The 121,896-nt window shown below is 36.2% G+C and overlaps 2 protein-coding genes across 7 annotated transcripts; one reads left to right on the top strand and one right to left on the bottom strand.

Annotated features, from left to right (window-relative positions):
- Nucleotides 1–1,046: 1,046 nt before the first annotated feature.
- OC90 (otoconin 90) lies at nt 1,047–24,175 on the top strand. Its single transcript, XM_062568567.1, has 14 exons — nt 1,047–1,092; nt 5,076–5,141; nt 5,657–5,716; nt 5,985–6,159; nt 10,240–10,352; nt 12,240–12,368; nt 14,026–14,067; nt 17,288–17,338; nt 18,223–18,267; nt 19,747–19,896; nt 20,269–20,367; nt 22,252–22,426; nt 23,279–23,385; nt 23,865–24,175. Exons 1-14 carry the CDS (start codon nt 1,047–1,049, stop codon nt 24,173–24,175), a joined length of 1,569 nt encoding a protein of 522 aa, XP_062424551.1.
- Nucleotides 24,176–28,847: 4,672 nt separating this feature from the next.
- Nucleotides 28,848–102,759, bottom strand: EFR3A (EFR3 homolog A). 6 transcript variants are annotated; one of them, XM_062570631.1, is made up of 25 exons: nt 102,510–102,759; nt 99,680–99,732; nt 94,857–94,947; nt 82,210–82,286; nt 81,500–81,627; nt 80,533–80,683; nt 73,259–73,380; nt 70,196–70,345; nt 64,539–64,676; nt 57,466–57,544; nt 55,837–55,972; nt 54,659–54,823; nt 53,255–53,369; nt 52,187–52,238; nt 49,096–49,268; nt 48,552–48,627; nt 45,446–45,607; nt 43,374–43,505; nt 42,548–42,615; nt 41,863–41,990; nt 35,116–35,204; nt 34,460–34,508; nt 33,035–33,138; nt 32,372–32,421; nt 28,848–31,875 (listed from the first exon to the last, which is right to left on the bottom strand). In XM_062570631.1, exons 3-25 carry the CDS (start codon nt 94,867–94,869, stop codon nt 31,770–31,772), a joined length of 2,463 nt encoding a protein of 820 aa, XP_062426615.1. In that variant the 5' UTR covers nt 94,870–94,947; nt 99,680–99,732; nt 102,510–102,759; the 3' UTR covers nt 28,848–31,769. The 6 variants fall into 6 exon arrangements, with proteins under 6 accessions (XP_062426615.1, XP_062426614.1, XP_062426616.1 ...); XM_062570630.1 differs by lacking the exon at nt 94,857–94,947 and having other exon boundaries at nt 82,210–82,310; XM_062570632.1 differs by lacking the exon at nt 94,857–94,947.
- Nucleotides 102,760–121,896: the final 19,137 nt, after the last annotated feature.

Raw genomic sequence — 121,896 nt, 5'->3', positions numbered from 1 at the left:
TTTAGGACTGTGAATCCATAGACAAACGTGGAGGTAAGAGGCTTGGGATAGCAGACTGAAGTAAAATAATTGAAGCTGTTAGATTTATAGCCTCACTTGATGAAATACTGCAAGATTTTCTTAATAAAAATGAATGCAGTATTTCACCTAATACTTGGGGGAGCAGATAATCAACTGTAGATACATATTTGAAAACTAAGTAAATGCTCATTTGTTTGGTTATAAAAGATTTAAAGTGTGATTTGGAAAATCATTTTAAATTTAGGGTAAACAGAGGCTGTAGTTTGAAACCAATCTATTATTTATCATTTGACGAATTATAGTGCAAAGCTTTTGGCTTCAGAAGAATACTTAATACACATTTCTGAAAGGACAATCACCCAGAACTCGAAGATCCCCAAACAATATAGTATGTATGATTAGGAAAATATATGATACATTTAGATAAATCTCTACATAAATTAGAGTGAATGTTTGACTACAAAGCCGGAGAGATTTTTAAATGATGTAAGGCAAACTAATATAATTGTTTGCAGATTAATTGGTTTTAATAGAAGTAATTGCAGAATGCTAACTCATTTATACAGTGTTTCACAATATCTGCATTTAAAAAGAGTGGAAAGAATTAACTGAATGTTCTGTTAGATCATATAAGCTATGAAAACTGCAGAACAAAAGCAACTCCAACTACTCTGAAAACAGTAGTTTAAATGGACTTTCCCTGTCTACAGCTCTTTGGAATAGCCTATTGATTTATCTAAAGCAATATCTAAATAAATATTATTAATCAGATTTATAGAGGGTTTTGAAAAAAATTGGAGTGTACATAAGGCTCATCTTTGGTGTAATATGTGCACTTACTACGATAAGGGTAAAATGGCATTGAATTAAGCAGAAATATGGCCAGGGTACAAAATAATGATTTTTAAGCTAATGTCTTCCAACTCTTAGATTCAAGATAAAACATTTTGTGTAATATTTTACTTAACTCATCAGGCACATCAGTTTGCTGTGTGACCTTCTCTAGTCTTTGGATTAAACCAAAAATGATTGTCGTTCTGCTTGTGTCCATGCCAATGGTGTTGTACAGTGGTAAGTGGCCATGTATTTTTATGACTATTTGGCATTCATGCCTAAATACTATTTTAAGTACTTGTATTTGGAAACAAACCTTTAGAAGCAAGCCTTCTACCCCTCTAAGCCTACTTGTTCAACACCCAGATGCATTTTAATAAATGTCACTGCAGGGTAGTTATAAAACATTTCTCTCAGGACTTGCAGTGAAGCAGGAAATATTAAGTACAATTAAAATATAAATGAAATTGGAGATTTCTGCTGACATTTGGTCATGATGCAAATCTTTTAAAGCAAAAAAAGAAAAAAATCCTCACAAATTATATATACAGAGATTCCACTGATTAAATAAACACATATTATCTAAATTCTCCAAAACATTCAGTATGTCCTGAAATACAAGCGATGTATAATATAAAGCTCCTCCTTGAAATTTTACTTTGAATAATGTATGCTTTTCTTCATATAAATCTAGCTTTTTTTGTCATTTAGAGAATAAGTTTCCAGCTGAGCCAGTAACAAGGTGATTTCTGCAATCGCTGCACCGTGACACAGGGATGTGATTATGAGAAACGGTGCGCAGCTGAAGAGAAGGCCTCTTAGAAGGTCTAGCACCATTTTTGGTTGTTCTGAGGGGGTTATTTCTGAGGCGAAAAGAAAGCTCAGCAACTCGGTATACACAAAATTCTGCTCTGACTTATTACAGCTTCAGCAGTTGCTTCTCTTCTAAGGGTTGGCGTGGATTAGAAGTCAGGAGAAAACTGGTCTAACAGAAAACACATGGGAAATATATTAATGAAGCTCAACATCAAGATCTATCTCTATGGAGACAGAGATCAGTAAGAATAACAGTATTTTCCAGTTGTAGTGATAGAAAATACTGGAAAACTTACATCATTTATTCAGGGGAAAAAATGGGATATTTAGTCCCCAAATGTACAGGGGACATTGGTAATGCTTATTACAGGGGCCCTCAAAAATTTTTATGACATAGCATTTGAAAGGGATTTTCTGCCAAAGCCTCAAAAGGCTGTGTCACCGTTTTTAGATTTTTCTCCTCTACCTTCTAAGAAACCCAGTCTAAATACGAAGATTTGAAATGTTGGCCTCGTGCTCTTCTGGGTTTGGAGAGGAGTCTTGATTTTTATTAATGAGGGATCCAGTCTGCCAATCTCTGCTTCGAGACTGAAGCAAATATCTGTGTATGAACTAGCACTTTGCCAAAAGCTAACCTAATTTAGCTTGGATAAATTAAGTAAGTCTGGTTTGCTCTGGTTTGCTGCACTCTGATTTTCCCCAGAACAATCAAGTTTTCTGCTCCCTAAAGTCTATAATGGCTAGGAAGAGCGCTGCATCCATGCCTTGTATTATGACGTTTTAATTAGCCATGATTATAAAAACAACTGAAAGTACACTGATTTTTTTGAAGGGATTTGTTCAGATAACATTTCTGAGAAGCACTGTCCAACAGGTTACGGAATGACGAAGGAAATTTTGTGGATAAGGCATATAACTGGGAAGCCTATGAGCTGGTGTATCATACAAGTCTCTGTAAGACATGAACCAAGCTGTTTAGCAAGTTTTAGGGAAAGTTGAGAGAGGCTGATCTCGCAGGGGTGTTCTGAGATTTGAAGGATTGATTTTTCACTGTGTAAACAGGGAATGAAATAGGAACATTATCCCCTTGAGACATGACAGCAGAAGGGAAGGAGAGAGGGAGAGAGAGAATGGTTCATTCAGAAAGTGGTTTTCTCACCATCCCTCCCCCTACAATTAAAACAAAATTGAGCAATCTTGTTAACAAACATAGGTTCATTGATCTTGGCTCACTGACAAATAGAAATATTGTTCTTAGTAATAAAATGATTAGAAGTCCCAAAGGCTTCCCATGCAGTTGAACCTGCAATATAGATTTTGCTCCAAGGGAGTTTCAGATATTTGTGTGTTAATTGGGTGCAAATTAAGTCTGCTGAGAAGAATTAAGTGCAAATGAAGGATACTAGAACAATGGCAGCTCTCCAGCAGCCTTATAATGTGGCTTTATCATTTGTATTCTCTTTCAGCTTTAGTCTCACGAATGCAGACCAGAGTTTTTGAAATGACTTGCATGCATATTCTCATTTCAAATCAATGGGATTTTCATTTTTTTTTTCTCTAAAATTCTGCTGAAAGTACTAAATGGTCAGTGGCTCAATAGATACAGAGTTTGAGCTATGCTGGTCTGTGATATTTCAAAACCTGGATCTACATACAATTGATAGACCATGGCTTGGAGAAAAGACGTTTGTCATCCCAGAGGGAATACAGATTTTAAGACAGAAAATAAGGGACAGCTTTTCTAAAGTATAGTCTAACGTGTGTGAATATCTAGCATTAATGCATATTTGTTTTGCTTGGTACATAATTGTTTTGCTTGAATCTGAATTCCTTGTGGCTGTCAAGCTTTCAACAGACTTGTTCTAATTTCGCAAAAAGATCAACCTTTATAGGGAGGCCTTTTCTATTTTGTGAAAAGCAGTCTGTTCCACACGGACCTGCTGCAAGGAAAGACATTTCTGATGGATTGTTGTTCATCCAGACGGTTTTCCTTGGGGCTAACACTTGCAGAGAACCAATAATGTAAGAGGAAATGCTTCTTCCTATCCTCCCCCATCCACCTCCACATCTTGCCACCACACTTGAGAAATTAATTGCTGGAGGTGTGTATTGACCTTTACCAACAACCTCTTGTTCACTCCACAGAAGTTATAATAAAGTCCTAGATCCCTAGAAGTTCCATATATACAATCTAAAAATGTCTTTTTTCCTGGTCCTTTGTTAATCATCCAATTAAACCTTATATTAAAAAGAAAGAAAGAAAGAAAAATCCACTACTTTGCTTCCTTGTATTGCATCTCTACTGATTGCAAGAATATACAAAAAAAAAAAAAAAAAAAAAAGAAAGAAAAGAAAAAGAAAGAAAGATAACTGACGATTCTTTCCCGGAATTTTAGTCATATATTTCCATGCCTCTCTCTCATAGGAAAAATGGACCACATTTCTAGTGCCAGATATTCTGAGAGATAAGCTACCTCATGAATTTAACATTACTTTGATCTTTAGATCCTCGATCCACTAAATATCGCTGACGTTTTTATTCTTTGTAATAACAAGTAAAGTGTAAATAAAGCCAAAGCAAAACATTTTCTCCTAAAATTGTACAGAAGGTAAGAACAAGGAAAAAATATTGGAAGTGAGAGATCAGCTACTAGATTTCATCTTACTTTAGGACATGGCAAATAGGAACAATAAAAGTATGGTAAATCTACTGCAGCAGTTTCAAAAGGAAAAAAAAATAACTTGAGAAAGAAATAACTGTAGGAAGAGAATATAGGCAATAAGGGCTCAGAGAAACCAGTCTGAGAGGCTTCAGCTCTTGATGGTAAAGACTGTCAATAGACAATAAATCCTTACACACCCTGGTAAAAGAGCAAAGCAAAATGCAAAGAAAGAAATATGATATATACCTAATACAAAAGATATCTCACTATCAAACAGAGGTTGGAGGTCACTGTGACAGCAAGCAGTTGCAGAGACTTTGTGCCAGCATTTTGACTTCAAATAAGTGAAAATCACTGAGATACAGAATAGAAGCATTTGTGACAACGCAAGAAGTTGGTCAAATAAAGCAATTTTATACAGTAATAAATAATCCCAGTAAGCACTAATGTTCAAAGGAGCACAGAAATATAAGCATTAGCACATCCTCCCTGGTAATACCACAGTTTAAGAGATGATTGATTTTCAAGTTGAAACCCATGTGATTTATTAGTATTTTTCTGGGCTTCCCTGGGTGTGCAGGAGGAGCTAAGTGACTTTTTTTTTTTCTTCCTTTGTCAGATCAGCTTGTTAGTGTAGGAAGGTATCTAAAATGCCTGCAGTTTATGTTCAATAATGAAGAATATGACCATTTTTTTCAAATTTAAAACCTTTTTTTTCCCCATATCTGTTTGCAGAGGTAGGTGGCCAAGAATTGGAGTCACCAGCTTTTCTACCAGAGCTTCTTAACACACCTGAAAGAATCTTAAGTAAGAATGATTTAAGCTTTACTTTCTACAATACTGCAGGCCATGAAAGGATGGCAGTGCACTATGAAGCAGGAGGACATGTTTCTTCCTAGCTTTGCTTAGTAACCTGGGTCCATTATGTTGGAAAAAATATTAAAGAAGCAACTTCTGTCCCTGATTTATTTCTTACCTGTACTTGACTTCAGGGGCCTCAGTCAGCCACAGTATGACTGATGGACATCAGCACAGGAGGACTGGGGCCTTTGAATCATGAGTGAAGGTCTACTAAGCCAAAGATATCCCTCATTTTACCAAGGATAGACTTCTTGTATTGTACAGGAGGAATAATTCATACTCCAGAAGCAGAGTGCCGCATTGCAGGGAAGTGTGTAGTTACTATATGCTAGCAAGTAACAGCTTCTCAACTTTTTATAACAACAGAAGCAAGATGGGGGCAGCTGGGGGGATATTTCTTGTCACCAACCTTTTCTGAGAGAAGCATTTTGTTCTTTTCTTTTTATTTTTTCTTCGTGTAGACAATGCCACATTCTTCAATGGAGTCTTTCAAAACGTGGGAAGTGTTGCATTATTTTTTGGTAAGTATGTGTTCCAGTTGTATTTGAGCACTGAATAGAAATGCTATAGAATTTACTTTTATATACACATTTTTGAGGCTGTAGATTTCCCCACAGACTATTATAATACTGAATATAATGCTGAATGTCCAGCCATTGCTCTGCGCTCCTTTGTGGTCTTGCTTAGACCCTGCTCTCATGTCAATTTGGAGGCATTCAAACTGCCTATACATCAGCCACATCTGTCTCACCTCTGTTCACCATGCCTTTATGACTGTTCTCCTTCCAGACTGCCTGGGTTCTCATTTCACTTGGTTACAGTCCATCTTCACTAACTTTCCTGCTCTGCTCAATTTTGTGAACAAAATGAAGTGCATTACTGGCTTTTGTCCCAGAGATTTTGAAGACTATGGTTGTTCATGCCGGTTTGAGATGGAAGGGCTTCCCGTGGATGAAGCAGATGGGTAAGTCTTTATTCCATGAGAACTCCTCTCTTGACCCAGCTGGCTGTCAGCACCCTCATACTCCGATGACTGGAAGCATAACATGCCCTAACAATTTAACAATTTGAGGACAGCTGTAAGAAAGTGGAAGATTTATTAAGAGGGTAATTCTCACATAACCCACCTCTGTTTAATCTAGTCATCACTCACTTGCAAGCTGAAGTGTCTGAGGTGACCTACAGAAGAACTCCAGCTCTGGTTAGTTAGCCTGTCCAACATTGTCCCTATCTGCTGTTGAGTGCCATCTTTTTCCTGGGCAGATATCCAGTAGCAGTGTGTCCAGGAACCAGATGAAGTCAAGGTTCCCATATAACAAGGTTCCCACGTCATTGCAGAGATGCTTACATTTCATGATATGCTAGATGTTTTTGAGGCTATGACTCAAGCATCAGTCATGATGTACAGCACACGACTGTTTCCTTCCTTTTCCCCATAGCTTAGAGTTTTTCTTTTATTTCCTCATAGTTACACATGGAGAGATACTCCCTTCCTAGAAATAAAACCAGTCTCACACAACTACATATAATTCCGCCAGTACAATCCTGGTGGCACAGCCAGTTTGAAATGGTTGAGTGACCACTAAGCAATAGAATAAATACACATCATATCCATCTCCTTGACATCTATTACCCAGAAGACTTAAAATTCTGAAGAGATCTTCATGAACAAAACCTCATCATTTGTTTGTGCTCTGTCTCCTATTTACACCACGCTCCAGTGGCACAACTTGGAGACCCTCTTTATAACAGAATTCGAAGAATATTAATCTCAATAGGCTTAGAGATTTATCAAACTGTTGGCATTAGGAGCTGTGTAATGTTGTGTCACCACCAGTAATGTAAACACATAGTGAATTCTATTGGAAATGCAAGCATCTAGAGAATTTAAGTGCCCAGAGAATCACATTACAGCTATGTACCCATTCAGGTATCAGCAAGGTCATAACACGCAGGAGCATTTAGGCACAGAGAGACAAAATAAGAACAACAAAGTTTAATGGCTCTTCCAACTACTTAGCACCGTGAACAATCCAAATTTTAATATTATCATTGTCTTCAGTGAATGGGAAAGAGCTGCTACTCTGAGTGGGCTAGCAAGAAAAAGATGTAGTATCAGATCAGGTATATCAAATGGCCATTCACTTATGCTATTTGGAGGTGGAAAAAGAAATTTCAAGAGGATTAAATCCATCCACGGCTAAGTTGAGATGTTTTTTCCAACAGTGCCCTGTAACGATTGCCTGAATGAAGGTAGCAATGGCTTTGAAAGGCCCAATGGCTACAGCTGGGTGAAAATGAACCCACTCAGTTTCCAGCATGGGATGGCTGGGAAAATGCAGATTTAACTCTACCACTGGAAGAAAGCCATGGGACTTCTTATAAAAAGTTCTCTGAATAAACATGATGACATTCTGAAATGAGAGCCTGAGTCAGTTCAATGAGCTGATACCCGAAGACCTGAGCACCTGGGCTCTGTCTTCGTTCAGCTTCATTTTAATGCACAGAGGCATAAATACAGCAACAGCAGAACAATCCATCAGCAGTTTTGTCCTGAGAAAAATCCACTTCATCTTTTCAGAGGTTGGCAGCCCCTCGGTCGGGTTTCCTTAGCAGCAAGGCAATCCCACTGCAGTTTGCAATGAGTGCAGACTGATTATTGTTTTGCCACTGACAGACATATGCCCTTGGTTAAACAGACTCTCCAAACAGGTGGCTAATATGTCTGTCTGAGAGACAGTTCACACAGTTGCAATTTTTTCAATAGTTTTTTTTCCCCTTAGAAACTGGTTTTATAAAGTTCAAATTTTGACACTGCCGTATCTGCAGAAGTTCCAAAACAAAGGGCTGAACATCTCATCGTAGGTATTTGAGGCATTAGGGAGTATTTGTACCCATAAAATCAACTTTATCTCATGTAACAGAGTAGCTACCTGATATATCTAAATTAGGAGCCTAGTCTACCTCCAAAGTCCATTGGGAAAGGAAAATATGTCCAGAGGACAACTCTCACATTATAATTCCCTGTTTGCAAAGGGCATGTAAGTAAATTGTCTGATTAAGTGTAGCCCTGTTGACATAATTGTAATTATCTGCAGATATATGGACTACAAGTAGTTTTAGAGTAATTATGCAGCTAGAGAAGCTTCCAGATGCTCAAGCCTCACTAAATACCAGGCACAGAGAGGAGTGACTGCTGTGACATTTCATCAGAGCTGTTTGGTTACAAGCCTGTTCCTGCTGGAGCTTGCAAGCTAATCTCCGAAGTTTGATCTCTGAAACAAGTCTCAGAAGGGTTTGGGGCACTGCACTGAAGAACCATCAGAGCCTGGATGATATCGTCATCAGGGCTGGATGTCTTTCACCAAGTCCAAAGTTTGATCGTACTTGACACGGCTGGCTTTGCTGATTGTGTAAAGAAGTTTAATATTTGCTGGCCTTGGAGGTGTAGCCTTCTAACGGGAACCTGGAACGGGGAGGTGTGCGTTCACCGCTCCGACCGGCGCACAAGTATTCTTGTACAGCAGCAGGTACAGTGCGTATGCAGGACCATGGGTAACAGAGAATAACATTCACTGAGTATTTAACAAAATCATCACCTGAGCTGAATTAAAGTCAACATCTTACACTGCGTATTACAAATTAACTCTTCTTGGCAGCAGGTGCTTTTTTGAGTGCTAACATTATTTTTGCATTTGACATGGACAAGGCCAATGACAATTTCAGAAGGGACCCAACTTCTGAGTCCATTTCACTGACATGAGGATATTTCAATCCAAATCTAACAGCAAGCTCCTGCTTAATTTATGCAAGAATTTTGTATTGGGTAAATGATGACTGTTCCACTAGCACTTCATTTACAGCTGATGTCAATGAACACAGATGTTGCTATAATATAGAAGTAGTTGGCTTGCCTGTGAAAAAACAGCTGAAGAGAGGAGAGGATTGATGAAGAGCTTGTTCTTTCATTTGAGTTTGCATTGCTATTCATAGCTAATATGGCCTTGCAGGCATTTAGGGTTTGCACGACAGCAGGAGTGTAAGGAAAACACATGGTTTCTAACTGCTTTTGCAGTTTGCTGGTAGGACAAAGCTGCTTCAGTCTGGTGTGAGAAATGGATTTCAGGACCTCTTCCCATGTTTAAATAGGGCGTTTTAATTGATTGTTGCATAGTAGAGAAAGCACAAGTAGCAGAGGATATCAATGCAGACATTTGTGCACGTCATATTGAGACATGGTGATTCACAAGCCATTGCAGAGATATTAACCCTTCCTGAGTGTCAAGTCCTGAGAAATTCTCCAAATCTTCAGTGAGAGAAACTGTGCCAGGACTGGAGCTTGGAGCTCTAGATCCAAGCAGGGACAGGGAGTTAACACTGTAGTGGGTAGATATTCAGGCACTCGTAGTAGATTTCTCATTTAAACTGTCTTCATAAAGAGTTTTTGTAAAAATTCAGGTCTCCACAGCAGGAGAAAAATGTAAGCATGGTCTCCCATAACCTGCAGGCTGCATCAACCACTGAACTGCTGGTTAAATGTAAGTACACCACTTCCTACCCCGCCTTATGCATTTAACTCCGGGAAAGGACATATAGCTATGATTCACCTGCTTTTCTGTAAGCTGAGAGGTTAAACCAGAGGCCTCCTTTTGGTACGTCCTTCTGGCTTTCCAGATCTCATTCTGCAGTGCTCGCTCTCCCTCAACATCACAGAGATGTGATGTGTCTCACTTAGGCATTAGGACCTGCTTTTGGGGCTCCTCTTTCATGCCTTGCATCCGTTGCCTCAGTGAGCAGCCAGTTGCAGCACAGAAACAAGGGAACAAGCTGAGTTTTTCATCCAGCTATATTTAGCCTGCTAGACCGAATCAGTATAAACCAGTACATGGTCCTTCTTTTGTCTAGGGACCACAGTGAGGACCCCTTCTTCTCCTTCGGCATCTTTTGCATTCTTGTATAGGAAAGACAGCCAGAACACAGCAGTACAACCTTCCACTGAAAGGAAACCAATGTGCCTGAACTTTGCATTGTTTTGTTCTTTAAGCTGCTGTTTCCAACACCGCAAATGCTACGAGGAAGCAATGGAAATGGAGTGTACATGGGACCCATCAAAGATCTCTACGGATGTCAGCTGCCCTACAGAAAAGCTGATCTGTGGTAAGGTTAATCTGTAGCAACAGCATAATACTAGAGCCTTGTGATGACTGAAAAATTCATTTTAATGTATCTACTAAAAGTCATATATATATATAAATTAAACAGAAACCACCTATATATCTGCCTTTTTGAGTAAGTAAGTGTTCTGCTGACATCTGAATGCACCTGAAACTGGAACGCATGGAGGCACTAAAGCCCAGTTGAACATGAAAATAGGAATCCAATAGCTAGAAATTTGCCAGCTTTCCTCTCTTTCAGGTAGCCTTTTACTGAGGTGCCCCTGATTTAGCAGTGTTCACTTTGCAGGATCATTCAGCTTTGCTTGGGACTTCTCCACAGATCTAGAATGCAGATAACGATAGCCAATTATCTGAAAAAGTTCCCCCTTTTGAAACTACAGAGACTGACTTTTATATACTTGGAGGTATCCAATTCTTTGTTCACAGGCTGAGATACATACCTGAGATACAAGAGTGCATTTTTAAAGGCCTAAAGAATCCTTATGATCACCCAGTTCAACCTGTGCAATAACACTGTGCAGCTCCCCCCTGCACTAACTTTGGCTGAGCTAGAACATCCTGTTGAGACAGACAACCTGATTCATTGTTTTTGAGTGTTTATTAAAGCTCTAAGTAAGGCACAGCAATGTGGCTTAACACTGCTAAAACACTCTTGGCACTCCTGCTCCAATTTGAGGATGAACATTTTTCCTCAGATAACTTTACCCTTAAATGTCTCTTATGTCATTAAAATTACAACGGATAATTTTCCATCCTCAGCCCCAAAAACAAGTTGGCAAATTTAATTCACTGGTTCACTGGCTGGTAAGATGCTGAAAGTACTGAATGGCTAAGATATGGCCTTGCAAGACCCTCCATGCCCAGTATCACTAGTGCTGGAGCTGCAGTCAGAAGACATTCATAAATGAAAGAACAAGCAAGCAGTCACCAGTGAGGGCAGAGAGACAGTGGTGTTACAACAGCAGGTACTCCATGCAGTACTGGTACAGGTCTTGGCACGTGTGGGCTGTGGTTCTTAAATGCTTTAGCTATTTTAATATCATTTTTCACTAAGTGCTATCTATCAGAAGAAAGTATATAGTAGAATGTGATTTAATGATACTAAGATAGAGGAGAAGTAAGTGACAGAATTCCATAAACAGTGGGTACACAACCTGCTTAAGTAATAATCATCTGGAAAATTTTGATTTCTTGTTTCAAATGAAAACTATTTTTCCTTTCTAGGCCAGTCTATAAAGATCCAAGTGCATTTAAACATGAGCAGTATTTTTCTAACTCTCTCCATACTTAATAATGGGAAAGCTTAATAATGCTAAAAATGTGAACATGGACATAAACTTAGCTCTGAAAAGAAAATGTGTTTTGAAGCTCTGAAAGGTAAAAGGTTTTGATAGGAGAAAACAGTATTTACTGGGAAACTGTTTCATAGACTTAACTAAGGAGCAAAACACCTTTTACACAAAAGTCCTGACTTGTGAACTGTAACTTCTTGAGAATAGGGCAAATATTTTTTTACAAAGTCTGCAAAATGTCAGACTCAGTATCAACACGTTAAGTTCTATTTAGAAAAATTATATGCAGGAAAGTACTGCTCTATAGTGTTCATTGCTCTGTAGAACGAAACAGGTACAGGCTACTGTTCCACCAGTCTACTGCTAGGCTGTGCCAGCTTACACTGAATGGTGTTTTAAAAATTAACTGGGTGGGATTATAAAACTTGAATATGTTTAACCTCCCTGCCTCTAGACACACAATATAAATAGGTACGCACTAATGAATATAGACACAAACCTTGCAGGGAGGAAAAGAACAGAGCGGAAGAAGATATTTCAATAGCACCTTGTTTGGATTTTTGTTTTATTTCCAGAGTCTGGAGATCCCTGTGAACAGCTCCTCTGCAACTGTGACAAAGATGCTATTGAATGTTTTCTGAACGCACATATTAACTCTTCCCTGAATGGCCTGGATGTCTCCTTTTGTCCATCTCTGGTTACAGGTAACAATAAGGATCTGACCTCTTTCTTTCTCCTGTGAGTTTTTCCTCTGGCATCAAACTGGATTCAAAGAGAACGAAGCACTAGCATGATGGTTTCCTGACCTAAATCTGGCAGTCTGTCCTAGTCTCCATTTCATGCATCTCTTCCATTTACTGGTACTCGAATACAGAAGAAGAATGTAGATTAATTGACATACTGGAGCAAGTCCAGGAGAGGTTACCAGAAAGGTTAGGGGGCTGGAGAACATGATGTAAGAGGAGAAGGTTTCAGGGAGATCTTATTGCTGTCTTCAACAATTTAGTGGGGGTATACAGAGAAGATAGAGCCAGGCTCTTCTTGGAAGCGCATACAGACAGGAAAAGAAGCAACAGACCCAAGTTGCAACAGAGAAATTTCAAATAGAGACTAAGTTTTTTTCTTTTCTTTTTTCCTTTTTTTTTTTCTCTCTCTCTCTCCCCCACCCCCCTCTCTTTTTTAAGAGTGGTCAAATCCTGGACAAAGCTCCAGAGACATGGTGAAATATTTATCTTAGGAGAGAGTCAAAATCTGACTGGAGAAGGTCCAGAGCAGCCTGCTCTAAGTTAGTCCTGTTCTGAGCAGTGAGTCGGAACAGATGATCTCAGATGTTCCTTCTGACTTGGGTGATTAGTTAGGAAGTTAGGATGATTAGTGACCTACTAAGGCAGCAGACATGCCAAACTGACAATAATGCAAGCTTAAATCTTCCCCTCAGTCATGCAAAATTAGCTAGAAGGGCAAAACCAGACCCAACTCTGCTCTTTTGCTTGGTTTCCACCTTGGAAATAGATTTCCTCATAAAGATGAAGGGGATGTTTATCCCCATTTTCATACACTGATCTACCCTCGATAGCTGAAATTACAGCCTTATGAGTATGAAGACATCCTGTGGGAAGAGGGCTGGATTAAAAACTTAATGCATGAGGAGTAATCAGAGCATGACAGAGGAAAGATTTTCAAACGTCAAGCTGATATAGACGTGAAAAAGCATTGCTAACTCTTCTGAGTCCCTCAGCTCACACTGAGGGGCCTCCATGTCAAGCCCAAGCTCCAGATGTGTGCATTCCCTCACAAACAAGTCAAGGGAAAAGCAAATGCCTCAGAAAATTTTGCATTAATTCCCTAAAAATTATTTCTTATAAGCCAGTATTTTTTCATGGGGATCAGATGTCTCTAACATAGTGTGGTAGTTGCAGCACAGTACAAAAAAAAAAAAAAAAATTGTTAGGTGTTAACAAGAAAATCATGCTGCTTTTACCTTTGCTGGTAAAGACAGGTTCAATTTTAGTTCATTGAATACCTCTACTAATTTTAGGCTCCTGATTATATTTCTTATTTGAATAATACCCTTTGAAGGACACATTTTTACTTAGTGCTATTAGCTTTCTGTGTAGCTGTTCTGTCCATTTCAGGCTTTGAAGAAAATACAATTCTATGACAATTTATAGGAAAATGATCTTGGCAGATTCTTTATTACAGAGAAAATGTGTATCAAATGCCAACATTTGCTTTAACATTTGATTTAATGGGAATAAATGAGAACAAATTCAGTAACTTCTTTGTTGTAATATTTGGATTAAATGTTTAGAGTCTCCCCTTCTCACACTTCTGTCTATGAGAGAGCTTTCTCCTTTTCAGAAACAACTAGCATGAAAGAGCTGACAACACTTCACATGGAAGGTATGTCCTTATCTGTGTAATTCTTTGACTGGAATGTATTAATCAAGTTCAATTTATACTCTGAAAAAGTATCATGATTATCTTGGAAGTGATGAATTCCTTACCAAGATATTTTACTAAGATATTAAAATATGCAAGGAAGAAAAAAAAAGTCTAATAAGCCAAAGCAACATTTTTGTGACTCAAGCTTTTACATGAGTGCTCCCCAAAATTTCAGACAATCCCTTCATTTTTCAGAGAAGGAATTCAGAAAATAACCCCAAATCTTGTTCAGAAATCATAGAAGAGGAAACAGGTTAAAAGCTTTTAAAAAGTGATTTTCAAATGGTCCTTTTCTATTTATATTCACATTTAAGGCCCTTCTTTAGCAATGTTCTTAGCCAAGTGCCTAGGTTTAAACATCTAAGTAGTATTACTCTTATCCTTGTATCTTTACAATAGGCCACACATTTAATTAACAACTGAAATGCAAATTTAAAGAATGATTATTGTTGATAAGCTTCTATTGTTCAGACAAAGCTCTTTGTGATAGAGACTAAAAGGTTTTTATTATTATTATTACGTTGTACATTACTGAGTAGATTTTACTATTGGCAAATTATAAATACTAGTGCAGTATTAAAATATTGTTAACCTAATTATTGGTAACTATAGCAATATTTACTATATTTCTATCATATAATTGTAACACTACAACAATTAAAATAGTAAAAATGTTAAGAAATAAGTGCACTGCTGATCATTCTAGTCATGTTACATCAACCTCCTATCTAAAGGATATTGTAAGTCATAACTCTTTGGAATAAGAATGCCTTTATTTTTTCAGAAATCCTTCACCATGGGACCCACAAAATACAGCCTGCAACCGCATCCATGGAAGGTTTGCAACTACACAGTGCAAGAAGCACCACTGCCAGCTCCCAGCAGCTGAAATAATAAAATAGAGGAAATACGCTGATTATTTTCTTTCAGCTCTTCTAAAAATATGGATAGAAAAGTAGATATTATATTTTGGTGATCCAATTCAAGCCTGAACCACAAGGTGCAATTTTTCTATGTGTGTGTGTGCGTGCGCATGTGTGTGACATGCTTAGCCAGTTTTTACAGTAATTTTCCCAAGGTTTGGATACTGGGAATTCCATGATAAAATCTGTTTTCATCAAAACAGACTTCTCCCACCAGGAAACACAGGTGTGCTCTTTGGCAGAGGAGTGCTGTGTGGGTGCCAATCACTGCACCCCACAGTCAATTAAAGACTTATTGTCTTTAAAGAGACATTTAATTATGCAGATCCTAGCAGCATCATGAGGAAAGACTGAGCATGATTTGTTGCATGCCAAGCAACAGTCTGGAGGTTTATTTACTTTCTGTGTAGCCATCCAGGTTTAAATCCCTTCCCTGCTCTGGATCTGTTGCATCTCAATTCCTGTCCTCGTCATTCTTGGACAGTGCACTCCTAGTAAGGGTGGGCTGAGTCAAAGCGCCCCTGCTTTGATCCTATGCCAGCAAAATAACACCAGAAATCTACAGCTAGTTTTAATCACTAATTCAGCAACGATTTGACTTATAGGTAATCATTTCATTGTGGGTTAGGGACAAAAGCATTCCGCTGCAGCAAGAGGCCAGACTGCCCAAGGCATGGCCTGAGTTAGCAGACGTACCCTGTAGCGTGGCCCCTACAGCGAGCAAAGCCACGCCGTGCCACGTGCAGAGACCCTGCATCTGCCAGCCACGCAAGCAACGCCTGCTGGACCGGCGTGACCAAAGGCGCTGCTTACCTCAGAGAAACTCAGAAGTAGTTTTACGGGAGAGGTAAGAGAGGGAGCGTTTTACCTCTGAAGAATTAAACAAGCACGTTTTGAGCCATACTGTGTTCCCCTGGTAAGCTTGTGGGACAAAAGGCAGAAGCGTTAGCTCCCTCTTCCCTCAAATCTGCACCGCGGTGGACTTGTGCTATTACTAGCTACCCCTGCTGCCTCTTTCCCTTGAAAAAGCTAATGGCAAAAGCCATGGTGCTTACCTTACTTTTTCAGCGCTGCAATTTGCTCTGCTGTGATACGGTAGCTCTGGCTGTGCTGCAACCCAGTCCAGCAGTGGAGCAAAGCAATCCTCCTCGTCTGCTGCTTCTCCCCAGCTTGGTAATGTCGGGCCTCCACTTGCCACTTCCTATCTTTGAACAGCAGCTTCAGTCTAGAAGGGACAGGGATGGAGGGTCAGTCTGAGTCATCGCCCTACGCGAGAATCTGTAATAATGAAAAATAATACTGTTTTTTTTTTTTAATTGAGGAATAATGGTTTAGACTTTAATAGGTCTTATCATTTTAAAGCTACTTTGGACATGCACAATGACACCTACCTGAAAAGCCTTTATGCTGAGTGTTGACCTGTTCCTTCACACCTGTCCTGTATTTTTCAGACAATAAGTTTTTTTAACCAGGTATGTGCTGCTGTTTGCTTTTTTCATCTGGCAGCAATTCCAGTCTGAGGTCATGTTTTTCTAGCTGCCACTAGGGACTTTGGTAATAGAAAACCGAGAACTCCTGAGGCAGTGAGTGAGTGCACCTGTATCTGCACATCTGTTGCAATCTTTTACTTTCTCCAAAGCAATTACTCATGCACTGTAATCAGGCATAATTCATCACAAGGCTCAAAATATTCAATAACCTATTCAAAGGCAAATGTCTTCTTTTCTCACATTAAGACATCCTAACAACACACAAAAAGATGAAGAGATACATTTTAGGATTATTTGATAGCTATGTTTATAATCAAAATGAAAACCAGTTTAGCAAATAAAGAAATAAAAGAGAGGTTAGGGAAGGATTGGGTTTGTAGCTGTCCATCTATACTTGACTTTTAATGCAGCCAAGGACAAGGTGTTCATGTGTAACGTGGAATTCATTCTGTGTGCAACAGTGAGATTTTAGACCTAATTCTCTTTAGTGTATTTGTCTGTCAAATGAATTTAGTACTGTACTCTGTCATATTCATGCTTCCTCTTTGTTAGGGTAGAATACATTATTGGAACATAGCAGTGAGATTAATTTATAAGTAACACTTTTCCTACAACAGTCAATACACTGCAGAGAAAAACAAGCCTGTGGCTGAAATGCTTGGGTCTTTCTCCTTTGCTGCAAAAGCTCTTCTCAGAAATTTGAGTTTTAGTAAGAGTCTGTGCAGGCAACTTGTTTTCTGAATTTATATTTTCTGTCTTCAACAGTGATTTCTTTAGAGCCCAGTGGGATGGTCCTGGGGACTTCCAAAGCAGAAGGTAAGAAATAGTCTGTGATTACACTCTTGTTGGGGGAAGGAGAAAAGAAAAAAAAAACAAAACAAAAAAAAAAAAACAAAAAAACAAAAAACAAAAAAAAAAAAAACATCCCCCACCCCAACCCCCAGCATTTCTGACTCCAAATGATGATGGATTTTGATTTATTAAGCTCTGTGGTGTCAGAGACAAATATCTCCTGATCAGGATTTCTAGATAATACCTCTAGTTCTTCTACTGACTTGCACATATACCCTTGAGCAAACCACTGTTTCTTCCTCCTAATTTATAAAATCTCCCTCCTATCTTTATAAAATAAAGCTAATAATGATGGTTGCTTAAGCTTTATAATAAAAATATCTCTAGAGATGCCTTACAGAAATATATAGCTCACTACCATGATGCTTCTGCTTTCTGTCCGGTTAGCACAAGAGACCACAGAGGTACAACTCTGGCTCACTCCATCCCCCTGTTAAAAGGCCAGTGACTCTTAGCTTTTCTTTTCCTTGGACTGACACAGCAATATATCACCTGAAAGCATCATAGTTAAAATCCAAGTATAGTGAAAACCAGGATAATTTGAATTAGAAGGGACTGCCGGAGGCCATCAGGTCTACCCGCTCTTCAGAGCAAGGCTAACCCAAAGTCAGCTCAGAATCAGACAGCAGTTACACAAACAACAAAACCAGACTAAGAAATACTTGTTGTTTTTTATCCCCAGCCACTCGTTTGTGCTCCTGATGCAAGTGTTTGTGAAAAATGGTCCATCCAATGGTACACGCATAGCATTTGCGGCCAGAAGAGCTCATCTTGATTTTTACCTCCTTTACAATATACAGTTTCCTGGAACTCTTTCCTACTCTCAAAATCTATTTTGTGTTTTGCAGTTATCACCACTACAAGCATGGTCACCCCAGCAGCCACAGCTAAAAGTAAGTGGATCACCCTGTCGTGCCGTTTCGGAATGTTTCAATGACCCCTTTTTCATTAAAGTCTCATTCAGGCAGATTGAAATGCATTAGAAAATGTCTAACACTGAACACGGAGAGGAGAAAGTAACCTTTTTTGACTCATATTATACTGTCTGGAGAGCAGCCAAGCCCACCCCTAACAGAGAATCGCAGCACCGATGTCCTGAGCGATGGTCTCTGCTAACTTGAGCGTATCAGATAATCTATGCACTGGAGGTCTGCATAACTCCTGGAAAATAATTTCTAATGTCTGTTTCTAGCTAAGTGTAGAGTATCCCAAACCCCAGTTATATTATCTACATCTAGCAGTAACTGCTTTCATTTTAGGGCATCACTATCAAAGTGGCCCATAAAACGTGTACCTCGCTGAGCTTTCAACAGCAGTATGTTGCTGTTGATCTCCTCCTATATTCTTTCATGGGCTTCTCTGTGTTCTTAGCTCTTTCATTCTTTTAATCTATGCTTTTATGCTAAAGCATGTTATTTTCAACAGAAATTAAAAGCAGAACTTCAGAAGGATAATTTTAAAGAATTTGAGTTGAATTCAATTAATAAGTTCAGCCAAGGAATTTAAAAGAAGGAATTAAAACATGTGGAAACTATACTCTTAGTCACTTCTATAATGAAGTATTTTGTTTCTGAAATGCTATATTCTTCATATGGACATTTATAAAAAAAACTAATTGACTTTCATTTGAAAACAGTATTTTCATTTAAAAGTTAACTTACATAAAAAGCTATAATAAAAAAAAAAGAAATAAAAGGTTAAATAATCCCCAAATTCAGCAAAAAAAATCCTGGTCAAATACAAAGTTTGGGATCATCTAAAAATAATATGCATTTCATTTTAGTTCAAAAGAACCTCCTTAAAAATATGTTTCCATTAACATCAACAAATTTTCCCTTGGTATGTCCTTGTTGTGACAACCCTCAAAAATCCTTTAGTTGCCCAGATCTGCATCAGTCAAATCATTTTCTACCTTCAATAATACTGCTATTAGATTTGGTACCCCCATCTGAATTGACAGATTTTTATTTTTATTTGTTTAACAATTTGCTCAGAAAATGACAGACCACTTGCACTTCTCTCAGGGAGGCTGACCAGTCAGCAATTCATCTAATTTTCAGTAGTTCACACAATTCTTTACCTTATTATGCAACACACACAGTTAAAAAATATAACTAACAGTTATATTTTTAAAAAATAACTAGCAGTTGTACTCTCTTATTTAATTACCATTTTTTTTTCTGCTAAGAAAGAGATGTAAAGAAATGATCAGTGTGGAAATTCCTTGCTTTTTCACTCTATCTTGAACATTTTTGTTTATGGACTTCAGTTCACACAAATTCACTACACTTTCACTTTGACCTGCTGTCTAAAATGAAAATCTTACTATTTGTTGCTTCTTGTCTTCTGCTTTTCATTTTCTGCTTATTTAGAAAAGGATGGATTTACAGAAGCTGCAGTCCCAGTGGAAAAGAGAACCACTTCTCTAACCTCATCCCCAGGAGATATTAACTCAACAAAAGTCAAAATTGTCCCCACTGAGACTATTCCTGCAGGAACACCTGTGAGGACAGAAGAAAAAGGCAAGTAAAAACTGAATCACATCTATTTTAATTGATTTTTACCGCACACCCCTATATCTGAATATTCTGGCTATCTGAATATTTTTCATAGACATGTGGAATAACGCTATGTTCTCCTTAAATCAAGGTAAGTGCAGCGACTACAGGATGTTTGACATTGAAAACAACAGATCACTATCAAATACTCACCACACTGTTAACGAACAGTGAACAATTAAATCTCTTTCAACCATAAATTAAACAAATATTAGAAGACTGTCACTCAATTTGGTTTGGAATGTACACTTTGGACATGCTACTGATGGAAGAGTTCTTTCTATCTTTTCAAGTCTAATCTTTACAAGTCTAACCTATGCATAATGTAATCCACAGAGACAAGACCCATCAGAGGTGGCCAGAGCACGGCTTATTCTGGGATAGCTCTGGAACCAACACTGTCTGACAGAGGATCCAAGGAACCTGCAGGAAAAGGTAAATGCAGAAATATTTTTCTGTTAAATCTAATTAAAAATTTAGCTACCTCTGCATTAAAAAGTACATGTATATTACAAGCAGAGATTATAGATACCTAAACCAGTTACAGACATGCACACGTATTGGTAGTTATATGAGCAATAGGAGACAGACATCTGCAAAGGCTTCTAACAGGTAACTCCTTCCGCTGATGTACTTGTAACTGGCTCATTTTGGACTCTAGTCATCTACCAAGAACCACATCTGCCATTAACGCTTATAAGAACTATTTATGAATAGGTTAAGATATGTCTTTCATGCAGTGCAAGATCAAAAACAGTTCAGTGAAAGTTTCCCCTTGCCCCCCCCCCTTTTTTTTAATATTTGAGTTACTTTATTGCTTCTGCTGTCTGTAAAATGAAAGGACCTTCTCTCATTGTCTCACTCTGATCGTCTGACTACAGCAGAAGGCTTGCCAACATCAGTCTCCTCCTCACTATTTTAGATGCTTTTTCAAACTCTTGCTGAGAGTTCAGAAATCCCCAAGAGCTTCAGACCTATCTCTGTTGTAAATCCCCACTCAGACTGTCTCACCCATCTTGTTAGGCTTCTCAATAGAGAGAAGCAGCCCCGGAGCTGGAAATAAGGACCGCAAAAGCGTAGCAAATGTGAAGAATTCAGCCTTCTGTGAAAGGTTAACCGAAAAATAGCAGCTTCTAGATAACATATAGCATTGCATGAACTTGGGGCTCTTTACTGGTGAATTAACATCAACAAAGACTCAGATACACAGAAAGAATTCTCTATCAGTAGAAGTAATGGAAGTAGAAATCCATGGAAGAGGGCAGAAAGAATCAGTCAAAGTTTGCAGAAGGGAGGACAAGATCACCCATGGGAGCAAGGAGGAACCATGGACGAAAGCAGTCCTCTCTTCCTCACAATCCAACCATTTAGTCCCATCCAAGTCCTTTCCCTTGCAAAAGTCTGAACAGATTCCCTCCTGTCATCTTCCCTCTTGACATAAAACACTCACCTCAATTCTTAGGGATAATTCCCATGTCAAGAGTCCTTCCAGTCTGGGTGAAGCCATAGAGGCACTAGCGTTCGTATGCAGAGATGCCAAGACCCTGGCAGCACAGTAACCATCACGACAGGACATGCTCCTGTCGTCTGAGATAAAGGCATTATAGCTCGAACAGACCTGCAATTAAGAAGTGTCAATATGATAATCCAAGACTGCCTTTTTAGGTTTGTCAGACCAGGACATAATTCTCTTTGAAGTATCGTTTCAGAATTCTGTTAATTTTCTTTTTACAAAGTAGTATTACTACTGATTTTTTTGTCACGGTATCTAAGCCTTATCAGGACAAATTTGTAAGCAGAACATGAATAAATCATGCATATCTTAGCCCAAGTACACCATTAACACTAAATATTCATATTTCAAATGAAAAAAATTTTTTTTTCTTTCAGCACAATGTAGTTATTACTCAGTTATCACTACACAAGAACAAGGGGTTAGGATATTTTCTCAATTAGTTAATCAGAATGCTCTGAATTCTCATTTCCATCTCAGCTAGATTTGAATGTTCTAGAAGAAATATCTTAACTAATTAGGAAGGGTTACACAAGTGCAAAGTACTTATTCTAATCCAATTTCACCTGTATTTTACAACTTCAGAAGAATGCCTCTCCTTATTAAATTATATTTTCTCCCACTTCTCCTACTGACCTGTTTAATAAACTGAGAGCTATAGGTTATGAACTTAAGAGAAATGATTTAGAAATATTAAAATGCCACCTTAAAAAAAAAAGTTTTTATGGCTCTGGAAATGCTTCTATCACAAGACAGCCCTTACTGTTGAAAACAGGATGTGTCAAATGATACTTTTCTCTTTATAGTATGCGAACGATTAACCTTTCTGCAAGACAGAGGAGACGGGAGAGCGACGAGGGAGCTGCCTCAGCTCGGAGAAATGTTGTTCTGTTTAACTGAGCGATGTCCACAGGAATTTGAATCTTACGGTTGCTACTGCGGCCAAGAAGGAAGAGGTTATCCTGTCGATGAGCTGGACAGGTACGGGCTCTTCTGCAATCTGCCGTTAGCTACGGGTATTACGGGAGCACCTAGGGACAAACCAAGGTCAGGAGGCCTTTTTGTTGGGCCTCGTACAGGTACAGATCAGTAGGCAGGCTGTATCCGAAGGGGGAAAAAAAAAATCAAATTAAATACGTAAGGTGAAAAGTATTGAAGTGTGGCTAAAACATAGTCTATTAACACATCATCTATTAACACAACATGACTTACTAACTAGATTAAAATAACGGATAATCACAGCAGGTACGTAGAGCACAGAAAGAGTGTATCAAATGCGATGGGGATGAGGGTTGTAGTGACACCTGGCAAAGGCACGGTTTGGAATACCGTTTATGAACTGAAGAGTTAACATAGGTCTGTGCTGCGCTGTCCTTCAGAAAGGAAAATACAGCCCGACCAAAATACTACCTGAACTGCAACCCAGCGATCTGCCGCCGCTGACAGTGCCCCTTTTGCTAGGGTATGCCGCCTCTGCACGACGAAGTAGGTTAGGTCAAGCCTAATCAAGGCTCTGGCTGTCACGATGAAATTTTCAGATTTTCAGGCAACAATATTTGAAAGTGTCTTCAAGTGTTTGCTAGTGGATTAGATAGAGCTACAGTTGTAATTACACATTCAAAAATTTAAGAAAAACAAAAACTACACTACCTTTAAGGATAGGATACCGAAGGGATTAGGAAGATGACTGTGATATTGAGAAAAGCACTACTGTTTCATAACATGAAAACCAAAGTATCTCAGTTTTAACATGCATTGAAATTAAAGTAATTATAAGTACTCTGTGATGCAGGAAACTTAGTATTCTCCAGTTACATCTGCTCTTTGTTTTAGGTGTTGTTTCTCTCATCACTGCTGTATGGAACAAATTAAGAAACTTGGATGCCAGGCAGAAAGAATTTCACGGTCTGAAGTCTTATGTTTGGATCACAAGCCAAAATGTAAGTTAGAAGAAATTTCTCATGCTCTAATGAGAAAATAATGAAGTATTACAGACTGAATACCATTGTGCCCATGAGCTGCTAGAGCTGAGGATGGAAACAAAGTTTGGGCTTACAAAACGTGTTAGTAATGCTCGCTCCAAATCTGAACGCTTTTTGCGGTTGACATAAAGGTTAATGCATCACCATGCTGTGAACAACCTGGTGAGGCGGAGAGGTACATTCAGGTATTTTATCGCTGCAGACACAAGTTAGCTCTGGGTGTCCCAATATTCCCAAATATAACTGAAGCCAGTCGGATCTTCAGCTGCCCAGCACCTCAGCAACAGGCTTCTATTTAGATGACAAAAATTGAATTTGGGGTCAAAAATTCAAGATACATTTGAAAATGGGAGTCAAAGGCTCATCTACTCATGAAAAATAACATACTGACTAATTATAACTGCTTTCAAATATTATTTTTAAAACTTCTTTTTAAGGTATTGGCTGGAGCTTGTGTGAGAAACTACTATGTGCTTGTGGTAAGACAGCAGCTGAATGCATGGCTTCTGCTTTCTTCAATGAAAGCCTTAAGTTTCCACATAGCCAAGTATGCCAAGAGGGAAAAGTCTCATGTCGAAGTGGAGCATATGAACGGCCTTTAGGTGGTACAGAATCAGGCACCGGGATTTCTAGCTCTGAGGAAAGCAGTGAAGAGGAAGGTCCGTTATGGAGCATATTGAGAAGAGCAAAGAGAGAGACACACCATCCATTTGGAAACGTAGGAATCCTACAACATGAAGGCAGATAACCGACCGCAACCGTTTGGTTGAGAAACGGCACGGAGAATTTTGCAATTGGCCACTGTGTACCTTACTCTGTCCTGTTACTCTACATTATCTTACATTTTGCAACAAAAAAGCAACATAATCATAGATTAGGTTGTGTACAACAAGGTTGTATAGCTGCTTACCATAGTTAAGCCTGCACTATGGACCATCTACTTAGATCAGATACTACTTTACATAATTATTTGAAAACATTAAATATAATTTTATTCAATTTCTAGGTAAAAATAATCAAAGACTGAATTTTGGTAACTACATAGTTGGTTAGGACTGGATCTTGCTGACGTGGCTAGGTACTTCGAGCTTTTAATTAAATCAGTGTGTAACTACTCAAGCTCCTTTTGCATGCATTGTTCCTTTACTGAGCAAAGCAGGACATAGCCAGGAGAAAAGCAGAGGAAATTACATGAAACTGTGTCCCTTCTTCCCTTCCTGTCTAATTGGAATTTTAAAATCTGTGGAATTTTTGTTGATCAGTTAAATCATGGCAGTAAAAGATGAACATTTGTTAAAAGGTATATTACTTGCCCCAGAGTTGTGTACTACGCAAAATTACATCCAGTTTTGAGAGATTTCAGACTGTTTGGGGGATAAATTAAAAGGCTCTTCTTCCTGGAATCATCTAAAAACTGACAAATTGAAGTACATACTGCAAAGCTAGAATACTGTTTTGTTTTCTGCTGAAGCTGAGACTTTACACTTTTTCCTCAGAGAACTTCGTCATATTCACCACTTATTAGATTCACCAATAATTATAGACAGCAGCAGTATAAAAGCTTTAAATATCTTTAAGCTTAATAAGGTGCTAATTTAGACACCTTTGATCAGAAATATAACCACAGGGAATGGAATTACCCAAACTTGATTATTAATAAAGCTAAACAAACAAGCCAAAAAAAAAAAAGATCACTAGGGTCAAAATCACTAGCAAGCTTGCTACTTGAGTATGAGGTATGCACGATAGTACAAATCTTGATATGCCTTTCTCATTAGATTGCAGCTGTATAGCACAAAACAGTGCAAATACATAGCTTAAACCCAGAAGTGACCTGCCCTAAGTAGCACATAACATGTTAATCAATGGGATTACCTATATTTCCATACTCTCTGAACATGTATTTGCAAAATCCAAACCATAGCAATGGGGTATGTTCTCGGAAAGCACAATTAGGTGCAACACTGAAGGCCTGAGTTCTTGATCAAAGGCAATCATATTATTTGAGCTTGATGACACATTCATCTATTGGCTTGCCATAACTGTGTGCTCCGTTTTTGTTACTCATGAGATCATGCAACCATTTTTCCTTCCCCAGGATGCAGTAACAGCATCTCACCCTCACCAGAGCTGCCCAGCACTGATCACTAGGCCCAGTGAAGCCCAACCTCCCACCACTCACCTGCGAGTTCAATAATTTGGGTTCTGGGCTGTTTTCCACATGACCTTTGAGGCACCTCAAACTAGAACCAGAAATTGAAACAGGGCAGTTTTATTTCCCAGTTGAGGTGTCTTCAGATATTAAACATGACAGAATGCAATAGTTCAGGTACCACATGACATGGTATACCCAAATCCTGAGTTGTACAACTACACCTAGGATTAAACTGAATAGGAAGTTAACACACTTGTTAGAGCTTACCTATTTTGCATATGGTTCTTAAGTTCAACATCAAGTGATATGTCAATAAATTATGTTTTTGTGATCCTGATCATCAAAAAAGAAAATTAATAATCCACTTGAAGATCAAGTTATATATTTCTCACTTTGTTTTTGGAGCCAGAAAGGTTTCTAATTCTCATACATAATGCTTCAGTCCTATTTGCTTAATAAAGGCAAGATTTTCTTTTTCTTTTTCTTTTTTTTCTTTTTTTTTTACTATTAACTGCAAAGATATGAAAGAGTAAAATAGAAAGTAACCAATGCATATAATATTTTTAATAAGCCAAAAAATTGCCATTATCTCCTTCATTTTGATATTCTCTTAGATCAAAACATTTCTGGTAACATTTCTTAAAACTAAAACTATTGCTACAAGCTTTCTAGAGATTTAGTTGTTCTGAAAGGTCTAGATTTCTTCTCTAAAAACCTGTTTTAAAGACTTGAACTTGGTCATACATTCTCAGTATTCATTACAGATCAATGACTACAATATAATCCTGAACACAGAAACGCTGTATATATTCTTCCTAATCATGTAATAGTTAACTTGGACTATATTATTTGATCTCTTTGTGCATGTTGACATCACAAGAATAGCAGATAAAAATGCAACTGAATGCTCTTGAATGAGCAGATTATACACTGTAAACCTCTGTTTAGTGGTATTTGGCATTTTTCTGCTTTAAAAATACAAAAATTAAGAGTAGTGCAGAAACCAAAAATACCAAAACCAACCAAACAAAAAAGTCTGAATGTGTTCAACAACATGAAAACTCTTGGTCTAGTGTCTACACCATTAGCACTAGTGAACACAAAACCAGAACTGATGATAGAAGAACATAAAAATTTTTCCTTTAATAAAAGGCAGAGAGGATGGCTAAGTGATATAAGGAATTCTACCTTCAGATAAGATTTTAGCTAACGCTGAATTTTCTTTCATGCTTTATGCTCTATAAAAAGTGGCCATTTCAGTACTTCAGAAAATTGCCTGCAAGTCTGCAAAATGCCTATTTTCGTCCAGTGCTGAAGATGTGTTTTGTATTATGCTGACATGTTTAGTCACTTCAGAATTGGACCTTTCAAAAATTATCAGCCTTTTATTATGGTGATGGAAAACTGGTTCATACTTCACAGTATTTATAAATAAAAATGATAATGAAAAGGTCAGATACCTAATTAGCTGAAGCAGAAAAACTTGGCCTTTAAACAAGTAAGTGCATCACTGCTGAATAATAGCACAAGCTCCTGTCTCCAATTGGTGATAGCAGTGCTGCTGCTCTGAATCCTGCACTTAAGCCACATGCTTAAGAGACCAAAGTCCATTTCTGCTATTTATTAAAAACTAGTATTACATTCAAGGTTACACAAATACAACAAACATTGACTGTACCCTGCTGTACAAGTTACACCATAGCTTATTCCTTTGGACATTTTTTTCTCATCCTATTTCAGGAAAAATTTAACAAGTTATTCTGAACAGAGTTAATTCCCACCATATAAATTGTTTTAATAAAGAGAAGTTTTAATCAGACGTAGTGGCTAGGTTATTTATCAGCTGTATTTTTTATCCTGAGATCAGCTCTAAAATAACAATAACAAATTACATAAGGAACACAGAATTAGATGAAGGAGAAATGTATAAAAGGTTTTTTCTTTCTTCTCTCACTTTTGCAGTAGCTTTATATGATTTTTAATTTGGGGGCATAGTTGGCCAAAACACATTTGTTTTGTGTTCCCAAAGCAAACAAATAATCTATTGATTATGGACTTAAGTAGTTAGAATAAGTAAAACAGCATCTACTTTAGTAGTAAATTGTTTTAAGTATTTATTCTTTGCCTGTAATCTGATAAAATATTAAAGAACTGGGAAAACAATTCTATCAACAGTGACACAGAATTAGAAAGTCATGAACTTTGAAAAACAGCCTTATTCAGGAATACTGGTCATCTTGATCACAGTATCATTAAAAGCAGAGGCAACCACAGCATTGAAGATTTCCAAACAGAAGTAACACTTGGAGGAGGAAAGACTCTAGTCCTGGTTACTTTCCAGCTAGGTGTCGACATCCCAGAAAACAGCTCTTAACAAGTCACCTTTTGTTTTGTCTTCCTACAGCAGAAAGTTTAGCCTTGCTTAGAGTTTTCTATCTTTTTATTTGGTCTGGTACTATAGGGTGACACAACCTCTTATTTACCTCTACCTTTTCTTGAGGGATGACCCGGGAGGGGGGCAAGGAGGGAGGAATGGGAAGTGGCAGAAATCTCAGATCAGTCTCAGATTACCCTGAATCTTGATAGCAGGTTCTGAGATTCATAAGAAGTCATAGAAAAAAGACAGCCCTACCGCCTTCACATTTCCTAAAAATAGACATTCTTAATGACTAGAAAAATCAGAAACAGAGGAACAAGGGGAAAAGATGACAACATAAACCTCCATGTAGCAGGCCACATTTTATTTCAGCTAGGGAAGGTCCCATCTTCCTCAAAATAGAATAAAAATATTCTTCTCTTTTGCATCAGGATGTACTTTACAAACATTTAAATAAATGAAGCATGTCAAAAAAGGGAGTAAGAAACAACAGTATAACACTTATCCCTATTAGATGACATCATGGCTTGAAAAACACACTAACTGTGAGTGAGCTGTATGCAGATCTGCGCATATATTAACAATACAATTCCTTGAAATGGATACAACAAAAATGATACGTGCTTTCTTAACAAGGGAGATAGACCTGAAAAGTACGGTTTACTTTCTCCTAGATAATTTGCCAGTAGGATATGATTTATGCATTTCTACTTTCTCAAATGTTCATGGTGTTTTTCAAGAACTAATAGAATAGGTTAATAGCGCTGCAATGCTTCACATTTGCAAAAAGCGTTTGTGTAAAATGACGTTTTGTTTTACATGCCAAGAAAGGATAGCACTGACATTTTAATTGTAAGCACTAAAAATTAACCAACATCATAGAAAGTATTTATTTTAAATTTTGGTTTATTTTATTGCTTAAATACAGATTGCACAGTGTATTCTTACATTTACTGAAAATGTTTCATTACGTACAGTACAGAATATATGACCATCAAGACAATGGACAAATTAGCCCTACACTGATTTGGACAATAGACTATTTTTATATTTCAAAATTAATAAAAATTTCATTTGATTTAAAATGAATCACTACCAAAAGCCATTAATTTTTCAAAATGGCATGAAAGGGAAGAAAAGTCAAAGTAAAAGCTGGGATACATTAAACAGCTGGGTATCAATTAATAAACATTTAAACAGTATTCAATGTGTTGCAGATAATACAGTATGCACATTCTGAGTTTTAAATTCCGCAATTCATCTCAAGAACGTAAAAAGATAAATGAAGCAAAACAACTTTATACTGTAAAACAGCACTAATTCATTTGGTTTCATTTATTACCTACACACTACAAAAAGCTATCAAAACAATATATTTGCAATGACACCCATCTCCTAACCGCCCAGAGTGAACCAATTGACAACTTACAGGTTCTCTGAATTTCCAGAAAGAAACTTGCTAAGAAACTCAAGAACTTAAACATCACCTAAGCCCTTGGAGAATTACAAGTTTTTCATTCCCTGCTCAATACCTGTAAAACACCTGCACTCCCCACACAAAGCTAGTCTGAACTTTGGAAGCATGGAAACCTATCATTAGCATAAATGAAAAATATTTCATGAGCACAACAGAAAATGAAACAAATATAATTATTTTCACAGGCAGCATTCATGTAACAGAATTCAGAGAAACAATTCTGTATTTACCCAGTCTGCACACTGCAAGAGTGCAAACAAAAGTACATTCTCTATATTTCTTATTCTTTAGACTGCTTATTTGTCTTTTTTGTACAAAAGTGCACAGTGTTACTCTAAAAAATGACAGAGTGGATAAGTGTTTTACATTGTATCCCTGGGTTATATTTACTATTTAAAAAATTACACTCTTTATACTGGTAAAAACTATTATGTCTTACCTTAAAAAAAAACAAAAGTGAAAACTAAAACCTAGAGTGACAACGAGTCCTATTTATGTGCAGACTGTGGTCTGATCAGGCTGATACGTTGCAGCAGTAAAAATCACAACGGAATGCTGTAGGTAAAGGGCTGTTTCGTCATCCGCTAACAGCTGTGATTGCACTGTTAAACTGAAAAGAAGGTCTCAATTACCCTTTGAGTTTTGTGAATGGTTTCTGAAAATCTCAGCATGTTATCTCATAGGTTTAAGTAGCTGTAATTTCTCTGATGTCATGTCATATTAGGCTTTTAAAAGTAGTGTGGTGAAATACTGCGTATCAGTTTAAAATTCTGGAAGTCTGTTTCACAGCAAGTGCGTAAATGCTCAAAATATTTAGCAAGTCAGCTGACTTGCTCATCAAACAACCACCATTTGGGTCTCAGAATTATGAAATCATAGATTAATTTAGGTTGGGACTTCTGAAGGTAATCTAGTCCAAGTCCCTTCTCAAAGCATGGCTAAATGAAGCTACATCACTTCGCTCACGGCCTGATCACTGTTCATCTAAACTGGTGGCTAACTTAGATGTTTTATGTTTGATACAGATATTTGAGAACATCCACTCAATATCTGTGCTTGCTTCAGTCAGATTCAGATAGATTACAGGACTTCAAATTTCTATTTATGACATCAGCTACTAATATTTTTTCTTTCTGCCTGCAGAATTTAGTAAGACAGCTTTACTAAAAGACAGTTTTGTCAATTGTCATCCAAAACTCAGCGATTTACTCTATTTTACTGAATTGTATACTCAGATACATAAACCTATGAAAGTTACTACATTTTCCTCATTTCCTTCAAGATTGTGAAATGAAACAAAAATGAACACACAGATACATCTGTAAAAATGCTTTTGGTTCAAAACACATGTAATAAATTCTTGGTCTTTAAATGGTTTAATCCAATTTTCTTTCAACTTCCAAAGTATCATTAAAAAGCTGTAATAAACTACAGAGAAACACTTCATAGAATATAATTGTAACATCTGTATTTATGATTTAAAATGCCCTCGGTTTATTTCTTGCTATACTAAATATATCTCTCTCATGTATTTATACTAAAGCAGACAGCAAAATACTACTACATTTTCAAAAGTACAGTCTGTAAATTATACACCTTAGGACATGAAAAATATTGCACAATTCAATGTTTCAAGAGCAGACTTTCATCTGTTAAGCAAAGCACTAACTTTCAGTTGGTAACAGAGAATAGATACTGGGCGTATATATATACCTAAAAAGCAGATTATATGATGCAAAGATATGTGTCCAATCATTCATTTACTGTACTTGAACACATGTAAGGTATTGTCCCATTCTGTTCCCACTCCTAACATATATTCCAAAGTAAAGAAAAAGACTAACTATGATACAGAATAAAAGGGAACTAAGGTCCTGCTCACTATTACATGTATTGAGATGGAGCAAGCCAAAAGCATTCTAGTTAGATATATAAATTGAGATGGAGGGAGGGAAAACAAAACAAAACAGGAAGAAGCTCTAACACGTCTTGCAATTACAATACCTCAAATTAAAGGAATTTACAGAAACATAAATTCCTAGAATAACTGAAATATTCATCTATATGGCAAAACAGGTTTTACATCTAACTTTTACATGTATTTAAATATGGAAAAGAAGGAACATGACATATGACAAACGTAACTTCAAATATACTAGACAACTAACTCAAGACAGTTTCACAAGTTTGGCTAAAAATAATCTGCATTTGGCTCATGCCCATCATTATTTTAAAGTTAACTTAGATGAAATAAACAATAAAATTTGAAAACTCATCTTGTTCTTTCTATTGTATTCTATTCTAAATAATGTCCGGCAGATTTCAGAAGACACTTAATACACACAAAGATCTGGAAACTTCATCTCATAGACTGGAACAGACTGGTAATGAGCATGTCCAGCAGTAATGGTCATCGTTCCTGAGGGACTAGGTGGAGGGCTGTATGAGAAGAAATCATTATGTAGAATTCATGATTGTAAAGACTGCTTTCTTTTTTTTATAATTACACTAATTATTACACTAACAACAGGGAAACAAAAATGTACTTTTTTTTCCCAATTATCTCAGTATTTCATCTTATTCCTGAAATTATAATTAAGTTATCATGAATCAGTATTTATTTGTACTCTGATCTCAATCAATTTCATTGACGTTACCAAAATAAAAACTATATTTTATAATACTAACAAGTATTATTCATAATGCACAGAGGGACCTGATTCTCTGCGACAGTCATGTACTGTTTCTTGTGTTCCATTTTTTTAGTTCCTCAGAGCAATGAGGAAACGTCATTTTTCAACACTACTGTTTTGCATAAAAATAATAAAAGAAACCCTTCCAACTCGCTAAAATATAATATCATAAATACTCTTTACCACAGTTAGGGGCGAGTTCTCTTTCATTTCAATTGAGTGATTAAACTTTAACACCTTACCGAATGGTGAGTTCCAATATCTGTGCAAGTCTATCATGAAGCAAGTTTGCCTAGAGAAAAAAAAAAAAAAGATTTCATAATTAGCTACTATATATTGAATGAAGCTAAACCGAGCACACCAGGCCAACTCAGTGTACTCCACATTGCCATGTGGCAAATCTAAGCAGCGTTTCCCACTCGGGCTTCCTTCTCCACTGCCGCAAGGATTCTAAACCCTGAAGAAGCACACGAGATTGAAAGAGCCTGCCTTAGAGTGTAAGGATTTATATAGCAATTTTTACTGTTGAAGACTGAAGTTTGTTTAAACTCCTAAAACATTTAGCTATTCAAGTACATAATGGGGTAAATATTACTTCAGTTAGTCTAGAATGAAATACTAATGAAACGCTAAATTAGGTTTCAAAGATGGTAAGGAAAACAACTGTATAAGATCTCCACTCCTTTGCAAATGACATAAAAAAAAGGATCAAAATTGCACTTTAAAAAAATTAGAATTTCCTAAGATTGATAATAGTAGAGACAATAGTCAAAAATAAAGAGCTGAACAGTGCTCTTAACAGTAACTTTAGCGATGTAGTATCACAAACCACCTTTGGTCAACATACACCCATTAAAGATTATACTAATATCTTCAGTGTTGTATAACATTTTTCAGAAACTCACTTTGGTTTCACATTGTGCTGCAATTTCTTCAAATGGTGCTTTTTGGAACTTCTCAATTACAAGACGCCTTTTTTCTTTTTCCTGTTCTTCAAGTCCATTATTATCTTTAAAAAAAATTAAAGATAAATGTAATCTATGTTTATCCGGCACAAGTGTTATAAACCTGTCAGTGTTTTGTCTTCTTTTACATCATATTTTTAATCTTCAAAAGTGTACTACAGAAGCAAAGAACAACTGTATTTGAACTGATGCAACCATACCCAAATGAGCTGTCATGAGACATTAAAATCTAATGCAAAATGTAGATTCATTTTTGAGGAACCGAGTTCCTCATGCTAATTTTGCCCCTTTCTCACTATGTGCTTTAATTACCAGGGCAGTCAGATTTCCTCTTGCTTCATTATCTGGGCTCAAAAGTCTGTTGTTCTTACTCACAGCACACAACAGAAGAGAATTGAGTACCCTTTCTCCCAGTATCATACATAAACAGGTAGGCAGGATTTTCTATCAGAATTTAGACTAGAATTTGGGAAAAGTAAATTCAATCTCTGTATGCTGAATGAACTTAGAACCAGCTTCTACTACTACTGGAATAAGTATGCCATAAGGTATCGTGGCCATTATGTGGAGTCCTGACCATGCACCTACTTTTTAGTCTCTTCAGGGATCTGGATGAAACTCAGAAGCATGTTTACCTGGACTGCAAAGCAACAGACGATATCTATTTCTTCCCAAGAAGCACAATTAAGCAGACATTGCAACGAACATCTTTGGAACCTCCTGTCATCTAATCAATTTAAGTACTACGAGGACTAGGCAGTCTTGGAAAACTGGCAGACAGAGTTAGTGTTTAAAATTTCAATATTTAAGGTTCAACTTTGACAGGATTTAGGTGGGCTGGATAGTAATATGAAATTAGGAAACTAGTTACTTCCAAGTTGTGTTAGTTGGATCACTGGTTAGAAGAATCTTCTTTTAATCAATCAGATATATCAATATATGAACTTGAAAATTGAATGTTTTAGAAGGCTGCAAGCTATCTTATAATGTATTTTGTGAATGTATTCCTACGCGATCCCCTTTTAATATGTAAAAATATATTTAAGTTGCTTTATAAATAATCACCCGTTAGAATTTGGAAATCTTATTCTTCTCATAGATTGGCCTGTAAGAGCCAATTTATACATCACAGGTATTTCCAAATATTTTTCAGTCCTATTAGCTTCAGAAAATGAAAAGGTTTCATTAAAATTATGGAAATATTTCAGAAACTTGGAAACAACTCCCTAAAGTTTTATATCAATTTACTACCTGATGAGAAACAATGTAATGTTTTAATTACACTATTCTAGTAAAGTTTCTTCTCTAGTAATTTCACAATAATCTAGAAGTAAACTGCATAAGAACAATTGTAATACGTCTTACCAATTGCTTTCTTCAGAGCTTCAAAAGTGATTTCTTCAGTATTATCAATCTAAAGAAAAAACAAAACTCCTTAATCCTCACATATCAAAAGCTTTGGAAAGTAAAGTAAGAAATGTGATAAATACAGAATGCTCCTGAAGGGCTATAGAGCTTTTTTACCTTAAAAGCTTCTAATTGTTTTGTTAGCAGCTCCTATTATAGCAGACAGGTCACTAATTTATTATTTTTAGCCAACTGGCATCTCTTAGAAAGCAACTCTTTTTATATAGTCAAAACTGATAACAACAGCTTCATTTAAAGATGACCAGCTTTTTTTATATATATATATATATATATATATATATATATAATAATACAAGACTGTCTTTAAATACCAACAATATATCAAAATAATTATTCAGGCTCAAGTCCTGTCTTAAGCAGCTTCCCTAGGACGATTTATTGGGGGAAAACTGCAGAAGTTGAAACCAGGGAAGTTTCCAACTCTCTGCTCAAGATGCTCTGTTACAACCATGCTTTGTAAATGAACTTGAATTTTGGCAGAATCCTCCTTTGAGGACAATCAGGTATTATACAAACAGGAAAAGTTTTGTTTGCAGTTTCTTGATTCCCTGCCACAGAAAGTGATTTGTCAAAGTATCTTGTGATTTTCATACCTTATCCTCCGTGTTGTTCCCAGGCAGAATATCCACCTGAATAGATACTGTGTCAACAATGCTCTTCCTTCTGGAAAGTCTGTCTTCATCTGAAAGAATAACAATATTTTCTCACTTTTATAACAGCTGAAACATGAAGAATCAAATTTCTACATGATTTATAACAACATGATTTTAAGATTTCCACATGAAAAATGACCAGTTACTGTTCTGACAAATCCTTCCAACTTTTCCTTGAAAGTCCACTATATAAGAACTTGAGATGAAATCTCAAGCGCACAATACCAACAGAGCACACGATGATACACTGCTGCAAAGTAGTTTACAAAAACCTGAACTTCTTCGCTTTCTTGTTTTGAAATTGAAACTTTAAGGTCGTAGTCTGAAGGTGTTCTGAAACACAAAAAGGGAATCACTTGAAAGTGATTCACTGATGAAAGAAATAAAGATTCCTGCACAGAAACGAAAAACAACTCTTCATTATTCTTGTCATTACAAATACTTTATTGGGTAATTCTAAAATCTACTGGTGGAAAAAGATATTCTATTTTTTTCTTACTTCCTTCAAATGTTTTAAGACGTTCAATTGCCCTGAAAAAGTTGTCAGAATAAGACTAACTATGATTTCATTAAAAGGAATGATTATATAAGATATATATATGAGATATATAATCTCATATATATAAGATTATGTTCAAATGGGAATATCAATAGATAAATTTCTGTTTTGTGACTACACACTGAGAAAGAATAGAAAAATAATTATTTCTCATTTAGATCTTAATATATTAACATGAGATTAAAACCAACAAGAAAACATTTAAGGATATGTCATGATGGTCCTCCAATAAAGCGGCATCTTCACTTTCGTGCATCTGATTTAATAACATGAATTGCCCTGTCACATTTTAGATTTTAGGTGAGATCAAGGCATTTAGAATTGCTCAATGTTATTCTGGGTTGATGAATTATACTGCACCTAATGAGAACAATCTACAGACACTTGATACGTTAAAAAAAAAAAAAAAAAACACACTTTTGAGCAAAATGTTTTTGTAGTGAAGATATTAAGCTTGAACAAGCTCAATTCCTTCCATTAGATCCAAACACAGTTATCTTTAAAAAGTTTCAGAATAGGCTTATAAATAAAATGCCGTTTTAAGTTCAACAGGCAGCAAAAAAACAAATTTAGTGAAAAAGACCCTGAATTCTAGCTATCTTTATTTTCAGAAGCTCTGAGCTTTTGGAGAGGTATTTTGAAGAACTAATTTAATTTTTAAACTTTGGCAGCTTAAAAACACTTTCCAATATGCAAGACAAAACTACACCTTTGCTGCCACCTTGCTGCTTTCTTTATAATTGACATACAAACTACAGAAGATGCATTTTTAGGGCTACTTTGCTCTGCATTTTTTATAATGAACGGCTCTCAGTTCTTGCCCTTCACTAATTTCAACATACGAAGTGAGTAAAAAATTGCGAAATTCGCACTTTTTGCAATTAGATTAAGTGACAACAAGCTCGTCTCAACACACGAAGTAGCCCAGAAGCACAGTAGCCGGCAGAGTATCCCTAAAACCCACCCAGAGCCATGAGCGCCGGCCACCCAGGGCTGTCCCAGGAGTGCGTCAGCCCCTGGACCGGGGACACCGCCGGTGAGTCACGGCGGCGGCTCCCCGTCACCTCGCAGACCGAGGGGTACTGCTGAGGGGTTCGGGGCGCATTGTGGGATGCTAAGGAACAGCGTTTGGGGACTGCACAAACTTGTTATGGGATGCTCAGGGCACGGACCAAACATGGAGAGAGGCAGGAACCGAGGTGGCTTGGGGAGAAACAAGCACGAGAAAAGAGAGGGATGAGGGGATAAGGGGCCCCGTGGGTGTACCCAGGCTGCCGGGCCGGGCCTTGCCTGGCCGTCCCCTGCGCCTCGTCAGCACCGTCTGTCCTGTCCTATCACTAAACTCCATTTCCAGCTATTTTCCTGGGTGAGGGACTGTTCTGCGTGCACAGGTGTGCGGGGAGGTCTGAGGGCCGGCAGCCGGAGCGGGATCCCGGGTCATGGGGCTCGTGGGCCTGGGTGCCAGAGCCCGGGCGAGCGAGGGTACGCATGGCAGCGTGCCATTGCCACTGATTAGCAAGCCGGAGCAGCCGGCGAGTAGGGGGAAGTGGCCTGGGAGCCAGGTCTGTGCACGCGTCTCGGTGGAGGCCCCGGGAGGAGTTGGCTATTGGAGGGACCAGAGGGTTCAGGCCAACTCCTTGAAATACCATAGGAGCCGGGTGTTGACTGAGACGTGGGGGTGTTGGGGTGTGCAAGAGCGACTCTACCAGCTACAGGCTGGACCTGAGGGTGCTGAGCTGCAGCGGCCTTGCCTCCATTGGCCTGCTGGATTTGGCAGCTCCCTAAAATTTTCCAGCAGAGAACAGCCAATGAACATCCACACACTGAGTATAATTCAGGCACTTGCGAGTTAGTTGATTACAAAAGACTATTTCTGTCAGGTACATTTCCAGCTAGATTTTATGCCTTACTTTTAGGACAAATCAGTTTGCTATCTTCACTGAATAAGTAAACTTGCAACAGATAAGTGGAGTATATTGAGTAATGAAATAAAGCTAGAAGTTTGCCACATAATAATACAATTTTAGGAGTTAAAAATGTATGTTTACACATCGTAAGACTCCAAACAATTTAAGTATAATTGATAAGTCATTTTTGGTCTTACTACCTCTATAATGCCTGTCAGCATATTTTATCAGTACTACTACTTTCCAAAGCACAATCCAGCTTCTAGTAACATTTGTTTTCCTTTTCAAAATAACAACTGTAGGCCTGAAAAATAAGCTCCAAAATATGATCTAGTATGTCAATGTATTTATGTTGTTCTAATGATGTTCTAAACATAGACTATATTTTAACCACACAGACATTAACCCATTTGGAATGAATCAAAAACATTAGTTTCTACTTTAAGATTTACATCGGCAGAGCAATGTAACAGGACAAAAAAAAAAGAAAAATCTTACAGGAAGCAAGCTCTCAGAGTAAGCAAAGCACTAAATCCCTATTCATCATCCTTTTTACCACGTTGGTTATGACAACACATTTCCTCACAGACTGTTTCAGGCCTGGAAAACCTGTTGAGAGATTAATTACCTTTATGACCTTTTCTAAAATGACAGTATTACGCTGTCCATTTGAAGGGTTTCTTTTTTTTAAAAACCTGCACACAACCAAAACGTTCCACACTTCACTTTTTATTTGCTGTCACTCAACTGAGGCAAAGTCGACTCTTTCATGAAAACAGGTGAATAGAAGAACTCTCCCAAAATGACCAATTTCCTCATTACTAACCGTTTTATCTTCTTGACTGCTTTTCTCTAGCTTTTTTTCTTTCTCATTTTTTAATGATATGAAAGTATCTACACCTGAAGGTGTTGGGTTACGTCTAAAGTTGGTTCCTCCTGGTTCTAACATGAAATCAGTGCTTCCAGACCTCACTATATATCACGTCTAAAACACTGCATGGATTTATAGCTCAGTCTAAGGGCACACCACACAGAACAGCAGACTGTTAGTAAAGCTACAGTGTTTAGTACAGCAAACATTTTTGCTGCAAGTAAATACAGTAACTTCTTTAACAGATAATGATTAACCGTCTCACTTTTTGAGGTGGTCACACACACTAGACAGGTGAAAGTTTTCCTCATCATATAGTAATAAGCAGCCAAAGATTTTTTGTTTATTTTGAAGAGTGTGACATGAAAAATTTGAGACAGATTCTGAACTGTACTGACAGTCACATCTATGCAGATACTGGTTTGTGAACTGTATTTACCTCAAGGATAGGAAATTTTACAGCCTGCCCCAATAATATTCTCTGTAGTGTGTCAGGGCAGCAGAGGAGGAAATAAACAAATTGTGCAGCTAGAGACAAATTTATTTTGTGTTTACACAAATACAGAATCTATCCTACGCTCAAATTCTGCATTTACAACATCATACTCCTTGGAGAGACCCCACAGGGAAAAAACTAAAGAGAAAACCTTAAAATATGAAATGTGTGGGCAAATCATCTTTTAACTTAATATAATACAAGTGAAAACTAAATTGAACTAATGAATAACAAGTTGAAATAAACAGAACTGGAAAAAGTGATTAGCATTTTATTTACTCATCTTCACATTTCATTGAAAACCTTCAGTTCTAAATTTACCATGGATAGAGAGTACGATATTTCACCATCTGTGAATAGGTGACAGTTTCTTGGAACTTCCCATCAAGTTCTTGTAATTTCACTGCAACTTCATTAAAATTCATTACAATTTCATTTTTTGTAATCAGAACTGTCACGAAAATCATAGTTATGGACCTATCACCTGTTCAGAGGATGAAAATTGGAAACTGCCAGATTTTAGAATTCCAAATTAAGAGTAAATCCAAAGGCAAACCCTGCAGCTGCAGACAAGGCTACAAGTATATCAGGAAGGAGATGAAGCAACAAAAGCAAAAGGAGAAACTAAGTACAACACAATTTCTGGCCTGCTTGTCTAAAGGTCTTCTAAAAGCACTATGTGTTCAACCAGGCATATCCTATTCACACACACCACAGCTAACAGGAGAGCAGGTTGACCTACAATGCTTTTTACCTTTCAACTTGTGTCTGCATTTATGAGATTTTTTGCTTGATGGAAATAGAGCTAAATTAAAAAAAAATGCAAATAAACAAAAAATACATGAAAGAAATATAATTAAGTATACATTTAAACATCAGCTAACCCCTCCCTAAAAATAATGAAGAGAACAAGGTATGAAATGTTGTATATATGAATGTCTTCCGAGTATGTAGAACATCCATATGATTACCAAAGCCTAATATGAAAGTAGAGCTGATCATAATTCTATCTCTGTATGTCATTGTTAAACATTACATTCTTAACGTTTAGGAATAATTCTTTTGAGAAATTTGGATTCAACTACAACTTTCAAAGTAATATATAAAAAGCTGATTTATCTTCTATTGAAGTTTTTGAGATATTTTGGAACACTATCTTCTAGCATTACAATGTAACAGCAGGAATGAAACATTTCATTCAAGTCATAATGAAAAGTTTCAGAAATCCAAAATATTTGCTTGATTTGGACAAATGAAAATTTTGGAAGCTCAATATTGAGCAGAATCAGTGATTAATTTTTCTGAAACCATTTTCAGATGTGTTTATTTACAAAATATTTCCTCTCCCCATGTACTCTAACACTTGGCATTAAATACAAACATTTCTCATCACCCAACTAAGCAGCTGATTGCATACTAGCAGCTAAATTTACTTAACCTCTCTCATGTTAGAATTTATACATTATATAGCTTCCTGAGTAGGGACAAGTTTTTATGAGGGTATCCAAGAAAACTCTAGCAAGATCCTTTGTCTACAAAGCATTTTCTAGAAGCTTAACTCTTCACACAAAATCTCAACCAGACTATCTTTCTCATTCAATTTTCATTTACTCAAAGACAATAAAAATTTGAAAACCTTCCCTTATTTGGCACCTACTTCTTCCTCCAATAAATATATCCAAAAGATATACGGTGCTAAATGTTTTTTGTATGTCAGACGAAATAATTAACAGAAACATTTCCCTTGTTAGAAGTCATCCCAGCAGCAGAGAATAGACATTACAGCTGTGTCTCAATATATTACTAGGTTGCCTGCTAGTACTTGGAGCAAAATCAGATCAGCTGTTCTGCAGAACTCATTCTCTCCTATAGCATCTATCCAAAGAAAACTTATTCGAGAGCAGGCTGCAATGTCCTTGAAGTGCACTGCAAGGGCCACAGATCTGATATTCACTGTTCATGTGTATCACATTTGTTTGTATGAACAATCTACAAAGGATAAAAGTCATTTTTTCCTGGAATGAACTTTCATTTTGACTTATGCTTCAGATAGTGATGTTCAAAGTCCACTACAATAACAACCAGTTGTGCACATTTGCAAACTACACAGTAAAACAATTTCTTTAAACAATTTTTCAGTAAGTTGCTCAACTGTCTTTCAAAATAAAGGGAGAAAACCCAGTCACACACTAGGTAGTCACTCGCATACTATTTGCACACTCATAATAGGTAGCAAGAACTCTTACAAATCTTCCTCAGGTATACTTTATCTTTAGTGTGTTACCTCACATGTATCTTGCTAGCACAGACAGCCAGTGAAAGTAAACTTAACATTCTTAATTAAACGAACACCTGCTCATTGAGAATTTGGCTAAGGCAAGTAAATCAGCATAAAGCTAGATGGTAAGAACTTGTGGATCAGGATGGGATGTGCTTCCTACCCTTTTTATGAGGTCAGTTAAAATTGTACCGACTTCTATAATATTGTCTTATCTACTAGCTCAAGTTAATATAGAAACATAGCGATAATCACTAGTGTCCTGTTAAGTATTCTTTAGAAAGCAAAGACTTCTTCAGAAAGAGTCTAAGTGGGCTCAGGAGTTTTCTGCCCTGGTTCCTGAATTGCAGAGGGGACAGGGTTGCAAAAGACATATGAAGTTGAAATTGTCTTAACAATAATCCAGTAGATCATTAAAAAAAACAAAAACAAAAACAAAACCAAAAACCCTACAAAGATAAAACTTTGTTGCAAAGTACTGAAATGAAATATAATTTGATGTGGTGAGAGACAAGACATTAAGAAAGCATTCCTAATAACTGGTGCTTAGCAGTTTTGCCACTAATCATCACTTACCTGTTACCTGGGGTACATACGGAACAGACAATCTTTCCACACCGTATCCGCTGCCACCTAATGATTCCGCAATCTTGTTTGTGAGGAAAAATAAATTTTTTTCATGCTTCTCTAAGGATTTTGGAAGACTGTTAAAATACATATTTAAGGTTATTATCTAACAATAGAGATTTTTTTATGAAGTGAAATATTCTTCCAAAGTCTACAAAGTAACAAGAAAAAGGCTCTATGGTGATGTTCTGATGAAAATAAAATTTGCTCAGTTATTTAAGAAAGAATGTACACCCTAAAGTGAGACCACTCTGCAATACTTTGAGTTAACACATCTTGATTATCTGAATGAAATATATTCCTTACCTACTCTGCTATTTATTTAGAGAATAGGCTCTGCGATTTACAAAGAAAACTGCAAAGTAAAAGTAAGTAAAATATATTTTGCTTAAGTAACCTTTAGAACAAGCATCATGAGACATAGATGCAAGCAGCTTTCACTACAATAGAAAAAGGCTGAAAAACAGTACATTTTTTGTATCTGTTTTAATGCTTGGTTTTCTTCTCCTATCTCGTACACTATTAAACCTCCATACTGCATTTCACAGACACAACATATTTCAAAGATGTATAAATTTTAATACTAAGATAGGTAATTCAGTGTTAACTGATTAACATACTGAATTGTACTTACTTGCATTTGTCTTTGAAAATTGTTTCCGGTAGAAAATAAGGTGCTTCCAAACTTCTAGTTTCAATGACCTGAGAAAACAAGACAAGTAGCATGAATGCCTCCATACTTATTTCCTCCAACTAATAAGCTGCTTAAAGTTCTGCTGCAGATTAAATCCTTCACTAACATTCACCTCAGCACAAATGAGGCCTTTAATAATGTCTTTTAACCAGAGAAGATGATTGTGGCACTCAGCCTTTAAATTAAGAATCTAGTTCTCATGGTCTTGTGTACATTGGAATTGTTTTACAAAGCCAGTGAGGCTGGAAAGTCTTATACCAGAAGGGGATTGAGTCCAATATATGCAGCAGCACGAACAAAGTAAAGCTACTATGCTGTGAGAGAAGAACATTCTGTGGATAAGTTTAAGAGTCAGCAGGTAATGCTATCAAAGACAGAAGACAAACAGTAGTGTTGGTGGGCATAAATTCAAAAGGCCAATTCTTAACATAAGGGGGTGGGTGAAGATCTACATAATATGTTTAAACTCACACTAATTTTTTTGAGGAAAGTACCATTTATAGCTAACTGGAAAGGCAATTGCTCAAAAATAATATAAAATCCAAATTATGCAAGCAAAACAAAGACTTGAAATAAAAGAAATTATAGTATTTTCATCTATTTTACTTGTTATACATAATTTTGTTAGTTATATTATTTTACCATCATGTTCCTCATTAACTCACGAAGTCACAGAACACAAGCAATTACTTAGCAAAAGTAATTTACTTATTTTGCACTAAGACATACTTTACTAAACAGCTGAAGTTACTTAACTATGTACTACCTTGCTGACATGCTGACAAAAGGCAGGGACAGCAATCATCTGACTTAGAAAGTTTAGATATGCTGCAACCAATGCCATAACACCACAACGATTAAACATTGGCAGATTATCCTCATTGATGATGGCAATGTCCTGAAATGTAAAGGACAATATTAAACACTCCAAAGTTAACAGGCTCTTCTACATATACTGCAGTAGTAATTATGAGTAATAACATTAATTGATACATGATGACTATCTGGTATTATCTGGCATTTAATACTTTCATCATACAATCTTGGTATGGTTGTTTAGCTCCAGAATTAGTTAAATATTGGTCTAGAGTTGGAGAGTCTGAATGCTCCAACCCCTAAGAGAGGAATAAATCTACTCCACTCAAATTTTATTTCATAGGAAGAGTACACAGTAATGACTGATAGACTCTGGCCCTTAAGATCTCTGTATGGCTTACCTTCTGTTCATCAATATTTTTCAGGAAAGTTAAAAACAGTAGTTAAACAAAAAAACACCACTGTTGTGAGTCCTCAGTACTAAACCATAAAGGCCAGTACTTAATGCTTATTATTAACATTTCCACAGTAGTAGGTAGGTGTTTTTTCAGAAATAAGGAAGCAGAGAAAGACAATTTGCTCCAAGATAATCTAGCAAGGCAACATTATGGTCAAGATGACTGTTCAGAATCCCTTTTTAGTCACTTTTCCTTCTACACCAACTTGATGCTTTTGTATTTCCAGTTCCTACCGTCTACATTTGCTCTTCTGTAGAAGTGACGTTTTAGGAAAAGTACTTTACAATGTAGATGTCAAACAAACCTCATAAAAGAAACGTAGGAAAGTCTTCCAAATAAAAATATCTAAATAAGTGTTTCTTAAGCCTTCCAAAGATCCTGTGCAGCTAGTGATGTTTAATACACATATTTAGGTTCTCAATTATGAATTTAGCACCAGTCATAAAAAAAAAAAAGTCAATTGAAACTATCCCTGAATCTATCTTCAAGCTGCTATTTTTTTTTCCCACACATTTCCCAGCTTTGATAGCTAAAGAACATTTCTGAACTTGGACTAGCTCTTTACATTTATGAGAAAACTAACTTGAGACTGTTAAAGCTGAGGATTTGAACAAAGCCATTTATTCATATACTCTGTTCACTCTCCTGTGTAGGAGTTAGGATTAGCGATGCAGTTGATTATCAGCTTTCCTAGATATCTCAATCCATGCCCCACAGACCATTTCATTTTACATACGTATGTCATAAGATTTATTTTCCCCCACAAAATTTGATAGTCTTACAGTTTGAATTAACTTACCAGCGTTCCAGAGACAGAACACAAGAGATGAAGCATTTGAGATGCATCATCTGCACTTCTCTTTTGTCAGCTTAGAGATTTATGTCATTATATGACAAAATCATGACTTATATTTAAACTCATATCATTCCCTCCATTTTCTTGAATAAGTAATTTCAGTACAAGAGTGAACTGAGAATACAGGACACAGTTTTATTAAATTTCTGTGACACATACCAGCTGTATTTTTCATACTGCTTTGACATGGATAAAGCTACTCAGTTTTATAGCTTCTCCAAAAACTGCATGCAAATATAAAACATAGGTTTGAACATGTATTAGCAGTATCAAGAAATAAAGTCTCTCAATACACTCACAGAATTTTAGTATAGGTGAGGTTAAATAAGCCTGTTTCTTATCAGTCAATTATCTAAAAGCTTTCTCCCAAGGTGAAGCCATAATGTTGTTCTATATATTTTATAATAAATACTGAATCAAGATCATAGACAGTAAGAATACATTCATTACCAGACTGACAAGGTATCAGTGATTCTCAGGAATGTTTTAACAGATTTTTGCCTCTTCTATATTTAGAGAATACAGCAGGATTCAGTAACAAATCTAATCAGTCAAGGCTTCCCTACTAATAAATATTATGTACATATTGCACATCCTTAAAATCGTATTAGGTCTGATTTATGTAATTCCCAATTTGAAGACTGATAATGCAAACAAACAAAATATTCACAACTCTATTTGTAAATATAAATTATTAAAGAATCATACCTGCAAAGCAACAGCTAATCGAATAAGGTCAATTACTACTTCTTCATTGGCTAGTTCAATTGTGGTAAGAGCTAGAGTTGTATACAGAAGCTCAAAGTTCTTTTGGACGTTGTCTTCTTCTTTAGAGCCTAAGTAGATGTGTCTGTATAGCTGCTGACCATGCTATAATAAAAATAAATAAATAAGTAGATAAGTCATAGTAACTTAGGTTAGATGGGACATCTAAATGCCATCTAGCCTCAAGTAGGGCTAACTGATGTCAGATCATTTTGGTTAAAGAATCAAAAATACAAATATACATGTACATCATTAATCAGAAAGATCACTGATTTACAGCATGACAGGTACTTCAAATAGGAAGCTTTCTTCTAAATACAATACTTAGGGGTTTTTTGTTTGTTTGTTTTTAATATAGAAGTACAGAGACAGGCAAGATGATGCAGGAAATTTTTAGAAGTTTTAGAAGATGAACAAGGCTTGCTTACCACTGAACATATGGAGGCACTAGCTCCAGTGAAGGACATAAGTTATCTAAACTTTGGTAGTGTGAAAGACCCTCAAATACAAAAGTAATACAAAAGTAATTTTTCTTCTCTCACTCAATAGAGAATCAGATCAATGTAACACTGTGTTTAAACCAAATCTTTGTGTAGAAATAATTATTTCAAGACAAAAACATAAATACAGAAAGAGAGGTTAGGAAGCAGGTTTTGTACGCAAGACAGTACACAGTACCTCCCCACTACACTTAGTCTGTACAGGATGCAAGCCTACATTACTTGACATGATTATTTTTCAAGATATAAAGATTAACGCTTAAACTCAGAAAATCACAGCTCAGTTTTAGAAGGTAAAATAAAACTAATTTGTAATATTTGTTTTTCAAGTATAAAATAATGACATAAGTCATAAAGATGCTATTAGTCTTTTTCATATTTCTAAAATCAAATCATAGCTCTTTAAATATACGGGACCGACAGTGTTACATATCCAATGTTATATTTAGAAAAAAAAAGGAGAAAACGGAGTTATTAGCAAAGCACAAAAGCTACTATGAAATAAGCATAGTAAAAGGTTAGCTGCACACTGGGCACATCACATTTGGAAAATACAAGTAATGACATAATTCACCACACTGATAAAGAAATGTTCCCAGATAGGAAATAAATGCATTATGTGGACTTTCTAGAACACACAGTATCTTTCTAAGAAGACTACAAAACGCAAGAAGTTAGACATTTCCCTAGTAAGACACTGGCTACCATTAGTATCTTTAGTTAATTTAAATAATAGAGAACAAAAACTGCATTGGAAGAGGTAGACGCTGATGAAAAGTTTAGTGCCTGAACTTCACCTAATTTCAGGTATCCAAAGTGCCTAAGTTTGATACACAGTCACCTTAGGTTCCTCGTATAAAACAAAGCTAGCCTAGAAGTGCATTCAGATCTTAACGAGCTTTTGGAAGTGCTTCTCCACACTCTTCTGATTATGTAAGAAGTCTGCGATGAACAGGCTAACTTGTACATCTGAATTGGGTGCCTAAAATTAGGTCTACAATATACATTAAAAAAATGGTATCACATAAGAATAAATACTGAATTAAGTCATTCCACAAGGTTAGTAGTTTTCTCGAAGACTATATATCTTTTCTGAACCTACTCAGAGACACCTCTCCTCTCCAATCGTTTTTCAAATGATAGTGCAAACTAAAAATTCAGCAAAATTAAATTTTTATTAACTAAACTCTTCCAAACTGCTTTAGATTCTAGATATTAAATTGCTAAAATTAAAGTTAATTCACTTTGTAAAAAGACATATCACAAATAATTGCCAATTTTTTTAGTGCTTTATATACATGATATTAACCAAAGTATGTTTTAATACATTGAAAAGAATATTAACTGTACCAACTTCGCAGGAACACATATCCCACGATGTTACTAGAAAGCTGCGCAACTCAATTTTGTATACTATTTTATATGTAGCATTTTTGCTTCTGGACAAGTTAAATTGCAATTCTGCCGATTTTTACAAACACAATGTTAAACAAAGTTAGCTCTTTGAAGACATGCATTTTTAAATTTTGTAACTAAAAGGAAACAAAAGCAAAGCAGCACAGGACAAGCGTGAGAAAGGAATATTTTTTCCCAGGCTGGTCACAACGATAAACATTTTTAAGACCTCCTTGTATTGACTTCTTTAACTTATATTTTCTGTTTACAAATACACCTACACAGATAGGCTATAGTCAGATAATAGGAAGTTCTCAGAAGAAATAGAGTACATTAAAAATTATAGGTATTCCTCCCAAGTAGAAAGTAAGGTCAAGTAATTCACTCCACATAACCATCCTCTAAAAAAAGTCAAGTATTACTTAACATGGACCTTCCAGATTTAATGTATTTCCTTAACTGCCAGACAAAATAAATTGAAGCATTTTCGTATGTTCACATACTTCAGGCTTAACTGAGAAGTTACTATGTATTTGTGTCAGGAAGCTGCAACATTAAATACAAAATTTCTTTAGACATTTTAATCAGAATTAAATGTATTTAGAAGTCCATTGGCACAATGTATTGCAAAAACAATCTTGTAAATGAGGCACAATTTTTTCTTCAAAGTTAACTCTGATACCTTTACTTCTTCAGACACTGTACTAAGTAGATTTTAAAAGTCTTTTAAATAATGATCTGAAAACACAATGAAATACATGTCATAGAAGACTACTACTCTAAATTGAGTGTATACCTTAAGTCAGCCTTTATAAAAAAGGCTGAGAATTAACTCTGTATGAAAAGATCCCATTGAGCACAAATGAAACGCTCTAGAGAGATCTTTCAGAATCATGATTTAGATATACACTGTTCAAATTCCATGCATGCATCAATTTTCACCAAAGCGTTAACTGCAAATTTTATTCTACAAAACCATCTCCAAAGTACCTAGAGTACCTCAACATTTAAGTAATTGAGATTTAAGTAAAAATACTTGATAATGATACTGGCAACATGTTGCAATAACAGAGTTGCAGAAGAAAAGCAAAGCTACTGGCTCAATTACTTCATTTTCTTTCTAGATGGAGAAGTTAACTTTTTCTTTCTTTCACCTTTTTCATGAAGCTCACGTCTTGCCTTGAAATTTTGTCTCGTTTTATTTTTAGATCAGAAACATCCGGTATTATTCTACAAAAGAAATCAAGATGTCATTTTAGCAAAAAGAGGTTGTAAAGGAAAAGGAAAATGTTAAATGCATGAACTGTTCAAAAAAATCTTGAAGTAATTTCCACTTTAATTATTCATATTTAATAATGACATTCAAATCTCAGCTGAAGAGAGGGAACCATAAATACAATCATGACAATCACAGATTTGCCCCAACATCCCCATAAATATTATATTCTGTCTTCCACAAAGCAGATACTAGTTACACAGTCAGTTAAACTTGCAGCTATTTGGAACAATCCTTTAATGTATCATTCATTAAGGCTTACCTATGAAACTCTTTCCATCAACAAATGGCACTAAGGGAACTGTGCATTTATCACAGAACATTAACATTTAATATTTGGGAGGAATATTAAAAATCTGTATTACTTAGCATTCAGATATTAAACTAGAATTTCAACTAAGCCAAAGCAAACAAAAAAATACCGTATTCCTCTGAGTTTTGCTCTGTTGTCATGTCGATCAATGAGATTATGCAGTATTTCCAAGACCAGTTGCCTTAACTCCGAGTCCTCCATGAGTGAAGGTGACAACAGTGGGTCCAGAAATGGGGCAGGAAGTGCATTAGTAATAGCTGTTGCTTTGTATCCTGCCGTCACCTGTTCATTGTTGAAGTAATATTAATGTGTGTTGTCATTACGCTATTAGAATTACTTGCAGCTGCCATTCACTTTTTAGTGGGCTTTGTGTGGCATCTGGGAGGTAAATATAATTGGAAGTTCAGGATTAATTCTGAAAATTCCTAACTTCATTATCAATTTGGAAAGCCTTTAACAAGCATGTTCAAATGAACTCTCATTTATTTTTAAGTGGCTTTTCTAAGGGTCCCTCCACTACCAACATAGCTTTATTTTTCTTGTAGGTACGTGGTTCTACTACTCATGAAGTTTTATTCCTGAATATTCATGGGGGGAGTGGAAGCCCATAAAAAGTTGGAAGAGGTAACAATTTCTACAAATAATTTTCCACTTCAAGCTTAGTTTAATCTCTGAGCTGTTCATGTACGTTCATGTGTAACCAGGTATGCTCATGAGAAAATAAATTAAACACAAAACCCCAAAACAATGAAAAACATCACTCAGCAAGTATTTTTGTTTTTGAACTAATACTGACACTGACCTGTTTCATTCAATTATATTTCTTAAAAATAAGTATTGTAGATACTTAAGAATTTACTTCAACATGACATTTTTAATATTATCAGGTGAATATTTACAGCAGGCAGAAATATATAAGAAGTTACTTCTTTTAAATGGCAGATTACTAAAATATTATGACCTCCAAAAGAAAACAGAATTTAGAAACTACCAAATACAAGCCATTGAGGATGAGGGGTCCAAAATAATACAAAATTGAGTTATAATAAAATGCAATCATATGTTTGTCAAAGACTTTGAATGATAATTCTGTCTTCGTTATGCATTTTCCACACCATTGTAACTTCTACGTGTGAATTGTATAGTAGTAAGCCTACAAATAAAAGTGTATATTTTTAATGAAGTGTCAGATTTTAATTGCTTGAACAACTTCAAGTTGTCCACCTGTGACAACAGATTATGTTATCAAGTATTATTCTTTTCTCTAAAATATAAAAAAAACCATAAGTGTTCAGTTCAGTACACAGAACATACAGCATTCAGCAATTTTCAGTTCTTTATTATGTGTGCAGATGACACTTTATGTACCATCATAAAAGCTTTCCTCCTTCCCACATCTCTTCTGCAATATTTAGCAATATCTTAGCAATTCACAAGCTTGAAAACATTCATTTTTACATCTTCGTGCAATGAAGGGATTTTGATTCTACATAAAAGAGAAGCCAAAAGAAAACTTAAAGTCAAAAGCGTTCAATTACTTTTATAGGCACAACTCGAATCCCTCATAGCCTGCTTATAGGCTATGTAGCACTCCAAATAATTAAAAAAGAAAAGTTCTCACTGACTTCAATGGAAATTTTTGACACTGGCCAGATAAATAGTCATTCACAGTCCAGGTATAGTTAATCCATCTTAAATGAGGACAGTGTACAAGATGACCCCCTGAGGTCTCTTCTAACATGTTTTCTATTATTAAATTGCAACTGTGAAGATTCAGCTCTACTGCAAGTCAAAATTCAGGATTTCATATTCTGACCTGCAAAGAATGGTTTTATTGATTTGCCAATGAAATTTCACAGCCAAGCAGGGATAGAAACTTATTTTCCAGAAAGGCATTCTACAGTTTTAGTCATGAAACCATACCCCTTCATATAATTTTCCCTTCCTCAAGCACTAAAGAGTTTTCATATTTTGCAACAAAATAGCCCAGAATCCTACACGCATCAGCCTGCTTTACTATTAAGTTCTGGACGTATCTCCTGTTAACAGGATAAACTCAGACACTTGTGGAAAAAACAACCCAGCTATCACAACGTGTTCACACTATGAAGACAAAGGAAGGCTGCACAAGTAAATTATCATATGCTCAAACTTGTTTCATTACCATTACTTAAAGAGTCTTTTCTACGAGCAATATAATCTGTATCTGTTAAAATTACTGTCAGGACCAAAGAGTGTCAATATGAGGGCTAAAATTGCAGTTTAGGAAGTTCCTGACAAGTGCATTCTAAATATAGTTTCTCAGACTGAATCCTTAGGAAGAAGTTGACAGAACTAAGTCTCTAGGGTAATTTCATCAAATATAAAAGAGAGAATTTAGCAGAACTTAACTATGTATGAAGTCTATAAAAACACCTGCAGATATTGTTCATCTCTGTGCTGTACGAAGAATTAGCAACTGAAACGCCTCTGACTCCTCCCAAATATGGTTAAAGTATATGCTCCAAACTCTCAGTCCTAGCTGGGGCATACAGAAGTACCTCAAAGTTCTATGCATGTGTGCATTCTTGTATTGGTAATAGCTACAGAAAATGAGCATGGGAACCACAAACCTCTTCTAGCTGGGAAGCGTTTACTGTTTTGGTCATTCATAAAATGCTGCAAAGAGGTCCCTGGTATTTTCCAGAAATACAATTTGAAGGTTAAGCTTTGAGAAATGTATCTGTGATAAAACATTTAACTATACCTTACAAGAAACTGAGAAATGCTACGAAGGAAACACCTGATACTTTAGGCTTGGCGATGTGCGTTCATTTCTACACTATAAAAAAATGTTACCAATTGTATGAGCCATAGTTTTCTTAATATCATAGACAAAAGTAATTTCACTTTGACATTGATACCACTGCTTGCAAAACTAGTCAACTCAACTCACTCTATGGCATTTTTTTTTGGATCTGTACATCCAGTTACAGCTTATACACAATGTAATGCTGTAAGAGATGGAAGAATATTTCCTGAATAGCTTGTAAGGTAGTTACTAAAAAGCTGGTAGAATTTTATTCAGTAGACCTAAGGATCTACTTAATATAAATGTATGTTTAGTTTTATAATACAGAAGCAGTATACTTAAATATATAAATATATACAGTGAAACACTGTGTGTTTATAACTTAATGTACTGAAAAAAGAAGGCTTACCATAAGTAAAGACCTCAATAACATGATCTGAATCCTCCTAGTTCCCAAATCCCTACAATCAGAAGAAGCTGAAAATTAGTTTCTTCGCATATCTCAAAATAGTATTCTACCACAGAATGACTAGTTATTTGACATCTGAATACAGCTATCATGGGAAGGCAATGCAGGATGACTACAGGAGATAAATGTCTCCAAATGAGGTGCCATAACTAAGTCTCAGTCTCAGTGTCTTACTGAAAAAGAAAGTGAATTCCAAAGTTAGCCAAAGAACTACAGAGTTTTTGTATCATAGGAAGGCATGTGGAACAACAGATAGCTTGTCCTTCTTCCATTCTAACTTTACATCCACCAGTACTAAAAGAAATTAAATATCTACGGGTATATAGTCACATAGTGACTTTCAAGGTTTTACAGAATAAAAACGTGTTTGAGGTAAATTGCTCCATTCAAATACACCCATTCTAGCAAGTAAGAGAGATCCGTTTTATTTGTATGCAAATCCCTTTGGACAAACAACATGAAGAAAGAGCAAGCCTTTTAAAAAACGTTGGTCTCTGTGTAACAGTAGAAATTTGTCTTTACTGGCTATACCTGGATATACACAGTCAATAGCATCAAAGTGTCTTGTGTAGCAGAGACTAAATTTTCATATACGTAATGCAAGATCATATCACATATAGACTGAAGCAAAAACAAACATAATTCATAAATTATGCAGCTATTTAACAAACATAGTTATAGCTCAGCTTTCGTGTTCAGAAAACAAACATTTAAGAAGTCATGAAATTAGTAGATCATTAAGTAGATAATTTCAGAAACATTGTAGATGTGGACAGCAAACTAAGCAAAATAAGTAGAAAATGTTTGATTGGAATGTTATCAGTGACTTGTTTGGAGACTGAATTCAACTGCTGACACTGTTCGCCTTGCTCATGTGTGGCTTTTAATACCTTAGCAAATGAGAACTTGCATTCTGTTTTTCTTAATTTTTTTCATTTCTTGATTTAGCAGGATTTGAAAAATTAAGTTTATAATTAGAAATTCAAAAATATAGAAAGTCATACAGACCCAAGGTGGCTTGTATCCAATGACTGCGAAGTTATCCCTAAAACAGGTACTTTTCCCATAATGAACATCATAATCTCTGATCTCTGGTAATCTGGGAGATTGCTTCCAAAAAACCCTAAACAAAAATGGATCGAAAGCACAGAAGGAAAGAGAAATATCAGGCTCTACTGTCTATGAGAGAAGCCTTATAAACACTTAGGAATATACTTACAAGATCAACAGAGATTAAGAATAAAATTTCTATTCCATCTGGATACCTTGTATCTTTGGAAATAAACTGTGATCTGTTTCAGGCTGTATCATACAAGAATCCACATGAGCATTTTTGCTTAGTGGCACAGTCTTTTCACAGTACTCACTTTCCTCTTCAACCCCTAACACTTTCTTCTAATCTCATCTTCCTTGGGTAATTATGTCATTTGAAATTGAAATATGTCACATCTCTTAACTTGTAAGTGGTGAGGAACTAAAGATGTTTCTTGCGGGAACAAAATGTTATTATTTACTTTCACCTCTCATGTTACCATTAAATACTAAGATGTGCTAACAGAATTTTCACATGTATATAACTACCTTACAACTATGCCTCTGCACAGCAATAATTTCTAAGTCAGTTTGAAGGAATAAAAAAGTTTTAACTGATTTTTTATACATTTTTATTTAAATGAAGTTTTACTATAATAGTGAGAAATAGTTTACTACATTTTTGTTACTGATCCAGAAAGATTCAAGGAATAAGTAAATTTATCATTTAATTACTAAATTTTTAACTAAGGAGAAATGTAAAGAAACACACTAAGTATACTGCAAAATACACACACAAACACACTACACTACTATAGTGAGAAAATTTGAAAAGAAGATGGCTATTTTAATGAAATCATTTACAGAAATGGTTGCTACCATTCTATATTATGCCTCCTAAAAGAACTGCAGTAAGTTATGGCAGCACAATTGACCATCAGGTGTCATCACCGTAGCTATGTTTAACATTGGTTTCTACAAGCTGTCAAGTAACACCTACAAAATATGTCTCTATATAGAGACATATATGATTTTCATAAAAGGACTAATATTAAATGATATATCAAATATATGCAGTGATTACAAGGGACACTAATATAATCAGCATGCTTATGAAAAATACAGTATAAAGAAGATAATAACTGACAAAACGCTGGCATTTTAATTTTCATCGAGCTTCTCAGATATCTGTTCAGTTAATAACTAGAAGAATAGCTTTTTAGAAGCCAAACGAGCAAACTAATCCTGGGATTTAGAAGTACAGTCAGGGATCCCACACTCACCATTACTCATTTTAACTCAAGCTCCATTTTAATACCATCTCACTGAGGGGCAGGGGAAGGATTTTAAGCGAGAACCTGTGTAACTCTCCTTACTCACCAATTGTTTGAATAATAGCATTCTGGACAATCCTCTCATCACTCTCCTTGAAGCTTGTGCTGAGAGTGGCACTACCAGCTGAACTGCGCCTATCACCCAGCTCAAAGTCAACGCTGATGCGCAAGTGCTTCAATAAGGTATTAAAAACCTCCAGAACTGTTGGGCCTGGAAACAGCACATAATGATTGCAACTGTCAAGTGAAAGATGTCTTAAGAAAATAAAAGCTCATACCTTTTCAATCCCTTTTCATGAGAAATCAGATTAAACTAAAAGGAACAAGTGAAATGTACTGTTTGAAGGATATAGTCAAGATAAACTTTTGAAATATGCTACATCCTGAATTTTTTCTGAAATATTTTGGAATGAGGAACAGCAATTATAATTTTATATAAATACATATAAACAAACATATATATATATATTTTATATATATATATATATATATATATATATATAAATATAAAGATAATATATTTATTACTATCAAGTTTTACATCCCCCCTAAAATATCTGGTTGCTGAAATTAAGTATCAGTAATGGGTGAAACTGCAGATATTTACAACTGTGTTCCAGTTATTTCAGAGTTTGCTATTAAATCTAGTTCCACACAATGGATCAAATAATGAGCTCTTTTTATAACGTGATAAAAGCCTCCACAAGTCTATTCACACACATAAGGTCTTGTATAAAAACAGCAAGGATAGGTTCAGATTTATGCTAATGAAGCAAACCAAAAACATTTAGGGAAAGACCAAAGTAAGCACACGAACATAAAACTAGCCATTAGTTACTGAGGTAAAATTTCACAGTTTTCCTCATCCTACTCTTGACTCCCATAATACTAGTCATCTAATAGCAGCTGTATCACACAGTAATCGTCTTCTTGACTGTTTTGTAGTCACATGCACTTCTTATGCTTTGTGACTTCTTACAAAGCAGAAATTCACCTTACACAAGGTTATGAATGCACCTAAATATTTTCATGCAACTTAATAAAGTCATATAAGTATACATACTAATTGTATTCAGCAATTTGCAATTATGTTTTATCAACACAAAGAAGAAAAAAGTAACAAAGTAATGCAAAGTAATAATAATAAAAATCAAAATACCTGCTTTCATTCGATCTGAAAACAAACCCATCTGAACCTGATACCACTAATTTAACATGACTTACCTATTGATCCTTTGGCAGCTATTGCAACTGCTTCCAAAAGAACCTGAATAATGCCAGCACGGACTTGTGGTGAATCCCTTTTACGAACATCAAGGTGTCCAAGTATTTCTTGTATTACATGATGGGAATATTGTGCCTATTAAAAAATACATTAGAAAGGTTTTTTTAAAAAAAGCTATGACTTTATTTAGCATAAATTGACTAGCTAATTCAGGACGGTTATACTATTTTATAATATTCTTATTCACAAATTTGTCTCAATTTCAATCAGTACAGGATTAAACATGAATTAAAAGAACGACAGGATAAATGAAGCCATACAGGTCCACCTAGCCCTTTACACAGAAGTAAGCAGTATTAAAATATCTAGTAAACCCTATAAGAATAGGGGAAACATTGAACAGTACTTAATTCAGCTAATTGCAATTCAAGGACTTCAACTGTTTTTGAAAAACACTGACGACATATGAGCTGAGAAAACTCAGTTTTCTTCCATGAACCTGTCCTACCACTTTTTGGAATTATGTATGCTTTCAGCACTCACAATGTTTTGCAGCAAGGATTTCCATAGCTTTATTTCGCTGTGAGTAACACCCTGTTTACACTGTCATCCTCTAGTTTCATTTTATTCCTGAATAACAAAGCTTAAAAGCCTTATTAGAACCTGACCAGAATCCTTGCACTAGTAAGTGCTGAGGGAAAGAAAAAAAAAAAAATCTCTGCTCACCTACTACATCTCATTAATTCATGTATTTCTTTCCTTCACATATCTTCCTCCACCATCTCCTTTTGGCTGAAGACTTATATCCTCCTCTAACTTTTCCTCATACAGAAATCTTTAATAATTTTCGTCACTCTACTCATTTTCCAGTTCTTTTCTGAAGCGTTTTCTGTTATGTTTAAATCTTCTTTCTAAATAGTTCTTAACTTTTAATCTGCTATCTGATGACTAAGAAGCACTAAAATGTTGTTTCCAAAGCTATATTATAATCTGAAGATCTCATTTCTGAGGGATGCTCCTGAATATCACTCTACATACACCTATACTGGATCTCAGCTGGAAGATATGTGCAACAGGACGCATTAAGATAAATATGCATATCTAGAGCTTGAATTCTGTGATAATTTTGCATTTTGGGGTTTTGTGCTTGATATAATCCAACATTTAAGATGTTTACAGACAACACTGTTTCCTACTGGTAAAAAATGAATTAGCATAACACAGCTGCACATTGGGTTCTAAAACCAATACAGTACATGGGCTGGAAACATAAGCAATCTAGGAGATATTTCTAGGTCTGTCACAATGTCAGATCATCATGGCTATCCTGCTTCTTGTTCTGGGACTTGTTGAGGAACCTCCACACTATCTTCTCCTGAAGATTTCTTAATATCTTTATTCCCTTCTTCAAACCTATTAATCGAAATTAAATCAGACACTTCTGCTCACAAAGAGTTAATACTTGAAAGGTTTCAGTGTATGCTTCCCTTTAAAAAAAATTCTGGGAAGTGACTTTCCAGGTTGTTTGACTTCATCCACTGTCTATTATCACCACGAGGTAAGCATTTAACCCTGTCTCATGTATTCAGAACACATGCGTGAGGAAAACAAGTCTAGAATAAACCTACCTGTATAGAATACATGATGATTTTGAAGCAGGAAACAGCAAATTCATTGGGATCCCATAGTCTATGATGGTCTAAATGTCTATAACCAAAAATTAAGAGATTTAAAACAATGACACCAAAGAGATCCAATAAATGGCATGTTCCTCAAAATCCACCTCAAAAGGATTAGTTCTTCCCTTTTAACTCTAGAAGTGCTTGTAGCTGTACCTTCCAGCTTCTCACATAGCTTACTGACTAGGTGACAAAACTGGCACAGGTTGCCCAGAGAAGTTGTGGAGTCTCCTTCTCTGGAGATATTCAAAACCCACCTGGATGCAACCCTGTCTAACATGCTCTGGGTGACCCTGCTTGAATAACAGAGGTGGGCTAGGTAATCTCCAGAGATCCCTTCCAACATCAACCATTCTGTGATTCTCTGACTAGCACTTCAGAAAAATGTTTCTGTTAATATGTTATTACAAAACATTTGGCAGTTACGGATATTCCCTTAACCAAATCTGATCTTTTATACTGAGGAATTTAAGGAATTTGTTCATATCAAAGACATGTAGTTTAGAATATACTACTTCCAAACAAAGGGCACACATAAAAATGGATGGGACATTACATGTTCATTTACATTAAAAAAAAAAATCACACTGGAGTAGATAGTTGTTATACTTTGACAAATTTTTCTCTAAATAAGATAAAGAAACTCTTTCAACCAGTAGCTACAAAGCAATTAATGTTGAATACGATACCCAGAACAGAGACTTTGAAAACTATTTTCATTTTTACAATGGTTTCATGAAAAAAAAAAAGAAAGTAAAAGAAAGAACAAACAAGTTAAAGCGGCTACTCTTTGTAGTCTCCCCACACTGTCCTAAAGCATTTCATTTACCTTACAACACTTTGTGTAAGAAACATCAAAATAGAACAACAAATACCTCTTAAATTATATCATCATTGACAGGAACCATTGATTAAAACCTTTATCATATTTACATGCAAAGAAGAGAAGAAATATTGTTTAAGTACCATTCTGAAAGCTATGAATAGGGCACAGTTCAATTTTTCCAAAGTGGAGAACTGAGCATTTAGAAGAAATATGATAAAGATACACGTATCTTAAAAAGAGAAAAAAGTGTGATTTGAGCTGTCTGTTAATAAGAATGGTTTAAGAAGAATATACGTATTTTTTCTTATGGTGACTGAATTCAGATACTTTGTAAACTGGTAACTCACCTACAGAATAACTTTCAATCTGACCTTCCCCCTGAAAACACAATGAACATCTAAAGATGGTTCAGAATTACAGACTCAAAAGCAGACATGTAAAAGTAGTCAACATTCAAACACTCCAGAATTGAAAGGGTTCTTTAACTTACTTGCCTAGAGTCTAGCGGTCTTAATTAACTTACTGGCCAGCTGGTACCAGTCTAGTGATCCAGCAGAGTACACAGTTCTCCTTCAAGGTTGATTAAACCAGTTGGCATAAAACTACCCTTTCTTCTCCCCTAAATTATCTTGTAGTCCATTGCAGAGCTAAGAAAGTGTACTGCCATTTTGCCATATTGCATCCTCTTAAGACAGACCCTTACAGCAGCAAGATTTTCAGGAACATCACATGCGTAAGTTCATCTGCCAATAAAGCAACAATATTTGCATTACTAGCTATTAAATTGGACTATCTCTTGGGGATAGCTGCATTTCTTGTGCACATTTCAAACACACAGGGATATTTAATCCTTCCTTAGGGCAGGATGATGAACAAAATTACCTCTTCAAATCCTTCAAGACTTAGGGAGAAATAAATGAGTGCATATATTGTGAGCCGCTATTATCATTCCAGTAAAATACATCATTTCTTTTCATGATAACTTATTTTAACTAACCTATTTTCATTTTGTCTTATCAGATACAAAACCCTACTACTCTCCACTATCTGCTCCAGACTGAAGCCTGAAAGATTAAAGGATTGGCTAACGTGTTCTCTGTTCCTCTAGACAGCTCCTCAAACAGATTACTGTCAACTACAGTCAAAGATTTTGAAAGTCCTTTCCTCTCAAAACAAGAAATACAGTTTTCTTTCTTCAGAAAGGCAAAGAAAGCTTCTTCAGGTAGCTGAACTGATGGAAAGGTGATAGCCTTAGTTAATGTTATGTGTAACAGCTCAGTGTGCAAGTGTTGTCTCAAACACAAGTATGCTTTTTGTAGTAGAATTTTTCTTAAAAAAAAAAGAGTAAAAAATATAGTAGTAGATTCTTGTAGGCCATATATTTTACCTGTCATAATCCAGGTAGTGTATTCAATGTATTTTTTTTTTATGCGAAAGGCACTATATTCTATTTCCAGCATGGTGCATTTATTTATTTAAATCAAGTCGTATCTTACACAATTTTTTTTTTCCAGTCCTACGGTTATTTTTATAGAGATTATTCTCTAATAAAGCTTTTTAACGCTGAATTAGCAAATGACACACACTGAAGCAGTGTTTTATGGGTGAAAGTTGCATGTAGCTTTTGAAAGGTGACTACCCTAGAGTACAGTCCAGCTTTATGCAGGAAAGGGCATTTGATTAGCCAGCCTTATGAAAAAACTTGAAGAAAGAAATGGTCTCAGTTACTTGAGATTCATGTGTGAGCTGTGGTTCTGCCTGAGGCTGCTATAACCTGTAAACCTTACAGCGTGATCTGCACAACATAGCAATGTGCCTCCATTTCACAGGCTACAGGTGCTTAAGAACAGTCTCTTCAAGCTCACATCAGCACTTCCAGCTGTCCATCTTTCACAGACAGACATTCCAGACTCCAGGGATTAGGTATGGAAAACACTGGTTCAAACATTACATCAAGGTAACTCTTTTCCAATCCACAACAATTGCAGGTCTCTTCTGGCACAGAAAAAAAAATTTAAAAAGCATCTTTCATAGTCTTGGGAAACTTTGGGGTTGGTAGACTGCCTTCCATTAAGGCCTTACGTACATATGTAACAAATGCTGTGGTTAGGTTTTTCAAATTAAAAGCAACTGTAGGAACCACTGGTACACACTACAGTTTTATGGAGTGAGAGCCAGTAATGGTCCCTCAACTCTCTCACATTAGGTCACATACGCAAGCAATCCTTACTGTGGAAAAGGATAAATTAATACTGATGACCAGAAAGCAGAAATGAGGTTTGATCAGAAAGGCAAAACACCACATTAGCAAGAAATGTTTTCTTTATGGACTAGCCCTCCTGAAATGCTGAAAAGGCTTCATTACATATGAGGAAGACTAGTTAAAGAGCTAAAGAGTTAAAGAACCAAACTGAAAGAAACAAAAAGGCTACAACCAAAAATCCCCAGAACTATGCCTGAGAAGCAAGCTTGAATGTGTAAAATTGTAGACGAAGCCTCTGTAAAAAAAACCCAGAAGACTGGGGATAAATACAGTATTATCCAGATTTGAATTGGTAAACTGCACAAAAAAGCAACCCTAAGCTTTCAGCCTTCGAGCCCTTTTGGCACTGACTTTCACAAACCTGGCTTCTGCCATCATTCAGTTCCAGAGTCACAGCACAGAGGAAGAACTCCTGCTCTCCACAGAAAGCATTTTTCAGCAACTTTATTTTACTTTTGGATAGACGTTCACAGACACTCTCCTGCTTTCACTGCACTGCTTGTTAATATAGTTTAAAATACTTCCTGCACCTTCAACTCTTTCCAAAGGTGAAGGAATTCCAGACCTTTTGCATGGTTTTAGTAGCCACACAAGAAATACCAATTTGACATTCCTATTATGTTTATTTTTGCAGGTTCAGAAGTATGGAATCACAGACAGACTGATGCCAGCCACATGCCAATATATAAACAGAAAAACAACATTCAGGCAGGATTACTCAAGTGCAGCAAATGAAAGAACGAAATTACTGAAAGAGTTATTTTTTCCAAATACAAAATCTTTTTGCATTAAGATACTAAGTGTTTCCAGTGTACAGTTGGTGTACAAATCTACAAGTGTGAGAAAAATTATTTTTAACTTGCCTATTGGAAAACAGATCATAATATGAGGGCAATAAAACAGGAGTGCAAGCTTGCATCTGAGAGCTTAACACAGTAATAAATGAAAGCCCTTGTCAACATACTAATAGTAAAACGAATTAACAAGTGAAGCATTAAACACAAGCATTCAGAAAGTCTGGTACAAAAATTGAAAGAAAGAAGGTTATCTAGTTAGGTTAAAATTTTTACAGTGACACTCCTCAAGCTCCAATCCAGTCTGTTCTCCTTTGGCAATGCAGCTGTAAGTGATGTCAAAGTAGCATCATTTGTAGTCACATAATAAACCAGTTTCTGTAAGATACACATTTTAAAGTTTCATTTGAAGCAGTGCATGCTGCTCATTCTTGCAATACTAGTGATACTACCAAGAGTCATATGCAGATTTATGTTACATTTATTCATGTATCATGTATTATACATGTATTCAAAAAAACACCGGAAAGAATTTGGAGTTGAGCCTAGAAATCAAGAGCAGAGGTATTTGAGAGCGCTTAAAACAAAAAGTTAGCATTCAGAATTTAACTAAACAAAAATGAATCAGAGTCAAAACTATTAGACTGTGTGAAGATAAGGTAAGGTTACAGGAATGCTGTCCTCTGAGTAAAGGGAGTGTTTACAGAATACATTGCCATGTAGAGTTCAGTACGTCTGGATTGCACAATTCCTTATTTAGAAAGCAACAGAAATATATACAAAAAAAAGTCTTTTCATATACCATGGTTTGAAAGAATTCTAAACACCAATCTTTTGCTACTATCAGAAAAATCTTACACAATTTGTGTAGTAACTCATAAGAACAGAAATACGGAGAAATGAATGGGGTATATACAGTTGTTTATATTCAACAGACTGTTGACACACAATAATCTTTTCAAACCATGTGACTTTCACTAAGCAGTTTGCTAGACTGATCTGTCAGATTTCATTAAAAATGAGAATTTGAGAGCTTTTAGGCACTAGAGACACTTTCAGAAATGGAGATTTTCTGCTAAAGACGAGGCGAATTAAGGTCTACTCAAAGCTCCACCAAGGGACTAACTTCAGATTTGAACTCCATTTGTTATGCTTAAATCCTCCAATCTTTGAACTTTTTAAAAAGGTGTTGAACTGAGGAAAATGTAAGAAACAACTGCTTTCTAATCAAAGATTCAGAACTTGCATTTTTTTTAATAAAGATAAAAATGCAGCAACTGTACTATCTCAAACTTTCTTTATACCAGTTCTGCTCATTCACCAAGTGAAGTTAATCAGACATAGTTCTACCTTTTTGTTTAGGAAGAGCAACTTAAAAATTTCATTTTCTGCATCTCTCATTCTTCAAAAATACAAAATCTTTATAGCACTAATTTATAAAAAGAATATATTGCCCTCTTCTTGAAATGGAACACAAAATAGTGACTATAAAGATAACTTATTATCATCTACTAATTTCCATGTACAAATGCAGTATGTAGAGTCAAAACATGCACAAAGAGACTCAAGCAGCTCCTTAGGATTGCACATAATAAGACAAGAAATCATGATGGAAATAACATTTTGAATCTGTAAAGCTCTGGATCTATGCCACAAAATGCTGGCCTGTCACCTCAAACTGAAAACTAAATACAAGCTCTCTACTCCTAGGAATCAAGAATTACTTATGGTAATTTTTCTGATACTGAAATAGACTGAAGTAACTGTATATCCTGATGACATTTAGAGATCAGCCCGTAAAAGGAACTTAAAGAGCTTAAAGAGGTTCAAAACAGTCCATTCAGACCATGCACCAAAAAATTTACTAATAATGGCAAGCATTTTCAAGGAATAGAAATTAAATTCCAAATGTGGGAAAGAACACAAATTCTTAAAAAGCAGAATATCCAACTCTGCAGTAGTTGATCTCTATCAGTCTGATATGCTGGGTGTGCATGATAAAAAGCTAAAAGTATGGGCCTTGGTATTTAATCCTTTGCGCTCTTAATAGAAGTTCTTGTACATAATGACAGCCCCCCCCCCCCCCCCCCCCCCCCAAAAAAAAAAGGAGGGGGTTATGGATGTTTTCTGGACATAATCAGTAAAAGGTCTTCCATATCATCTGTCTACAATTTGTGTTCCTGCTTAACAGTGGTAACTTGGAAGAGGCTTTCAGTAGCTTCAAAGTCTGTCATCGTACAAATGGAACTCTTAGTCTTGGTAGAAAGAAGTAGACAATCTAAAAGCAGACATCCATAACAGGTAGATACAGTGAAAATTCAGAACAAGGAGGAAGCAGCTCTCCTCATCTCTCGTAAAAGACATGGTTTAAAACTATTACCGCTACAGAATTTCCTACAGAGACACTTCTGAGAACACGGCCACTGAAGACACCAGAAAAGGTGAAGGAAGCAGACTCAAGTTATCTTAATACTCATATGCTTTATTTAGAAAACTGGGACTTCCAAAAAAAAAAAAAAAAAAAAAAAAAAAAAAAAAAAAAAAAAAGAGAGAGAGAGAGAGAGAGAGAGAGAGAGAAAAGAAAAATGCTGGACCTGATAGCTAATATAACAGCAATGATTTGTACTGTGTGCACTCATACATAATGTGCATACAGTCTGCACATCTGCCATACACTAAATGAGTTGCCAAAGATGTTTTCACAGAATATCAAAATGTCTTTAAAGACAACTGCAATGGAAGTAGAAGTCTTAACTTTTATTCATTAATTTGGGCAGGGTATTCCTTTGTGCTACTTAAGTTTTACTTGGCTTGTCTCTTTACTAACTGAAATAGTCATCAATGTGATGTTAAACAGTTTTACATTCAAAGAAAGGCCAGCTGAGAAAACAACCCATACAAATCATTACATTACAGTTCTATGAAGCGAGACAAGTAATCCTGCATAACTAACTACAAGTTAACAGACAGTCAAGAAAAAGGTGAATTTAAGCAAAGGGGCACTTCTGAAGAGAAAATAATTGTTAGTAGAATCCAATGGGTTGAAAAGGAGGAATCAGTGAAAGAACTTAGTATAATGTGGTTAGAGAGAATGAAATCAATCAGTTAGGGTAAGATCTTTAATAAATATCACACTTACGCAAAAACAGGTCTGACAGCATTATTCATATTTCCATAAGTTGCACGTCCTAAAAGTTCTCTGAAACAATTCTCGGCCAACACAGCAGGATTTTCCTCTTTCTCTCCTCCTGTAGGAGAGGATGGAGGGCCTATTCTACTGAAATAAAACAAAAATACATTGCAGTTATTGCTATTCATCTTACAGTACGTGCTCTCCATTCAATAACGTTCATGAGCCAGACTGTTGATCAAGGCAAGAATCCTGTAACAAATATTCATCAAAACAGAACTCTGAATAAAACACTCTCATAGTAGGACTACAGATCATATTTATTAAATACTGAGTACTGCACTACCAAATACATTAATGGAAAAAACAATAGCTAATTATACTGATTTGACTTGTTACCTACTTCATTTTAACAAATTATTACCATTATCAGCAATGAACGAAGGCCATGAAACCATCCAAGAATTTAGGCGGATTCACAGTCCTTTTGTTCTAATGATCTCACTCACCTGCCTACAAGTAAATCCATACTATGTGGGTGAGTGTAAAACAAAATTCCAGTTCTTTTGCAGTAACAGATGGTTTGAGTTAAAAAAAAAACCCACTGATCCAAGTAATCAGAACATTGTCACCCACTTAACTACCTCCTAACTAGACACTGTAGAACTTAGTCAACCATGATTGTCCCTTAACATTATACTACTATTAGAGAGGACTTGAATAATCTGTACACCATTTGTTAAAGCATCTGTATCAGTACACCTCAATCTGCAATATTTCACTATACTAAAATACACTGCTTTGCCAAGCTGTGTTTTGCTTGCCATGTGTTATTCTTCACTCTTATGATACTGCAGGGCAAGTAGAACCCTGTACCACATGGTATGTTGTTAATAACTTGGAAAAAATTAAAAAGAATTAATATTTCACATTTGTAAATATTATATCCTTTGGACCATATACAAAGGGATACTAATATTAATTTTCCCACAGTAGATTTTTGAAGGTGGCTCTTGATGAATAAGCATTCTTTCCCCTAAAAACATTAAAGAGCAACACAGCAATTCAATTCTTCAGTCAGAAACAAGTAAGAACACAAGAACGCAGACTGTCAAATTTTGCATGAAATAAATGCCTGTTGAAGAGTCCTAATTCACAGAGATTTTGCAGAAAAAATTGTTCTTTAACAATAAGATTACAATTATTTCAATTGTGGAAATTATTATGGATAGTAAAGAACAATAAAGCATGCTGGGAGGGAGAGAAAAAACAACAGGAAGGGAAGACAAGTGTTTATTATGACTGCTACTGTTTCTTTAGGCAATATAATACACTAGCAATAAAGTCTTAATTCAAAATAAAAATCATTTAAATTTATTAAAGAAAATTAAAATCAGCATTAAATCAGTATTGTTTCAGACAGAAATGCTAACTTACGATCCAATAAATGTTGCAGTGCAAAGCAAGGTTTTAATGTTTTACATTAATGACAGTAACAATGACCACATTTTTGTGAAGTTAAAATATTATCATTTGTTATTATCTCCTTTTTCCTGGTGACTGGGAATTAGGTTGAGTATTTAAAATCAATATGGTACAACAAGAATATAAGAGTATTGAATTAAAGACTAGCTGCATACATATGAGAAACTAAACTACAGAAACCAATCTCTTTTGGATGAACCAAAATGAACAGAGGACCAAATTCTACAACTGAGTCTTGAAGGTAATAGCCTTTCTTCATGTCACACGTAAAAATCAGCACTTGCACTGCAAACAGTGACAGGCAGAGCCATTCCCGAAGAACTACCTTCCCATTGCTTTTCATTTTTGAAGCAGTTATTGCTATTTCTCCCTCCCTCCCCTTACTCTGCCCAAAGTTACTCCCTTTCCTGCTCAAGGGGGCCTGAAATACTTCAGCAAAACAAAGGCATCTGAGATGTATTTCTGAATGTAAGTCCTTCATACATTGTATTTTTAGGCTGATATTAATGTTCTGTTTCAACTGAGTTGTTGAAAGGGGAGAAAAATGAGGAAGAAAGAATTACAATAGTGTTCCAGATAAGTAATGTTACTTATCAAGTAGTACTGTACCTACAGACCACAAGAATTTTCTTGTAGAAAACACAAGGTAGAAACTTAAGTGAGGATTCAGTCACCTACATTAAAATTACTCATCTACGCATTAGGAGATTTATTTCAGATCGCAGGAATCAGTACACTAAAACCTTAAACTCATTCAGTTTTGTAGTGCAAGCTTGTGTGTGATTATGTAACCTAAAGAACATTCATTAAAAGTGTATGTAAGTTGAATACTGAATGCCATTAGTCAAACGAAGATGCAACTCCATCGCCATAAGGTTTTCCAGTAGCAAAGGCTCTTTTAGTATTTCAACATTACTGCCATCTAAAAGTTGCAATATAGAAATCTTAGCGAGCCTGGTTGTTTTATCTTATTATTATTTTTCCAAGAAGTTACAATGTCTAGCTTGACAGATTTTAGTAATAAAAAAGCCCCAGAAATCATTAGATGAGTAAGGAGAAAGATTTACACACACATAATGATTAGAAATTTAAAGGAGTGACACATTGTATATAATCTCCTCTTTCCCCACCCCACCTCGCCCTGTACTGCCTCGACTATGTTCTAGATGTATGAAGATCTTTCTCAGCGTATAAAAGGTACGAACGGCAGTGCAGGACCAGCTGCTATTCCCATTACTGTTTTGACATAGATTCCTTATAATACAGGAGCATTATAAAAGGAAAGGAGGACAGTGAGCTACGTAACGCACAGAGCTGGCATATCAGGAAGAATCCTAGTTAAAATGAAGTGAGAATCCATTATTTTCTGAGCATTTGCACATGCAATCTCACATTTTAGTGAGTCCCATTTTAGAGGAGGTTGCAAGAAGAAATTGCAGAACAAACTTCCTCATCTGAAACAGAAGTTTTTAGGATACTGAGCATCAGAACACGTAAGGTTATCTCCCATTGTCTCTAGGGATTGTATTTTTGTTTTGAACTTTTGCAGCACTTATCTATAAATATTTCTCACTGATGAGTGCTCCTTACCACTACCAGACATAAGATAGTGATCAAAAAAAATTGTGAATTTAACTTCTCGTTTTAAAAAAAGTTTTACACTGCCTCTCAAAATTCTAAATTCAAATAAGCAATTCATGCTCATTTCGTTTTGCTGACAAATATGAGTAAAGCTCCATGTTTTTAGATTATGATCAAAAAATCTCTGGCAAATAAAATAGCAATTATCACCTCTTTGTGTTGCAGCTTTCACCATCACCACAGGTCCAGAGTGAACTAGGAATGTATCTTGCAATAAAATAAATAATCCTTATGCATTTCATCTGTTCTGCCAGCTTTCTTGTGGGTAATCTCTATCAGAAAAGGTGGCAACAAGGGATTGGAAAGAGTAACATTTTACATTACAGCAGTTTCCATAGCAAACACCTAACCACAGGATTAAATTGGTTCCAAGCAACTCAATATCTCACAGCTGTGACTTCTCATCCTTTTCCACAGAAACAGGAATTGGCCAACTAATCTGATGAAACATGTTAAGAAAGATTTAACTGCTATTGTGGAGTACAGTAACTATAGAAGTGTTTGATTGTGATTCACATTTATTGTTCAATCACCCTGCAGAAGAAATACATCTCTCCAAAACAGAATTTATATCAATATTATGAATATATTAAAAGACTTAAACTGAAGTCTGTAATATGTGCTAGTCTCTTGACTTAAATAAGGCTGTCATTTTTAGCTTTACAGATATTCTGAAGAATGTTACAAACTCTTAAGTTAAAGCACCTTTTCCATTTCCAATATAATACATCTTGTGGTCAATATGTCTCCTTCCCCACTTTACTAACGTACATAAATTAACAAACATAACCGACTGTTTGGAATTTTCTTCTAGAAGATATAAAACAAAGACAGAGTCAGCATAAAGGCAATACCGCACACTAAAATGAAATACGGGTGACAAATATTTTGGAAAACAGAACTGTACTGAAGTACAGCTAAGCGGTTTGACTGGTAGACTAGGTTATATGTTCCACTTGCAAATATCTTACAGTCACCTAAATAGAACATGCATGCCAACCTATGCTCATATGATATCCACAAATATAATTAACTCTAAAAAAAGGTGTTATAACCTTAGTTCTTAATTCCAAGAAGCATCTAACCTGACATGTACTCAGAAAAATCTTGAATTAAGTTCCGAATTTACAGCTCCACAGGTAAAAAATACACTTTCTTTAGAACAAGCTTTAAGTATGCGTACTTCAGTATTAACCATAAATGCTAGTTTTCTCTGAACTTAAGCTAGGGTATTTTCTGGAAACTCTCCGCTTTCTCACAATGCTTTGATTCCATCTGCCAGAAAAATATGCTTCTTACTCCTACTCTTCAAGATGCCTCTGTTTGCTCTCCACAAATATGAAGTCACATGTAAAACAAAATGAGAAATTCTCTGTAGCATTATTTAAGGCCACTAGATTAACAATTTATAAATATTGTTTTCAGCTTGAGTTGCTTGTGCATCATAAAAGGCCCCTCTTTACCACTTGGAAAATCATTAGTCATTTCTTCTGTTGAATGCATACTATAGTAAAGTTTCAAGCAGCCCAGCTCAGGTATTAAATTAACAGTTACTTTTTGATGGATTTAACCACCACTACAGCATTGCTCAATAAATGATAAAATGAGTCCTGAAGTACATATAAACTGACCCCCTTTAAGCAATTGATCCAAATCCTACTTGAGTATGAGTTTTTCCATAAGCAATTCCTTTGATTTTGCTATATAGAGGAAAAAAAGTAAGTACAACCTTGATGGCACTGTAAGGAGTGATGAGGGGAAGTACCCACTTGTATCTAAGAAGTCCTTAAGAGACAAAGGCTAACTATATTCCCTTTATTTGCAGAAAAGTTCAGACTCTTGTGCTCTTGTTCAGATCGCACTTCACAGGTAAAAATCCAAGTAAGCATATCTGTATGCAGTGTGGGCCCTGAGTTACATGCAGTAAATAAATTTTCTACCTATCTATTCTTATCTATTTGTTTGGAGAAGAGCCAGGTACTGGTAGTTCGGAAAAAAGAGGACAAAAAAAAAAACAGCCAAAGGTAAAAAAAAAAAAGAAAAAGGAGAGGGCTGACAGGTTTAGGAAGCCAAAAGTCATGTGAAAGCATGAAATCCTGTTGTTATAGGAAGTCTGTTGAATCTACTGCCAGGGAAACTCTGAAGAGGGTAGGGGCGGACACAAAATAAGCATTTAAGCTTGCTTGCACAGCTCAAGTTGGTTTGATACACGGAAATTTCCCAGTACTAGCTAAGCACTTTTTACACTTACAGAATGTTTAGGCATAAATATGTGGTTCTCATATAGACGTGGACAAAAAAAGTGACATTTCCGTCGTGACTGGCACATTCTCAGCACCAACATAAACAAATTTTCAGTCTTTAATTATCACTGCAGACAGGAGAGAGTTGTTAATAATAACTGAATATGAAGTAAATTGTATTTGTTTAAAGTTGGGATTTAACAAGATTATTTGAATCATCCAAAATCCTGTGCTTACTTATCTCTATACCTGACACATTGTGAAAGAGAGTTTACAATTTTTAAAACGTTTAAATACCTGTCAACATCTTCTATTTTCTGCATATTAAACAGCAATGATGGAACTATCTTGTCCATGTGCTGAGGTTCCCATATAGTTGCCCGAAGTTCATCATTAACTGTTTTTCGAACCACTCCCTGAATGCCCCTGATTCCAGCGATTCGGATCCTAAGAAAAGAGGAGGGGGAAAAAAAACAACAAAAAAGAACTATCCAAAAACAGAAAAACAGCACCCTGCAGCATGATTGTCGATCTATTAAGCAGTTTAAGTATGGAGAGTGGGATTCCATTAAGTACTAAAAAGCAGTAAATTGGAAAATTTCATTAAAGGTACTTAATATTGCCTTTAAATAGGTTTATAGCTGATAAAATAGCTGACAAAACAAAGATTGTCTCCGATTTAGTGGTTTATCTTTAAGAGCAATGCTGACATTGATCAAAGAATGTTCAAACCGCGTATACCACTTCCGGGAGAATGTCACATGTTTAAAAACCAAATCAGCTCTTTGCATTTTATTTACTACCCATTAGCTGAAATGTGCACAACCTCAGCCTACCTCAGTGCTGAAGAAAGGTGAGTTACCACAGCCCAGTTGAAGCTATAGCTATCACAGTCACATGACCATATCCTTAAGAGCTGTAACTAGGAATGTGGTTAAACCAGAAGAAATATTTGAAGATTTGTGCAAGATTAACAACAACAAATAAACGAGACAAAGTATACAAGAAAGTAATTCTACTAACTTAACTCTGACACTTAAAAGGGAACATCTCCTTGGTCCTAAAGCCTTTTGAACAAAATTAACCAAAAAACTGATCAACATCAACAAAAGAAAAAGCGAATATACGTTCAACAAAGACTTAATCTAACAGCTAGCTACTTTCATTATGTTGTTGAAGAAAAAATAGGTTTCAGAAGAACATGTACATAAAAGGCTGTACAACTGAAAAGAATCTCAAAATATTCTCTGTTGAAGTGGTAAGAAACATTAATCGCGAGTGCCAGGAATGCAATTCTACTATTGAAAACAAATACAAGAAAGTTTGATAAAGACTTTATTTAAAATAAGTACTGCCAAGCTTTGATAAAATTTGAAATTGTTTCTATTAAAATTAAAAATTGTTTTAATATGGTTACAAATAAAACAGGGAACGACAGAGATGCACAAACAGCTAGAGAAGCATTTGCTATTGCTGTAGTGTAACTACCATGCAGCTGTGCTACGCTAGCATTAAGAATCTTTGACAGACACTTAGGACACAGACCGCAGAATTCCATCGTTTAAACATTTTTTCACAATCTCCCCTGCTGAAAGGAGAATCCCACCTATCAAGTGACATTCAATTTGAGATTCAGAAACCTGTATTATCTGTCTACACATGTAGATGATGTTTAAGCTCCCACTCAAGTCAGTAAAGGTGGTGGAACCTCAATCTACTCAAACAGACAGCTACTACAGATATCTACTTTAGGATGAGCTGAATTACTCTCTAGACTACCAACTGCAATGACCACTTCCAACATCTACATTTAGTCTTCCAATCTGGAGCCACAGCTCATCCATCCTGTCAAATCACCTCAGTTCCTAAAGCAAATCTGGTATGCCAGCTCCAAGAACAGTTCCTTTTCATAAGGGAGATCGATTGTTTTACAGATGTCTGTGAAATGAGGTACATGCAAACTGCCCTGGATGATGTGAGAAGATCACACTGCTATACATTCAGTTATCCCCGAGTTAAAAACTTTGAGTTCTACACATGGCAGGGCCACTTTTTCACATACCAAGATGCCACTAACACAAATTTCATGTTCTGGTCATTGTACAGGAGGTTGTAGGGTGGAGAGGGGAGAAGGTTATGCTGCTGAAGGACCATGCAGCATCAAATTCCACATAGCTTTTTCCAACAGAAAAGGTTTAATTCCTCTAAAAGCAGCTCATATAGGCCTCCAAAAGCAGAGACTAAATATAGATCAAGAACATGTATACAGTTTTGCGTCATCAGGATGAAATCCCTCCCTGTCTAAGGGACATCTACATTGCAAATTGAAGAACTTGCATTACAACGCTGACAGTGAAAGAACTGAAGCACGGATAACAGTGCAGGCTGACAATCTGAAGAGCAGATTAACATAATTTTCTCACTCTAATGAGAATTACAGCTTTGAGGTATATAGCTGTGGGGTTATAGCAAAGCAAAGGTTAATCTTAATCTTTTTAGAGCTAGAATTTTACTGTAGAAACTTATGTTTGGCAATATCACAAAAACTAAGATGGCAAATTATAACAAGGGAGAAAGGAAGCAGCAGACTAAAGGAGAATTGAGAGTAAGGGTTTTCTTTTTGTTTTTGTTTTAATGAAGCACACAGCTCTTTCGTTTTAAAATATAGCTTTCAGATCAAGGGAATTCAGCTCTTCTTGAAACCACAGACATCAAGCAAAGTCTTTATATATTGTCCCCAACATAACAGTCCTGCACCCAGAGGGCTGTATGAATATTTGGCCAACTGTGAAAAATCCAAGTGTTAAACAATGTAATGCACAGAAGTAGAAAAGTACAAGAGAAATGCCAATTATATATTTGAAAAGCCCTAAATTCTCTTAAATGCTCAAGTGTTAAATATTAATAAATCATATAATGGAATCACCACTAGGGGGAACTAAAGTAAAAGAAATGTGGTGCTTACATAATACTGCAAAAATTTGTAATACTAATTCATGAAGGCATTTTTGTTTCACAAAGTATCATACTGCTGACATCTAGGGGAATGCAATTTTAATAAGTAATTCTCAAATAAGAGATTTTGCTATTCACATAAGTAGCCTACTAATTCCTTAAATGAGTTACGCAGCTTACATACATTTCCAGCAGTAAGTACTGCCTTCCCAGAGCAACTCAGCATTTTGCAGGTAAAATTCCACAATACTCTAGGAGTTCTATCTACCTAAGATTTTCAATATTTCATGCTATTTTCTTCCCATGGAATGAATTATTCTATTAAATGTCACAATATCTGTATTACAGACTATATTAACATGTCAGAAAGCTCTCCACAACACATACATACAGACTGGCACTTACTCAGTTTGTATTTCTGGATCATGATCACAGGAATGACACATGGCACTGAATCGAGACACAAAGAAGTCATAACGTCTGTGATACGAAGGGGTGTCTTCCTCAATGTTGGCAAATTTGACAAACTGGAAAAGAAGGATGTTAGAAAAGCTTTTGAAACCAATTGTGTTAAAGAAAATAATGAATCCTAAGTTTCATTATGGAAGTTACATTGAACATTGCATTAAAAAATCCAGATTTAACAATACTTAAATATTTAACTACAGAGGGGAAAAAGTAGATTTAGAGTGTTTTAAAGGTTTTCCATTAGAATTGCATTTAGATTATAATAAACTGCATGAAATACAACAAAATATGAAGTATGGAAAAGCTAATACTTGAACACTAGAAGTCATTAATTCTTACAAATACTAACTTAACAGTATTCAGCATGGGTTGCAAAAAGATTCATTTATTTACACAAAAAAATCTTAAAATGGTTTGCCATATGCACTCAGTTTAAGGTTACATCCAAGCAATCAAATGGTACACTGTCACTGGCAGGTTAACTAGTTATCTTTTGCGATACCAAAATTTAAGTGCAATAAACTTCAAGTTGTTCTGTTAATTCATTCTATTCACATAGAATGATGTGACAAGGAGAAAAAAACAAGGAGTCAGGGCATTATAGATGAATCAACTTGATTTCAATTCACAGAATGGCACCCCTCAGCCCTTCTGCCCCCAATCACAAGTTGAAAGCATCTAAAAAATAACAAAGGTACACGTAACAGTCAACATAGATTTGCCAAGAATAAATCAAAAACTAGCTTAATTTATTTCTATGCCAAAAAATAGATTTTGTGAATCCAGAAGAAACAGTATCTGTCATATCTTGACTTCAGTGATGCTGTTGATAAGACTTTACACAAAATTCTCAAAGGGAAGCTAGCAAAACACTGTCTAGAGAACAGTCCCATATGATAGTTGCAGAAGAGTTTGTGTGTGTGTATATATATATACACACACACACACTTGTAAATTGTCTAACTGCAATAACGCACTGAGCAAATTCCTGAAGAGGTCTGTTTGGAATATAACAGTATTCTGAGTTTCAATAGAGACTTAGACGATAGAGCAGGCTCATTAGATTCGCAAAGAACATTAAGCTGGCCAGAACTGCAACCACAGTAGATGTCAAGATCCTGACAAACGGGAAATACGATCTGAAAATGTGAGGATGTAATTCAGAAGTGACAAACGCAAAGTATCATTATAAGGCAGCTGCACAAATACTGAGTAGACACAGTTGAATGCATAAAAACAGAAGATTATAAAACTGCACACTCCACAAAAGCCAGTACTGTTACACTGGCATGAAAAGTAAATGATATACTGTGATATTTAATAAGGTCATTATCAGTACCACCTATGAAATCTTTTCCATCTAACTGGCACTAATAAGGCATTAGATGAAGTATTGTGCCCAGTTTTAGCCTCATAGCTGAAGATACTGATTAACTGGTACTGCCCTTCAATTATTCAAGGGATGAACAAAGCTCTAGATAAACATCTGCTAAAAAAAAGAATGAGACATTGAATTATCTAGTTTAGAGCTAAATGAAGTTAGTCTTATATAGAAGAAAGGAAGAATAAATGTTTTTCTTTGCTGAATGGTAATACAAAAACTAGTAACGGGCTTACACTGTAGCAAACACTACTTCAGATATTGAAAACCTCACCTTCCTTAAGTAGGACGGATTGCCTAAGAAGTTGTTGATTCTCCTTTGCTAGAAGTTTTAAGAACTGATTAAGAACAAAATGGAAGGCAGAAGGAAGCCCTGAAGCAGAGAAATGTCCCATTAAGATCCCTTCAGCTCCTTCTCAGCCCTTGATATGCTTGCCAATCACTAAGCACAAAGTGAGGCATTTCTTAAATATTTACCAGAGATCTAGAATTTGCTTTTATCAGCATGCTACCCAGATACAACTAGACAAGCCCACAAGCCCAAAGCACTTTACTGTGATCTACAGCATCCTGATTTGTTAAAGTTCTGAGACGAGTCTTCAAGCTGAAAGGAAAAAAAAAAACCACTCTAGATTTCGGGGGGTGAGGGGAGAAGGGGAGCCTGAAAAAGTCCCTTGTTCCCCCCCTCCCCCCCCCCAAAAAAAACACACCCACACCACACACATTCTACTCTGTATTACTCTCTCTTTCATCTACATCAACACTTGTCCCTTGCAAATTCACTAATCCATTCACCCACAGAAAGCTACAGATGCAGCTGAAATTGGTACGGTTTCTAAAACTATATTCTCAGCCATTACTGAAAAAAAAAAGGGCAAAACTGTATATTACAGATAAGCCCATCTTCTGTAAAGACCATCCTGGGTAGTTAGATGATTAAAAAAAAGTGACAGTGTCAAAAAACAATTCTGTGGAGTTTATTGCTAGTGTGGAAGACACTCCATCAACAGCAACCATGCTGTTTTCTCAGTGAGTTATAAAAGAGCACCTCTAAATAGACCCTTAACAAATTATTTAAAGTATTTATCTGTAGAAAGTTTAGGCTGAATCTGAGCTGTAATTTTTGATATTTGAGCTCCCTAGCTGTCTCCAATAGCCTGCAATTCTCTCCTTATGTTTCATGCTGAGAAGGGCAGCGCTTGACAGTGGCTGTCTTTTAGAGACAACGCTACTGTATTTCATTTCCAGGAAACTTTATCACATAGGAAGACATGATACTCTACGAACACAAGCCTCTTATAATCTACATGGTATGGCATTAACAAGAAGCATGTCTATATACACAAACACTTCGCCAAAGAAATGCTAAAAAAGACAAACACTGCAACATTTTCAAACATCAAAAGCGAGAAAAGTGTCAAACATTGGACTTGTGTGTTAACTTCACATATGCAATATAGAACTGATCAAAAAAGAAAAATCACAAGGCTCTCAGTCACAAAATACATGATTTACTTCAGTTAATAGTTAAGGTTGCCTAGTATTTTTTGTTCTGAGATTACATTAGAATGGAACAGATAGCTTCACATTGTTTTACTTCAAGCCAGCTGGACGCATATTATCCTGCGTGCCATATGTACAAAGTCACAAAAGCTATATTCGTTTACAGGCCCATATTCATGTGGGTACGAAGCTGCAAGACAGGAGAGCATAAGCATAGAGGGGGAAAAAAGCAATATGCAAATTGGTGAATCACACTGCCTGACGTGGACTTTAGGCAGTAGGACTGCCTAAACTGATTTATCCAGCATCAGACTCAAATTCTGGTAGACACAAAATTCCGAAAGAATTTAATAACCTACAGAAGGAGGAGGGATGCTTGCATAATTTTGCCTATTCTTACTTTAAATGCTTTAAAAGGGGTAGAGCAGGGATCCTAGAGACAACTACATCATTGTACTCTGAATCATTACTAGCACGTAATTCCACATCAGTACACGGAACCAAAGAAGAATGCTGTAACAAAAGCAACATGCCATCGCATACTTCCAGATCAGCATGCTGCATACAACCAAGACAGACAAATAAGCGCTCTACTGGGCACATTAATCCTGTCTTTCCTTACAGTCTTGACATTGTACACTATCTTAATATGAACTTTGGTTCAGCCAATAACAACTGCTTTCGTACACCAACACTAACAAATATAAAAATCTTGTATTAAGTACTGACTGGTGAGTTTTTTTCTTTGAGATACTGTTCATCCTACTTTACAAAATAAACAAGGTGATGACTAATGAACCTTCTAAGGCACAGGAGGACCAACATAGGCACTAATAGTAACATTGTTTCACTGCTACTAAGAAGAAATTGTCCTTCCAAATGAAGCATTCTACCAGCTGAGGAGAACATTTGTGGTAACAATTTAAAATGGGACAATATTGAAGATATATATAATATACATATTATTTTTCAGATGGAAAACAGTGTTTTAGTAATACACAGAAGAATCCACCAAGTCAACATTCTAGATTGTCTTAAAATGTTCGTATTCAAATGAGTTTTCTCCACACAAGAAAACTATCACCTTAAAGCAAGTTACAACAACCCATTATATTCAACCAGTTGCTCTCTAAAGAAATGTTCAGTATCATCACTAGAAGAGTTTAATAGATGAATACATATCTGAAAAAGGCTTGTGTTGGAGATTTTTTTGCAGTACAAGTTCAAAAAGAGAGCTCTTCACCTCTAAATATGAACAACAAGCCTATTTCATTAATTCTGCTCTTGTAATAACTACTAAAGATCTAAACAATACAGCTAATATAGTTATGTTGCATACATTATTATACTGAAATATAGATGTTCTATATATTTTGTTACTGAGGTTCTGCAATGGTGATTAGAGAGCTCAATTTACTTTTGCGATTAGTTTCCAAGTACTAAAGCTTATTGCCAATCAGCCTTCAGCCAAAGAAGCCAAAGCTTACTTAAGCCAAAGAAGTCTCAGTTCTTCTCACCACAGTTCTTTAGTTTCTGCACTAGCAGATGCTATCTCATAGTTAGTAAAAATATATCTTTCATAATAGAAAAAGACCAACTGTCAGATTTAAATCTAGTCTATTACTTAAAAAATAAAATAAAATTCAAGGTATCCACCATAAAATTTCACCTGTTTTGTCAGTATAGTCTGTCAGTATAATTAGATTTATAATTACATTACATATAAAAAAGTTGCTGCTCTAAGAAATATATGTAAATTGACAAAATAACTACTTTAAACTTATAGACATAAACTTATTAGTCATATGAATTAGTTATATGCAACCTTAAGATCAAGCATGAAAGTATCTAAATGAAAAGCAGAAATAATATTTTCTAAAACAGCACTCTTCAGATTTGCTTTATAAAAGCATGTTAACTTAAAAAAAAATACAGAAGTTAAACAGTTGAGCTAATCTTTTGGGTCTCTGTTAGATATAAAGGAGTAAGTAGAGCAAGTTCTGTCTCCAAAAAAAATGAGATTTGGAAGCCACAGGAAAAGCTTTGAAGACAGTAAAGTCTCAGAAAGATCTAAAAGCTTCTAAGCTACTAGATGTTATTTACCACTCAGACTTGTTTTATGTGAAATCCTGACTTCTGAGAAGTCGCAAGAGCCCACATAGCTAAAGTAAAACCTGTTTGTGCTTTTCCTCTCTCTCTCCTTTTTTTTTTTTTTTTTTTTTTTTTTTTTTTTTTTTTGAGGCAGGGGTAAGACAGGATGAGGCAACTCATAACACAGCTAAGCCAGTCAAATTTTGCTTGACACACATTTGCCTTTGTACTCCAGTAAAGTTTCAAGTATCAGTTTTGAACGAAAAATAATCAAGACACACTTTAAAAGACATTCATTGCCATAATCATTCCCTATATGTAGAATTTATCTAAATTTGTATTACCAAAATTGAATTCAGCCTTAAAAAAAACAAACCAAAATAATAATTAAAAAAAATCACTGAAACTTTTCCAAAGGCTGTCTGATTTTCACTGGTTTAAAAATACTTACTTCTTATACAACTTACTCTTCTCACTTCTGGACAATACCAGTTTCCCTCCTAATGTGGCACAAAAGAATAACTCAAGTATATATAAGATTATTCAGTAACTTTTACACTCTCAAACTCATTTTTTTCCTTTCTTTGGGTGGGGGAAAGAGAGAGAAAAAAATAAATAAAAAAAATGGTAGAAGTGATAGCAAAGTTCTCCACGTCTGAAGACAAATTTAAGTAGCATGGCAGGCCACCATCCTCAGAAAAAGGCAGTCTGTCAGTGCCAATATAGTTTGCTCCTCTGGAGTCAACACAAAAAGATATGTTCTGTCTATTGACTATAGAATTTGTCTAGGAAAATTAGTATAATTAGGCTAAAATAAACCTTTGAAATGTCAGAGACACATACAATTCAGTCTCCTGCTTTTACAGAATTTGACAGCTTATTTATGAAAACAATTATTTTTGGTTACTGACTTTTACAAGAGACAAACACAAATTATCTCCTAATTTAGGAAGTCAATTGACTTGCTCTGTTCATAAAAGACTTCCTTAGGAATTGACAGGGATATCAAACAGATGACCATAACATGGACATCTGTTCAGTAATGTATTTGTTCAGAAGAGACATGTATCTTGTACATCAAAGTGGAGGCCGATATTAACTGTTCACCACTGAGGACATAAAACAGACAAGTGACGTACATCTTGCTATTTGCCAGCCCAGGAAATAAATTCCAAAGCTAAGACCCTAAGAGGTCTCAAGCAGGCATTATTTTACAAACAAAACAAAAAGAAACAAAGTAATCTGGCTCAAATAAATAAATTAGTATTATTCTCAGTTAAGCTGACCTATTCGTTTGGAGTCCAAGGAAGCACTACATTAAGAAATTCTACTCCAGAGTAGCACTACTCTATACCTTCCTGCTTCCCAAAACTGCCACTCCATTTAATTCCATCAGCTTGGAATCATGCCTAAAGGAAGGTCTGAAAGTCTTAGAAAATCCACAGAGAACCCATACACTGCTAGCAATGGCACTCAACATGAAATCCAAGCATTACTCTTTCACTCATGTAAAAGCAATCAGAGTCAGAACAATTCACTTCACAATGCTGCAAATTTATTAGAATGATAGTGTAAACTGGGAAATAAAATGGCTGTAATGGAAATTTGACAGAACCATAATAGTGATCCCATCCATCACTCTTCTAGTGCAGAAAACTATCTTCAAATTCTCATCCTGACACTTTCAGTTACGTCTTTCAAGTCTGGATCCGAATGATGAAATATTCGGGCTAACAAGATGGTGCGGTCAGAATGCTGAATGTTTTTGCCCCCTGGTTACTTTCCAGCTGACAGGAATGTTGCTTAGTAGTGTCAGTACTGTGGAGAAATATGTTATGTCCTCTATCTCACATCATCTCTCATTGCAGGACTACAAAAAAACACCACTCTTACCTATGCAATGACTCCAGGAGGACTGTATTAAAGATTCAAAAATATGAAATCAAAGAACAGCTTTCTGTTTCTTCCGTAAGAAATCATTTGTGCAGGTGATGAGCCCAGCCATCAAAAGTATTTTAAACTGAAAGGAAACAGGTTTTTTTTTGCCCTCAGCTTTATCTGTTTTGCATTTAGGTCCAAATACCAACTGCAATATGGCCAACTGATAATCCTCCAACATACAGAACCTTCTCTGTTCATGTTAACTGGCAGGTACTCTGTCAATTCTCAAATTTTTGTGCCTTAGCAAACAAGCAAATATTTATTCTGATTTGATTCAGCATCTCAGTTTACTCACAGAATTGGTTCCAAGAACTTGCAGCTTTGGTTCTCCTGATTCCAGAAGCTTGGCCACCATATGAAGGAAACTTTCTACAAATGGTTTTATGCTTTGAGAATGGCAAGCCATTAAAAGTTGGTCCAGTGCTTCCATGGCAATTAAAACATACCTAAAAATTGTGGAGACATTCACATAAGCATATGTGCTTGATTTATCATTACTTCAATTTGATCAGTTTCAAGGTCTTTATTACTACTAAACTACAGAATTTAGAGAAGAACAGGTGGAAAGAAAATCCCTCCCAAGATCTAAGAACAGTGTTGGCATTTCCTGCATTTAAAAAAATATTTTAAATAGAAATTCTCTCAGTTTCTCCTATGTTTTGGAAGAATGTTTTTAGAAGGTCAAAATCCACTCTACTTGGTTTTAAAGTAAATATAGTTCAATCTTCTTTTTCCCCCCACCATATTTTAATTATGAATTCCAACTTTCTAAACCATAGTTCTTATGCTTATTAAAATCTCAGCATGGAAAGTTAGCAGTATATCTATACTGTCAGAAAGCAAGTCAAATAAAAGAAAGAATAAAGAAAAGGAATAAACAAAATGAATTATCTGAGAGAACAACCATTTACACATTCTGCAAAATTATAAAAAAGTAATGCTAAAAATGATCACCCATTACAGATAATACTTCCCTTCTTTTCCAGCTCTTGCCACTTAACTTCTTACACTTAATATTCCTGCTCAACATTCCTTCAAAGTTCCCACTCAAACAGGACTCAGAATATGATACAGTTTAAGTTCATATTTTAAATATAACATAGCCCAATCGGGCTGAAAAGAAAATTATTCTCATTTCTCCATACCCTGAATGACATTCAAGGGTCTAGATCTGTCTTAACTCCTAAGCTAGATCAGCACAGTGATCATGAAATGCAGCTAGTTGTTTGCATCTATTTTTATGCAGCAGTTTATTTCTTTACCCGTAGCGATGTCTGACAACATCTCTGCTCAGTCTCTCTGCCAGGTAAGCACCAATTCGATCTAGTTTTTCTGGTGCAGAAACTGCATAGAAAGTCAGCTTCTCCATATCAGCTTTAACAAGACCATCCTAAAAACAGACATATAAAACCACAAAAATGAAAAAAGGATATAAAGCTTTTGAAGTGTCTTTCCTTTTGTCTACTCAAAGTTCAAAGATCTGATTCCTACAGACTGGAATAAGCAACCGAAAGAAATAGAACTTTTGAAAAAAAATTGCTGATAGCTCAAATGTAAAAATCAGCAGTTTAAGTAAAACATTTCTGTAGAAAATGAACAAACTACCTTTCCCCATGTTTCAGCCAAAAGCATTATTTAGTGAAATGCGTCATCAGTTCTGAGGTATACCTTTATGCTACTGGCACAATTTAATTCCTTCCCACAGCCCTCAAAGTCTGCATATATTTAATGCATAATTTTAATGAACTGATCTTATATACAAACAAGATTTTAGTTTAAATATTTTATTTCCTCATTCTTCTTCTCTTAGACAAGGATAACACATGGGGTAACTGAAGGCTACCTTTTAGAACAAGATCTTTTATAAAAAAGATACATAGTAAGAAATAGTAAAAAGATAAATGCTTAAACAATATTTACTAACTAAAATATTTTTAAATATCAATTACTTAAAACTTAAGTCATCACTTACTTTTGGATCTTCAGGAAATATGTTATCTACCAGACGTTTGTAGCGAGGTCGCAAAGCGGCACAGCAACAGCATACTCCTGCAGAGAGATTAGCCCAATTGGCTTCAGAATAAAGTTTTTTAAACTGTTATTTTCATTTTAAGTAGCTAGGCGACAAGGAAAGAGAAAAAATATTGTGAATACAGTAGCTTTTACCATCAACATTTAAGTCAAATCAAGCTCATTGAAAGTGACTGGGAAGTCAGATATGCAAAACCACTTTGTAATGCAGCTTTACTCATCTCTCATGCTTTTGCTTTAGGAAAAAGCATCAGTTGAATACAAGATATAATAAATCATAAGATGAAGTGAGGAACAGTATTAGTGTTTGAAATGTCTCTGTTTTGCTCTAACCAGACTAAAAGCCAGACTACTAAAGCTTTAGTTCAGGTGAAAAATCCTCTACCCTTCCTCCTGTGACCCACAGGGTGCCTTTACAGTACCTTTCACAGCTAAAGTTCTGCCACCTTTTTCATCAACTTCTCCAAGACCAGTAAACCAAAATATATAGCCAGCAGTTTGTAGAAAAAGTCTCCCACAGTGATACAAGAGCAAACTTTAAGAGCAATATTATCACTGAAGAGTTACTGTAGCTTTCAAAACAGATGAAGAAAGAAAATATGCTTAATTGGATTCTTTTTGACCCATGGACATTCCTGAACAAATCTTCTCCGTTTCTGGGTGCAATGAATGGACCTATGGGAAGCATTGTTATCTTCACTATCCTTATATAAGCATTATCAAAATCACTATCTTCCCAACCATTTGATAAGTATTTTGGCAATATTTAATATACTCAACTAAAATCATTATCTTAGAGTTACCTGTTAACCAAATAAAATATCAGATTTCCACATTCATATCAATGATTAACATCAAAAAAGGAAGCAAGTTCATCAGTCTGACAGATCATTTTAATGAATCTAACATTTCCATTCCCCACCATCTGTCATCTATTATACATGAATTACATATTACTGCAAATATTCATATACTTTCTATGAAGTTTTAAAAACAGTAAGCGTGTAAGCATCCTGGGTATTAAAAACCAATGCACCTTAGAAATACATCTGTCCTCAAGTCATACTGAAAAAATACCCTGAAAAACAGAACTTCAAAATTTAAAAATACTAAAAAGACTACTTTAATTGTTGTTTTATCTTCATTCTAAATGAGCATTTCTAACATAAGCAAACATACCTTGTGTGTACTTCACTTAAAAGGGAAGGGAGGGGGGGTGCCAGTTATAAAAGCTGCATTACTACAGGTATCTATATAAAGCAGTACAAACTACAATATACAGAACGACCCCTCCCATAATTATTACACAATTTTATTAGCGATCAGACAAAAGTGGTCACTTAAAGTAGAGAAAGGTATTTTGCTGACCTCATTTCTCCTCTACAAATACTCAAATACATTAAAAGATTATCATAACAATACATACAACTTACAAAACATATACATTTCATTTTTCCCTAGGATTCAGGACTACTAGGTATTTGCAGTAATTCTGATCTATACAAACAGGAACACCATCTGAAGTAAAAATGTAACATAAAAAAATGAAAAGTTTCTAGTTATCTGTCCAATTCCTTTACCAATGCAGATTTATTCCCATGGTATTTAAGTGGTTTGAAAATACAGTTTTAAATTGCTTCAGGTACGGAAACATTATCAGACTAACTAATTAGTCAGGTTGCAAATAGACATGCTCTGAAGCACAAGATCCAGTGAGATGAAAAGGCATATTATTCACAAGCACGTACAAAGATCAGTGGCTGTCTCATCTCTCATATCTCAATACCTACAGCACTCTGAGTAGCTAAATATCTTACAATTACCTTATGAAAGGTATCGAATTATGCACTCCAAAAAGTATAAAGCACTTAGCCAATTCAAAATAGGCAAAAGAATAAAGTTTATTCAGGGAAAAACCTTGATATTTGTAATGTATCTGGAAATTCTGCAGGTTAGTAAGAAGCATGAGACAAAGATGTCCGAATTTGTATTTACCTAACAAAGATTTCTTCGGTATGTTGTTTTTAACCATATTTAATCAGACAGTCTGGGAGGTTCAAGACAGATTTCCTCTAATGTATTCTTTTTCATTATAAGAGTAGCCAAACAGGTATTGCCCCATCCATTCCACCTGTTTCCAGACATGACACTTTTCTTTTCAATAGAAAACTGAATCCTGCTTACTGTGCGACAACTTCACTCTTGCAACTTATCTAAATAGCAACTATCCTGAAACCTAGACCTATGCTTTTGAAACAAGACTTTGACTTTAGTTTCTCTTCAGTGGTATTTTAACTCAATTCATGATTCATACAAAGTCAAATATCATCATTAAGATAATCAGATTTACAAGCTTACTCTAGTAAGGATAAACAAACTCTCAAGCAGTAAACTACTTTATACTTAGAATTTTGGTGTGAAATAGTACTTCGTCACTACTGTCAAACTCTTCATATGACTTCATCTTTATTAACACCTCCTTCTACTCACTAGATTCTAACCAACATAAAAACCTAAATTTACATAAAAACTACCGGCACTAAGTGACTACAATCAAGGCTATTTCACATGCCACTGGAAAATACAGGTAATATTGTATCAAAAGATGTTAAAAACCTACTTGTCTTGCATACAATTCACACAGTTATAAGTGCATTTTATATAAAGCAGCATTTTGTAGTATTTAAAAATAAAGTAATTAATGATGTGAGAATAGGACTGTCTCTCAGTAGTGTCTAATATATCACTCAATACTAGGACGTTCACATACAGGACATTAAAATGCACCAAACAAGACATATATTGTAAAATGTTTCCGAGTCAGTCATGCAGCTCTGCACCTGGTTCAACATTCTTTGCATTTGTATTTTCCTACCTGGCTCTTCTACCTTATATACCACTAATATTGGTCCAGAGGAAAAAATAAATTTTATTGCTACTATTTATAACAAAATACTCTTACACTAATTTTAGTACAACATTTTGCCACAGCTATCTAAAACACAGTAAGAACATGAAACATTGTAAAGTACTGCATTGAATGCAGGCAATTAAAAATACTTTTAGAGTTTGTCCTTTTTTAAGTGACAGAAGGAAAAAAGTCTTTATAAAGAACTACAAATTAAGTCTTAAAATGTTGTTTAAGAACAATGGCAATTACATAAATTGAGCATAAAACTGAATGACCGGATACAGATACTCATTTGAGAAGAATGAAATACTAGATCACAGAGTAGCAGCTCTGACAGCCTTACCAAATGGTTTCAGTTAACAGAAACTCAATAGTGTTCAAACGCTGTTCTTCAAATTTATACTATACAGTGAAGTTTGAGCTCCCTGCAAAAGCCTAACAATAAGTTACATAAGCTTTGAAGGAATTTTCTTCTCCCTGTCCCAGGTTTTCAATTCATTTTCTACACCATTATGTTCTACGGTTACAGTACAGCTTATTAAAACAAAGAGCAAAACATGATCTATCATTAAAACACAAAAATGAATTTTAATGCCATTAAAAGAATTTTCTAAACAGCATGTTCAAGTGTTAAAAAGCTACAGCTTAATCTATCAAAACTTTCAACTTCAAAAGCTCTTTTGAGAAAAGATATTCAAGTAGAACACAACTAGAAAAAGAGTGACAGATTCTACAAAGAATATAGAAAAAACAGAATAATTAGTCATGATAGATTTTGAGGTATAATTACTTTTATCATTACTCTATGTTTTGATATAACATGAAAGATTACTAGAAACATAATTTAAAAACATTTTGAATAAAAAGCACACACTAATTAAGTCTTAACATAGTGAAATATTTTCAGTATAATTTTTTTAAGTTCAATTTATTTCTAATATCTAGAGCATAATACATGAACAGAAGTAGCTATGCAATTGAAAATTGATTCCTTACTTCTTGGATACAGACTTAACCCAGATAAAATTTGATACAAAAACAGTTTCGTTTCACACTAATAAGCAGTTTTGTATCTATGCTGAATACAAACACTAAGCTTGGTAAAAATAACCTTGTTCCAATCAAGGTTGGAACAAAGCAGGTTTATCACCCAAAAAATGATCTTTCCTTTCAGTGTCAGACATAATTTGCATTTTAATGGTCTCCCTGTGAAAGACACCTCTTCATCATTATATCCAAGTAAATAAAAAACTTAAACTGGTATCTACAGAGAACTTTTCACTGTTATATGATGCCACGGTAAACTTTTTAAACTATAGTTCAGTATTTACTTTGACAACAGTAATATTTTCTAAGTTTGAAAATGCACGTTCTGTTCTATTAAGGAATACTGTAATCTGTATGTTACATATTAAAGCTGTACTTAATTTATCCACTCTAAGGGCACTTCTTTTTACACGCATTTATTCTACACATTATCAGTTAAAAAGATATATATATATATTTTTATATATATATATATACACACACACACACATATAGAGCCCATGTTATCAGAAAATGGTAATGTCACCTACCCAAACATATACATGGTCTTGGTTCAAAAGTAGAATTATAATCATAGGTTTTTTCCTGCTCAACAGTTGGAACTTGAACATACTGCCTCATCTTGGATATGATTGCACTCCCCAGGTGCTCTGTCCTTTTTCAGCAATTTGCTCTCTCAGAATCGCATAGAAGGAGTTACTTCACACGAGGGCACTCCAATACTGTACGCTTATCTACATAAAGCCAACACACACGTGAAAAACTTCAGTATCGAATTCTATTAACAAGCCAGGCACAAGAAAAGAGAAGAGATAAAGACAAAAGTTGTACTGTATTATCAACGTGTGATTCTCAGCTCATTACAGTAAACTGTGAATACAGTTCCATTATTTCAGCTTCCCTGGAATACAGTTTATTATTTCTGTGAATAAGAGTAATCAGTATAGTTTCAGAAGAAACTGTGTTCATTCAGCTGCAACATATTACTGTAGAATGATGAATATTTTAGCAAAATATACTCACTTGATCTTATCAAACTGAATGCACAGGACAAAAATTTATTTTAAGTTGCTGACTATAAAGGCTTTATAAACACAAGAGTTTAATTTAAAATTAGATAGCCACTTTAAAAGCTAATAGGTTAATTTCATTAAGACTATCTCTAACAATAGGTCAGAATTCAAGAAGCCGGTATTAGAAAATGTAAGTTAAATACAATATCCTTACTCTCAGATTTTGTGATGCATCAAGAATAAATTCCCTTTTGGACTAAACAGTTTAAAAGTTACTTTCTGACTGCATTTCTTTCCAACATTTCATCCTTTTATTTCCTACATTACATCTATTTGGATAAAATGAATGGAAAATTCCTATATAAGTATTTCTATATATCCTGAAAAAAATATGAGCTTCTATGTTTAATGAAATTGCAAATAGTAATTTTCAATAATAAAATAACAATTTCACTGAACTTCTGGTCTGAAAAGGTTACTGGTAATAAACCACTGTTTACTGCCTGTAAACTCAGAAAAACACTGAGCTACACAGGAATTTCACAAGTTATGCTAAACAGTCACTGCTACATCTCTTTGTATGAAATTACAATTACAAAAAAATCAAGTTTAAAGCTGCCAAACTATTTTATCAAAACAAAAACAACAACAAAAAAACAGCAAAAGAGAAAACAAATAGATTGTGCTATCCTATGGTACAGTTTCTTCCAAATATCTTTCCAATGCTGTTTAATATTACTTTCTATTACTGCTGTCTACTGTTTTCAGAGCAATAACAATCTGAATAAAGATCACATATTCACTTACTGAAAAACTTCATTATGTTCCCAAGCTTGGACAGATGCAGTCATCCACATCTTTATTTTTAATCTCCCAAGATTAAAAAAAGGAAAAAAGAAAACTGAATCTTTATCAAAAAAGTAGTCTTGATAAACAAAAGTTTAGTTTATATCTACAGATCACTCTCTATTTAACTATTATCAACAAAGAAAGAGAGCATTATAAAGATTTTATCTGGATGCTCGATGTACTTCAATATACATATGTAAAAATAGTTGTCTATGCATTAAACTTATTTTACTTATTTTCTCTTATCTGAGTAATGTAAACAAACAAATTTGTTCCATATACCTAGAGAAAGGCGCATAAAATAGCACTGCCACCACTACACTAGCTATAGCTGACTAGTTTTGAACTGCTAATGTTGATGCATACATTTCGGAACTAAAACTATTTTCAAAGACATTCCCTTTCCATTATTAAAAAAAAAAAAAAAAAAGAAAGAAAGAAAAAAGGAACTTATTCTGGCCAAAAAAGCTTAAAAATATTCTTCAACCTGCTATAAAAAGAGCAACGGCTGTACAGACGTCCTGATCAGTCATTACAGTGTCCCTCTGACGCATTCCCAGTGAGAACAGAGGACTCATCATCTAGACAGTACAAGGTCCCATCCCCCAAACCAGCTTTGCCTTTACTCTCATCTTACCCTAGTGCTATTTGACTTCTGAACAGCTGGTTTCTAGCCTTTCCCCATCAAAAAGAAAGGAAGAAAATATCTAACATGCAGATTGATTTTCTGTTCTGAAAATATAATAATCATCTTGATGTCAACTCCCGATCTCTAATGACAGCAAAATCTCAGTCAAAAACACAGAAAACTTCATCCATTATCTAGGTTCGGCAACTGTTCATTTCTTCTAGAAAATTATTTGGTGCTCGTAGTTGATTTGAAACAAACTTAACAATTTTCTCCCTGATATTTATTTTTGCAGCAAGGTTCTGAAATATAAAGTTAATTTCAGTATGATATGACTTCAGGATGTGTGCTCCCATACTCGAATCAACATTAGCAGAGATACAGCAGGCTACAACAAGATGTATGCAAAAATGATTATCACATAAGCTTTTTGTGAAAACTATGAATGACAAAGCACAAAGCTATCAGTAAGAAGTAGGGAAAAGAAGAAAAAATAAAATCTAGCTGCTTAAGCCTTACCACTAAGCTTCTTCAGTAAGTATTCATTTCAGAACCATTAGCAATTAAAACAAATCTCCAGAGAAGATAACATCTTTGGGACAGTGACTTTTAAAGGCTTCTAATCCATTAAAAAGTGTATTCCATTACATCAAGTTCTCCAGTTTCATTATTTTTCACAAGTTCCATTGCCTGCAGTGTTTCCGTGCTGTCTGCTATTTTTCCTCCTTTCTCCTACCTTTGTTATTATTTTCATACGGTAACTGCGTTTTACTTGTTCATTTCTCTCTTTTGCACACCATCTTCACTTTTCCTACTCTGAGACAGTATCAGAGCTCTCTATTTTTAATACATTATTAAGAATGTCTAAAAATAATCTGGTTCTAGTGAGAGCAGGTCTCCAATACATTATACGTTTTGCTTCTTACTTATCTTCACATTATGTTGGCCATTACAAGGTCATTTATTTCTATTACTAAAGGAACACAAAAAGGAAGTTTCATTAATGTGCCTTATGTCAAGGTTTCTAACTTTCTTTTCTCTAACTTTCCTTTCTCATTTTCCTAGTTTATTTTTAAGATTTTATGTTGTATTTTCCTCAAAGTTTACAAAATGTTTCAGTTAAGGAATACCTTTCATTTTGTCCCTCAAAAATTGTCACAAGTTTATACAAATTAATATATTTCAAAACCAAGGTTCTTTTCAATCTCATGTTTTAAAAGTGCTATGTTAATAGCAATTTTGCAGTCCTTAGGCACTACATGCTCCCCTTCAATTACACATTCAGTCCTAAATAATGTATGGTTCCTTCCCTCCCATCACTGGCTGCAACAATAATACAAAGCTTTAGCTAGCTTCACCGTCATCAGCACAACTTCCAATTCATTTTATACCTTGCAAATCAATTCAGTCCTTGCAGATCATCCCTACTTACTTTAACACCATTTCCTTTGAATATTCAGGTCAGTTCCACAGCTTTAGTAAACATACAATGACAGCTTACAAAAACATAACTCAGAAACGAAGTTGTTTACTATTCCAAAGACCTTAAGAATTGATCTCACATTTAGTAAGCTTCAAATTGATCTATGAAAGTTTAAAAATAAAAAAGCATGTGTATGTATATACATACACACACACACACACACACACACACACAGACGGTTACCAATAGATAACTATTGTGTAGGGACAAGAACTCATTAATAAGTCTGCAAATCATTTTTATTCTCTGCCCTGCATCCCAAGGATAGTACAGGACAATCCACAGCAGAATCTACCTGTCCAATATCACCATTCCTGCTCCAGAAAAGACACAGCTAGGTAAATCACTGTGACTCCTTTCCATCACAGCTGGTAGTGATAATCCTCTGTGCTGGCATTCAGGACTGCCAGCAAGGTTAATAAAATACAGATTTCCTATACTGAGCTGAGAGGGTGGAAGGGAATTTGAGGCTTCCAGGGGATTTGGGACATTTGTTTCGGAGCTGAGGAAGTCACATGGTCTGCTAAAAGACATTCTTCCATGTCCAAGGAAGATTTCTTCTATGTAACAACTCACTAGGTTAGAAACTATCTTGCCCAGTCCTCACCCTGTGTGTCTTGTCCAGTCCCAGTGACCCAAGTAAGCTGTGTATGTAACTTGCCACAGCAGGTGATCCACAGAGGCTTCTGCACTAAGGACATAGTGATGGCCCCCTTCTCCTAACATGCAGTAGTTTACAGGCTAACACCATGGTGACAGTACTGTACACTAACACTACAGATTCCACCTCTGTCCCATGAACAGTCTTCCATTCACCTAGAACATACCAGCTGTCCTCAGGACGAGGACCACCTTTGGTAATGTTGGGACATACCCCTTCTCCCCACAACGCATTCTCACACACTCACCACCGGCAAAGGCGCTGGCCCTCAGCCAGACATTGCAGCTGAGCCACAGTATGCAATCAACCTTTCAAGACCTTCCTCAGATATGCAACTCCCTCCACAGGTCTCCCTCGTGACAACTGTCACTTTAGTTTCGGTAAGCTAGTAGTTTATGGTAAGATTTGGTAAAGAACTACTTTCATTCCCACTTTCCGTACATAGTTCACAGTCAGGAAACAAATTGTACATGACAAGCCCAGAGGAGAGGAAAAAAAGCAAGGGAGCAGGGGGGGAGGCGGAAACTATGTGATAGTACCACCATTTCTAAACGTATACTGAGTTCATGGCAAGCTATTTCTAAATCAGTACAGGATCGGGTTACAGGCAGACCTTCAGACTAAAGCAGAAAGGGAGGGGAAAGAGAAGGCACTATCCCTTCAAGGGTGACCAAACTTGGCATAGCACACGGAAGTCAAACTCTTTGTAGGCTCAAGACGTTTGCGTGGAGGAATACAGAGTAGTTTCTCTGATTGGAGGAGTCCAGCTATGTCTGTTTGGGCAGAGTTAGGATACAGTACATCAATCATTACTGCTTAGTCACCGGTACAAAGTACGGAGAGGCAGCTAAAACCTCTATTGTGCATCTTCAGTACCTAAGGGCTATGCTCTTTTTCTGCTGCAGTCTGCTCCCAGACTGAACTGCTCAGTCTAGAAGACTGGCAGGTATATAATTACATACAAATAAATAGTTATATATATGCACACATATTGTTAGTCATCTAGTCTCAGGTGTCTCATTAATCTTCTGTAGAAACCAGACAGAACATTGTGGGCACACAGACTCATTGTCTTCTTCAGCAATGCAAGCTCTTACCCATAAGCACCACTACTCCTCACCATTCACAATTCCAACATCAAATTCGGTTTGCAAAAGCAATGTTCTGGTAGTTCTGAAGAACTTTGAACTCATGCCTGAAGAAACATTAATGCTGACGTTAAGTGTAAAAGCTTACAAATACACTGGAGGAAAATGAAAAAAGCAACATATAGAAAATGTTGGTTCCAGCCTGCATTTGTAAGAACACATGAAAATACTGCTACCTCAGTGATGTCAGCTACAGCTCTTAACTGTAGTAACTACTCATATTTCACAGCATATGAAATGTCCAAATTGGATGTTGGCATCTTAAAGTCCCTTCCCAGTTTATAGCAAGTGAGAGAGCTTGTTTTAACTACAGAAATAATTCTGTATTTCTTAGAACTACTGAAAGAGTCCAATACAATATCTGTGAAGATAAATTTTCACATCACATTTTCCATACATACTGACAGTTTTAAAACATAAGGACAGAGAACTGATTTAATACAGTGACATAGTTGATTTGAGATTCTCAGATAAGAGCTAGAATAAGCATTCACAAAACATGATTAAAAATTTTGGGAGCCCATTTCAAGAGAAAGCACGGTTGTCAAACAGCAAAATATTTGAATATGTCCAAGTACAATTTACATACAGTTGTGCCTCTGCCCCCCCTTTTTTTTTTCTTTTGTAAGAAAAAAGTGTCCTTTAATAGGTCTTAAGCTGGGCATCAAAAGTAAGATTACTGTTACACAGGTACCAATTATTTTGGAAAATCCTGGGGCCTAAAATTCTACTCAGGCTTTACATGAGATACTAAAACATGTTATAGCTCTATAAGCTTTGCAAAATCCACAAGTTGGCTTCGGTGATAAAGCAATCATTGTTTCAAACTTAATCCACAGATGGTCTAAAACAGGAAAACTCAATCAGCATTACTACAAACATAAAACCTCAGTATGAAAAAAATTGTTATGCAAGTTTGCTTAAAGCCCAATTCCTCTATTTCTTATAATTCCTCATATTCTAAACTTTAGCTTCAAGATTTCAAAGCAACTGTTAAAAATGTATAAAGATAAAAATTTTGGAAACTACAAGCATTAGAAAATTAGGGACAGAAACAGTCACAGAATACAGATTTAAATGGTCTACAGCAAAATAAATTTGACAGGTTTGGCTACAACTGAATTTTCAAAGGAAGAAAGAATTAACCTTTTCTCTTCTACCTGATACAATTTAAGACCACTTTTAGAAAAAGAGTTGGGCTGCTGCTCTCATGAACTGATAGAAATACCAGTCTAACACTTCAAATTCTTCTACTACTTGGGAAGTTATTTTCGTAAGTTTTATAGTTAAGACAAAGCACACAGAAAAACGATTTTGCAAGAACAGACCTGACTCAGGCTGGAACATTCCCATCTGCCTTTTCATTCATTCAAAATTATTTCAAGATTAATACTGCTGGGAACTCTTGCCCTGTAAGCATGGAGATTGAAATGTTCTGGTCTGCTAAATTCAATTTAATGGGGGAAGGGAAGGGAAAAAAAACATCCAGACCTATATATCTAAAGAAATTACTACATTTGAAATAACTGACACAGGAACAAGATAAAAATTTGAATGAGTTTAGAGGCTGTGATGCTCCATATTTTGTTACAAACATTTTATAAAAAAAAAAATAAAAGAACTGAAGTAAACACTTATTCTGAAATCAAATATTTACTTTTTCCTCACATCATTGTTATGGGTTTTGCTCATTTTTACAGAAGATATAAATGCCTACTCTAGAATGCTAGGCTTCTAGTTTAGAAAAATGATCTAATATTTCAAAGAATTCAGAGTTCTTAAACACAAATTATCAGTACTTCAATAGTTTATATTTCCATCAGCTCTGCTATTTCCACATATAAATTATCAAAGGCTAGAGAGTTCTTTATTATTAGACATGTCTTTTGCTATGTAGTAAGAACATATCAGTCTGACTACTGCAACACTCACTCTACAGAAATACAGATTTTATGAAATATTTGCATTTCTCTTGAGCAGAAGCTTAAGTAAAACAAATTAGTTAAATCTATTTATGTATTGCAATTAGACAAGTTAAGAAATTTCCTAATTTATAAATCTTGACTTGAAGTCTTATGATTCAATACATCTGTGCAAAAAAAGGATTGTATTTTTTCATGTACTTCTTTTCTAATAAACAATCATAATGTTTTCCCCGTGCTGAAAGAGTTTTATACTGACCTCTTTTTGGGTATCAAAAGATTTGTATTCTTTGAACCAACGGGGTTACTAATAAAAGTCATAGACCATTCCTTTAATACATCAGGGGAAAGAAAAAAAACTACTAGTGTACTTTATTAATAACAACTCCGGAACCACAGAGCAGAAATGAATTTGGGCTATTCAGCCAAGCACCTTTAAAATAACAGAATCCTTCACTGTTTATCTTTGGACATAATCGACTGAAATCTACATGCTATCAGATGAGGAAAAATATCTCCTCTATCTACTTACCCCAATTTTCTACTCACTCCTGTCTAATTCCTGTGTGAATTTATCCTGAATGATGTGACTTTCTGAAAATGAAATAGCACTCACTGAAAGCCAAGAGTAATGTAAAAAAAAATAACTTTTATCTCCAGTAATTCACAAGACAGACATTTTTTTTTTTGGGGGGGGGGGGGGGAATAAAAAAAAAATCACTGGCATTGCTTGTGGTAGAGTGGGAAGGGAAAGAACATCTACATAACAGGCAGGCTAAAGCATTTTCAAAAGCACAGTTAACCCTAGAGAGACATGCATTCAATCATATGGTGGAAAACTTCCCCCCCCCCCCAAATCAATTCCTTTATCACCATGCATTAAAAAATAGGGCGCTTGCATGCATAATCAGCATGAACCTTCTTACCCTTTCGTCTCATGACTGAGAAATCAATAATAAACAATGCTGCACACGAAGGTTAATCGACTGATAGGAAAACCCAGTCGCAAAGCAATTTCTGTAAATAACAACGATAGCACTATTTCAATAAGAATTGAAAATAAACTATTATGCTACATTTTAATATTCACTAAAGTGTATGTATAGTTTAAAACACTTGATTTCATTGATCTCTAAGCCTTTATAAAGTTCAAGGTACCTGATTTCCTAAATAGCTATATGTCTGGACTGTGCACACATATAAATGACATCAGCTGTAGAAATAAACTTTGGGGGTTTTGATAAGCAACAGACAAGACAAAGTTGTTCATTTCTTGGCTACACTGAAGCATGCTACAAAGCAAACAAGAGAGTATTGCAGTGTATGGGAGGAATGCTGTTTGTAATAGTTATTTGCAATATGCTACTACATGTGATTTTCACTTTCTGTGGTGTGGCTTCTAACACTAACTTTGCATGATGTATACACAGAGAGAACTAACTGCTAAAAGAAAGCAACAAAATGAGCACTTGCTCCAAATTAACAAATCTAAAAGAAATCCCTGCCAATTCATTTAAGAATATGGAGGCAACCACCTCTTTGGCACACAGAGTTCATTATAGTATCAGAAGCAAAAGGAACAAGAGCTACAAAGCACAATTTTCCTGCTACAAGTTCCTGAGGGGGGAGGAAGGTTCTAGCTTAATCAAAATATACCTTAATATGAGTTCTTACTTTCTCTTTTCAGTAATAGAAAAGACAGTATCTAAGGATTAGGTGTAAAAAGTGTACCTAAGCTTTTACATATTTAAAGCATTTACTGTGCATTATTAGAATCCATTATATAAAAGTGTTTGTAACTAAAACATAATAGCTACAGATATTCTGAGTTTTCATTCACTGACTGAAAGATCTTTGCTAAGATCAGCTCAGTAGGTAAGATTTGGCTGCATTTGGCAGTTTCCCATTTAGCAGTTATTTTTAAAGTTCCTATGCTGGTTTGATAAATAAAAAATTAGAGGGGAGGAGGAGAGAACTTAGGTTAAAAGCTTCTAGTGACAGACAACACAGGGCTCCCACTGTTTATAGTCCTCTAAGAGACTACAGCAAGGTATCACATAAAGATTTGAGATATTCCCCCATGTAACTCTTCTCTAATAATCAAAATACAATTTGCACAGTATTATAATGTGCTTATTTTAACACTGTATCCTAAATGGTTTCTGGTCAACAATGCTGACCAGAAAACTGATAAGCTTTCATTAGATGCATTTTTGCACGCAAAAATTAAAGCGATTAAGAAAAACACTTCATTAAATGAGTGCCCCATTTGGGGCCCAGGGATAGCATCAGGGACTACTTGAAAAATACATTTCATATAAGGAGAAAAGCATGCTATATGCAAAATGAGGAGAAAGCTTCTTTAGAGCTATGACTTAATTCTTTCTGCTAAAAAATAGAATGTGTTAGTGCCTTAAATATTCATATGAAAAGAGTTAGAAATGTATCTCTAGCTACCACGGTATTTTAAAATTGTATTTCATAGGAAAATCACAGAGTAATTGAGGTTGGAAGAGACCTCTGGAGATCATCTAGTCCACCTCCCCTGCTCAAGCAAGGTCACCTAGAGCATGTTGCACAGGATTGCGTCCAGGCGGGTTTTGAATATAAGCCTTTCTTAGTTTTGAAAGCAAACCTTACCTATTCACTAATATCTCTCTTGATACTGCTTACAATACACAGAATCAAAACTAGAACTGCAAAAGATAATTCTGAATTTTCCTGAACAGCTGTCAGAGAAAGAACTCAAAGTCAAAAGATCATCTGCCTCTTAAAATGAGTTAGGAAGCCACTCATATTTCAACACATTCCAAGTGCTATTTTCTTCCTGATGCTTTGCAAGGAAGCTCTACTCAGTAAGAGGATTTTAGTTAAATGTAATTTTTAAAGGTTTCAAAAAAATTTGGGTTTTGTTAAAGTATTAGAAAACAGCTGACAAAGTTGATTTTCTGCTTTATAATAATAGGCATTCTGTCACTCAATTATCTGTCTTTTCCTTGAAAAGATCTTCAAAGTAAACTGGAAAGCAGTAAAAAAGAAGAAAGAAGAGTTTGTTTATCCTTGTGTCTTTGGAGTCTGTTATCGATCTCCACCTCCAAAACACTCCCCCTCTAACATCCCTCCCTTAACATTTAAAAACAACAAAAGTGCAACAGACAAGATCCCCAAAACATTTCAAATACTAACAAACAACCAGAAAGACTATGAAGGAACCTAATTGGAAGTAGTAACTACCAAGGAAAAAAAAAAAAAAAAAAAAAAAAAGGACAATCACTTAATTCAAATTTTCTACCTTCTAGTTACTTTTACTTCACAGAAATTAGGGAAACTACAAATAATTAAATAATTTAAATCAACAATCACATATACAGCTACGACAGATAAACTACCTTATTATAGTATACAGCTTTGTTTCTTTCTTGTGTCACTGGTAGTTTTTCTAAACCAAGCAAGTATAAATGTTTTACTACAAGATCTGCCTTTTTAAGTTAAATGGTTAACTGAAGTCAAGAGAATAAAGCAACTAGGTAGGCTACCTGTTTCTGAAAAATAATCAAGTCCATCAAACTGTTTTACAACCCCCTGTGTGAATACCTGGAACATAATGCCCCCCCAAAAAAGTCTTAAATGTTTCGATAAATGATTTAGCTATGCTTTTTTCCTCAAATAAAGCATTCTCAACATTTCCAAAAGCAACTGACAAAAGCTTAAAGAAAAACTTTAATTATAAAAGTGTAATATGACAAATGAACTTATCAGTACAGATTGCTTGAACAGGGAAATATATACAACACACACTTGTGACAAACAAAAACAGATACTACATTTACTGCAAAGGTTATCTGATTGCAAGATTTTCCCACCTTTCAATCAAAGGTTTCTTCGTATCAATATAAGCCACAGCTAAGTGAATCAATAAAATAACTTCACTTCAAATCAGTTTACCCTTACTATAATAAAATATTACTGAGAAAACACATTTAACTTCCTAACATTTCACAACTTGCAACTTGTATTTCAACTTCAGACCAAGACAAGTCTGTGAGCATTTCTTGCAACAATGCCCATGAGGAATTGTCCTTAGAGCTACAGCTCTGAGGACTATTGAGAAAAGCATTGCTTTGGCAAGCTTGCTGTAACTGCTGCTCCAATTGCATAGCAGTACAACTCCACTGTGGACTACATGTTAACGCAATGGCATGCTAAGTCTAATGAAGCCAAGTACTTTCAACACCTCAAAATTAAGATAACTGACTTAAAAATTTTGTCTTTATAGACCAAGTATTACTGTAGCAAGACTAAAACCCTTGACATCAGTCCATACAGTGCTCCATGCATAGCTGCCTCCCTATATCCTCAAAGTCAATAAATAGTAGTATCAGTAAAAACTGGATATTCCATTATGTAACAAACAACTACTGCAGGAATCAACATTACTAAGATAAGGTTAAGAATAATCATTACCTTTGGTTAAGTGCCTATGCTCAGCCTCTCACAAGTCAATTCATTTCTTTCCCTCTCTTGATAACACATCCCAGCTCCGACTACTGTGGACTACACAACTAACTTTCAGTCAATTAACACTAAGACAATTAACATCAAGAGAGTTTAAAAGTGTCCTATGTGCATTTCATGTGCAGTAACTTCACTTCTAAAAACATCTCTAAAAATTCAGTTCTGTTAAAGTCTACAGGACAACTAACAAAACTTTTTTATCCAGTCTTTCCATAACACCAATGTCTTGGCTTTCCCTGATTTTCCAAATCACCACTTTTATATCTAGATTTTTCTAAACTACTGTATTAGAAACAGAAGTCAAAAGATTTCAAGGAACTAACAGAGACTCAAGAAAGCAGGTGTGACAAACTATTCTAATTAAGTCCCATAGAACTCATTCTAGCATGATATAAAATATTTCTGGAAAATATTCCACTCCAACAGCCACTTGTACATTTTACTCTAGAAGATACTCAGTGCATTTATGTGGGATGAAAGAACTGCATGGGGGGGGGGGAAGGGGAAACTGTACTAGAAAGTGAGCTTTTCAGATTTTAAGGACAAATAATTTAAAACTTCAGAGTAACACACTACACTAACAACGTAAGTTTCCTTAATACACTATGAAAGGAATCCCTTGGAATCTCTAGAGAAGCCTAAATTAGAAGACAAGTTCTCTTCCACATACAAGAAAGCCAAAAATATTGAAGCCTGTTTCTATGGACATCAATAAAAGGTACAACTAGCAACAAAGTAATGCTTGTTTGCTTACTATTAAATTTAATCATGCTTCTTTATCACCATCATTATTGGAGAAGAGAAAATAAGGTTACTTTTCCTTCATCTATATACTCAGAAAGCTAGTATAATATACACAGAAGAGAAATAAATGACTGTATAGTTTTGAATGTCCCACTAAAGACAAATATTACAGTATTACAATGAATTACATGCATTAAGATGCAAAATATTTATAATGAATCCACACATACAGAGCTGACATAGGGAAAAAAAAAAAAAAAAAAACTTTACAGCAAAAATATGTATCATGATAAAAGCCTTTGGAATAACTAAAAACTGCAATTTAACCACAGCGGCAATTTATCATATTATAGGAAGTGAACCACAATACATTTTGAACAATTTATGCCAGCATCTTCAAATATGAATATACAATGTAACGAGTTAATATATTTTGAGGTAAACATCCCTAAATATTCTTTCAGAATATACTTAAGATGACAATACTTACTAGCAGGCATTGTTAACGAGCAATCTGTCTTCAATTTTGTGAAGTACAATAAGCTATAGAGAAAGAAAAAAAAGTCAAGATAGTAATTTTAGACAATTTTCATATAAATATATGAAAAATTTATCAAGAATGAAACAAAGTAACATTCTTCAGCTCCAATATCATGTTAACTGTTACCACAAAAGCCTAGGTATCATTTTGTCTGACCAAGTTATATGGAGGTTTTTCCAGTTCTTCACATTCAGTCATTCTGTTCCTGCATTTGACGCCTGAATAAAAGATTTTAAAAGTATTTATTGGGATGATGTTTCACATTGTCAATTTTCATGATGATAAATACTGTATAGACTTAATATATAATATTTCTACTTAAAATATAAACCTTTCCATCTCTCCAGTAAAAGGGCTATGAAAGATTTTTGTTGTATAAAAAGAAAAACAATGCTGGAAATGTTTCTATGTGGCGCCTTCCAAAACATTTTTTTCTCCTAGCATCAAAAAGTAAACTTTATAGCAGAGAGTAAACTTCTCTGAGCAAAAACAGTTCAGAACATTTTGATATAACTAGGTACAAAAAGAAGTAATTGGAAGTTACAACAACATATTTTAGTACTACATATAGCATAATCTATCACTTAAATAATTATTTAAGTGAAAGGCATTTGAAGATTTTTCTGTATTAATCCAGTATATTTGTGAATTTATTTAATAAAAATTAAGATTTTTCCAGACATTACCAATGTAAGAGTAACAGTTTTATTTAGTCACAAAATACATTCTAATAGTCACACATTGAAAAAAGGCTTATCATTGTTAAAAATAAAATTTATCGTCGTTGTATATGTATTTTAATCAATGGTTCCAATTTGCTGATAGCAATCATGATTAAAAATACTGCTTCAAAACTAAACATTTCTGAATTTTCAAGAGAGGTAAATAGAAGTCATGTCTAGTTTTCCACTGAGGACCTAAAGTGTGTCGTCCTCCCCTCCCCTCACCTCTGCTTGGAGAACTCACTCCTAAGCACATGGTTTGGGGCCCAGAGAAAACTTTGCATGTTAAACGAGTGTCCCTTTCCAACCTTTCCCACAATCTTAAAGACTTCTGTTGAACCTAATATCCATTTCACTAACAAATTAAAGGTACTTCTCCTATGTCCACATTACTAAAGTTAGATTAAAAAAAAATGCTTTGTGCTTTATTCCAGAAGGAATTATAATGTATTTGTACATATCTAAAGAAACATTAGAAGTGGTTTAAAAATGACAGAGTCACTTTACAAGAACTATTTCATTACAGCCTCAGGATGGCCAATTAGAAGCCACCGATACTGTTGGTAAGTTGTACATTTCGTAGCTTAGCTTTTAGAATTAGAAGTGTAGTCCCCTTTCCTTATACTTGAAGTTCAACTGCTAAATCTGACTGATATTCCATTGCCTCCTTCCACTTACAGGAATGGTAAAATTTATTTGACTGCACAAGTCTGGGTCAGAAATAGAGAGACGTTAACATTGATCATAAACTGTAAACATTTTCCTAACATTACACCAAACATAACAAAAACAAGTCCTCAATTATTTACAAACTATATTCTGATTTCCATTCTTGAGAGCTCTCCCCCGAATCAGCAACCAATCCAATTCCAGCAACATTCCATAAATGAATGTGCAATAGTGTTAATAAAAGGATTACATAAAATTAATGTGTAAGCTTTTCCATGTACCAGGGCCTTACAAGCATGACTTCAACCCAAAACTATCAAATTCAAAAGGAAATTTTACCCACTAAGTCTTACCCACTGTGTACACCGACTCTTTCAGCAAAATGTCCTTTAACCTGAAGTTATTAAATGAAAGATTTCAAAATATAAGCACATCAAAGAGGCTTAAGAAGTCAGAAATTAGTACCATAGGATATGCCACTAAATATATTAATTTTAGAGAAAGAAAAGCTGTAACATAATTAGATTCATGAACCTGGACCTCAATTATCCAAAGCATGCCTCTATGCTGCAAACTCAATGATATGCATAGAAACCTGGAAAATCAACCCAGTACTGGTCATCCACTAGAATGACCACAACCTGCCAGGTATTGCTGATGACAGAGGCCCTGATAGCAGAAGAAAAGCACCTAACAGTTTTAAAGTAAAAGATGAAATTATTTCAAAATGCTCACTGTGTAGTCCTATCATACTGTTTCATTAATGTTTAGTAAGTCAGCCTTGTGTTATGGCCCATCAAATCAAACCCAGAGAACCTCAAATCCACAGTCCCCCCTTCCTACATTGCACATATGATGATGATACAGGGATGCTTAACAACATCTGAGAACAGACCGATTACTGACAAGGTTCTGCTTTACCATCTGCCTCCCACCTCCCGGCGAGCGACATACAGGCGCTACACAACGGTGGCAGGACCTTAGGCCCTCACCCGAGCCCGACTGGGGAGCACCAGTTGGATGTGAGGAGCCTTCTCTGGCACCTTTCCCGGCGGGCGGCCAACGCCGGCAGACCGCAGGGCGCGCTGGCCCACCCGAAACAACGTTCAGCAGCGCCCGCAGGGCACCCGGAGTCGGGTGCCAGGGGGACACCGCGGGTACGTGCGGTGGGGGAGGGCGGCAGCGGTATGCCGTGCCTCCCCCACCAGGAAAGCGCCCTGCTGAGGCCGCCCGGCGCCCCGAGCCCCTCCGCGACGGCCCGGCTGCCTGCCTGCCTGCCGCAGCCGTCTCGCTGCCAAGCGAGGAAGCGATCGGAAGAGCGAGGAAAGGAGAGGGCCGTAAGGTCGGAACGAGGAGAAGCGCTTCCGCCCGGCTCCCGCCGCACTCACCTCGGCCGCCTCTCCGGCTCACTTCAGCAACCGCCATCTTCCCCCTGCCCCCCGCCGCCAGGCATCCTGGGAGCCGTAGTTCCGCGCGAGGCGCCCCGCCGCCTTCCACCGCCCATCGCTGCCTTCACACGAGCAGCTAGAGAAGTCGCGTCCCGAGGAGGAGCCTCCTCCCCCTCCCGCCCTGCTCCCCGACACGGCCGCGGCGAAAGGGGCTCTCCCAGGAGGGCCGCAGACGGCGGAGGGCGCCGGCGGCCGCCACGACTCCCACGATCCTTTGCGGCGGAGGCTAACGGGCGCCTGGAGGCGAAGGGGGGGGGGGCAGCTCTCGCGTCCCGCCTCGCGGTGGCCCCGCCCCGCCCCGCGGTGGCCCCGCCCCGCCGGCGCCGCGGCCGTTACGGGGGGGCGGGGCCAGGCGCTCGGTCTGGGGGCTGAGGGCGCCTCACCTGAGGGGTGGCCTCAGGTTTTATCGTTTTATTATTGTCCGGTGACGATGGGCCTCAAAATTTGCGAGCTTGACGCCTGGCTTTCCAGACAGGCAAGGAGAAAACTGAAATGTTCAGTTGCCACTGTGGAGAGCTCTTTATTTCCGCTGCAGATAGCTCTCCCGTAGGACCAAGTGGCAGCCCAGCTGTCACCTGGATGAGTCTCAGCTAGGACTGTTTTCAGGCATTACGTATTCCACTGATTTCAAATTTGCTGGTGATATATCTGGTGAAATACTGCATTTTCTTGTGCTGGTTGAGACGATTTTCCTTCATGGATAAGAGAGGCAGGATCAGTGTTTTCTAACTCAGGCGTTTCTTGAAGTAATCCAATCCTCGAACAAGGGAACCAGTGAGAAGTTTCCATGCCTCACACAGTTTTCAGCAAAACGCAAACAAAAAAAATTAAATTTGGGAAAATGGACAGCGCTATCGTGGTGTCACACATTTGCAGACAGTTGGAGGAGTTAAAGGACTATGAAATGCCATTTACAGGTTTGAATTCTTGTGGCTGAACATAATGAAAACAATAATAAAAAAGAACAACCTGCATTTTACAGGTTTGTGTACTGAGTAACTGCCTACAATGCATAATATTTGGGCACTGCAGTGCTATTTATAAGTACTTCAGACAGCCAACAATGGACACCACTGAGATATTGCTTAACCAATCTGATAGCCTTCTAGGATGGAATGACTGGCTGGGTAGATGAGGGCAGAGCAGAGGACGTTGTGTCCCTTGACTTCAGCAAGGCTTTTGACACTGTCTCCCATAACATCCTCCTAGAGAAGCTCAGGAAGTGTGGGTTAGACGAGTGCACAGTGGGGTGGATTGAGAAATGGCTGAAAGGCAGAGCTCAGAGAGTCGTCATCAGTGGCACAGAGTCTAGTTGGAGGCCTGTGGCTGGTGGTGTCCCCCAGGGCTCAGTCCTGGGTCCCATCCTGTTCAATTTATTCATCAATGACCTGGATGAGAGGACAGAGTGCCTCCTCAGCAAGTTTGCTGATGATCCCAAGCTGGGAGAAGTGGCTGACACACCAGAGGGCTGTGCTGCCATCCAGAGAGACCTGGACAGGCTGGAGAGTTGGGCAGAGAGGAACCTCCTGAGGTTCCACAAGGGCAAGGGCAGGGTCCTCCGCCTAGGGAAAAATAACCCTAGGCACCAGTACAAGCTGGGGGCTGACCTGCTGGAGAGCAGCTCTGCCGAGAAGGACCTGGGAGTGCTGGTGGATGACAGGTTGACCATGAGCCAGTAATGTGCCCTTGTGGCCAAGAAGGCCAATGGTCTCCTGGGGTGCAATAGGAAGAGTGTTGCCAGCAGGTGGAGGGAGGTGATCCTGACCCTCTCCTCAGCCCTGGGGAGGCCTCATCTCAAGTGCTGTGTCCAGTTCTGGGCTCCCCAGCACAAGAGAGGCATGGAGCTACTGGAGAGAGTCCAGCATAGGGCTACAAAGATGATCAGAGGGCTGGAGCACCTGCCCTATGAGGAAGGGCTGCGAGAGCTGGGCCTGTTTAGCCTGGGAAAGAGAAGACTGATCTTATCAATGTGTGTAAGTACGTGAAGGGAGGGTGTCAAGGGGATGAGGACAAACTCTTTTCAGTTGTCCCATGTGACAGGACAAGAGGCAATGGGCAGAAATTGAAGCACAGGAAGTTCCACCTGACCATGAGGGGGAATTTCTTCCCTGTGAGAGTGACAGAGCACTTGCACAGGTTGCCCAGAGAGGTTGTGGAGTCTCCTTCTCTGGAGATCTTCAAGGCCTGCCTGGATGTAACCCTGTCTACCATGCTCTAGATGAGCCTGGTAGACAGGGTTACATCCTCTAGATGAGCAGGCTCTAGGTGAGCCTGCTGAGCAGGGAGGTTAGATTAGATGATCTCCAGGAGGTCCCTTCCAACCTTACTGATTCTATGATTCTATGATATTCCTGCATGCCTATAGCTATATTTGTCCTTAGTTTAGTATAGCTGGTGATAGTGATCTTCCTGGTTGATTTTTGAAATGTACAGGAAATAATTTATGAATTTTCCATCTGTCAGAAATAGAAGTCGACTCTATGACCATGGTCTCAACTTGACTCATCCTGTCTGATGTGGCATCAAGTCCAAAGACCATTTTCCAGTCCACTGCCAATCAGCTACAGGCAGCCTCTTCTGGAGGCTGAGCCTTCTCTTTGCTGAAGTGCTTCGTTCAGACGGTTTGTTAGGCACCTTATGTGGTGCATAAGGGGGTGTAAGTTCCAACATCCTTGTCATGCCGTATGGTTTCAGGAGAACGCTGGCAGTTACTAGTACGGACAACTCATCTGAATGAAAGATGTGTCAAGCTAGGTTTACGCTCATTCAGACACTACTAAGTTTTAAATATAACACTCTAGGTTTATGCTGTTTTTCTTTGGTTTTAGAAACAATAAAGGCAATTTAAAACAAAAGTTTCTATTACTTTTCCCACATTACAACTGTCATGTCTGTTCTGAACACCTTTTATTCTCTGAAAGTTTTTTTAATGTTTTCTTCTATCTGTATTGCATTGCCAACATTCATGAATATCAAGTAGACTCTTTTATACACAAAAATGGAAATAAGAATACTACCAATGTCTTTTTATTGCAGTATTGTTTGTAGATATTATAACAAAAGTAGATGAAATTGTTTAGGAAGAAAATATAAAAAGTATTCCTTCTGCTAACTGATAAAAACTTAAAGCCTTGTTTTGCAAAACATATTCATTATAAGTAATTTTATTTCCACTGACAAATGAGGGTTTCTGAATCTTTTCTTGCATACATAATTAATTTAACTTTTATATCTGCAACTTTAGCACTTAAAAACTTCCTGCTCTTAATAGATACTTGTATTTCTAAGGTACTAGAAATTTATTTACCACTGTGATTATTAAATTGTATTATAATTCACGTGATTCAATTATGTTACAGTAAAATTTTAAAGATTATAAAGTCGAAGTCATAAATACAATTCTTTTGGAACTGTGTGTTTGAAGAGAGTTTATATGTTTTTTTAAGACATTGTTATATACCCTATGTAGTAAGTAATATTCTGTGAAAAAATCAATAAAGCTCTTATCCTAGTTGTACTGCTGTTATTTAAAATAACTCTTTTCCTAATTCAGTTTCAAAATAGAGCAGAGCAGAGAGCTGTAGTTTGCGATTATATATGTGTTGATCTCTGTGAGCTTCCTTATACATTATGTAAGGGATAACAAATTTAATGTAGAATGCAAGAATTTTTCATTTTAATGAAGATAGAAGAAGAGTATCCTGCCACCTGTTTTTCCCAACACCAATTTTTCATTTACTATGAATGAAAGAGGGAACTTATTCGTTGACCACATCTAAGGTCATATTCAAAGTACCCAATAAGATTAAGAAATTTAATTATGCAAATATGAAATTGCTGCTTAACTAATTTCTATCCAGACTATCCAGTTTTACTCCAAAATCTGCTACGTCTTCTGGACCTTTGGTTCATACATACGTTGGTCCACACATGCACAAAACTGTATCCCATGACACCGGCTTGCTTTTATTATTTTTAAAGTGGTAATGATAACATAGACACAATTGTATAGCCTTTACTCTAAAAATATCTAAAGTTTGAGACAGAAGCATCCTAATCCGTGGTCAATGATACAGGAAACGTAAGTTGTATTCATAGTTTGGTGATAGCAATTCCGTGTTTTCCAATTAGATTTTTAATACATGTAAAAGTACAATAAAATTGTCAGTGTCTGGAGCAAGCAGCAAAAAGTACCTCAGTTTAAAATGCCAGGAGAGGTTCAAGAGGGTAACAGGCATGACTGATTGGCATTAGATGGTCTAAGAGTATGACAGCTCTTTCTAATGAGTTTTAAAAGAAAAAAAAAAGTAAAAAGTCTGAGAGGAATTAATGTACACTGACAACAGTGTAAAGCAGGAATGGCATAGAATTATGTTAATTTTATGCCAGGGTGAGAAAGATAACAGCCAATTTTAAAATGTTTAATTTCACACAGTTTTAATGTAAATAGAAGAAAAAAGATAAGAAAATGTGCAGTACTCATTAACAGTAACTAGTAAAAGCTGGACCTATGACTTGTTTACATGTGCCCACCACTACATTGTATAGATCTGTTAAAGGTGTTAATTCTGTCTTTCAATATTGAAAAAATGGTAGTTATCATAGCAGTGACTACATAGCTTGCTCAGCCATCAATAAAGCAAACCACACACATGCATTTCATTCAGTAATTTTTCTTTGTAATCGATTGCCAATTAAATGAATAATTTTGTTAATATTTACTTTGTAGCATATTTTTCCCACCTTATATATACATAAGGTTTCCCCTAAGTCTATAAAGAGGTGCTTAATTACAATATTTTATTAACACGGAAGTGTAGTTGATGAACCAGAGCAGTTAGACTGTAGAGAGCAGATCCTCAGGGGCTATACAAAGGAATTTACTTTGTCATTGTTCATTTTAGCAGGCAGTGTAGTGGATGCAAACTGATCATGTTCACCAGCCCTGAAAGCAAAGCCGAGAGTTCATGCAGATTCAGCCCTGCAAACCATGGAGTAGTTCCTGAATTTTTTTCCCACTTTCTTCTCACACAAGATTTCTCAGTGACAGCTATGCTCACTAGGAAGACAGCTGTCAGGGGGACAGTAAAAATAGATTGGAATGATTACAGGTTTTTAGAAATTCTCAGAAAGTGCTGAGCAGCCGCTGTCAGAAAAGTTAGCATCTTGCAGATGTCTCAGAGCAAACATCTTAAAATCACCTCCAAAATCCCCAAATACTTTTGAAAATTATGGCCATGTATACTTAAAGAATAAATTCCATATGAAAATTTAAGTTTATATTACAGAATCTCCATGTGCATAAGCAAGTTGTGATATGATATATGTAATATATATATATTTGAAGACAAGTAATAGTTTTTAATATAAAGGATCCACAGATGTTTTGGGTTTTAAGCCATTAATCTCTCTAAAGTCAAAGACGTTTTCCAATAAATTTATTAAAACAAGGAAAGAGACATTGTAATTACACCAAAGTACAAACTTTTCATGCTTTTCTTCTGTTATTTGGAGGGTTTGCAGTCATAATTTTTCTTACACGTTAGAATAACTAATAGATTCTATTTTTAGGGCTGGTAGTGTTTCGATGGGTAAATGATTTTATAATACTATATTAAAATGAGGTCTATGTTATTAAAATTTAATTTACTTTTCTAACTGGGGCACAGGAGGAGAATGAAATACAGAACCTTCAACAATACAGAGTGGGTGGCAATGTGATGTATTAAATATTGCGTGCGAAATTCAGAGTACCCAAAGTCTTATAAGGAAAGCTAATTAGATGTATGACTCCCAGTTGATCACAGTACAGTTTTTCTTATTCCAAATTGGTGACATTATATATTAGTCAAATGCTCAATCCCATTTCACAAAGCTGATGTACCTCGGCATAGTCTACATATCTTCACCTGAAGCATTCTCTTCCCTTTGCTATGAAATAGGAGAATAATGTCAGATTTTTTTATTAACATAGCATCCAAAAATAGCATCTAATTATTCTCTTCCATTTCCTGTTTCAACAAGATATTTCTTGAGGATTAGAATCCTATAGAAAAGAATGAATGTGCTCTGGTTTTGCTACAAAGAATATTTATTCCATGTTACTTAAAATTACTGATAACAAATAATGTACATTATGTTCTATGCAATTTATTTTTCTTTCTTTTCCTGTGGTTTCTAAGGCTTATACAGTCACACTGCCTGTCAGTCCTTAATAACTTGGAAACCAGCAGGCCAGTTGCAACCACAGCTGACACAAATAGAAGTCTCATAGGTAATATGTTTCTGTAGGTTTCATGAGAATTTGCAATAGTTTAGACAGAAACAAGCTAAAGTACTGACCTCATTGAGAGAAGAAAGTATCACATGAACTCAACAGTTTCCTTGCTGCTTGGCCTGGCCTCGGGTCAGTAATGCTCTGTTTAGTACCGAGCCGAAGAGCACTGATGTAACTCTGAGCCAGGCTTGACACATGCTGCCTTTTTCCCAGATGGCAATGAGGGAACATGGCAGAGCTGCTGAAGTTATTAGGGGATGAGTAAGGTCGTGATTAAAAAAAAAAAAGAGAGATGAGTTGATATTATTGCAGTGGAGAACCAACTATGTAGGACAAACCCATGAAAACTAGGTTTCTCTAGTTCTATTGTTCATAGAAAAATATTATTTATGTTTTTCCTTTTACTACCTTTTGGAGAACGATTCTCCTATCAAGCATGTCATACCCACTATAGTATTCAAATAAGTTTCTAAAAGGTCTGTGGGAGAGAGTCTCTACTGGGAAAAAAAATACTTAGTTTCAAATCTCAGCTTGTATGAGCTGGCAGGATTATTCTAAAGTAAATGGAGTTGTACTGGTTTAATGCCAAGTGGTGTAGTGTTAAAAATGCATCCAAGCACATATTACAAATAAATAAAGAAAAAAATTTAGTGATGAATGTGGGGCAAGTGTGCATAAAATCACAATACGAAAAATTAACATGTTGTAATATGAAAACACAGGGTGGGCAGCTAAAATGTTAAATTTTTAAGATCTGGGATCAAAACTAATAGGAGATTCATCCTTTTCCATCCCAAAGCAATTTCAGTTTTCTTTAATCTGTTCCATGAAATAGTACCACTTTAAAACAATGACTGTATTAAGCTATCCATATGAAATCTCTTGCAAAGGTAAAGATGTAAGGTTTAATATGCCTAAAATTTAGGTATTGTAAAAAAAATATATATATATAATAATGTCAAAGAACCAATATGCAAGGAGAATAAAAGGACAAAGAACTGAGGAGCTGGGACAGTTTGTTAGAAAAGCCTAAAGAAGAGGTAAAGGAAACCAATGAAGACAGAAAAAAGTACTCCTAAGAGGGCTGGAGGGAAATGAGTGTCATGACAAAAAAAAAAAAGAAAAAAAAAAAAAAGAAAAAAGAAAACTGAGCACAAGAAGCCAGAAACTGGAGAACTTGACAACAAGAGCTGGGTAAAGAGATCAAGGGGTGGTCTGGGACTCAGAAATGGGAAGACGAGGGCAGGAGCGTGAAGAGTGGGCCTATGATTTCTTTGGCAAGAAGACCTGGGCTGGGAAAACGGGTTCAAGAATGGATGCAGGGAGGAGAAGGGACTGCGAGAAGGTGTCAGAGGCATGACAGAAAATGAAGTGGCACTAGAAGATAGGAGCACAGGCTGGACTTCATGGGGTCATCCAGACTCACTAAAGCATCTCCTTTTTTATGCTAGGGATAGACTTTAAGGTCCAAGAATCTCACCATCCCTCTGCTGTTAGCTGATACCTCTAAGAAATGCTAACACTCACTAGAGTCCCAGAAAGAGGACAGAAACCTACTACTGTTGGTAACTGTTCCATTAGATCACTAGGGAAAAAATATCTTTAGTATACATAGCAATTGTGACCAGTCAGTTAATTTCATGCTGTCACTGTGATGCTTTGTGTAATAGAATCTGTAGCTTTTCTTCATTGATCATTTAAAATTCCTACAAAAATGTATTAAAAAGATAGTATAGTAAAGAAATAACAATATGGAAATACTGGGAGTAGAGGTAGTTGATGAATGACTTGGATGAACTCACACATAATTTCATTTATTTGAAAAGATAAATTCATGCCCCTCTGATTTCGGGTAAATCAAAAAAAAATTTGTTCAGCTGATTTATAACGCTGCATATTCTTCATATTTTTTTAAGTCAGTTTTGAAATAATGCTATATGGAGCAAAGCCCTCAGTAGATTTCATTTTGAAAGTATAAATAAAAAATCCAGGATGATGATGCTTTTCATTTTTTACAGTCATAACTGTTTGACATGTATGTCAGAATTGCATTTTTCTGCAAATTTACTGTTTCAGAGATAGGTAAATAAATTGTTGAGCTCTATTTCAGAAGTACCAGAAGGTGGCGTGTGCTTCCTGAATTTGCCCCCTCAGATTCAAGTGCTGAGATTTGCACTGCCATTGCCTGATCACATAGTGTTACTTCTGCTTGGGTTTCTGCCACATTTTAGGCATGGCACTTAATGATTAGTGTTTATCAAATGAGCAACTATTCTCTGCTTTGCTTGCTGTTCAATGTGTGTACCAACGGCGCACTTATTGCCTACTCAAATTTTAATACTTAATTTCCGTGTGGACTTTTCCATAGTGCGTACCAATACTTATCTGAGCGCTTAACAAAATGTAATGTGTTAGCTTGCTTTAAAAGACACCTTTTCATTATTTATTTATTTAGAAAGGGGGCATAGAAAGATTAAGGTTTTAGGACATGTAGTTTGAAATGCACAAAACTTGGCTTTTCTGGAGTATTTGTCTAGAAGGCAGTTGTTAGTGCTATTGGAAATGGCCCCTTTCTGAAGCAGTTGTTGCCAATACATACCATTTCCAGTATCTCCTGAGGTTTCCCACAGCATTCCTGTCTCCTAGGCCCATCTTTTCCTTTCTCAATTGTTTTGCAGCAGCATGGGTTGGGAGGAATGGATGTTGTTGCTTCTTGCCTGGAAAAATGTGAATAAATCTATGTAGTTGCTAAGAGGAAGATAAGAGTCTGTGGGTTATGAGAGAGATGGGCATCCCACACTCTGGGGGAACTGAAATAGAGGAAGGAGATTAAGCATGGGAAATGATGGGAGAGGAGAAAGGGAGGTGGAGGCAAAGACCCCATACCCTTCTCTGCCTTAGAGTCCTCCGGAGCCCTCCTGGTACCGTATCCCTCACTGAAAGCTCACCCAAATTCCTCTGCTTTCCTTGCAGCCAGCCCCTAAACCTCCCTGGCTCCTCCCAGCTGCTGCATGTGTTCTTGTCATCTTCTGCTAGGTATTCCCTTCCCCTTTTCCCTTCGCTTTTCCCTTCACTTTGCCTTTTCCCCTTTCCTTTTCTCTTGTTCTCTTTCCCCTTTCCTTTCCAATTCCTAAATAAAAATGCAATAAAGATACTACTTTATCTAGTTTACATTGGATGCAGCAGCCTGGGGTGGGGCCATTCCCTCAGGTGACATCTATGACTATTAAAACCTGAAACTACTTTACAATTTCCAATTTCATGTAAGGTAAGCCAACTGGTCCTTGGTGCTTACAATCTGATATAGATAAGCTTTGTTCAGCGCAGCACTCAAATGCCCTTCATTAAGAAGGATTCACGTGAAATGTCACACTGAAGACATAGTATTCCTTAAGGCCAAAACTTATCAGAGACGTGACAGCCAATAAGGCCAGTATTTCCAAAGCTAGGTGACTGCTGTTAGTAAAGTAGCCTGATTATGTCTATCATTTATATGCTTTTTTTCAGGGACTGTACTTTAATATTTTTGCCCTAAGTGATCTAGAATTTCTAAAACCAAGTGCCACGTCTTGCCACGTGGTTCTCAGTCCCCTGAACCTCAGCCCCTTTCAGCGGGAGCTAGGGAGGAATTCTCAAATTCACTTGACATTTCCAGGCTATTGTGGATGCCCAACTAGAGAGTAAAGGAGTGAGCATTACTTAAATAGCATGCACTCTGATTAAAAAAAAAAAAAAAAAAAAAGAAAAAGAAAAAAACAAACCTAAAGAGAGCACGGTGCTTAAATACTGCTTTTCAACATTGCTGACTTCTGAATTCACTTCAGGAAATGTTATTCACAAAAGCAGTGGCAGGGTCGGTTTCTGACGTCAGTGTGCCTTATGAAGGTTCACTGAAGTAAACAGCTGCATGCACCTGAACGAGCAAAATGTAGCTCAGAGTTTTCCATCTGCAGTGACTGCCACGTAGAAAATATTATCAGTTGCTAGACCATATTCTGTCCTTTATCTTAGTATGATTTTGAAGGAAGAACAGATAAGAACATTTATACTATGTTTAGTACATCTGAGAGAACACTTTACAGTTTTAAATGCAAAGATATCTATAACGTTTTCTAACCAATCGTCTCCTCTCTGAATAGGTAATTACTGAGATTAGACAAGCATCTCCAAATTGCTTATATATTCTAATTGCTTCTATTTTCTGCTGGCCTTGTGATTGTCCTTCTGTAGAAAGTATTAAAGATAGATTTGCTTTCCTTTTTTGAAATCCTCTGCAGAGGAAAATGACTTTCATTTCAGGAATAACAAGTTGTTACTTCTGAGAAATAAAAACTTTATTTTGAAATACTTGAGATGTTTTCCACTTCGAAGTTTAACAGACCAGAGAGAACGCAAATAGTTTTAGTCTTCTAATTTCAAAACCTTACAGTATCGAAAAAGATAAAAACCACCTAAATTCTAGTTACCAGGAGCTGAGTTAAAAACAGTGTGACCCTTTCTCTTGGTAGTCATTGGCAAAAACAATTGTTCTGCTTGACGTTCAAATCCAGTTCCTGACTCCTGCTGCGATAACAGCCTTTCATTTTGTAATGCCTGATAGTGCAGTATGCTCTTCACCACTAGCCTAAGACTGTAAACAGGAAGAAATAACAACCCTACTGAAGGGTATTCCCTTGACTTCAGCAGAATAAGGATTTCATTCACTAGATACTGCAGATCAAATACAAAAGTAATGTGCACAAGTGCATTTGCTAATTTCTGTTTCACTGTTTAGTTTTCCAAGGGAAAAACATTCATTTGCTTTGTGTCTTTTCATTTACTAACTACAAAAAAGATGCAAAAGTACTACGTGATATTGGAAGTACTCATGCAGAAATTGCGAGCATCATATTGAGTGCCTTCTATCCAAAGTAGTATGACAGATTTTACAAATATAGAATCTCTTCGCAAATAATTGGCTTCCAATCATTCCTAGTGTGCCTTGCACATAGTTATATAGTTACTTAAATTATAAATGGGTCAATGAGTAAAAAGGCAGCTTCATCATGCTCTAGTTAAAGTGTCTGCAACTCTTGTTGCCTTTTTTAGAATTTATGATGGTATTTTTGCATGGAAGACAAAAAAATAAGAACAACTTACTGCTTACTTTACAGAATGCAGTGTACTACCTGCTGGGTAAATGGAAAGGAAAGCAAATAGGCTTAAGAATTGCAAACACAATTCCTTGTTTGTCACATGAATGGTTTTTGAATATGGATTTTGGGACCTTGTTTTTTGCAGATACGGAAGTTGATCTATGTAAAATGTTTTGAATCATCAAAGGAAAGGAACTAAGTAAGTGAAAAGCTCTACTTTTATTTCAAAAGAGTCCTTAGAGGCAGTATATGCTCTTGTAACTATTGCAATATCATGTAGTTTTCTTACATTTAATTTATGGAAAGATAACTTAGTTATTCTAATAGCAGTCATCTCTTTCCTCCCACTAAAATGGCTTTATTGTTCAGATAATTGGATAGAATTGGCCGATAAAAATGATAGCTAACTGGGAAATTTTTTACTGTGTGCTGTATTTGTACTACAAGTATGCAGTGTTTTATATACATTATTAACATGTATATTTCCAAGACAAGATAGACCTTATTACCAAACATACAATGTAGAAAAGGCCTCTGGGAGAAAATTGCAGGTCATCTGGAGCTAAAGGTACTCTGTCAGGAGCCTCTTAAGATCTTTGATAACATTATGGAAAGGCCTTTTTAAAGTGCTTATATGGCACCAAGATACGGGAGTGAGATTCTGATTTACCACATAATCACTCCCTTGGTCATTGTGCATAATAATGCCACAGAGAGAGACATCTAGTTTTTTTATTTTCTTTTTTACAAATATTAATCAAATCATAGTTCTTTAAAGGGAACTGACATATTCACCTCTTTCCCTCTTTTCTTCTTCCCCTCTTTCTCTCCTTCCTTCCCTTCTTCCCTTTTCTGTTTGTCAAGATGTCTTCTCCAAAAACTGTGATAGCACTCATTCTGTAATAGGAAAGTAATTCTATCATATGCAGCATCAATATGATTAATTATAGATGACAGCACTATCTCCTGGTGGATTTTCAAAATAGAAAAGCTAATTTTACAAGACCTAAACTTTGCAGAATAGAAGTTCTGTCTTTCACTTATCTGGCCTTTCATGCTATGTTCAATAGATCTTGTTATCTATATTCTAGTGTAATAGAAAAAAATTGCTAATAGAAAAAATAGAGAAAAAGAAAAACTTTCCCCCCTTTTTCCATTTTGCTTAAGCCTAACACTAAAATTTATGTATTTTATAATATACAAATAAGAAACAATCTTCAGTCATTTAAAACAAAACACAGCTATCAATGTATGTACGGAAAAAAAAAAGACATAGCTAGAACCAAAAAATACTCTGCCGTGCTGTAATTCAGAACTGTGTCGGTTGTTTGGCTGTCTTCAGAAGACTTCTAAATATAGATATAGTTGCAACTACATCACTCCAAGTTTTACTTATACAAGAGTAGAATCAAGTCCTTGGTAGGCACTCCTCATAGTTGTTCTGCTTAAAATACCAGATTTATTAGCACAGCATTTGAAGTTTAAGTCATCTTCAGTATAATTTACAGCAGCAATGCTATTATCTCCAAATGCAGGGGCTCATTTTGGATGGTGTCCAAATATTTCATTGCTTTGAATATATGATCTGACTTGTGTCAGGGAATCTAAATATGTTCAGATCCCACACAAGCAGGCTGCAGTCTCAGATGTCATCCTTCTAAAACCCCAGTGTTATTCTCTTTATTTACAAAAACTGCAAAGAGAACAATTCTTAACTTACAACGATTCCGCCTATCTCATCATTAAGTAAGAGGCAACTGTATGAAATAAGTTCTTATTAACAATAAAATGTTTATTTGCAGAACTGAAGTCACTATATTTTTTTTTCAATATTGGAGAGTGAAATCTTCTGTATAAAATGCAGATTAACCAGGCTTATATATACTCTTACTGTCATTGGAGAGAGGTTTGTCATCAATTACATCTGATGTCATTACGCAGTAACTTTCATGTTGCATTTACTTATTATTGGCTCAGAGGATATTTCAATATTGCCTGTATTTTCTGTAGACTCTCCTAAGTAGGTAGAAAATTTTATCACATAATCAAAGTCATCCTGAAGGAAAGATTTTGCTTCATTTGACCTTTTTAGAGGAAAGGGCCTGTATAGAACTTTCTTCCCTCCCAGAGTAAGACACATATTGCTTCCTACCTCATTAATCTCATTGCAGAGAGAAATGTTCCATAAAATTACACCTTTCCACTTGGCTTGCAATAGATTATCCTCTTGTCCTCTTACATAGGGCAAAACTTCTAAAAACAAAAGGAAGAATAAAAATAAACAAAGGAGCTGGTTTTGTCCAGGAACTCTGTGTAGTGATGTGAAGCAGCTTTGCTTGCAAGTCAAAATGATGAGAGACAACAACCTGAATTTGAAGCAAGTTAAAATTGAGGAAAAGGAACAATTGTTTGATTGGCAATTATCTTGACTTTGTCCTTAATTTTACCCGTCATTGTCTCAAAGGAGATGGAGCAACTGAATGACTCTGCCTGTAGCTTATCTGCAGCTTCCCAGGCTTGTATTAGGGATTTTCAAAATGACTCTCCAATATAGCTGGAAAAGGTTGATTTTCATGGTTTCTTCATGTGAGCTTGTTTTTATTCTCCCATAATATTCATTAGAAATCATGTTTATGTGATTACATCTGTACCATGTTTGAAGACTATTTGCCCAGAACTCTCCTTGTCTTTGAAACTCTCTACAGATAGAATTTTTGATGAGAAAGGCTTGAAAATGTTCTTTATTTAATTCTGAGAATAAATGACCATTACGCTAATACATAAATGCATCCTACTCAATGATTTTTAATGACAGTAAAAATCCTAAACATTAGTTCTCAACCTTTCTGTATTTGTACCAAAGAAGTAAACCACTGGGAAGAGACCAAGTATTGTCGCTAGGTGAAGTTATGGCAGGAAAAAGATAAGGGTTGCAGAAGAACTTCAGAGATAGTAAGAATTTCGTAGTGCTAGTCTATCTCAGTGTCCTCTCAGCCCCAGCACCTCCTCCCAGCTACATCTCTGCCTTCCTGAGATAGGACATCCAACAGATTGGGAAATTCTGCCGTATGAAATGAAAATCTCTCCAAAATAGTGTGAATCTTCATGCTATTTAGGTGATAGGATCGTAAGTTTCCTGTGTGGCTATCGATCCAGTGAAGGAAGACCTGAGGCCAGTAACTTATGTCATCTAGGCTGCTATATTTTATGAATTCAAAATGATGAACAACTTGTGAAAGGCTGCCTGTTCCACCGCTTTTTCCCTATCCACTGAAATCTGCTTAAATTTCAACCTGATTCAGCATAATGAGGGATGTGCCAACAAATGAAGTGACTAAGTTATAGAATTCTGTTTGGAGAATATACGATCAAAGACCTCTGGATTCCTCATGTGTAATAGTAACTCAGAGTTCAATGTTATGTGAAGTGTACTGATCCAGAATATCCACTTATTCTACTAACTTCTGTATCCAGAGAGGACTGAGTAAAATGAAGCTGGGGTAATAGAAACACAAAGGACAAAGGAACCATGAGTAGCATTCCTTTACTCATACTGATCTTGCAAAAGCCTCTTCATCTCCATCAGCAGACTCCAGGGAGTCTGCAGGGTCTTTCACTCTGGTACTTCCACCCTTCAAAGACTCCCATTTAATGGAAGTAAAGGACGTGAAGGAAAAGGAGGACAGGAGATTATGTCAGCAAGATGTGAGGCACATATGAACTGAGAGGCAAAAGCAAGAAGGAAATCACTGGTCTCTGAATATTTTCATTTCACAGAATGAAACTCCCAGTGTTTTGCCCATGAGGAACAAAACAGAAGTTTCAAGAATGATTAAGAGATAACACTAGTCCTCTTCCTGACATAGATTCTGCTTTTAGTAGGGCTGGCCCAATTCTGCTCTTCCTTTAGTGTAAGAGTATCTCACTAGAATAAAAATATGGTTCAGTTCATAACACAGTGTCCCTTGTCACTGCTAACATTCAGAATATCATTTATAAATATAGCTATTAATTTCAGAATCTCTGGAGATGTACTAAGACACTGATGGCTAACTCCTGCATTATTTCACCTTTTTTTTGTCAGAATCAGATTGCAGAAACATTTTTTACTCCATGCTGCATTCTCCAGTTCTAATTAATAAATGTATCTGCAGAAAACAGAGCAAATTAATAAAGTCCATTTACCTTCCTGTTAAATTTGTTGGTTGACTTAAAAATAATCTAGTGTGTTTAAACTACTCTTGTTATAAATAAATACCTTCCCCGAGAGAAAGGACTCAGAAGTTTGACTTCAGAAGTTTGACTTTGCTCTTGTCCTACCGTGTGCTTAGGGGCAAGACACTTTGTATTCTGAAACCTCTGGAGACTGTTTAGTCCAACATCGCTGCTTAAAGCAGGGGCAAATACAGCAGGTTGCTCAGGGCCATGTCCAGCTGGGTTTTGAATATCTCCAAGGATGAAGACTCCACAACGTCTCTGGGCAATCCATTCCAGTGTTTGACTATCCTTAAGTCATCCTCAGTGAAAAAGGTTTTCCCTATCTTTAGATGAGATTTCCTGTAATTTTGATTTCTGCCCATTGCCTCTCATCCTGTCACTAGGCTCCACTGAGAAGAGACTGGCTTTGTCTTCTTTACTACCCCCATTAGATAATTATATACATTAATAAGATCCCCCCATCCCCCCCGAGCCTTCTCTTCTATAGGCTTAACAGCCCCAGCGCTTTCCTCATATGACAGATGTTCTGGTCCTTTAATCATCTTTGTAGTTCTTTACTGGGCTTGTTCCAGTGTGCCCATGTCTCTGTTGTACAGCAGATCCCTGGCAATACTCTGCCTAATGCAACCCAGGAGCCTGTTCTCTGCCATGAGGTGCATTACAGGCTCATGGTCAACTTGATTTTTACCAGGAACCCCAAGTCCTTTTCTATAAAGCTGCATTCCAGATGGTCGGATCTTGCATTTCCCTTTGTGAACCTCATGAGGTTCCTGCCAGCCCTCTTCTCCAGCCTGTCAGGGTCCCTCTGAACAGCAGCACAGCCATCTGGTGTATCAGCCACCCCTCCTAGTTTTGTATCATCTTCAAACTTGCTAAGAGTTCTTTCACTCGCATTGTTGAAGTCATTAATGAAGATGTTAAACAGTACTAGTCCCAGTATCGACCCCTGGGACACACCACTAGTGACTGACCTCTAGCTGGACTTTGTGCTGCTGATCACTGCCCTCTGAGCCCAGCATTTCAGCTGGTTTTCAATCCACCTCACTGTCCATTTATCTAGTCTGTATTTCAACAGTTTATCTATAAGGAAGTCTTGGAAGAAATTGTCGAAAGTCTACCTTGGTGAAGTCAACTGCTCTCCCCTTGTCCACTAAGCTGGTCGTTTTGTCATAGAAAGACATTGGGCGGGTCAGACATGATTTGTAAATCCATGTTGACTACTCTTAGTCACCTTCTTATCCTTCTTATGTTTGGAAATGATTTCCAGAATTCTTTGCTCCATCACCTTCCCAAGGACAGAGGTGAGGCTGGCCAGCCTGCAGTTCCCAGATCCTTCTTTTTGTTCTCTCAAGAATACTAAATGCTTTTGTCAATCTTAGGAAACTGTAATCAGTAAAATAAGACAGAGGTGACTCTACTGCTTAGTATCAGACTCAAGAAGTAGTTCAAACAAGAGTTTATCTTTTCTTGGCCAAGGAATAGCAAATGGCATATCTAACATTTTTTTAGGAATGAGATCCAGTTCTTATCTATAACATAATGACCTATTTCCCTAATAGCAACCATTTTTATACATTTTTGATAGTAGAACAGCTATGTATAAAGATTAGCTGAGCCTAGATTCTTGTAGAATATCGTGTCAGCAACAGTTACTTTTTTTTCCATTATTGGCAGTAACGCACCTGCCACTAAAACTGTAGAAAGCTAGTTAATTGAAAAGATTGGGTTCAAAGGTCATCTTGAATTTATATTCAGTTTATCTCACTAGAATAGATATGAGGTCATATGAGCTATCTTCTATAATACAGTCTTTATACTGCATAAATCTCTCTGAGAGAGAGGAAATGAATTCTGGTAAAGAGTATTTTAAGCAGCAGTGGGGCAAAAAACTATTGCCACTGCTCTTGTAAAGAAATCAATGTCTTTATTGTAACTACTGTGTTGTACCTGGATAGCACTTGCTTCCTACCACTCCTGCCTAACCATCAGTGAGCATCAGATACCACAAAACCTAACTTAAAATGAACATACAGCACCACCTCTCGATGGGATTGTTTTCTGCAATGTGATCATTGCGAAGCTCTTGTTCCCTCTAGCTCCACTAATAATTTTAATAAAACCAGTAACACAATATTATGCTGTTGTTAACTCCTAGGAGTGTGACTCTTCTGCCATCTCTGAAAGATGCAGGATTGATCTTTCCACGCAAGTCCTGTAAGGAGTTTCTATCATTAACAGCTCTCAGGTTAGGCCTATTTGCTGTGGACAAACTACTGGAGACCTCTAGATGTTGAGATCCCAGTAACACTCCAGTAAGTCCTTCCACTACAGGCTGAAGAGTGGGATTCAGCTTGTATAACTTAGTAAAGTGCATTTAGTTGACAGAATCACCCTCTAAGCCCTAGGAGCTGTTGGTGAGGGGCTTAGTTTGGAAACCACAGGAGGAGTGCATGGTGCTGAGATGGTGGGGGGATAACCTGTGGCCAGCTACCGCTTCAGGAAGGCACAATTCCCATGCAGATCCTGTGTCATGTCTGCCAGACGGATGCAGAGCTCTTGAATATGCTAGGACATCTTAGATGATACCATGCTTGGGCAACTGAGTCACACACTGGATTTCCATTTCCATTGTTGGGAGATTGGATACTTTACTTGCAGACACCACGTTTAGCTGTTTTAACATGGAACTAGATGTAGCAAGAGTAGGAATATCTTAAATTTGATCTGCTACCATCAGAAATATAACACGGTGGCAGCCTCATGAGGACCTGTATTTTTTATACAATTCAACCATTAATTTGATGTTCAAATATTAATTTTGTGTTAGCTCACTGTATTTGATTTGATTTGTTAATAGTCTGTTCAGCAGACTGAATTTTTTCATGTAGTTGGAATAATAATTTCATTTAATTTCACTATTAAGTACTTAACTTTGATTATGTAATAAATCACATAAACTTGAGCCCTATTTTGGGCTAGGCCTTTCATCACTTCAAAGCAAAGGAAAGATGTTAAAGAAAGTACTGGAATAAATAAAATTCCTCTTAATAAAGCCTTGATTTGAGAGCAATTAAAGTCTATGGCTACCTAAAAAGTAAAGAACAACGTGGATCCATGTCTATTCAGACACCTACAACTATGAAAAAACAAAAAATCCAAGAAATGCTCAGAAGTTTGTAGAGACTGTGCATGAATCTCTTATTGTCAATTTTTGTAGAGTTACGTAATTTTGTTAAGGGCTAGTTCTCTGTTAGCAACAAAGGTTAACAGATATTATCAATGATTGCCTAGCATAAATAGTTATTTTCAGGCAATTTTCTGCTCTCAAACACTTTCAAACTGGCTATCAAACTTGGACAAAATTAAAAAAAAATAACAAAAGTGACATTGTATCTATAAATGACATAAAAGGTTTGGATTTAGAAAGAAAATTGATTCATATATGAATCTTTTCTTTCCTAAAGAAACATGAATTCAGAATCTTTGAGGACCTGATGTTTAAACTAATTAACCTGCTGATTGAGTAGTTCCTTATAAAAACACTGTTTTTCTCAGAAAGTGCTAAGGGCAACAGATTTTTTAGAATACTGAATTCCATGTTGACTTTCATTTAAAGGAATAGAATAAAATCATGTTCTGCCACAGTATAGAGACTATAGTGGGAAAGACTTAGATGCATGTTTTCAGTTATTCTGAG

The sequence above is a fragment of the Rhea pennata genome, chromosome 2, assembly GCF_028389875.1.
Source record: "Rhea pennata isolate bPtePen1 chromosome 2, bPtePen1.pri, whole genome shotgun sequence".
In the NCBI taxonomy this organism is placed as follows: Eukaryota; Metazoa; Chordata; class Aves; order Rheiformes; family Rheidae; genus Rhea; species Rhea pennata.
This window is presented reverse-complemented; position numbering and strand designations above follow the sequence as displayed.

Excerpts from the sequence above, each read along its gene's own strand:
- EFR3A (XM_062570627.1), bottom strand. The coding sequence starts at position 86,847 with ATGAGGCAGTATGTTCAAGTTCCAACTGTTGAGCAGGAAAAAACCTAT. Across the intron at positions 64,677-70,195 it reads AAAATAGAAGATGTTGACAG|TAGAATAGGCCCTCCATCCT; the intron begins GTATTTAAACGT and ends GTTTTATTTCAG. Across the intron at positions 57,545-64,538 it reads GCTGTCAGACCTGTTTTTGC|ACATTTAGACCATCATAGAC; the intron begins GTAAGTGTGATA and ends TTTTGGTTATAG.
- OC90 (XM_062568567.1), top strand. The coding sequence starts at position 1,047 with ATGATTGTCGTTCTGCTTGTGTCCATGCCAATGGTGTTGTACAGTG. Across the intron at positions 19,897-20,268 it reads TGTGAGGACAGAAGAAAAAG|AGACAAGACCCATCAGAGGT; the intron begins GCAAGTAAAAAC and ends TGTAATCCACAG. Across the intron at positions 20,368-22,251 it reads CAAGGAACCTGCAGGAAAAG|TATGCGAACGATTAACCTTT; the intron begins GTAAATGCAGAA and ends TTCTCTTTATAG.